The following is a 126,409-nucleotide window of genomic DNA, read 5'->3' as shown; positions in this document are numbered from 1 at the left end:
GGAGGACCATCGCCTTCCCAAGATCGTGTTCTATGACGGGCTCTCCACTGGCCACCGTGACAAAGGTGCACCAAAGAAGAGGTACAAGGACTGCCTAAAGAAATCTCTTGGTGCCTGCCCCATTGACCACCGCCAATGGGCTGATATCGCCTCCAACCGTGCATCTTGGCGCCTCACAGTTCGGCGGGCAGCAACCTCCTTTGAAGAAGACCGCAGAGCCCACCTCACTGACAAAAGACAAAGGAGGAAACACCCAACCCCAACCCACCAATTTTCCCCTGCAACCGTGTCTGCCTGTCCCGCATCGGACTTGTCAGCCATAAACAAGCCTGCAGCTGACGTGGACATTTACCCCCTCCATAAATCTTCGTCTGCGAAGCCAAGCCAAAGAAAGAAAGTATTAGAAAAGTTTGGCTTTGGGTTGACATTTACAAATTGGCCTTATATAAAAATCCTTGTGCAAGAGTGATAACTAATGCACAATTTTCTACTTCTTTTCTACTAACTAGATCAAGTCATCAAGGTTGTCCTTTATCACCAGCCTTGTTTATTAGTGGAGCTTGTAAGACAAGATTCTAAGATTAAACCTATAAAGGTTAATCAAGAGGAATATAAAATTAATTTATTTGCTGATGATGTTTTGGTTTATTTGACTGATCCTTATTCATTCTTTGTCTCAATTACATGTAAGATTGGAAGAATATGGGGAAATTTATGGATATAATATTAATTGGGAGAAAAGGGAAATAATACCTTTAGTTAGGGGTGATTATACTAATTGTAGAATAGTTACTAAATTTAGGTGACCAAATGGTGGTATTCAATATTTAGGTATCTGGGTTGATAATGACTTAAAAAAATTAAATTATTTACCTTAATAAAATTGTTGAAGATTTGAACAAGTGGATTACCCTACCAATTACTCAAGGAGGTAGGGTAAATTGTGTTAAGATGAATATTTTTCCAAGAGTTCAAAATCTTTTTCAGTCGATCCCTATCTTAAAAATTTTTTATGGATTTAAATGGAAGTGTTAGGAAGTGTTTACGAAAAGGAAAAATGGCAAGTGTTTATTTGGAAAAATTGAATTTGAAGTTTGAACTGGGGAGCTTATAACTTCCCCATTTTATGAATTATTATCAAGCTGCTCAATTGAGATTTATTAGTGTACTGTTTAGATAAAATTCCTGCTTGAGTTAAAATTAGTAAACTAAGAAAAATAAACTTACAAGATTTTATCTATAAATGGAACTCTTGTTGGCCAGGGCCTTTCCCAAAAACCCACAGGGTGGAAGGCATTGACAGGCCTCTGCGTCCCATCGCTGGTGGTAGTAGCGTAGCAGTCCTGAGGTATTCACTTGCCTCTCTGCTGGCTTGGGGTTGTTCGTGGGGCTTGCTGATGTGTTCTATGACGGCACTTGTGTCCTTCTTTGACCTCCAGAGCATGTCCGCCCGGACAGCGACCATCTGAGCGTCACTGAAGTCCTCATCTGTGAGCAAGAGCCATATATCCTCGGGAAGCTGCTACAGAAAAAGTGCTTCTTGTTTGAGGCCCTGTTCCTTTTCAAGGTGCCAGTCCACGTGGCCACCGCCATCTCCAACATGGACTTTGCCGAACCTCAGCAATCCAGCCACATCACGGCAATCGCAGCGACAAAACAGCAGGGAACTGCTACTACCACCATTGGTGGGGCCGCAATACCGGGTAGTGCATACCGCCCTGACCCTTTTCTGGCAACAAACCCAGTCTGATGCAAGGAAACGAGCAAGCTGGCCACCATTAGTGGCCTCGGTGGTTGGCACCAGAAAAGGCCTGCTTTACCTTTGTGACTGGAAAGCCTAGAGGGAATTCCTGACAGACACTGGCTTAGAAATCAGCCTAGTTCTGCCCACATTCTTTGAGTGGAAGAACAATGCCAGAGGCCTACCCCTACAGGCTGCCAACGGTTCAACCATCCCCACCTATGGGACACATTGTGTGACCATTTAAACTGGGAATGCCATTTCAGGTGGGACTGTCCTATCACCTCAGTAGTCCAGGCTCTCCGAGGAGTGGATTTCCTCCAGGCAAATGAACTCCTAGTTGAACTCAACCAATGCCGGCTGGTTAATGCCACCACCTTCCAGGTTTTCCCCTGCTCACACTGTGCCAACGCACTTTCCGTCCTTTGGAAGTCCATGCTCTCGAACAAAGTGAGTACACTGCACTGCTCGCCGACTTCCCTGCTCAACTGGCCCCCAACTTCCATGATGTGGAATCAGCGCATAGTGTGCAACACCACATTGAGACCACCGGACCACCCATGTACACGTGGGTACGGCGACTGCCCCAAGATGAGCTCCTTCAAACCAAGGCTGAGTTTGCCACAATGAAGGAATTGGGGATTGTCTTCCATTCCAACAGACTGTGGGCTTCACCACTGCTCATGGTACCAAAGAACTCTGGTTCTTCAGAGGCTGTAGAGACTACCGCATGCTCAATTATGCAACGGTACCGGACAGACACCCTATCCCGCACCTACGGGATTTTGGCGGTTGACTCCAAGGCGCCCAGATTTTTTCCAAAGTCTATCTGGTGAAGGGCTACCACCAGATCCCAGTGCATCAGGATGATGTCCAGAAGACGGCCATAATCACCCCGTTTGGCCTGATAATATTCCTGAGAATGCCATTTGGGCTGAAAAACGCGGCCCAAACATTCCAGCACTTCATGGACATAGTGGCAAGAGACCTGGAGGAGATTTCTGTGTATCTGGATGACATCCTCATTGCCAGCCCAGCCACCAGGACCCATAAAGAACATTTAAAATGCCTGTTTGTCCAGCTGCAGACTTTCAGGCTAACCATTAAACCGTCGAAGTACCAATTTGGTTTGTCCACCATCAACTTCCTTGGGCACCGCATCTCTAGCGAAGGAGCAACACCTTTGCCTTACAAGGTCGAGGCCATTCGGAACTTTCCCAGGCTCAAAAGCCTGAAGGAATTCCTTGGGATGTTGAATTTCTCTCATCGCTTCCTCCCAGGAGCAGCAGCCACCGTGCAGCCTCTCTTCGACCTCGTTAAGGCAGGTAACAAGGAGCCCAGCTGGTCTGTGGATTCACTCCAGGCATTCGAAGGAAACCAAAACAGCATTTTCCAAAGCCACGTTCCTGGCACACCTGGATCCAGACTTACCCCTGTCATTAATGACAGATGCCTCAGACCAGACAGTGGCCGCAGTGCTGCAACAGTGGGTGGATCACCAGTGGTGGCCACTCACTTTCTTCAGCAAACTCCTCCGACCATCTGAGCTGATGTACAATGTTTTTGATTGCGAACTGCTGCCAATGTACTTGGCGAAATGCCATTTCTGGTACATCCTCGAAGGCCGAGTGTTCACGGACCACAAGCCACTATTCCCTGAGACCTCTGACTATCAAGTACGTTGCTATTGTCTTCCTCAGAGAAGACTGATGGCAAAATACTCATTTAGTTCCTCGCTTTCTCTTTGTTACCCATTATCATTTCTCCAGTATCATTTTCAATCAGTCCTAGATCTACCTATTTACTCTTCATATATTTGTAAAAACTCTTTGCATCCTTTCGTATATTATTTGCCAACTTCCTTTCATAATTCATCTTTTCTTTTCTAATGACTTTCTTTGTCTCTTTCTGTAAGTTTTTAAGTTTCCCAGTCCTGTTTTCCCACTAATTTTTACTTCCTTGTCTGTCCTCCCTTTTGGTTTTATTTTAGCCAGAACTTCTCTTGTTGGCCACATTTGTGCCATTTTTCTCTTCATAATTTCCATTTTTCTTGGAATATATCTATCCTGCACTTTCTTTATTTCTTGTAGAAATATCATTCATCTCTGCTCTGCCATCCCTCCATCTCACTGACTTTTCCAGTCAACTTGGGCCAGATCTTCTCTCGTCCCACTGTAATTTCCTTTGTTCCACTGAAATATTGACACACCTGATATCGGCTTTTCCTTTTCAAATTTGAACTGAACTCTATCATGTTATGATCACTACTCCCCAAGGGTTCCATCAACTTTAATTCCATAATTACCTCAGGTTCATTACACATCACCCAATCCAAAACTGCCAATCCCCTGGTGGGCTTATCGACAAGCTGTTCCAAAAAGCCATCCTGTAGGCATTCTACGAACTCTCTCTCCTGAGATCCAGAACCTTCCTGTCTTTCTCAATCCCCTTTCATGTTAAAATCCCCCAGAATTATTTTGACATTTTCCTTCCAACATGCTTTATCTATTTCCAGCTGTAACTCGTAGTCCACTTCCCAGTTGCTGTTTGGAGACCTGCCAATAGAGTCCTTTTACCCTTGGCATTTCTTAACTCAACCCACAAGGATTCTATCCCTTCTGACCCTATGTTAATTCTTTCTAGTGATTTAATATCATTGCTTCCCATCAGGGCCATGTCACCCATTCTACCCACCTGCCTATCTCTTGTTGGCCACATTTGTGCCATTTTTCTCTTCATAATTTCCATTTTTGGAAAGGTACACTGTGTACCTTTGGGCATTCAGCTCCAAATCACATCTATTATTAAGCCATGTCTCGGTGATTCCCACAATGTCGTATCTTTTAATCTGTGGCTGTACAACAAAATCATATTCTTTATTCCTAATGCTCCGTGCATTTAAAGACAAGATCCTTAGATCAGTATCTGTTACCGATTTTTGCTGCGTTATTCCCGTCTTTTCACCTGCCTGTTCTTTGTACTGCTTATTATTTTTGACCTTTTTCTAATTTCCTCTTTCTCAACCCTAACACCCTGGATCCCTTCCCCCTGCCAACTTAGTTTAAACCATCCCCCTTCCCAACCCCAATAGCTATATTAAACATCTGCGCCAGGATACTGGAACGCTTGGAGTTCAGGTGTATCCATCCTTTTTGTATAGGTCATATCTCCCCCAAAATAGATCCCAACGATCCAAGAATTTGAAACCCTGTCCCCATGCATTCATCTGCTTTATTCTGCTGTTCTTGCTTCATTGACACGTGGCACAGACAGCAATCCTGAGATCACCACCCTGCAATTTTCTTCCAAGCATCTTGTAATCTTCCTTCGGGACCTCCTCTTCTTCTGTCAATGGTACCAACATGTACCAAGACTTCTGGTTGCTCGCCCTCTCCCCTCAGAATACTCTGCACCCAATCTGAGACATCCTGCACCCGTGACTCAACTATTTTACAATAATATTTATATACATATACACTGTGCACATGTATCTTTTGTCTGTATGTGTGCTTGCAATGTGTTGCACCCAGGACCGGAGAGCCCTGGTTCTTCAGGTTGTATTTGTACAATCGGATTCTCAATGAACTTGAACATCCTGTTGATTTATGGAGAGACAGAGACAACAGAAAGAGCAGCTGGAGGAATTCAGCAGGCCAACCATGAGTTGAAATGGTCAGTCAACGTTTTGGGTCAGTGTGGTGCTACACCACTAGACGACTGCAGGTGGCAACCTGTGTACCTGCAGGAAGAGCACGAGAGGACAAGGCAACACCTGGCCGGCTGTCAATCAGCCGACCTGAATGGACCAAGCCCCACCTGGTCGGCTGCCAATCATCCACTGGGATATAAGTCACATCCAGCCCCTCGAGGTCAGTCACATGGAGCCAGCACAGCTAACCACAGCTCACTGCAGCAGGGACTTTAAGTGGATAAAGCCTATTGATCAGTCTTTAAGTTTTGTGTCTGCTTTCTGTATGAGAGCACACCACAGTCTGAAAGGATCCTATTGATCGGTTTGTAGTTGGAACAACAAATATTGATTGAGAACAAATACTCCTGTCCTGACTCCACCTTTATTGGGGTGTTATTTGGCTCAGTAAAATAGACAGTTTCCCCACTCAACCACCAATGTTTAGTGAAATCAATATAAACGACGTGCTCCTGTGACGTCATGCAAGTGAGGCCCTCCACTCTATTAGTTAGCTCTAACTTGACCTTTGCGAACCTCTACTAGCACATTTCCAGTCTGTTCACATTTGGTCAAATTTGGCTTTCACTCTGGACATGTCATTGTGACACCTGGAGTTTAATCAGTGAAGCCTGTGACCATCTAACCCAAGCTATTCAAAGGCATACGGAATCTGACTTCAAAATCGCTCCAAAGTAGATCAAGCGAGTTTGTTTATTTGTTACAAAATACCGAGTGCAGCAAGAAGCAGGCTGACAGGTTATCTCCAATATACAAGTGTAAAGCAACTTTTCACATAACAGGTTAATGGCCATTTACTTTGACATGCACCAAAATTCTTGCTGCAGCTGAACAGGAAATTTGTAAGAGAGCAGCTGTAATGGTACATATTAAAAAAAGAGAGTAGAAAAGATGGGTTGACCATGATGCAAGGAAACAATTAGCGGTGTTGCATATTCTTGTGGTGTTGGAGCAGTCTGTGATCAGTGTGGTAAGTTTCGAGAGCCTGACTGGTAGAGGAAGGAAACCAGCTTTGGTGGCTCCCCATGTGACTGGCTCAGGAGGGGCCGGCTCAGGTCTACATTTGGGTCGGCTGATTGACAGCCAGCCAGCCAGGGGGAGTCAGCCCTTTAGGTGGTCTTCCTGCAGGTACAGAGATTGCCCCCTGCAGTCGTATCACCACAATCCATCACACAATATGGGATTCCAATGAAAAGGAAGGCTAATTAGCATCAAGCTAGGGCAGTCTCAGAGCATTGTTATAGGGTTAATTCAGGAGCCTAATGGCTACAGGGAAGACATTTTCTTTAAGCCTGTTTGCACATTTTCGAGCCTCCTTGCCAACAGGAGGGGGGGTGGTGATTGTATCTGGGTTTTTAAAAAATGGTCGGCTGCCTTTCCCAGGCAGCGGGAGATGTGGATGGGAGTGTGGAAGGGAGGGAGGTTTGTGTGATGCTCTGAGCTGCTCGTCCTTCTGATCTTGAGCAGAGCAGCTCCTGCCCTGCGCTGTGATGTACCTGCACGCCTGCTCTCACTGGTGCCCCTGTGGAGGTTGTGGAGGGACCGGGGTGGGGGAACTGCCAAACTTCCTGAGGCTTCTGAGAAAGTAGAGGTTTTGGTGCCGCCTTGACCGTCATGTCATGCTTGTCCCGGGTCAGGTCGATGGAGATATTAAGACCTAGAATCTATCTCCTCTTTCGAGTTCAGTGTCATTAATGCGGACAGGGTGTAGACTCTGCCCCCTTTCCTGCAATCGATGATCAAACAATGTCACATGGTAGCTGATCTAACTGTCATATAATAGCTTACGGAACAGCAAGTCACATTGTGGTCAACATGAGGGCCCTCACTTTCATCTTGATTGTTTCCGTAGCAGGTGAGTTAAACCTTTGCCTTTTTGGAAAAGAGATTTTTGAATGTTTCTGCAGATTATACTTCATCTGTTTAATTTTCCATTCCAGGGAGCCAAAAGCTGAAATATGGTGAGTGACTCTTTTCTGAGCAGGTCAGAAATTTTCAAGCTGATCATTATGTTTTGGATCAGGGGTCTAACAGTGATCTTGTCTTGCCCGTAGAACCCAATTTCAGAGAGGGTCTGACACACGTTTACAAGTATGAAGGTGTCATTCTAACTGGACTTCCACAAAGTGGTCTGAGCCGAGCTGGTGTGAAAATCAACTGTGGACTGTCTATTGTTCCTGAGGGACATGCCAGCTACTTGCTAAAGGTACTGAAGGACATGCTGGGCTTCTTTATCTTTGGAATGGAGGAAACCGAGGGCTGGTGTTCAAAATTATGAATTGTTTATGATCCTGTAGCAAATGGTGAAAACTCTGTGTTGTGTGCTCTCTGGGTAATTAACTCATACTTAACTAGTGGAGTACATTAAGGAGTCAGAGTGTACTGATACGATGATCTAAATACATGGTGACAAGTTACAATGAGCATGCGGGGCGTGGTTTTATGGTGTGACGGAGTGCGGAGATGGTTTTATGGTGTAACAGGGTGCGGTGCGTGGTGTTACGGCGTGACGGTGTGGGGTGCGGTGTTACGGCGTGCGGTGTTACAGCGTGGCGGGGCGCAGTTTTACAGCATGATGGTGCGTGGCACAGTGTTATGGCGTGACAGGGTGCAGGGTGCGGTGTTATGGCGTGGATGATCTAAATACATGGTGACAAGTTACTATAAGAGTGTGGGGTGGGGTGTCACAGTGGGACACAGAGTGGGGGGGGGGGGGCGGGGTGTCACAGTGAGTCCCAGAGTCGGGGGTGGGTGTCACAGTGAGTCACAGGGTGCAGGGTGTGATATCACAGAGTGCAGGTTGTGATTTTGGAGGAACAGTGGAGGAAAAGTACAGTCAGACAGTCTAGGGTCATCATCTTTTACCAATGGCATGTCCATTTAAGGAATCTGCCACGCTCTGTCTGAGGGGGTGGTGAAGGCAAAGGTTCTCATAATATTTGAGAAGAGCACTTCAGATATAAAAGATTCTGGATGAAGTACTGGAAAAGTGTTATCATGGTTGGCTGTTTGTACACGGACAGATTGAAACAGAGGGTCTGTTTCATGTTGCTTGACGGTAAGTTTCTAAAAGTCAGAATCTGTCCACAACTACTCTGCATGGACAACATCAACAGATAGAACTGGTGATATATTCGTATCCAAGAACAGCAAAGGACTGATGTAGTTAACCAGAAGATATAGGAGCAGAGGTAGGCCATTCACCCCATTGAATCTGAAGAGCTGACCCATTTTCCCACTCTCCTGCCCTCTCCCCATAATCTTTGATCCTCTGACTATTGTGAAACCTGTTAAATATTCCCAAAAACCTGGCCTCCACAGCCACCCATGGTAGTGAATTCCAGAGGTTCATCTCCCTCTGACTGAAGAAATTCCTCTGCATCTCTGTTTTAACTGGTCCCTTCAATACTAAAGTTGTGCTCTCTTGTCCTAGACTCTCCGACCATCACATCACAGTATAGGGCTGCTGGCCATCGATGTTGTGCCGATCTATGCATTCCTACCCCCAAATCCCCTTCCTATCCTGTAGCCCTCTATTTTTCTTTCATCCACTGTCTGTCTCTTATGTCCCAGCATCCACCACCATTCCTGGTGAGGCATTCTAGGACCCCACAACTCTCTGTTTAAAAAAAAATCATCCCTGATGTCTCCCCTAAATTTCCCTCCCTTCACTTTGTACACACGTCCTCTGGTGTTTGCTGATCCTGCCCTGGAAAAAAAAGATACTGGCTGCCCACCCTATTTATGCCTCTCTTAATCTTGTGGACTTCTTATATAAAGCCTCCACTCATCCTTATATGCTCCAAAGAGGAAAGTCGAAGCTCTGCTAACCTTGCCTCCTAAGACTTATTTCCCAATCCAGGCAATATCCTGGTAAATTTCCTCTGCACCCTCTCCACAGCTTCCACATCCTTCCTGTAATGAGGTGACCAGAAATGAACACAATACTCTAAGTGTGGTCCCACCAGTGATTTGTAAAGTTGCAACATGACCTCTCTACTCCTGAACTCAATCCCCCAATTAATGAAACCTAGTATCCCATAGACCTTCTTAACTATCCTATCAACCTGTGTGGTGACCTTGAGGGATGTATGGATTTGGACCCCAAGGTCCCTCTGTTCATCCACACTCTTAAGTAACCGAACATTAACAGCCTTCTGGTTTGTCCTTCCACAATGCATCACCTCACACTTATCTGGATTGAACTCCATCTGTTAATTTTCTGCCCAACTCTGCATCCTGTCTATATCCTCTTGTAATCTATGACAACCAGAATTTCTCCAACCTTCATATAATTTCCATGGGAAACAACTTTGCCACATCTATTCTGTCCAGGCCTTTCAAGATTTGAAATACTTGTATGAGGTCCCCATTAGAAATAATATTTTGGAGACACAATAACTAGCTTAGCTGGAGGATTGCCCAATAATTCCACTGGCAAACAGACTGGCGACCTGGGTTCTAAGCAATGCAGGGATGTTTGCCTAAGTCCAACGGATTGCACAAATATCTCCACTAAAGCACACTGTCTGCTCTTGGGAGCTTTCTGTATACAAATGGACTCCTGTGTTGACTACATTACTGTACTTGAAACGTCTCTCATTGGCTGTAACCCGGTTGGATACGGTAAGGTTGTGAAAGGTACTTGATTTGCTGTTACAGGCCCAGAGGACCCTAAAACCCAGCAACAATAGAAATTCGCCATGGCAAATGGTTAATTGAACAAAAGTTGCTTTTAATTTTCTTTAAACATGAAAACAGAATCAGACTTTAACTTATCTCTATTGACTTACTTAACCTAACTTAGCCCCTTTCTAATTCTAAGTGCATGTGTATGTAATGTGTGTGTAAGTTCAGAAAAGTTCTTTGATCCACAGTCTAATCTCACTTCTCACTCCTCCAAGTTCACTGGTATCAGGCAATTCTTACACTGGGCACAGAATTTAACATTTATGAAGTTCACCAAACTTTGGTGCTTGAAAATTAAATAGGTACCGCTCAGGAAGGTTCTTGTCAGTTTTCAGAGAGAGATTTGTTGCTCGTTGGACACCCACAACTGATTCCTTCATTCAACCACTTCGGTGACTTGCAGAAGAAACCTGCCCCATCAGGTTTTTCCAGATGATATCCTCTTTCTTTCAGGTCCCCATAGAGTTCCTTTTTATTTCTCTTAGTTCAAGTGAAACATTATGCAGCCTGCCATCTCCTCTTGTATGGATCACAAGGGCTTTTACCAGGCTGATCTGAGAACTTGCAACCCATCTTCAAAATGGGGGTTTTCCACAAGCTTGCCAGCTTGTCATGTTCCAGTCCCAGCTGTTGAACTGTAGAAATGAATTCTCTCGCTCTCTCGCTCTCTCGCTCTCTCGCTCTCTCGCTCTCTCGCTCTCTCGCTCTCTCGCTCTCTCGCTCTCTCGCTCTCTCGCTCTCTCGCTCTCTCGCTCTCTCGCTCTCACAAGATCCTATTAGAACAGCCAACTGCATTCAGACTGCGGCACCAGACCCAATCTTCCGTTGCTTTCCAACACAATAATCCATTACTCCACAGCATGTCCAATTAATACCTACTTGTGACGTCCTTATAGGCACTCTTCAAAATTTTTGTAAAGGCACCTGGACTGTCTGGCTTGAGCAGAGCTCTGGGATTTTAAATGAGATTTGTTTTGAAGTGTTTGTATGTGACCGATACTTAAAAAAAACAAAACCTGCCACAATTTATCTCCCAAAAACATATCTATATACAATATAAAATATAACATATCACTCTGCTAAACCTTTCTTTGTGTGTGGCCCCTGCCCTTCCCGCTCACCCATGACTCAGTGCACTTTACTCTTTCAGCAAGTGAGCTGTTAGGGCAAAATCAAGGGTGGTTGGGTCTGTTTCTGAATTGCAGGCTCGGTAACACCAAGACTGAGTGATCCATGATTATATCCCATTACAGTTTGTGTTTCGGGTCAGAAGGAAATAGATGGTTACCATAGCTCCATATTCATTCCTTAAGAATGCAGGAGGAAACAAAAGCTCTGGAAGGTTGGCACCACCTTCACTATAATTGCGCTAGTGAACAGGACCATGGTTCGAATCTAGTGCTGTCTCTGAGGAGTTTGTACGTACTCCCTGTGTTTGAGTGGGGGCACCAATTTCCTCCCACCCTTCAAAACGTATTGGGGGTTGTAGGTCATTTGGGTGTAAATTGGGTGGTACGGACTCATGGGCCAGAAGGACCTGTTTCCGTCCTGTATGTATAAAACTTGAAAAGGCCACTCAGCCCTTCAAGCCTGCCCCACTATTCAATATGATCATGACTGATCTGTTCAGGGTTCACCTCCTCTTCAGTGCCACAGGTTTCAGCCTCCTTGATCTTTCAAAACCTCTTGTGGGATGCGACCACTCTGGAACCATTGCTTGAGAACTGGTGCATGCAATTGGTTAAACCTGAGACGACAAATGTTTTCATTGTTAACTCTCAATACAAGGCAATGGTCTGGATTATTGTCTATCCCATACAATTTCTGGTGGTGGAGGGGTAGCTGCTGTTCCTGAACCTGATGGGGCGAGTCTTGTGGCACCTACACCTCTTTCCTGATGGCAGCAGCGAGAACAGAGTGTGGGCTGTGTGGTGTGGATCCTCGATGATTGCTGCTGCTCTCCGACAGCAGTGTTCCCTGTGGATGTTCTCGATAGTGTTCATTGTACTGGTTACCATAACTTGATGTGGGTGGTAGTGTTAAATGGGTGGCACAGTGGGCATAGTGGTTAGTGCCATGCTGTTACAGCGCCAGCAATCCGGACCTGGCTTCGAATCCCGCGCTGTCTGTAAGCAGTTTGCACGTTCTCCCCTGTCTGCTTGGGTTTCCCCTGGGGGCTCTGGTTTCCTCCCACCATTTGTAACCTACCAGCATGTAGGTCAATTGGGTGTAATTGGATGGCACGGACTCATGGGCCGAAATGGCCTGTTACCGTGCTGTATGTGTACATTTAAAAACTTAAATATAGAATCACTTGGTGTATTTTGTTGAAGTTCAAGTTTACTGTCACTGATTGTACAAGTGCAACAGACGAAACAACGTTCTCCGGTCCTCAGGGCAAAACATGCAGACACACAGCCAGACGTAACACATGTACAGAAAATCAATACATTGGCAAAGTAATTGTCCACAAATATTAAAATAAATGTTATTTGTTACATAAATTATGGAGTCATGGAGGGTTTGTATGAGCAGTGGTTCAGCAGTCTTACTGAACTAGTTACTGTAACTCAGAGTGTATGGTCCTGCCTATTGTAACTTGGTGAGAGAGGTACTGATTATCATTATTCAGTATGTAGCTGCTCGTTATCAGTACTCTGATACATGACCCTGGTTATTGCATGATACTGGTCAGCATGACTCGATGAGGGTAGTGGAGGTTATCTTTACTCAACTCAGTATGTTGCATTTCCTGATTTCAAAATCTGTAAATGGAGATTCCAATTCCTGAATATCTTTCTCATTTAATATCGGTAACCTTAATTTAGATAAATAGGATCCATTAGCCATTAGAACCATTATCCTGCTTCCCCTCAGAAGTATATAAATTTTGATAGAATGAATAAAATCCCCAGGGGATGATGGATTTCCTGTGGAATTTTATAATTCTTTTTTAAATGACGATTTATCATTTGGAGATGTTTTAAAACAAGTTACTGAAGAACAGAAGCTGCCAGAATCTTGTTCAAGTGCTTTAATAACTTCTATTCCAAAAAAAGATAGAGATCCATTAAAAGTGTCTTCATATAGACCTATTTCTTTATTAAATGTGGATTATAAAATTATAGCCAAGGTATTAGCTAATAGACTTGCTACATACTTACCTAAGCTGATACATACTGATCAAACAGGTTTTATTAAGAATAGAAATGCATCAGATAATATTCTTCGATTAATTACTTTGGTCAATGCATACTGAAAGCAGCCTAACCATCCTATGGTGGTTACACTAGATGCAGAAAAGGCTTTTGATAGGGTTGAGTGGGATTTTTTTTATTTAAGGTGTTAGAAAAGTATAAATTCAGTCCTTTTTTATTGGTTGGGGTAAAACTTTATATACGAACCCGATTGCTAGGGTGGTGACAAATGGTCAGATTTCTTTACCATTTAGGTTGACTCGTTCAACTCGGCAGGGCTGGCCATTGTCATCAGCCTTATTTGTGTTGGCTATTGAACCATAAGCTCAGACTATTAGCCAAAATGATGAAATTAGAAGGATGAAGGCTATGAATGAAGAACATAAGATTAATTTATTTACAGATGATGTACTGATATATTTGACGGAACTGGAACAGTCGTTGAAGCAGTTACAAGAGTGTTTGTTGAAATTTGGAGAATTGTCAGAATATAAAGTTAATTGAGATAAAAGTGAAATTTTACCAGTTGGAATAGGAAATTATTCAGAATTTAAAATTATTACAAAATTAAGGTGGAGAAATAAAATTAAATATTTAGGTGTGTTTGTAGACATTAATTATCAGTCATTGTATTAGTTAAAGTATGTGCCTATATTAAAATGGATTAAAGCAGATTTGATTAAGTGGAAAAATCTTCCATTAACTTTGATTGGTAGGGTCAATTGTATTAAAATGAATATTTTCCCCAAAATTCAATATTTATTTCAGTCAATACCTTGTTTACTTTCAAAAGGTTTTTTTTCAGGATTTAAATAAGGTTGTGCGGGAGTTTTTATGGAAAGGTAAATTAGCTCGAGTGGCATTGTAAAAACTTGCGTGATAATATGCGTTAGGTGGACTTCAGTTGCCACATTTTCAAAATTATTATGAAGTGGCCCAGTTGAAGTTTATTAGCAGGTTGATGGATCGAGATCATCCTCTTAGCTGGGCTAAGGTGGAAATGGCGTGTATTTCTGAGGTTGAGGTACATGAATTTATATTTCGTTGGAACTTGAATTTGTTACAGGAATATAATATGCCAGTATTGAAATATTTGTTAAAGATCTGGATTTAAAAAAATAGAGTTTTGGGATCAAAAGATAAATTATCAATTTTAACTCCATTGTATAATAATCTTTTTCAATGTTTAATAATTATTTAAAGAGTTGGGATTTTAAGGGTATAAAGACAATACAGGATTGTTTTGAAGAGGCACGATTTATTTCTTTTAATCAATTGAGAGAGATTTGATATATCTGTAAATTCTTTGTTTGTGTATTACCAACTTAGAGCCTTGGTAAAGGATAATTATGGTAGAGAGATGAATTTACCTACTTTATCGAGATTTGAGTCTTTGATTTTTTCTGTACCAAAGAAGGGTTATATTTCAGTTATGTACAATTTGTTACAAGATAATATGGGTAAACTGGATTGGGAAAAATCTAAACTTAAATGAGAGAGTGATTTAGTGTTTATTTTTCCTGAAGATGATTGGGTGGATATGTATCAGGACAATGTAATCAAATTGACTAATGTAAGATATGGAATGGTTAATTATAATTTTTTACATCAATTATATTTGACTCCGGAGAAACTGAAAAAATATGGGTTTAGTAATTTGGATTCTTGTTTTAGATGTGGTTTTATGTACTGGAATTTTTTTACCTGCTGTTTGGTCTTGTGTTAAAGTTCGACCATTTTGGCAAGGAATTAAAGTAGTTTTGGAAAAACTGTATAACTTTACATTACTATTAGACCCATTGATTTTCTTGTTGGGTAATTTGAATTTGTTGAGGGGATTGGGTTTGGATAAAATTCAACTTGCTTTTGCTTGTTTGGTGTTATCAATAGCACATAAATGTGTTGTGAGTACTTGGAAAGACAGTACAGAGATTAATATACTACGATGGCAAAATGAATTAAAGCTTGTATTGTTATGGAAAAAATTACCTATAATTTACATGATAATTATTCCTTTTGTTAGCAAATGGTCTCTGTATTTGGAATATATGCATTTAGATATACTTTTAATTGTTCTTAACATTTATAACTTTTTTAATATATAATTTATATTTTTGGCTCCCCTTAAGGGAGCTGGCTGAAGGGGTGGGAGGGTGGGTTTGGGTTTTATCTTTGTAAAATCAATTTTTGATGATGATTGGACTGCATGTTATGTTTTTTCTATCTTTAAATAAAGTTTGAACAAAAACTTCAGTATGTTGCTACTGGTTACCGTAACTTGGGGTGCTTCCACTGCTTACCATAACTCCGTGTGCAAGGTACTGGTTATCATAACTCGTTGATTCTCAACCTTCCCTTCCCACTCACATCTCACCTTAACCAATCCCTCACTAATCACTGAGCACAGATGGCAGAAGGATTACTTAAGGTGGAATGTGAGTGGAAAGAAAAAGTTTGACAATAACTCTCATAACTCAATGTGGTGAGGGCAGTGGTCCTCAACCTTTCTCTTTCCTCTCACATGCCTCTGTAAATAATCCTTGTGCCATCGGTGCTCTGTGATGAGTAAGGGCCAATAATCATTTTTCTCAAGCAAAATATTTCAGTAACAATTGGCTCTAGAGCAGTGGTTCTCAACCTTCCCTTCCCACCCACATCCCACCTTAAACAACCCCTTACTCATCACAGAACACCGATGACCTAGGGAACGCTTAAAGTGGGATGTGAGTGGAAAGAACAAAGTTGAAAACCACTGGCGTTAGAGTGAAGCACAAAAGTCTGCAGATGCTGTGATTGTAGTAAAATAACACCGAAAATGCTGCCCCCACTTCTTCCCCTGTCACCTTCCCTCAGCTCAGTCTCTCTCCCTTTTCCCCCCTATCTCCTTTCACCCCTCCCCTTATCATATCCAACGAACACCTTCTGTGGGTCTGGATTCCTCCCCCAGCCGGCACCGTCTGAGATTTCCTGCTTCTGGCTTATTCCTTGAAGAAGGGCTCAGGCCCAAAATCTATCTCCTATGGACACTGCAAGACCAGCTGGGTTCCTCCAGCAGTTCAATGTGGTTGTCAGTGCTTGGTGAGGTGGTTAGTGGTTACCATTCCCAAGGCCAGCTTTATTTAATTGTGTGTCTCCATGATGGGATTTGAATTCACGTTATTAATGCATGCCTCTGGGTGTGATTTGGGGAAACTCAACCACCATTTTGCCTAGCCCCTGATGCGTACAGTTGTTCATTCATTCTCCCTCCAGATCACCGACTTTCAGATCCTGGAATACAATGGTGTCTGGCCCTCGCACCCCTTCATCTCGGCCCACAAGCTGACACAGAGACTGGCTCCACAAGTGACCCAGCCCGTGAAGTTCGAGTACAGCAATGGGCAGGTGGGAAGTATTTTTGCCCCAGCCGAACTTCCTGAGGACATTCTGAACATCCACCGAGGAATTCTCAACATCTTCCAGATCACCATCAAGAAATTGCAGAATTTCTATGAGCTGCAAGAGGTATTATCCCAATCTCGCCCCAAGTCCTGGCACTGCTACAAGGGGCTTGGGTTGACACAACAGAAAAAAATAAGAGCACAGGGAGACCATTCAGCCCATCAAGTCTGCTGCTCCATCACTGTTATGGCTGATCTAACCATGCACTCTGCCCCACTAAATTCTCCATTCCCCATAACCCTCAATTCCCCTGCTATTAAAAAATCTGCATCCTAAATGCAGATGTGATGGAGGGGAGGGGGATGGAGTCGATGGAGGGGAGGGGGGAGGGGTGGGTGATGGAGTCGACGGAGTCGAGGGAGGGGCGACGGAGTCGAGGGAGGGGCGACGGAGTCGAGGGAGGGGCGACGGGGTCGAGGGAGGGGCCACGGGGTCGAGGGAGGGGCCACGGGGTCGAGGGAGGGGCCACGGGGTCGAGGGAGGGGCCACGGGGTCGAGGGGCCACGGGGTCGAGGGAGGGGCCACGGGGTCGAGGGAGGGGCCACGGGGTCGAGGGGGGGCCACGGGGTCGAGGGAGGGGCCACGGGGTCGAGGGAGGGGCCACGGGGTCGAGGGAGGGGCCACGGGGTCGAGGGAGGGGCCACGGGGTCGAGGGAGGGGCCACGGGGTCGAGAGAGGGGCCACGGGGTCGAGGGAGGGGCCACGGGGTCGAGGGAGGGGCCACGGGGTCGAGGGAGGGGCCACGGGGTCGAGGGAGGGGCCACGGGGTCGAGGGAGGGGCCACGGGGTCGAGGGAGGGGCCACGGGGTCGAGGGAGGGGCCACGGGGTCGAGGGAGGGGCCACGGGGTCGAGGGAGGGGCCACGGGGTCGAGGGAGGGGCCACGGGGTCGAGGGAGGGGCCACGGGGTCGAGGGAGGGGCCACGGGGTCGAGGGAGGGGCGGATTGTGTGTGATGGCCTGAACCATGTTCACAATCTTCTCCAGTTTCTCCGTCCCACTCAGCGATGCATCCCGACAGGATGATATCAGCGGGTCCTCTGCAGTTGTTCAGGGATGCAGATGATGTGTGGGAATTTCCCCCAACTATCTGAAAGCACGCCCAAAATCAGAACCCACGATACTCAACCCCTATTACCCCCTACATCAAGAACTCTGTTTAATTTCTGCAGGCTGGAATTGAAGGCATTTGTCTGACCAGTTACATCATTCAGCAAAGCAAGAAAGCCAACCGAATTACCGTCACCAAATCAAAAGACCTGAACAACTGTCAGGAGAAGGTTATGTTGTTTACTGGTGCTGCCTACGCAAGTCGCTGCCCTGCCTTCGAAAAGGTGATCCTTATCAGAACCACATACATTGTCCTGAACGTGTGTCACAGAATTTAGTTGTTTTTGTATCCACCAACATCATGCATTAAAGGTGCAAAAATACAAGATCACAAGAAAATGGAACAGAGTCAGGTCATTTGGCCTCTCGAGTCTGCTCTGTGACTAATTAGATCCCCTGATCCCCTGACTAATTAGATCCCCCGACTAATTAGATCCCCTGATCCCCTGATCCCCCGACTAATTAGATCCCCTGATCCCCCGACTAATTAGATCCCCTGATCCCCCGACTAATTAGATCCCCTGATCCCCCGACTAATTAGATCCCCTGATCCCCCGACTAATTAGATCCCCTGATCCCCCGACTAATTAGATCCCCTGATCCCCCGACTAATTAGATCCCCTGATCCCCCGACTAATTAGATCCCCTGATCCCCCGACTAATTAGATCCCCTGATCCCCCGACTAATTAGATCCCCTGATCCCCCGACTAATTAGATCCCCTGATCCCCCGACTAATTAGATCCCCTGATCCCCCGACTAATTAGATCCCCTGATCCCCCGACTAATTAGATCCCCTGATCCCCGACTAATTAGATCCCCTGATCCCCCGACTAATTAGATCCCCTGATCCCCCGACTAATTAGATCCCCTGATCCCCCGACTAATTAGATCCCCTGATCCCCCGACTAATTAGATCCCCTGATCCCCCGACTAATTAGATCCCCTGATCCCCCGACTAATTAGATCCCTATCGATTTCCCCTTTAAACTCCCCCAATGACCCGGCCTCCACAGCTGGATGTGGCAACAAATTCCACAAATCAATGACCCTCTGACTAAAGAAATTTCTCCTCATCTCTGTTGCAAATTGGTACTTTTTAATTCGAAGACCGTGCCATCTTGTCCTGGAATCACCCAACAGGGGAAACATTTTATTTATATCCACTCTGTCCAGTCCATTCATTGTTCAAAATGTTTCTATGAGATCCCCTCTCATTCTTCTATATTCTAATGAATAGAGTCAAAGAGCCGCTAAGCATTTCTCATTCTTAGAATCATTCTGGTAAACTCCTCTGTACCCTCTCCAACCTCGCTACATCTTTTCTAAGATATGGGGCCCAAAACTGCACACAGATACTCCAAATGAGGTCTCATCAGTGCCCCATAGGGTCTCACCAACACCTCTTTATTCCTATACACAATCCCCTTTGAAACGAATGCCAACATAGCATTCGCCTTCTTTACCGCCGATCCAACCTGGCCATCAACTTCCAGGTTATCCTGTATGAAGACGCCCTGCAATCCCTCTGAGGTTTGAATTTTCTCCCCATCTAAATAATAGTCCAACCATTTATTTCCTCAACCAAAATGCATAACCGTACAATTCTCAACATTATATCTCATCTGCCATTTCTTCGCCCGTTCTCCTAAGCTGTCCAAGTCTCACTGCAAGCTTTCGATTTCTTCTACACTTTGTACTCTACCGCCTATCTTCGTGTCATCTGCAAACTTTGCCATGAAACCATTTAATCCACAATCTAATCCAATTACAGTTCCATAAATACAAGATATTAAAATAAATAATTAGTGCCAGAAATGAAAAAAGTGAGACAGTGCCCGTGGTTCATTTTCCGTTCAGAAATCTGGGTGGTGGAGGGGGAAGAAGCTGTTTTCCAACTTTCAATTTATTATGATATAATAAAGACGCTGCACAGAATTTGCTTTCATCTGCTGTAAGGCAGACAGATTCACATTCAGCAGAAATTGCCTGAAGTGCCTCTTAGCTAGAGAAAGAAACAAAAGAGAGCCCCCACCCCCCCACCCCCAGAGTCAGTGAGTGCCTGTGGATATGCCTCCAGTGCTTCCGGAGTCCAGGCCAGCCCATCAGTAGCCTGAGCTTTGAGTGTATCTTCATGCTCCTGTATGTTTTCCCAATGGAAGCAGAGTGAAGAGGGCATGGCCTGGGTGGTGGTGGGGTCCTTGAGGATAGAGGCTGCTTTCTTGAGACGCCACCTCTTGTAGATGTTGTCGATGGAGTGGAGTCTGGTGCCTGTGATGGCGCTGGCTGAGTTCACAACTCTCTGCAGCCTTTTCTTGTCCTCTGCACCAGACAGTGGTATGAAGAGTCAATGCTCTCCATGGTACACCTGTAGAAGTTTGCAAGTCTTTGGTGACGTACCGAATTTTAAAACTCCACGAAGTATAGTCGCTGGCAAGCCTTCTTCATGATTGCATCAAGTTGATGACCCCAGGATAGATCTTCAGAGATGCTGACACCCTGGAATTTGAAGTGTTTACCCTCTCCACTGCTGACCCCTCGATGAGGACCAGTCCATGTTTGTCTGGTTTCCCCTGCCTGAGTCAACAATCGGTTCCTTAGTTTTGCTAACATTGAGGGCGAGGTTGTTGTGACACCACCCAATCAGCTGATCTGCCGTCCCTCCTGTACATTTACTCATTTCCGTCTGTGGCAAATTTGTAGATGGTGTCTGAATTGTGCCTGGCCACACATCGAAAGGAGATTCTTCCATCTTTTCATAATCCCAAACGCTATCTCCAAAGCAAGTACGAGATTTCATTTTGGCCCAGTCCTGAATTTGACTCAAAGTTCACTTGCAGTTTCCTCAGTTCATACCTTGCTAAAATTATGTTTTTGTTTTCAAAGATGTGAAATCCCAAATATAAACCTGGCAGCAGGTGAAATGTTTAAAATTTCGGCACAGCACAGTAGCTGACCTTCCAGCCCACCAGCCCTTGCAGCCTAAATACCCCAATTAATCTACAACCCTGTATGCTTTTGGAAGGTGGGAGGAAACTGGAGCCCCCGAGGAAAACCCACACAGACACGGGGAGAATGTACAAACTCCTCACAGACAGTGCCAAATTTGAACCCCAGTCACTGGCGCTGTAACAGCGTTGTGCTGACGGCTACACTAAATGTTAGTGCAATTGAATACCAAGGGTCGTTGATCAGACTGTGCTTGCCTTTCGATAGCCTTGTTACTCAGTGGAACCAATTAATATATTCTGGTGCATTTCCCCAATGAGAACACATCTCTGGGTTAGGCTGGGCTTGTTGGAGACCTGCCCTCGTGGCCTGGTCCTGCCAGGGGACATGCATGGAATGGTAACAATGATGCTCTTTTTCCACCTGCAGACGGGCAGGAACATCCGCGCCTCTTCCACCTTCACCCATGTCCTGAAGCCGACTATCTCTGGAGCGATCCTTCAGGAAGCGAGAGTCCGCGAGGTGCATCAGTTCACACCTTTCCACGAACTGGACGGGTCCGCTGTAATTGAGGCAGAGTAAGGATTGGTTCTGAGTTCAATATTGTCCGCAATAATAGAGGTCACACTGCAACTCCACAAATCTCGGGTGAGACTGCACTTTGTGTTCAGTTCTGGTCCCCTCATTACAGGAAGGACGTGGAAGCTGTGGAGAAGGTGCAGAGGAGATTTACCAGGATGTTGCCTGGATTGGAAAACAAGTCTTAGGAGGCAAGGTTAGCAGAGCTGGGACTTTTCACTTTGGAACGTAGAAGGATGAGAGGGGACTTGATGGAGGTCTACAAGATTCTGAGAGGCATAGATAAGGTGGACGGCCAGCACTTGTTTCCCAGGACAGGAATAGCAATCACCAGGGAACTTCTGTACAAAGTGAAGGGAGACGGGGGGAGACTCTTGGAAAAGCTGCCAAATGTTAGCCCTTGCATTCCAGGAAATATCCTAGTAAATCTCCTCTGCACCCTCTCCAACAACATCACATCCTTTCTAAGATAGGGGACCCAAAACTGCACACAGTTCTCCAAATGAGGTCTCACCAGTGCCCCATCGAAACTCATCAACACCTCTTTACTCTTATACATGATTCCTCTTGAAATGAAGCCAACATAGCATTAGCTTTCCTCACCACCAATCCCACCTGGTCATTAACTTTTAACTTGCACGAGGACACCCAGGTTCTTTTGCACCTCCGAGGTCTGAATTTTCACCCCATCCAAATAGTATTCTGCCTGTTTATTTCCACTGCCAAAACATACAACTGTACATTTCTCTATGTTAAATCTCATCTGCTATATTTTTGCCCAGTCTCCCAATCTGTCTGTATCCTTCTGCAACTTTACGGTTTCTACTGCACTTCCTACTCCGCCACCTATCTTGGTGTCATCCGCAAATTTGGCCACAAAACCATTTATACCACAATCCAAATCATTAATATAAATTGTAAACATCAGCGACCTCAATACCGACCCCTGTGGATCACCACTAGTTACCGACAGCCATCCAGATCTGGTAAATAACCTGGTACACCTCTCAGCGTTAGCCTCCTCCTCTAGGGAACACTGTAAACATTAGCCCCGATGGCGTGGCCGAAACACGAGATGAATGGCGCTCCAACAGGAAGAAATTGGTTTTGTCATTTTGATTGCTGTTCGCCCTGCAACCGTTCAGTTTAAATTTCTCCTGCTGCTCCGTGGTCTAAAGCTTAACCTGTGAACCATTTAACTTGCAGACAAAACCTCGTGTTGGTCGCTGTCAAAGCTGCTGTCATCAGCTTGCCACAAGTTCAGTTCGTAAAGCACGGGACATTGAAGTACCGCTACAGTCAGGGGGTTCTGCCAAAACCTGTACAGTTAACCCATCCACAAAATGTCAAAAAAGCGGTAAATATTAGCGTTTTATTTCCTCTGGTGCAACAATAGAGGACATACTGTACCAGGGCTGGAGGTTAATTGGGTTATTTGGCCTGCACAGGCCAGAAGGGTCTGTTACCGTGCTGAACGTCTGGTCACAAAAGTAAGAAAACAAATAGAGGAACAGAGTAGAAAATGTCAGGGGAGCAAGAATACTCAAGTCCCACTTTGAGACTAGTCACTCATCACGTTAAGGTTCCTTAAATTGTCAACATCATTTGCCTACCGCAAGGCTGACAAGGAATTAACATTAGTGTTGCCCGGCGCCCCTTACAATCAGAGAAACAGAAGCAAATGAGAGTTCCTACAGAGTCACCGAGTGTCCGTGGATTCATCTCCCGCAGCCTCTGCAGCCGCACAGACTCCTGTTCGATCCATTGGCGACCCGAGTTCCAGATCCAAACTGCCTTCAGCGCCCGAGGCCCCTACGGGAGCCTTTCTTGCCCTCAGCACCCAATTCCTGGTTCCCACGAGCCAGTCTCCAGCACTTTGGGACCATTTATTACAATTCTATAAGTGGAAAAGGTTGACACTGGTCCTCGAGTTCGAATCCTAAATTAGGGCAAGGCAACTTTCAATATGAGAGCAATATCATCTCTAATGCAGAGGTTAATGAGTAAGACCACAACTGCCCAATGGGAGGAGTTTAATCAAGCAAGTCCAGGATGAACATGATACCACAAAATGGAAGAGCAGAAGTAGGCCATTTGGCCCATTGAGTCTGCCCCTGCCATTCCATCATGAGCTAATCATTCTCCCACCCAGCCCCACTCCCCAGCCGTCTCCCCATAACCTTTGATACCCTGACTATTCAGATACCTGTCGATCTCTGCCTTAAATACACCCAATGACCTGGCCTCCGCAGCCGACCGTGGTAGCAAATTCCAGAGGTTCGCCTCTCACTGGCTAAAGAAATTCTTCCGTATCTCTGTTTTAAATGGGCGCCCTTCAATCCTGAAGTTGTGCCCACTTGTCCTAGACTCCCCAACCACAGGAAACAACATTGTCACATCCACTCTGTCCAGGCCTTTTAACGTTCAAAATGATGTGCTTTCTTCACGATAACATTAGTGTGTTAGTAGTCATTCTGAACTCCAAGGCGTACAGACCCGAAGACATCAAACGTTCCTCAGATGCTAATTCCTTCATTCCAGGAATCATCCTTGTGATTCTTCTCTGAACCCTCTCCAACGTCAGCTCATCCTTTCTTAAATGAGGAACCCAAAACTGTACCCCATTCTCCAATTGAGGCCTCACATCCCTGCTCATGTATCCTGTCCCTTGAGATATGATGGATTTCCACGTTCCCAGTGGGGGAAAGGGCGGCAACAGCAAGGTGAGGAAACCCTAGTTAATGAGAGATATAGAGGCACAAATCAGAAAGGAAAAGGAGGCAGAGATCAGATCCAGGCAGGCAGGGTCGAGGGAATGCCTGGAGGGGTGTAAGGAATACAGGAGCAGCGAAGAGGGAAATCAGCAAATGCTAGGATAACTTGTTAGAAAAATTCGTTGAGATGGTTCGCGTAGAGAAGGATTTGAATAAAGGTTGTCTTCTACATGAGGGATATGTACTAAATGGGAAAGACGGAGGGGTGACACAGTTAGCGTTAAGCTGTTACACTGCCAGCAAATGGGTTTGAATTTGGCCCCGTCTGTAAGGAATTGGTTTGTTCTCCCTGATTCTGCTTGTGTTTTCCCTGGGGGGGGGGGGGCTCCGGTTTCCTCCCACCGGTCGAAGTGTACTGGGGATTGTGAGTTAATTGGGTGGCATGGGCTCGTGAGCCAGAAGGGCCTGTTACCATAATATATCTCTAAATTTAAAAAAATAGAATTTTAATTGGCAGAAATGCTAGGTTAGGGGAGATAGGATGAATGGCCTGTTTTGTGTCATTGAATGTAATGTCATTCCATAGATTCTGGAAACCCTGACGAACCTGGAAATCCATCACACGGAGAGTGTCCATTCCGACACCCCAGCCAAGTTCCTGCAGCTCGTTCACCTCCTTCGCTCTGCCTCGACACAGACTGTTTCTGACGTGTGGGAGAAGAACCATAGCAGCCAGTTCCGGTAATCAACTCACTGTCACGGTGCTCCTCCTCCCCTCCCCTTTCCTCTTCCCCTCGTTCCCCCGCCTCCCCCCGTTCCACCAACATCTTTCAATTGTTGTTGAGGGGAACTGGAACTGTGGGAGATGTTTAGTGTGCCAGGCAGTGAAGGTGGAGACTGGAACTGTGGGAGATGTTCAGTGTGCCAGGCAGTGAAGATGGAGAGAGGAGGACCAGATCTCACTTCACAGTGTAACCAGATTGGGGGGACATAACATTGGGAAAATGGGTTCATACTGTTACGTTTCCAGCTGTACAGGAGGAATATAATGTGTGGGTGAGACATAACAGGTGTATGACACAAACAGCCCCCACCCTTTACCCACGCGCACCTTACAGCTTGTCCTCCACGACTGCCTGTGGATCACAATCTGGAGTGGAGCTCGGGGACAGTCTCAAGGGGAAAAAAAGATAGAGTCAAGATTCTTTTTGCAGCGCTACTGATCAACCACATTAGACTGAGAGTCGCGATCAATAGGCTTTAATCACCATAAGACATCAGCACATGTCGCTGGCCCGGTTCCAAGGCAGGTCCTGAGGGAGGGTTTTGGGTGCAACAGCCTTTATGGGGATTCTGAGGGGAGGAGGGACAGGTACTGGGGTGGGCCAGTCCACACAGTACATTCATACAGGCAGTGCTGACAGCTATGCAGTGGTTCCACCCTTCTTTTGAAACAGAGTTTGGTGGGGTGAAGTGGATCAATGTCCATTACAGGTTCAGCCTGTCTGTTGGTCTCATCTGTCATTGTGACCATTGTGGCTCAGCTGCTGGCTCCTGGGTGGTGTTTGTTTGACAGGTTGGGTCTCCGGTGGCTGAGGGGGGTTAATAGGACTGTGGGGTTGGGGCGGGTTGCCAAGTGCAATTAGTGGGGCCGGGTGGGCTGTTACGCTATAGGTAAAGGGGTGCTGATTGGTTGGTCGAGGGGTCCCCTGCGTGGTCCAGGACCTGGATGGAATCTGTGTCCTGCCGCCCATCCTGGTACTCCACGTCAGTGTACTGGGGGTTTGTGTGGAGGGGGTGGACCTTGTTAACCAGAGGGCTAGTCTTGTGGTTCCTGGTATCCCACCAGAGCACGACTGGTCCAGGGGTTGTCAGCCAGGACTTAGTGTGGTTCCCAACGCTGACTTCCTGGGGAAGGAAAAGAGCTTTTCATGTAGTGTCGCATTAGTAGCAGTACAGAGGAAGGTCCTGGTAGCATGGAGCACCTCAGGGAGGAGCTTTTGCCACTGGGAGATGGGCAGGCCTTTCGACCTGAGGAGGTTTGCTTTCCAGATGGTGGCATTCTCCCTTTCTACCTGGCCATTCCCTTGGGGTTCTAGCCCATGGTCCTGCTCGTGGCCATGCCCTTGACCAGCAGGTACTGGCACAGTTCCTCGCCCATAAGTGAGGATTCCCGGTCATTATTGGATATAGCAGGGGTATCCGAACAGAGTGAATATGCTGTGCAGTGACTTTATGACTGTGGCCGTGGTCACGTCTGGGCAGGGGATGGCAAAGGGGAAGCAGGAGTATTCATTGATAATATTGAGAAAGTACACGTTCCTGTTGGTGGAGGGGACAGGGCCCTTGAAGTCCATACACATGTTCGAAAGGACAGCTGGCTTTAATCAGGTGGGTTTTCTCCAGCGGGTAGGACTGGGGTTTACATTCAGCATAGACTGGGCAGTCTGGGTCAGCTCCCTGCTATCCTCAACCGAGTATGGGGGGTTGCGAGCTCTAATGAAGTGGTAGAGCCTGGTGACCCTGGGGTGGCAGAGGCTGCTGTGGAGTGCTTGGAGGTGGTCTAACTGCACATTGGCACATATCCCCTGGGATAGGGCATCTGGAGGCTCATTGAGCTTTCTGGGCTGGTACAAGATCTCGTAGTTGTAGGAGGACAGTTCAATTCTCCATCTCAGGATCTTGTAATTCTTAATTTTTCCCTGCTGTTTGTTATTGAACATACAGGTGACTGCATATTGGTCAGTCATCAGGGTGAAAGGTTTGCCGGCCAGGTAGTCACTCCACTGGTGTACAGCTTCCACTATGGCCTGGGCCTCCTTTTCGATGGCTGAGTGCCAGAGTTCGGGGCCCTGGAGGGTTTGGGAGAAAAAATGCCATGGGCTTGCCCACCTGGTTGAGTGTGGCAGCCAGGGCAAAGTCAGACACATCACTCTCCACCTGGAAAGGGATGGATTCATCCACAGCGTACATCGCTGCCTGGGCTTCCGCTGACAGGGGAAAGGTGGTTGTTTTCACCAGGGGGTGGGCTTTGTCCACATAATTCAGGTCCCACTGGGCGTAATACGAAAAGAGCCTCAAGCACCTTTTCAGGGTCTTGAGGGTATGGGGCAATGGGAGTTCCAACATGGGGTGTGTGCAGTCAGGGTCGGGCCCAATGATGCCATTCTCCTTCATGCAACTCAAGATGGCAGCCTTGAAGTGATGAACCCGCACTTCTTCTGGTTGTACGTGAGGTTGAGTCCTTTGGTCATCTGGAGAAATATTTGTAGATTAACGTCATGTCCCTGCTGATCATGGCCGCAGACGGTCACGTTGTCCAGATAGGAGGAACGAGGCCTTTAGTCCATAGTCATACACGATCTGGTCCATCTCCTACTGGAAGACGGAGACCCCATTGGTAACCCCGAAGGGGACCCGGAGGAAGTGGAAGAAGCGGCCGCCTACCTCGAAGACAGTGTAGGGGCTGTCCTCTGGGCAGATTGGGAGTTGGTGGTAGGTCGACGTGAGATCGATGGTTGAGAAGACTCGGTACTGGGCGATCTCATTCACCATGTCGGCGATGAGGGGAATGGGGTTGGCGTCCAGTAGGGTAAATTGGTTTATGTTGTGACTGTAGTCTATGACTATGCGCCGTTTCTCCCTGCTCTTAACCACTACCACTTGTGCCCTCCAGGGGCTGGTGCCGGATTCTATGATCCCTTCTGCTTTAATGAAGGCTCTGTCCCTGGGGCTGTATCGCCTGCTCTTGGTGGTGACAGGCTTGCAGGGGTGAAGTTCTCGAATAGGGGCAGCAGTGGGACCCAAAAGGTGAACAGGCCACAGGTCGTGCTCGAGGGGAGGATGGGTGGTTTAAAGATTGATAGTTGTGGATTCTGTGGGTGGTTGGGCTGCACTGGAAGTCCAATCCCAGTATGACTGGTGTGTCGAGCTGTGGCATGATAGGGAGCTTAAAGTTCTTTTACTCCATGCCCCACAGTCAATGTCACAGTGCACGCTGTGGATCTCGGCCGAGTTGGATTTGGAATCCAGGGTGACTTTAAACTTCGCTGGAGTTACCATGAGGGAGTAGCGCTGTACTGTGCCCAGGTGAACGAAGCTCTCTGTGCTCCCGATATCAAATAGGCAATACATGATTTGACCGTTTTCCTCGATATCCATGATGTGGGCTGTCGTGGTCCAGGGTTATTGAGGCCAACGTCTGGTCGCTGACTGATTCACTGCTGTAGTACTGATTCAGGGGTGCCCCCCAAGATGGCTGCCCCTAAGCTGTGCACACAGTGCTGCTCCTCGGCACTGGAAGTGGTGCCTTCCCCATGGCCCGCTGAGCCGTTCCCCACAACAGGAAGTGTTGCCGGAAGTAACACGGCCCTGGATGACGGTAGTCACTGGCCACAGCCAGTGCAGCTGCAGGAGAGTTGGGACCCAAGTACCTTCCTGTAGTTTTCCTTCTTCCCGCAGGTGGAACATGTGGCATTTTGGGCCTGGCAACTTTTACTGGGATATTTCGCGTTGCTATAGAAGTAGCTCTTTGGATTCTTGAATGCAGCAGTGGTGACCTGGGACCCCACATCCCAATCCTAAGATGGCGGTGCCCGTGCTCCTCACTTGGTGGCTGTGTTTCCAGCTGAGAAGACCGCCACACTCAGCTGCACTGTCTTGAGCGATTTAGGCAGGTCCATGACTTCCTGCAGGTTTTGATCGTCCTTTTCCAAGAGTCTCTGTTTGATGTGATCAGACTTGAATCCAGCCTCACCTGCATCACATATCAGTTCTTCCAAGTGGATGGCAACAGAGACCTCTCTGCAGCTGCAGGCTCGCCCCAGCTCTCACAGAACCCGCACATATTCATCCACCGACTCACCAGGCACTTGTCTACGACAGCCCAGAAGATACCTGGCATGGTGAAGTTTATTGGAGTCCAACATTTTGCTCCATTGCGGCCGGGTAAATCGTGCAGTCCCTGATCATCTGAAGAACACAGTGGCCGACCTGAGCGAAGAGAAGATCTCATTTATCTTCCTTATTCTGCACGTTGTGTCTCATGAAGGCTTTGAGGCAGTGCCGCCATTGATCAAATTTAACGGAAGCCTCCAGACCTTTACCCGCCCGTGTTGCCTTGTCCATGGCCTGAAAATTATGGTCATTAAATTGTTGGACTATCGATCAACCACACTAGGCAGAGAATCGTGATCAATAGGCTTTAATCTCCATAAAACATCAGCATGTCTCACATGTTGCTGGCCCAGTTCCAAGGCAGGGGTTTGGGCATGGGGATTCTGCGGGGAGGAAGGACAGGTACTGGGGTGGGCCAGTCCACACCGTACATTCATCCAGACAGTGCTGACAGCTCTACTTTTATTGTCCCGTAATAAAACAGAAAATGTTATACAAAATTTCCTTCATTAAGGCAAAGATTCACCATCAGCAGAAATTGTCTGGTGCCCCTTACAATCAGAGAAAGAAAAGCAAAAGAGAGTCCCTGAGACTCTGTAGCTTTGCCTCCAGTGCTCCCGCAGCCTCCACAGTCACACAGAGTCCAGTCCAAACCATTGGCAAACCGAGCTCCAGATGCACACTTCCGACACAACCCTCTCGGTTCCAATGCCTGCTACTCATGGGTTGGGTTTTTATCCTGCAGCTGGTCTGGGGGCCAGACCAGGTAGACCCACGTGAACTGAAGTGGGGAGGGGGGAACCAATTGGGAGGGTCTGACCTTGATTGACATGGGGAAATGACTTTCAAGCTGTCTCCTGCATAGCTGGTCCAATGATCCTCCAGTGTTTGATCTGAACAGCTTCCTGTCCAACCTGTTAAATATCCTCTGGGTTAGAACATAGAACATCAAAGCAGAGTACGGGCCCTTCAGCCCTCGATGTTGTGCCGACTCGTATATACCTACCAAAAAAAACTTAAACCCTCCCTACCCCATAACCCTCTATTTTTCTTCCATCCATATGCCTGAGTCTTTTAAATGCCCCCAATGTTCCAGCCTCTACCACCACCCCTGGCAAGGCATTCCAGGCCCCCACAAGTTACCCTTGACATCTCCCCTAAACTTCCCTCCCTTCAGTTGGTGTTTGCTGATCCTGACCTGGGAAACCGGTGGGTGGCTGTCCACCCTATCTATGCCTCTCATAATCCTGTAGACCTCTATCAAGGCTCTTCTCATCCTTCTATGCTTCAAAGAGAAAAGCCCCAGTTCTGCTAACCTTACCTCATAAGACTTGTTTCACAATTCAGGAAAATCCTGATAAATCTTCTCTGCACCCTCTCCATAGCATTCACATCCTTCCTGTAATGAGGTGACCAGAACTGAACACAATGCCCTGAGTGTGGTCTCACCAGAGATTTGTAGAGTTGCAACATGATCTCTCTACTCCTGAACTCAATCCCCCTATTAATGAATTCCAGCATCCATAGACCTTCTTAACTATCCTATCAAGCCTGTGGCGACCTTGAGGGATGTATGGATTTGGACCCCAAGGTCCCTCTGTTATTCCATGTGTTACATGTGTTATCATTGCACTGACAATATCCACACCAGCAGTGCGAGTATAAGACAGCTTTAATAAACTAATATGTACACTAAGGTCTTGTCTCTGTGCAAGACCAACCTGGAAGGCTAGACTGTAGCTCTGGACTGCTTTATAGACAAAGTCACCAGGATGACCCCTGGTGACCTAGTGGAGTAATTACATATCACCTCAATCAGGTTTACCCTCTGGCAGCAAATGAGGGCAAGGTCAGAATGTAGTAATGGTTGGATTAAGGCTGATTTTTATAATTATTGGTAACCCTGCTCCCACCTGATTCCACTGTTTCCAACTCTTTGCCTGGCCCTGTACTTTCTCCCCTCCCTCCCTACCTCTCAAACCTTTCACCTCCAGACCCCTCCACCTTAATATGCATAATATTAACTCCTTCCCTCTAGTCCTGATAAAGACTTCTGACCCGAATCTTTGACTGACTACTGAATGCAGTCCGACCTGCTGAGTACCTCCATCAATTCTTCATTGAAGCCATTCGACAAGGTCCCCCATGAGAGATTCATTCAGAAAGTCATAAGGCATGGGATCAGTGGAATCTTGGTTGAGTCGATTTATATTTTTAAAAAAATTGGCTTGCTGTAGAAAGCAGAGAGTAGTAGTGGAAAGAAAGGATTCTGCCTGGAGGTCGGTGACTAGTGGAGGGATCTGTTCTGGGACCCCCCACTCTTTGTGATTTTTATAAATTACCTGGATGAAGAGGCGGAAGGATGGGTCAGTAGGTTTGCAGATAATGTGAAGGTTGGAGGAGTTGCGGGTGGAGCTGAAGGTTGCCATAAGTTACAAGAGGATATGGACAGGATGCATAGAAACATAGAAGATAGGAGCAGGAGTAGGTCATTCGACCCTTCGAGCCTGCTCCGCCATTCAACGAGATCATGGCTGATCTTAAAGTTCAGTACCCCGTCCCCACCTTCTCTCCGTAACCTTTAATACCCTTATACTGAAGAAATAGATCTAATTCCCTCTTAAGTAGATTTAATGAACCTGCCTCTACTGCCCTCTGTGGCAATGAATTCCACAGATTCACCACCCTCTGGGCAAAGAAATTCCTCCTCATCTCGGTCCTAAATGGTTTGCCTATTATCCTCGAACCATGGCCCCGGGTTCTGGACTCCCCCACCATTGAAAACATCCCATCTGCATCCATTCTGTCCAGTCCTGCCAGAATTTTATATGTCTCTATGAGATCCCCTCTCAATCGTCTAAACTCCAGCGAGTACAATCCCAATTTGCGCAATCTTTCCTCCTAAGTCATTCCTGCCATTCCAGGTCTCAGCCTGGTGAATCGCCTCTGCACTCCCTCCATTGCAAGAACATCCTTCCTTAGATAAGGTGACCAAAACTGCACACATACTCCAGGTGGGGTCTCACCAAGGCCCTGTACAGCTGCAGTAAGGTATCCTTGTTCCTGTACTCAAACCCTCTTGATATGAAGGCCAACATACCATTTGCCTTTTTAACCGCCTGCTCTACCTGCATGCTCGCCTTCAGAGACTGGTGTACAAGTACTCCTGGGTCTCTCTGCACTTCCCCATCTCTTAATCTAATGCCATTCAAATAGTAATCTGCCCTCCGGTTTGTATTACCAATGTTTGTATTACATTGTAGTGCATTTGCCATGTATCTGCCCAGTCCCTCAATTGATCTAAATCACACTGGAGCTTCCTGACCTCCTCTTCCGTGCACACAACCCCTCCTAGCTTAGTGTCATCTGCAAATTTGGAGATATTACATCCAATCCCCTCATCCAGATCATTAATGTAAATTGTGAACAGCTGGGGTCCCAGTACAGATCCCTGTGGCACCCCACTGGTCACCGCCTGCCACTCAGAAAACGAGCCATTTATCCCAACTCTCTCTCTTCTACCTGCCAGACAGTTCTCAATCCACATCAATACTTTGCTCCCAATCCCATGAGCCTTGATTTTGGAAGCCAGTGGTTTATGCGGGACCTTACCGAAGGCCTTTTGGAAGTCCAGGTACACCACATCCACTGGCTCTCCCCCATCTATTTTATCTGTCACCATCTCAAAGAATTCCAATAGATTTGTCAAGCACGATTTACCTTTTGTAAATCTATGTTGACTTCGTCCGATCCCTTCTCTGCTAGTCATATGCTCCGCTATTACATCCTTAATAATGGATTCCATCATTTTGCCCACTACTGATGTAAGGCTCACCAGCCTATAATTCCCCGCTTTTTCTCTACCCCCCTTTTTAAATAGTTGGGTAACATTAGCTACCCTCCAATCCATGGGTACTGATCCTGAGTCTATCGAGTTCTGGAAAATAATTCTTAAAGCATCTGCTATCTGAATGTCCACTTCCTTGAGTACCCTAGGATGTAGATTATCAGGCCCTTGGGATTTATTTGCCTTCAATCCCATCAATTTCCCCAAGACCATGTCCTCAGAGATACTGATTTCTTTTAGTTCCTCCCTTGCATTAGTCTCTATGTTTCCCAACATCCTTGGGAGGTTATTTGTATCGTCTCTTGTAAAAACAGAACTAAAGTAAAAATTTAATTGGTCTGCCATTTCCTTATTCCCCATTATATATTCCCCTGATTCCGACTGCAAAGGACCTACTCTGGATTTCACCAATCTTTTCCTCTTGACATATTTATAAAAGCTTTTGCAGTCGGTTTTTATATTTGCCGCAAGCTTACTTTCGTAATTTATTTTTGCTCTCTTGATTAATCCCTTTGTCCTTCTTTGATGCATCTTGAACTGCTCCCAGTCTTCGGTTGTGGTAATTTTTTTGGCCAATTGATATGCTCTCTCTTTGGACCTAATGCTGTCTCTAATTTCCCTTGTTATCCACGGTTGAGTCACCTTTTTTGGTTTATTTTTATTCCAAACTGGTATAAACGATTTTTGCAATTTCTCCATTAGATCTGTGAATGTTTTCCATGCAGAGTTGGGCAGAAAAGCAGCAGATGGAGTGTAATCTCGATAAGTGTGAGGTGATGCATTTTGGAACGTCAAACCAGAAGGCTGAGTACGGGGTTAATGGTCGGCTACTTAAGAGTGTGGATGAACAGAGGGTCCGTGGGATCCAAATCCCTCAAGGTCACCGCACAGGTTGATAGGATAGTTAAATCCCTCCAAATCCCTCAAGGTCACCGCACAGGTTGATAGGATAGTTAACAAGGCCTATGGGATGTTGGGCTTCATTAATAGGGGGATTGAGTTCAGGAGTAGAGAGGTCGTGTTGCAACTTTACAAATCTCTGGTAATGAAACATTTAAGGCATTATGTTCAATTCTGGTCACCTCATTATAAGAAGGATGTGGAAGCTGTGGAGAGGGTGCAGTGGAGATTTATTAGGATGTTGCCTGTATTGGAAAATAAGTCTTATGAGGCAAGGTTGGCAGAGCTGGGACTTTTCTCTTTGGAGTGTAGAAGGATGAGAGGAGACTTGACAGAGTCTACAAGATTCTGAGAGGCATAGATAGGGTGGACTGCCAGCTCCTGTTTCCCAGGGGAGGATCAGCAAACACCAGGGGACATGTGTACAAAGTGAAGGGAGGGAAGTTTGGAGGAGACATCAGGGTTAAGTTTTTTTTATTACACAGGTTGTTGCAGGAGATGGTGGTGGAGGCTGGAACATTAGGGACCTCTAAGAGATTCTCAGACAGGAGAATGGAAGGAAAATAGAGGGTTACAGAGTAGGGATGGTTTAGTACTTATTTAAAGGACTATATGGGTTGGCACAACATCAAGGGCTTAAGGGCCTGTACTGTGCTGTTGTGTTCTATGTTCATAGCTCCCCGTACTTTCCAGTGCACATCCCATCAACCCTGCTCCCCTCCCGTGTGTTCAAGTGCTTCCAGGCCCATTGTGAATGAATTCTCACTTTGTTTGAAATATCAGACGCTGGATGCTGTTTGCACTTCCCGCTGCTGGGACGGTTGACGCCCTACGTTTTATCAAAGCCAAGATCCAGCGGTATCAGGTCACAAAGCACGAAGCAGCCCAGATTTTAGTCCTTGCTCTGCATCAAGTTACAGCCAATCTTGACGCCCTCTCCTTAGTCAGGGTGAGTTTGAATTTCTTTAAGAACCTGAGGTGCGAAGGTAGAGCTGGAAGTACAACAGGTAGAGCCACTGCCTCATCTCTTCTGAGACCGGGGTTCAATCCTGACCCCTGTATGAAATTTTCATGTTCTCCCTGCTTCCCTCAGGGTGCTCCGGTTTCCTCCCACATCCCTACAACGTGGGCCAGTGGGCTAATCTTCAATTTCCCCCAGCGTGTGGATGAGGGATAGAATTTGGGGACTCGTGCAAGAACATGTGGGCAGCAAGGCTAATGCAACCGTTAGCCTGACACTATTACAGTGCCCTGTGACCGAGGTACGAATCCGGCGCTGTCTCTCAGGAGTTTGTACGTTCTCCGAGTCTGCGTAGGTTTCCTTTGGGTGCTCCGGTTTCCTCCCATGCTTCAAAATGGACTAGGAGGTTGTACATTAATTGGGTGTAATTGGGTAGCACGGCCTCGCAGGCTGGAAGGGCCTGTTACTGTGCTCTATGCCTAAATTAAAAATTTAATAAGAAACTGGACTATCTAACCCATCAAGCTTGCTCCGCCATTCACCAAGGTCACGGCTGATTTGGCCATGCTTTCCACGTACCTGTTCCCCATGACCCTTAATTCCCTGACAATGCAAAAATCTATCCAACTCTTGTTATGGGGAGAACATTTAATGAGGTAGCTTCCTCGGGCAGAGAATTCCACAGATTCCCGACTCTCTGGGAGAAGCAGTTCCTTCTCGTCTCTGTCCTAAATCTGCTCCCCCAAATCTTGAAGCTCTGTCCCCTGGTCTTGCCGCATTTGATGCTGCAACGCCACTGATTCATCACAGCTTACAAACTAACGAAGAACGTATTCCCTCGTTTCTTTCAGTGCACCATGATGTCGACTTTCTTTATTCTTCACTAGACACATTCTTCACTACCCCAAACACCACCAGGCCAAACCCTTCTGACTTTCTCATCAGCTCACTGTCAGATGGGTGGTCTTGACACTCTCCTCCTGCTATTACCCCCATGCGTTACATCGGTTACATCGTCAGCGGTGAGCAGCACCGCTCCCCGCGTACGTAAGTATGAGACCGCAACAATGGGAACGTGTGGAGAGTTAGAAGTTTGGATTAGTGTCAATGAGTGGTTGATGGCCAATGGGCAGAAGGCCCTGTTTCTCAGAAATATCTCACTGTGTGAGCCCTGCCTGTCATGGTGACACCCCCCACACCCCGTTAATGCATTGTAATCAGTTAACTGCTACTCTTGCAATGGAACATGTGTCCACCCAGGAATTGGCAGGACACAAATAGTGGGGGCTTCCAGAGAGCAGCCATGTGGCGGATGGTGCCTATCCAGCACATGGGATGAGGCGACAAGGACGGGTGAAAGTTTGGCTCCTCTGCCATTTAGTGCTAGCCATGAGCTGGACTCCCAGCACCAGGGATCCTGGGTTCTATCCCACCCTCCGGTGCTGTCCCTGTGGAGTTTGCACATTCTCCCTCTGACGATGCGAGTTTCCCCTGGGTGCCACAGTGGAACCAGATTTCAAACCACAGCCCAGTGTGCAGTCACATTTACACTGGAGAGTTCACTGAGCTCGAGGGCTGCATAGAGATGGGCCCTTCAGAGTTTGTGTTGGCAATTGACCACACATTTTGCACTCATCCCATTTTAATTCTCCCCGCAACAACTACCCCCAGATTCTCACCCTCACCCACACACTGGGGACAATTAACTCATCGACCTGCATGTCCTTGGGTAGTAGGTCTCGATCTTTTTTTCTCTGACTAACATAACTCCTGAAGTAATCCCTTGCAAACCACAGAGCACCAGTGCCATAGGTTACTTAAGAGGCAGCAGGGTTGGCATAGCTGTTAGCACAATGCTGTTACAGCACCAGCGATTGGCACCGGGGTTTGAATCCTGTGCTGTCTGTAAAAAGTTGGTACGTTCTCCCCGTATCTGTGGGTTTTCCCCAGGGGCTCCAGTTTCCTCTCACCATTTGAAACGTACCGGGGGTTGTTGGTCAATTGGGTGTAATTGAACGCCACGGGCTTGTGGGCCAAAAGGGCCTGTTTCCATGCTGTAAAATAACATTTAAAAATTTTTAATTTTAAAAAAGTTTAAATTTAGACCTACAGCATGGTAACAGGCCCTTTCAGCCCACAAGCCCGTGCCTCCCAATTACATCCCCTGGCACATTTGGAGGGTGCGAAGAAACCAGAGTCCCCGAGGAAAACCCACGCAGACATGGGGAGAACGTACAAACCTCTTACAGACAGCGCCAGATTCAAACCTGGGACGCTGGTGCTGTAACAGCATTGCGCTAAACGCTACGCCAACCGTGCCACCCCGTATATTTAAATTTAAAATTGAACCACTGTCGTAGGGAGATGGGAGGAAACCACAGCACATGCAGGGAGATCATCGCAGTCACAGGGAGAACTTGCAAACTCCACACAGTCAGCGCAGGTGGGCAGGATCGAACCCGGCCAGGTCCCTAGACCTGAGAGTCTAGCTGACGCCCAGTACTAAATGGCAGAGGGGCCAAACTTCCTTGTGACTTGCAACCTCAACTCATGTGCAGAATTGGTTGTGGTAGTCACATGCTGCACTCTGGATCCCCACCAATCGCTCTGTCCTGCCGGTTCCCCGGGTGGACGTATGTGCCAAATGTTGGGATGGAACCCAGGGCTCTGGAACCTCCAGGCAGTGGAACTACCCGCTGTACTGCCTCGTACATCCAAATTTCCGTATAGAAAACAAATTAGTCGATAGAACAGATACCGCAGATCCGAGTACATGGAACACAATTTTTGGAACAGCACTGGAAGAAGGTAACATGTGCACAAGACCTTCCTGACAGTTTGAATACTCCAAGAAAGTTTGCCCAAGGGGATAAGCAATGAAGTCAACAAGAACTCATCCAGTTTGGAGCTGGTTTTTAAAAAGAAGAGGCAGAACATTTACAAATGAGGGGAAATGAAAGAAACCAAAGGAAAATTCAGGTCAGGTAGCATCTGAGGAGAGAGAAGCAGTTGGTTGGTTAACTGGCAGCTGAAGATTGTCTCTACAAGAGTAGAATCTGGGTTGAAAGAAGTAAATGGGTTTGTGTAAAAGATGGAGGAAAACGAGGAGTGTTCCAATGCTGAGGAGATAGAGCAGTAGACCGAGGAACTCAACAGGTCAGGTGGCATCCACAGAAAGCAATGGGCCGCTGACATTTAAGGCCTGAGCTCTTCAGGGACTCTAAAAATCAGGCAGACAGTTGCTGGGGAAGGGGGGAGGAGCATAGGTTTCTGGGTGAAGGCAGGTGGAAGCTGGGAGATGATGGGGCTAAGAAAGCTCCACGACAATAGGAGAAGGGAAGGGGTGGGGAGCTGCGGGTGATGGGCAGAGAGATGGGAGAATGCGAGGGGGGAGAATGGGGAGAGGAGGGTTACTTGAGGTCAGTATTGATGTGGTTAGGTTGGAGATTGCCGAGTGGAAGGACTACCTGTTTAAGTGGAGATGTAACTGCTGACCAGGTTTGCTTCGGTTACAGGAACTCCTGGGCATGGTTCAAGTGCAGCAATCTTCGATCCTTCGTCCGCTCGTTTTCCTGGGCTATGGTTCCATGGTTTACCGGTACTGTGCAGAGCGCCTAACGTGTCCCGACAAAATACTTGCGGTGAGTTGATCTCACTTCTTCTCCCACTTCCCCCCACCCACTCCCCTTCACTGCCACTACCTCCAGTCCCCTCTTGCCGTGATTTCTTTGACTCTTCTTCCAGCTGCTCCACGGTTTCCTCGCGACCTCTGCCACTCGGGGCAACGAGGAAGACCTAGTCCTTGCCTTGAAGGCGATTGGAAATGCGGGGCAGCCCGCCAGCATCAAGCACCTGGTGAAATTCTTGCCCAGCTCCAGATCCCTGACTGCCAAGGTCCCACAAAAAATCCAGGTCGATGTCATCATGGCTTTTCGCAACATCTTGAAAAAAGACCCAGCAAAGGTAAAAGATTCGGTCTTAGTAAATTCCAACATTTCAGATTTATTGTCCGAGTCCGTACATGACACCACATTCACCCCTGAGATTCTTTTCCTGGGGGTGAGGCAGAATGACCAGTTATTGGTAGAGCAAAAAAATCCGTACACAACATACACATGTAAACTACTAAAGAGATGTAAATACAGAGAGGGGATAAAACAATGACATACACAAGGAAGAGTCCTTAAATGAGTCCCTGATTGAGGAGTCTGATGGTGGAGGGGAAGCAGCTGTTCCTGAACCTGGTGGGGCGAGTTTTGTGACCGCTTCCCTGATGGCAGGAGCGAGAACAGAGCATGTGCTGAGTGGGTGTGGATCCTTGATGATTGTTGCTGTTCTCTGACGGCAGTGTACCCTGTAGATAGTGAGGAGCATTTTGCCTATGATCTCCTAGGCGGAGTCCAATACCTTTTGCAGGGCTTTACAGGGGTATTGGTGTCCCCATTTCAGACCACGAAGTAACCGGTCAGTGCACTTTCCACCACACCTCTTTAGAAATTTTCCAGGGTTTCTGATGTCATATCAAACCTTCATAAACTCCTGAGGAAGTCGAGGCAATGACGTGCTTTCTTCATGACGCTGTTGGTGTGTTGGGTCCAGGAAAGATCCTCTGAGATAGTGATTCCCAAGAACCTAAATGTGCTCACCCTCTCCACCTCTGATCCCCTAATGATCACTGAATCGTAAACCTCCGGCTTTCCCTTCCTGAAGTCAACAATCAGCTCCTTAGTTTTGGTGACATTGAGTGCGAGGTTGTTGTTGGTGCATCATTCAGCCAAGTTTTCAATCTCTATCCTAAATGTTGACTCATCCCCTTCCTTTATACAACCCACTACCGTGGTATAGTTGGCAAATTTGTAGATGGTGTCATTGTCGTACCGAGCTACTCAGATGAAGGTGTGAAGTGAGTTGAGCAGGGGCCTAAGTACACATCTGATTAGAGATGGAGTGGAGTAATCTTTTTGTCATTCAGCTTCAACGGAGATAAAACGATGCTAAAGGTAAGAGATTGGAAGGATTTTGAAGAAAAATTGGAGAGTGGTGAGTACCTGGAATGCACACTGCCAGAGAGGGTCGGGGGTGGGGGGGGGGAAGCAGTGTCACTAAGTATGAAGTATCTTGACTAAAGACAGATTTGGATAATGGGCAAAGAAGTGGTAGATGAAATACAATGATGGAAAATCTCCGGTTGTGCATTTTGGTTGAAGGAATAAATGAGCCGGCTATTATTTGGATGGGGAGAAAATTCAAAATTTGGAGGTGCAAAGGGACTTGTAGTCCTCGTGCAGGGAACCCTAAAGGTTAACGTCCAGGTTGAGTTGGTGGTGAAGAAGGCAAAGGCAATGTTGACATCCTATCCAGGAGTACGGGGAACAGTTTTAGCCTCCTTATTCAAGAAAGGATGTGCTGGCATTGGAGAGGGTTCAGAGAAGATTCACGTGAATGATTCCTGGAATTAAGTGATTATTTTATGAGGAACATTTGCCGGTTCTTGGACTGGACGAATGTTTGACGGCTCTTGGACTGGTTCAGAAGAATGAGGGGGGACCTCAATGAAGCCTTTCAAATGTTGAAAGGCCTGGACAGAGTAGACGTGGCAAAGTTGTTTCCCATGTAGGGAAGTCGAGGTCAAGAGGGCGCAACAAGATTGAAGGGCATCCATTTAAAACAGAGATGCAGAGCAATCTCTTAGAGAGTGGTGAACCTCTGGAACTTGCGACCATGGGTGGCTGTGGTGTATTTAAGGTAGAAATTTGATAGGTATCTGAATAGTCTGGGTATCCAGGGTTGTGGGGAGAAGGCAGGAGAGTGGAGCCTGGTGGGAGAATGAATGGCGGTGCAGATTCGATGGGCAAAATGGCTGACTTCTGCTCCTATATCTTGTGGTCTAACATTTGAAGTACCTAGGGATAGAACGCAATGGGACATGTGCTTGAAGGTGGGATTAAGATGGATTTGTGCCAATTGGTAGGCATGGATGTGGTGGGCAGAGTGGCCTGCATCCATGTTGCATGGCTCTCTCTGGTGCCATTTCTTTCCTTCCGAGTTTTGAGGCGCTGGATCGTCGTGTTACCACTCTGCGCGTGGGGTATCGTGCAGAATTCTGGTTACCCAGCTGACAGAAGGATGTTGTTATGGGAGAAGGGATGCAGAAATGGTTCATGAGAACATTGTCAGGACCGGAGGGCCTGAGTTATAGGCAGTGGCTGGATAGGCTGGTGCTTATTTCCCTGGAGAGGAAGAGATGGAGTTATAGAGAGTTACAAAATTATGAGAGTCATTGATAAGGTGAATAGTCACAGTCTTTCTACCCTCGTTTCGGAGAGTCTAAAAGTGGAAGGCATAGATTTAAGATTAGAGGAGAAACTTCTTGACTAAATGCTCCGCGATGAGATAGCTGGATATTGCTGGGAGCTCAGAAGTGAGCATCACTTGATCTTGCTCTGCCACCGTTGTCTGGTGAGATATTTCAAGCAAACCCAGAAATGGTTCTCATCACTCTTGGCTCACGATGACTTCAAAGGGCCATTGTTCTCAACTTGGGGGAACTCGTATGAAGGATCAGTTCTGTGATCCACTGCAGGAAAAGCCATTGGTCCTTTCTCCAGGTACGTTATCAAGTATGAGCAGTTTGCTTCCCATTAACTTTTGGCACAGCGCCAGCAACCCGGGTTCAAGCCCGATGCTGTCTGTGAGGAGTTCTCCCGGGCTCTGGGTGCTCCAGTTTCGTCCCACCCTCTGGCAACTTGTGGGGTTAGTTGGTTGATTGGGCAGCACAGGTGCACGGACCAGAGGGGCCTGTTACTGTGCTATAATCAAAACTTAAAAGCTAAATTTGAAAGATTTAGAAGGGACCTGTTTCTCCGCACAGAGGGTGCTGGGTATATGGAACGAGCTGCCAGAGAAAGTGTCCCAAGCAGTAGACAAGCATGAGGGACTGTAAATGCTGGATGGCTGGAGGAGCACAAAGTGCTGGAAGGAACTCAACAGGTCAGGCAACATCCGTGGAAAGCAATGGGCAGTGTAGACAGCTGCTGCCATCGGCTGCTCTGCTCCTGGTGCAATCGCATTGCAGCTGCTGACCTCACAACAGCACGCCGCACATGCGCGATCTCCATGAGGGCACATCAGTTGAATCAAGAACTCGCTGGGAGCAGATGCCAAGCTGTGGGCTCTCTCTCTCTCTCTCTCTCTCTCTCTCTCTCTCTCTCTCTCTCTCTCTCTCTCTCTCATCCGACCCTGTTTATCTTGTTGTTTGGTTGAGTTCAGTAAGTCTTTCATTTGGTTCATCTCACCCACCAACTCGACTCACTATTAAACACACAGTAACGACAAGCAGTTTTGCCATAACCCTTCACCATGAACAGCAAGAAGGGTGGGTCGGGGGAGGAATAAAGTTGACAGGTGAACACAGGTGGGAGGGGGAAATAAAAGTAAGAAGGTAGGTTGGTGATAGGAGGAAGATCCAGAGGGATGAGAAAGATCTATCGTATACCCTCGAGTGATCGTTGATGCTCTGTAATAGTCGCCCCCTTCTTTCTTGGCCCCCAAATTGGGTGTTTTTGCGTGACCGGTGTACAAGTCGACCACCTAGTTTTGACCCTGTCCGCCCAGCCATCTGCAGATCCTCACCCTGGCCGCCAGCCCATCTGAGCTCCTGTCTGGGGATCCTCACTTCAGCTGGCCGCCCATCTGAACTCGCGATGCCCGGCTGCCTGGACATACTAACTCCTGACGCCCCGCCCACGGACTTACCAACTGGTCCCAGCCATCCGAGCTCCCAGTGCCTGAATGATGCAGCTACTGCACGAATTCAAAAGTTTGACCCGTGCAAAGTTGATTCCCCCGCCCTATTATGGTCGAAAAAGTGGTCCAAACATTTTGACGAACACAGGATTATATAGTGATTGCACCTGCTAGAAGGATGATATTTAATGGACTGAAGGGAAGGGGTGGGGGGAGCAAGGGAAAAGAATGTTGGGTAATGGGCAAGTAGAGAGGGCAGGGGGAGGGAAAGGAGGAGGAGGGATAGGCTCAGAGAGATCAGGGAAAGCAAGGGGGTGGGAATAAGTAAAACTGGGTGGTGGAAGGGGGGGGGGGAAAGAGTTACCACTGAATGGAAATCGATGGCCATGAAGAACAGTGCCTTGTATTCTACCAAAGTTGGAAATTGCAGTGACAGTGGAGTTGAGGCGAGGATCTTACAGCAGTCTATGGGCCGAAAGGCCTCTCCTGCTTCACTCTGCGCCTCGCCCATTCACCTGCTCTGTGATTGGTCTTTCTCTCTTTGACTCATTATGTTCCGACTCTCCAGAGGTGATAAAATAGTGAATGGCGTAGGTAAGTTCAGTCTGTTTCCCCAGGGTAGGGGAGCCTCAAACTAGAAAGCAGACATTTAAGATGCGAGGGGAAAGAGTTAGGAGACCCCTGAAAGGCACCTTCTTCACATGGAGGGTGGTGGTGTATACAATGAGCTGCCAGAGGAAGTGGTACAGGCGGAGACAACGTTCAAATGCACAGACAGGAAAGGTTGAAAGAGATATGGCCAGATGCAGGCAAATTGGATGAGCACAGTTAGTCAGCATGGATAAGATGGGCTGAATGCCCAGTTCTATGCAGTACTCCAAAACTCTATGTATTCCAAACATTAAAATTCTTCAGTCTCATTTTAAGAATGTGACAAATGATAATGAACCTGTACAGCAAGTCATTATATATACTGTTCTGTTTCCTGAGAACTTGTCCATAAGAACCATGAGCGGCACAGTTGGCATAGCAGTTTGCGCAATGCTGTTACGGCGCTAGCAATTAGGACTGGGGTTTGAATCCCATGCTGTCTGTAAGGAGTTTGTACATCCTCCCTGTGTTTTCCCCAGGGGGTCCAGTTTCCAGTGGGTAGCACGGGCTCGTGAGCTGAAAGGACCTGTTACCGTGCTCTATGTCTAAATTTTAAAAAGATTCTGAGAGGCATAAATAGAGGGACAGCTAGCGCCTTTTTCCCAGACACCAGAGGACATGTGTACAAACTGAAGGGAGGGGAATTTAGGGGGTGACATGAGGGGTAAGTTTTTTTTTACCCAGAGAATTGTGGATCCCTGGAATTCCTTGCCGGGGATGTTGGTGGAGGCTGGAACATTGGGGCATTTAAGAGACTCTGGATGGAAGAAAAATAGAGGGGGTAGGGAGGGTTTCATATATTTTTTGAGGAATATATGGGTTGACACAGCTTCGAGGGCTGAAGGGCGTTTTCTGTTTTTCAGTTTTATTACTGAGTTCCATCCGCTTCAGCTTTCTGACAATTGTTTTGTTTGAGTGTCCACAGAATTGACCAAGCTTCATATTGGTTTCATTAGGGAAGAAGTGCCTTCCTAATGAGCAGTATGGCTATTCCCAGCTAGAATGGGTCCACAGACCTTGGAGCAGAAATAAGCCATCGAGTCTACCCTCCAATTGATCCATTTCCCCACTCAGCCCCAGTGACCGGCCTTCTCCCCATAACCTTTGATGCCCTGGCTAATCTAGAGCTGGCCAATCTCTGCCTTAAATATACCCAATGACCCGGCCTCCACAACAAATTCCACAGATTCACTGCCCTCTGGCTGAAGAAATTCCTCCACATCTCTGTTCTAAGCAAACTCCCTTCAATCCTGAATTTGTGCCCTCTTGTCCTGGACCAGTGTTTCTCAACTTTTTTTCTTTCCACTCACATCCCACTTTAAGTAATCCCTTTGCCATCAGTGTTCTGTGATTAGTGAGGGATTGCTTAAGGTGGGATGTGGGTGGAAAGAAAAAGTTTGAAAAACACTGTTTTAATCGTCCCTCATTGACTCGTTATGTGCACGGTTTCAGAACTCCAAAGGAAATGGGCTAATGACCATTTTTCTCAAGCCAAATATTTCAGTGACAATTGGGTCTAGAGCAGTGATTCTCAACCTTCCCTTCCCACCCACATCCCACCTTGAGCAATCCCTTACTAATCAAAGAGCACCGATGGCACAAGGATTACTTAAAGTGGGATGTGAATGGAAAGAAAAAGGTTGAGAACCTCTGTCCTAGACTCTCCCTCCCTGACCATGCCTTTCAACATTCACCTCTAAATTTCCTAAATTCCAACAAGTTCAGGCCAAGAGCTGTCAAACGCTCCTCATATGATAACCCTTACATTCCCAGAATCATCCTTGTGAACCTCCTCTGAACTCTCTCCAACGTCTGCACATTCTTTCTTAAACGAGGAGCCCAAAACTGCTCACAATTACTCCATGAGGTCTCCCCAGTGTCTTAAAGTCTCAACATCACATCCCTGCTCTTGTATCCTTGTTGGGCCCTATCAGTTGTCCCAGTGGTTACAATGACAAAGACTGAGGGAAACGATAGGTTCTATTGTACAGAAGAATGGCCTGGATCCAAACTAGGGAAGGGAGAGGTGGCCCAACCTTTATGACTTGGGTCCCAGGGGAGGAGTTGTCAGGGGGTGGGCCAGCCCAAGCCAATTAGCATACACAATCCATACCATTATATTCACCCACTCTTTTTCAACAGAACCACCCCCCCCCCTCACGTTTACATGAGAAGGGAGAGAGAAGGAAGAGGAAAAAAAGAGATTTTTTTTGTTATAGCCGCACTGGCAACTTCCTTCTTCTGCAGGAATGCCTGAGCGCAGGTGTGTCTGAGCTCTGCTGTTTGGTAGGGAACAGTCTGGGTCAGGCTGATGCTTGAGGGCTCCCAGGAGGAAGGGGGATTTGATGCCTCCCGGAGGACTGACTCCTGGAGAGGGGAACCGGGTGACTCGGCCTCCAGTATTGCGCTCCTGTGTGGGGTGGTCTGCTCCATGGGATGGCTTGTGGCAGGCAGGGCGGTTTCGGAATCCCTAGTTCTTGCCAGGTCTCGGATAGGCACAGTGTCCTCGTGGCCATCGTGGTACCTCACAAACACGTATTGAGGGTTGGCGTGTATGAGTTGTACCGCTTCCACCAGTGGATCCGTCTTGTAGCCCCTCAAGTGTCTCCATAGCAGGACCGGCCCTGGGGTTGCCAACCAAGGAGGAATGGAGGTACCATTCACCGATCTCCTTGGGAAAGCAAAGAAACATTCATGTGGGGTGGTGTTAGTTGCAGTGCACAGGAGCGATCAAATGGTGTGGAGTGCATCGGGCAAAACATCCTGCCAGTGGGACACTGGCATGTTTTTGGACATAAGGGCCAGGAGCACCGCTTTCCAGATGGTGGCGTTCTCCCTTTCCACCTGGCCGTTACCCCTGGGGTTATAGCTGATGGTCCTGCTGGGGGCTATGCCTCTGACCAAGAAGTACTGACGCAGTTCCTCACTCATGAACGAGGTCCCCCAATCGCTGTGGATGTACTTGGGGTACCCGAACAGGGTGAAGATACTACGCCTCACCTTGATAACCATCACCGAGGTCATAGCCGGACAGGGAATAGCAAAGGGTAACCTGGAGAATTCATCCACCACCTGGAGAATTTATCCACCATCGTCAGGAAGTAGGCATTCCTATTTGTAGAGGGTAGGGAGCCCTTGAAATTGACAATGAACCGTTCAAAAGGGGGTGTGGCCTTGATGAGATGCACCTTTTCGGGCCGGTAGAACTGCGGCTTACATTCAGCGTAGATCTGACAGCGACTGGTCATGGACCGGACAATCTCAGCGGAGTACGGAAGGTTCCGAGTCTTGAAGAAGTGGTATAACCTTGTGACTCCAGGGTGACACAGACTGTCGTGGAGGGTCTGAAGACGGTCAAGATGCATGCTGGTGCACGTCCCCCAGCATAGGGAGTCTGGGGGATCATTGAGTTTACCTGGTCGGTACAAGATGTCGTAATTATAGATGGAGAGCTCGATCCTCCACCTAAGAATCTTGTCATTTTTGATTTTACCCCGCTGTTTAGTGTTAAACATGAAGGTCACGGCCCTCTGGTCTCAGCAATTAAAACGTTTACCGGCCAGGTAATGATGCCAATGGCGCACCGCATCAACGATCGCTTGGGTTTCCTTCTCGTCCGAGGAGTGACGTACCTCAGGACCATGCAGGGTGCAGCAGATAAAAGCTACTGGCCTGCCTGCCTGGTTATGAGTGGCGGTCAGTGCGAAATCGATGGGATCGCTCTCCATCTGGAAAGGGATGGACTCGTCCACGGCATGCATCGTGGCCTTTGCGATGTCTCCTCGGATCTGGTAGAATGCTGCTTGGACTTCCACCGATAACGGGAAAGCTGTGGACTTAATTAGGGGGTGGGCTTTATCAGCGTAATTGGGCACCCATTGTGCATTATAGGAAAACATTTTCAGTGACTTTAAGGTGTTTGGGACAGGGAGCTCCATAAGGGGTCACGTGCGGTCGGAGACCAGGGCAATGACATCATGTGCCATGACGCATCCGAAAAGGGCCAGTCTGTGTTGAACACACACTTGTCCTTATTGTACGTCAAGTTGAGAGTCTTGGCCGTACGTACGAACTTTGAGAGGTTTGCGTCGTGGTCCCATTGATCGTGGCCGCAGATGGTGACATTGTCAAGATATGAGAATGTCGCGTTCAGCTTGTGCTCCTCCACCATCTGATTCTTGACACTCGGAAAAGCAGAGATACCGTTAGTAACCCCAAAAGGCACCCATAGGAAGTGAAAAAGTTTGCCATCGGCCTCAAAACCCATGTAGAGTCAGTCGCTCGGGCGAATGGGGAGTTGATGATAAGCTGACTTGAGGTCAGTGGTCGAGAAGACTCTGTATCGTGCGACCTAATTGACCAAGTCGGCTATCTGGGGTAGGGGTTACGCATCCAACTGGGTGAAGCGGTTGATGGTTTGGCTATAGTCCATCACCATCCGGGGCTTGCCTGCCCCTCTGACCACGAGGACCTGTGCCCTCCGGGGGCTGGAGCTAGGGGCGATGATCTCCTTCGCCAAGAGTTGTTGAACCTTGGACTGGATGAACGCCATATCCTTAGTACTGTAACACCTGCTCTTGGTGGCAATCGGTTTACAGTCTGGGGTGAGGTTCACAAATAGTGACGGAGGGGCCACCTGCAGGATGGTGCCGGAGGCTGGATGCTTGATTGGTGGGGGGTGGGGGGGTGGGTCCGTGAGCTGAGGGTTCTAAATGGTGAGTGGAGGTTGGGGCACCCTGAATGCCATCGTCTCACCCCTGAACTGACTTTGGAAGTCAAGACCCAGGAGGGTCGGTGTATAGAGCTGGGGCATGGCCAACAACAAGAAATCATTATAGCACCCCAACCCCTCCACCCCCGCCACTGTCAGAGACGCCACACAGTACCCCCGGATACAAATTTGCTGGTTTTTCGTAGCCATCAACCTGGACATCGGCCAGATGGGTATCGAGAGTCTACGGGCCACCTCAGGGTGGATAAAACTTTTGGTACTGCCACTGTCGAAGGGGCAGTTCAGTTTGTGCCCATCCACCTCGATCTGCATCATGGAGTTCGTGATCGGGTGAGGGCTGGCTTGGCCCAAGGTGATAGATGCCAGGATAGATGTATCGTCTTTGTCATCGGTGGGGAGGCCCGATGCTCAAGATGGCAGCCTCCATGTTGACCACGCTGCCAGTGGAAGGTGGAAGTGACGTTGTCGGGGGCGGAAGTGATGTTGCTGGTGAGGGTTGCCACCGCACAGAGGATGGCGGCGGGGGCGGGTAAAATAGCGCTTGCCTTGCTGAAAAAAGGGGTTGGCACAGGAAGCTCCTCGACCATACACGCTGCGCTGCTCTGACATGGGGCTCTGGACCTGCAAACATATTGGTAGTGGCCCTTTTTCCCGCAGCTCGAGCAGGTAGCTCCTTTCACAGCGCTGAGACGTTGTGGATGTCTTGCCTTCCCACAGAAGTTCCACCTTGATGATCCTGGTGCTACTGCAGCCACAGTCTGGTCAGCCATCCCGGATGCTGACTCTCAGGATAGCGGCCCTCGTGCTCACGATCGACTCCGCGTGGCGCTGGGCCAATTCTAAGGTCCTGGCCAGTTGGATCACCCGTTTCAGTGGGTGTTGATCCTCCTCGAGAAGACGTTGTCGGATATAGTCCGACCTAAATCCCAACGTGCAAGCGTTCCGGACCAGGTTTTCCACGCGCTGGGCTGCGACCGTGAGGCTCCCCAAACATTCTTTTCCCAGTGTGATCAGGGCTTGGACGAACCCTTCTACTGACTCACCAGGCTGCTGCTTTCTAGACGCCAGGAGGTAACGGGAGTAGACCTTGTTGATCTTGGGCTTGTATAGCGTCCATAGCTCAGCCATCGCCTCTGTGTAGGTCTCGCAGCTTCTGATGGCCTGGAAAGCTCTCTGGCCGACACTTGCCTGTAGGACTTTCAGGCTCTTCTCATCTGAATCGAACACTCCAGCAGCAGCCTCCAGGAAGTTGTTGAAGCAATTGATCCACTGCTTGAAGAGTTCAGATGTACCCGGGACTTGGGGATCCACCTCTAGCCGATTGGGACGCAGCAACTTCTCCATTACCAGAGACGTTAACATTTCTGTACAATAAATTGTTGGTCACTACCATTTGCCCCAATAATCAAATGGGCAAAGACTGAGGGGAACGATAGGCTTTATTGTACAGCAGACTTGAGCTGGCCTGGATCCAAACTAGGGAAGTGCAGGGAAGGGAGAGGTGACCCGACCTTTATGGCCTGGGTCCCAGGGGAGGAGTCCGGGTAAGAGTGTCATCAGGGGGTGGGCCATCCCGAGCTAATTAGCATGTACAATCCATACTATTACAATTCCATTCCTCTTGAAGTGAACGCCAACATCGCATTTGCCTTCTTCACCACCGACGCAGCCTACAAGTTTACCTTCAGGCCGTCGTGCATGTGGGCAACGCATCTGGGGATTTTTAATTTTCTCCCATTTAGAACATATTCCACCTGTTTATTTTTTTTCAACCAAAGTATGTGACTGGACACTTTCTGACATTGTATTTCATTTGTCACTTTGCTGCCCATTCTCCTACTCTGTCTAAGTCCTTCTATAGCCTTACCCATTTCCTCAACACCACCTGCTCCCACCTTTGTATAATCTGTGAACTTGTTCTCAAAGACATTCATTCCATCATCTAAATCACTGATATACAATATAAAAAGAAGTGGTCCTAACAAGGAGCTCTGTGGAAAATGCACTGTTTCTTTCTGTTGACTCAGGTGCAGGCCATTACACTGCAGATATTCATGAACAAACAGAACCATGTTGAATTGAGAACGTCTGCCTGTGCAGTTTATCTCTGCTCTAAGCCCCCTCTGAACGCCTTGTTAGTCCTGGCCAATTCTTTGCTGACAGAGACCAGTTTGCAGGTGGCAAGCTTCGCCTACTCCCAGTTCCGATCGCTGGCAAGAAGTTCCCTCCCATCTCTTAAACCCCTGTGAGTATAAAGGATTTCAAGGTGTTTGCAAATCATCCTCAGGTTTTTGGTTCTAATGTAACAACTCTTCCATTTTAATAGGGCTGCTGTCTGCAAGATCGCCTTAAAATACTTGGGGGCCAGATTTGAGCATCTGGGTTTCCGATTCAGTCAAGTATTACATCCTGACGTGTTCAGCTGTAAGTGTATGCTTCATGTTTATTCATTTTCAGTGGTAAATGACAAAATTCTATAGACACTGTGGTTGAAGTACAACCACAAAATGCTGGAGAAGCTCAGAAGGTCAAACGGTGTCCTTGATGTAGCAGAGGCAGAGAGACAGAACCAACATTTCGTCAAGGCATGAGAGAATGTTGGCAAGCTCCCGGACAAAAAGATAAGAGGGATGAAGGGGGGTTGGCAGGGCAGGAGATGATAGGTGGAGAAAGGAGGGAGGGGGACAGCAGCAGTGAAGGGGAGGGGGATAGCTGGGTGGGTGGAGGAACTGGAAAGACAGGAAAAGGGGAGGGGGAAGAAAAGGCCAGCAGGTTTAAGTGGAAGGCAGTAAAGTCAATATTCATGTCATCTGACTGGAGGGGGCCCAGATGGAAAATAAGATGATGTTCCTCCAATCTGTGGGTGGTCAGGGCAGGACAGTACACAAGGCCATGTGAGCACAGGAATGTGACTCAGAATTGAAGCAGTTGGCCACTGGGAGGTCTCACTGGTTGTGAACAGAGCGGACACCAACGACATAACCCTCCCCACTGTCGAGATCATCTACAGGGAACGCTGCTGTCGGAGAGCAGCAGCGATCGTCAAGGATCCACACGCTCTTTTCTCACTGCTGGGGCATCTGGAAAGAGGCATTGGTGCCGCAGGACTCGCACCACTAGGTTCAGGAACACCATCAGACTCCTCAACAACTCAATCAAGGACTCTTACTTTGCATTTTACTGTTTCTCCCCCCCCCCCCTCCATTTTGCATTGCACCGTCAATTTGATTACATTTTGTTTACATTGTGTGCATTATTTGTTTGCACTACCAGTTAGTGGTAATTCTGCCTGGCCCACAGGAAAAGGAATCTCAGGGTTGTATGTGATATCGTGTATGTACTCTGACAAGAAATCTGAATTTGAAAAACACGATAGAAGCCAATTCCCAACCAGTGAAACTTATGCCGGACCATTGCACCCAATGAACCTGCCAACCTTGTATGTTTTGGGAGGGTGGGATGAACCTGGAGGAAACCCACGCAGTCCATGGCAAGAGTGCACAATCCCCTTGCAGATGGCGCTGGATTCGAACCCAGGTCGCTGGTACTGTAATATCGCTGTTCTACATTAACTGTGCTGCACTGACCTAGAGGGGATCTTGCTCATCTGTACCTGAACCTCTTGTCCTTGGTGGCAGAGGTCACAGGTTTCACAGAACACAGAATAGTTCAGCATAGGAATCTATTAATCACAGAGCATGGAGATATAGGGGTCCAAGTTTATATCTCCCTGAAAGTGGCTCTGCACGTCGATAGGTGCTAAAGGGAATCGAGTATAAAAGTAAGGAGGTCATGTTGTAGTGATTTAAAAAAAAAAAACCCATTAGGCTTCACTTGGAATACTGTGTGCAATTAATAGTTTGAGTTGTGGCTCACCTGCCCTTTCAACGGAAGGAGATACAACACTTGTCCATTCACCTCTGCCATTCCTATCATCCAAGGTTCTAAACCATCTTTGCAGGTGAACAAAACTCACTTGCATTTTGTACATTTGGTGTTTCCAATTCATCTTTCTCTGGCTTGGATACAGATTGGAAGATTGCTCTCCGGAATAAAGATTCAGTCTGCATGAGTGCCCCTGGGCTTCCTGTTACCTGCCAGTTGTCAATCCCAGAGCCATTCTGACCTGTTTGCCAACAATCTCCTCCATTGCCCAACATAAAGTGGAGCAACGTTGCAAAGAATGAACTGATAGGAAACCTCAGCAGGTCAGATAGCATCTATCGGTAGATGGGGACAGATAATGTTTTGGGGTCTGGACCCATTATTGAGACTAGAGGGGGAAGGGGAGGTATCAACTGTACCAAGGGGTGTAGGAAGCTGGGGAGGTGATAGCCCACTGGACGGAGGTGAGAGAGAGAGACAGAGAGCACTGGGAGTGGGGAAGTTAGAGACTAAAGTAAGAATGAGAATAGGTAAAGAAGAAATGGAAACTATGGAATTGGCTACACCTGGGGCTTCCCTACGATCAGAGAAAACAATTTTCAGGCCATTGGGATTAATGGTGTGCAGGAAGAATATAATTTGTTTGTTCATCAAATGTACTCACCCTGGTGATGGAGGAGTTCGAGGAGAGACATATCTGTGTGGGATTGATGAGGCGAATGGAAAGGTTGCCCATCATAGACCTATAGGTTCTCCTCATTTGTCTGGGCAGTTTTAAACCTTTTGGAATGAGCATCAAAGGGGATGATTCTTGGGATCCTGGGATTACAGGGGTAAACTGTGGACAAAAGCTGCAAGGAAATTGCAGAGAATGGAAATTGCAGAGAAACCCCAGTTTCCTGTGAGGGACAGGAAACTGGGGTTCAGAGGAATATAGAACACTACAGCACAGTACAGGCCCTTCAGCCCACAATGTTGTGCCAATCTATATAACATAACATATATAACATAACAATTACAGCACGGAAACAGGCCATTAGGCCCTTCTAGTCCGCACCAAACCAAACACCCCTTTCTAGTCCCACCTCCCTGCACAATGCCCATAACCCTCCATCTTCTTCTCATCCATATACCTGTCCAACCTTTTCTTAAATAATACAATTGACTCCGCCGCCACTATTTCTCCCGGAAGATCATTCCACACGGCTACCACTCTCTGAGTAAAGAAGTTCCCCCTCATGTTACCTCTAAACCTCTGCCCCTTAATTTTAACTCATGTCCTCTTGTTTTAATCTTTCCTCCTCTTAACGGAAATAGTCTATCCACATCCATTCTGTCTATCCCTTTCATAATCTTAAATACTTCTATCAAATCCCCTCTCAACCTTCTACGCTCCAAAGAATAAAGATCTAATCTGTCCAATCTCTCCCTATACTCTAGATGCTTAAACCCAGGTAACATTCTGGTAAACCTTCTCTGCACTCTCTCCACTCTGTTTATATCCTTCCTATAATTAGGCGACCAGAACTGCACACAGAACTCCAAATGAGGCCGCACCAACGTCTTATACAATCTCAACATCACCTCCCAACTCCTATATTCCATGCAATGATTGATAAAGGCCAGCATACTAAAAGCCTTCTTCACCACCCTATTCACGTGAGTTTCTACCTTCAGGGAACGATGTACCGTCACTCCTAAATCTTTCTGCTCTTCTGTATTCCTCAATGCTCTCCCATTTACCACGTATGTCCTATTCTGATTCTTCTTACCAAAATGAAGCACCTCACACTTATCAGCATTAAATTCCATCTGCCATTTTTCAGCCCACTTTTCTAAGCAGCCCAAATCCCTCTGCAATCCTTGAAAACCTTCTTCATTATCCACTATTCCACCTATCTTAGTATCGTCTGCATATTTACTAATCCAATTCACCACCCCATCATCTAGATCATTAATGTATATAACGAACAACAATGGGCCCAATACAGATCCTTGAGGCACACCACTGGTCACCGGCCTCCAACCTGACAGACAATTATCCACTACCACTCTCTGGCCTCTCCCTTTCAGCCAATGTTCAATCCATTTGACTAACTTAAAATTTATACCTAAAGACTGCACCTTCCTAACTAACCTTCCATATCGAAGGCCTTACTGAAGTCCATATAGACAACATCCACTGCGCTACCCTCATCCACATTCCTAGTCACCTCTTCAAAAAATTCAATCAGATTGGTCAAACATGACCTTCCTCCCACAAATCCATGTTGAGTGCTCCTGATCAGACCCTGTCTATCCAGATGTTTATAAGTACTATCTTTAAGAATTTTCTCCATTAATTTACCTACCACAGACGTCAAACTTACAGGCCGATAGTTGCCAGGCTTCCTCCTTGAACCCTTTTTAAATAACGGAACCACATGCGCAATGCACCAATCCTCCGGCACTATCCCCATGTCTAATGACATTTGGAAAATTACCGCCAGAGCCTCTGCTATTTCCTCCTTCACTTCTCTCAATGTCCTGGGGAAGATCCCATCTGGTCCCGGAGACTTATCCACCTTTATATTCTTCAAAAGCCTTAAAACTACACCTTTTGTAATCTCTATATTCCCCATATTTACCCAATTTGCTTTTTTTTATCTCACATCTCCCAATATCCTTCTCCTTAGTGAATACCGAAGAAAAGAAACTGTTCAATATCTCCCCCATTTCTCTAGGCTCCACACACAGTTTTCCGCTCTGATTTTCTAAGGGACCAATTTTGTCTCTAGCTTTCCTCTTACCATTAACATATTTGTAGAACTCTTTTGGATTAGTTTTCACTCTGCTTGCCATAGTTTTCTCGTACCTTCTTTAGCTTTCCTAATTCCTCTCTTAAGATTCCTCTTACATTCAATGTATCTTTCAAACATCTCCTTAACTCCATGCTTCTTATATCTAATGTACGCCTCCCTTTTTCTTCGAACCAAGTTTCCAATATTCCTTGAAAACCACAGCTCTCTCAAACCTTTTGCCCCTCCTTTTAACCTAACAGGAACATAAAGCTTTTGCAATCTCAAAATCTGATCTTTAAAAGACTTCCATCTCTACTACATCCTGCCCATAAAACAAATTGTCCCAATGCACACCCTGCAAGTCCTTTCGCATCTCCTCAAATCTAGCTTTTCCCCAATCAAAAACCTCAATCCTTGGCCCTGATTTCTCTCTTTCCATAATGACATTGAAGCTGATGGCATTATGATCACTGGACCCGAAGTGCTCGCCAACACTAACCTCCGTTACTTGACCCATCCCATTTGCCAACAGTAGTTCTAACACTGCTCCTTCTCTGGTCGGCACCTCTACATATTGTTGTAAAAAACTATCTTGCACACATTTCACAAACTCTAACCCATCCAGTCCTTTCACAGAATGTGTTTCCCAATCTATATGTGGAAAATTTAAATCTCCCATAATTACAACCCTGTGCTTATCACAAATATCTACTATCTCCCTACAGATTTGTTCCTCTAGGTTTCGGTCCCCTCCGGGTGGTCTATAATACACCCCTACAAGTGTAACCTCTCCTTTCCTACTCCTCAGTTCCACCCAAATAGCCTCCATGGATGTGCCCTCTAATCTATCCTTCCTTGGCACCCAAAATTCTCTCTACTTCGTAACCCTCTATTTTTCTTCCATCCATGTGTCTGTCTAAGAGTCTCTTAAATGCCCCTAATGTTCCAGCCTCCACCACCATCCCTAGCAAGGCATTCCAGGCACCCACTCCTCTGTGTATAAAAAAAATGTCCTCTGGTGTTTGCTATTCCCGCCCTGAGAAAAAGGAAGTGGGCCAATCAGTTTAAGAGGATTTTTGAGGGGAAATAATTGGTAGGAAAAATGGAGGGAGAAGAACTGAGGGGATTGCTCCACAAGATCACAGCCAGACACAGTGGGTGAAATTATCTCCTTTGTAGTCATTATTCAATTAAGTTATTTCATAGAGTTTTGTTTCAATTCCTTGGAGTCCATGTATTGGAGACCCTCAACTGAAGGCAGCACATCAAGGCAAACGTGAAGAAGGCACGTCAAGACTTCCTAAGGAACCGGAGGAAGAGGGATTAATACATTAGGTATTGATAGCAGGGAATGGATGAAGTGTTTGAGGGATATAAAGAGTGCAAAAAAAATTTAAGAAAGAAATTAGAAAGGCTAAAAAGAGATTTGAGGCTGCTTTGGCAGGCAAGGTAAAAATAAATCCAAAGTGTTTCTACAGGTACATTAAAAGTAAAAGAATAGTGAGGGATAAAATTAGGCTCCTTGAGGATCTGAAGCGTTGGCTCTGTGAGGAGTCCGAGAGATGGGGGAAATTTTAAATGATTTTTTTTTTCAGTGTTCATGAAGGAAAGGAAGATTGACCCAGATTAAGTGTGGAAAACCAGTAGTGAAGTCATGGAAAATATAAAGATTAATGAGGAGGTAGAACTGACTATTGTAAAGAGAATCAACGTGGATAAATTTTTGGAGAAGGGAAGGCATTGGATGTTGTCTATATGGACTTTAGTAAGCCCTTTGACGAGGCTCCGCATAAGAGGTTAGTTAGGAAGCTTCAAGCATTAATGATGAAGTAGTGAAATGGATTCAACAATGGTTGGATGGGATATGCCAGAGAGTATTGGTGGAAAATTGTTTGTCAAATTGGAGGCCAGTTACGAGTGGAGTGTCTCAGTGATTGGTACTGGGTCCATTGTTGTTTGTCATATATATTAATGATCTGGATGATAGGGTGTTAAATTGGATTAGAAAATATGCAGATGATACGAAGATTGGTGGGGGGTGTGGATGGTGAGGAAGGTTTTTAAAGCTTGCAGTGAGGTATAGGACAGTTAGGAAAGTGGGCAGAAAGATGGCAGATGGAGTTTAATACTGATAATTGAGAGGCGTTACATTTTGGTCGGACTGATCAGCAAGGGTCAGACTCGTTAAATGGTAGACAATCGAGGAGTGCAGTGGAACAAAGGGATTTAGGAGTTCTGGTACATAATTTGCTGAAAGTGGAGTCACGTGTAGATAGGGTGGTGAAGAAAGCGTATTGTATGTTGGCCTTCATAAATCAGAGTATTGAATGCAGGAGTTGGGATGGCATGTTGAAGTTGTATAAGGCATTGGTGAGGCCAAATTTGCAATATTGGGTGCAGTTTTGGCCACTGAATTATAGGAAGGATATAAACAGAATAGGAGATTTACAAGAATATTGGTTGCCTGGGTTTCGTGGTTTGATTTACAGTGAAAGGTTAAACTTTATTCCCTGGAGCATAGAAGATTGAAGGGTGATTTGATAGTGGTCTTTAAAATTATAAGGGGGACAGATAGAGTCAATGTGGACAAGCTTTTTCCATTGAGAGTGGGGGAGATTCAAACAAGAAGACATTGATTGAGATTGAAGGGAGAAAAGTTTAGGGAAAACGTGAGGGGGAGTTTCTTCACTCAGAGGGTGGTGGGAGCTTCCCTTTTGGTTGAGCTTCTGGCCAAAGTGGTAGATGCAGGTTCGATTTTAATCTTTAAGGAAAAGTTGGATAAGTCTATGGACAAGAAAGGTATGGAAGTTTATGGGCTGGGTGCAGGCCAATGGGACTAGGTGGTGAAGGTGTTTGGCATGGACTAGAAGGGCTGAATTGGCCTGTTTACATTGCTGTAATTGTTACATGGTCCAATACTCAAACTTCTACAGGTGCACTGTGGAAAGTGTATGGGCTGGTTGCACCGTGGTCTGCTTTGGAAACACGAGTATCTAGCAGCTCAGAAAGGCTGCAGGAAGTGGTAAGTATAGCCATGTCTATCACAGGCTCTGATCTCCCCTCCATTGCCTCAAGAAGGCAGCCAACATCAAAAAAGGCCCCCATTGCCCTGATCACAACCTCTTCTCCCTGCTTCCTACAGGCAGAAGGTACGGAAGCCTGAAGTCCAAAACTTCTATGTTCCAGAACAGTTTCTTTCCAACAGCTGTCAGACTTTTGAACCTATGCTATCCGAATGATAAAATCCCCCAGGACCAGATTCAGGTTTATTATCAGTGTAATACATGGCATCACATACAATCCTGAGATTCCTTTTCTTATGGGCCAGGCAGAATTTCTTCTCCTCGGTAACTGTAAACTGTAGTCAAGAAAAAATAATACATGTATAGTACAAAAAAGAAACTGTAAACAAACTGCAAATACAGAAAAAAGAAATATTCAGTGACAAAAAATGTGCAAATTAAGAATCTAATTCAGTGTTTTTCTTGCACTAATTGGAACTTTGAATATTTATGAATCTGTCCCTTTATATTTATTACAGGCAGCAGGGTTAGTGCAGTGATTAGTGCAACACTGTTACGGTGCCAAGATTTTGGGTCCGAATCCAGTGCTGTCTATTAGGAGTTCATACGTTCTCCCCGTGTCTGCGTGGGTTTTCCCCAGGGGCTCTTGTTTCCTCCATGTAATAGATGACTCTCTCCTTTTTTTGGACCTGGTCGCCCGCCCATGGAACTCCCGACACCCTGACCGCCCACCCATCCGATGCCCCAATTGCCTATCCATCCGAGCTCCCAATGCCCCAGCCACCTGGCCATCCAAGCTCCTGATGCCCCAAGCACAGACTCACCACCTGGTTCTGGCCATCCGAGCTCCCAATGCCTTGAACGATGAAGGTAATTAACGGCGGTCAAAAATATGACCCATGTAATAGTTGACACCCCCCACCCCTCGAAAAATTGATTGGGTATATAAAGTAGCTCCCTGAAAGTGGCAACAGTGGTAGACAGTTGCCTTCATCAGTCAGTACAGGAGCACGACGTTGTGTTAAAATTGTACAGGGCATTTGTGAGACCACACTTGAAATATTGTGAGCAGTCGCTCAGCTATAGGTCAATTGGAAAAGCTGTGGAGAATGTTACCGGGGGAGGGGTTGGTGTTGCGCTGGTTATAAGGAGTAGCTGGATGGACTTTGAGTGTGGGAGGCTGACAGATGACCTTGCAGAGGTTTACAAAACCATGAGGTGTGTGGATAAAGCCAATAGTCATAGCTTCTTTCTAAGAGTAGAGGAGACGGAGATTGGATGTCACAGATTTGAGGGAAAGATTTACAAGAGGGACACCTTCACACAGAGTGTATAGGGAATGAGCTGCCAGAGGAAATGGTAGAGGTAGGGTCAGGTTCGATGTTTGAAGGACATAAATAGGAAAGGTTTATGGAGAAAACACATATTGGATGAGCTTGATTGGCATTGACAGTCAAGTCAAGTTTATTGTTACCTCATTGTACAAGTACAGCCCAATGAAACCATGTTTTCCGGTCCTCAGTGCAAAACGTGCAGACACACAACCAGACATAGCTCACAGACAGACAAACAATACACCTACAGGACAAGTATTTTAACAGTACAAATAAATAAATCAATATTGTTTTGTGAATATGAGAGTCTCAGTGTGAGCAGTTCCTTTGGTCATTCTCCATTCTCACAGCTCGTGGGAAGAACCTGTTCCTCAGCCTGGTGGTGCTGGCTCTGATCCTCCTGTATCTCTTCCCCGACGGGAGCATCTGAAAGATGCTGTATGCAAGGGTGGAAGGGGTCCTAAATAATTTTGCTTGCCCTCTTCAGATGACAACGCTGGCAGATCACTTCAATAGTGGGCTGAAGGGCCTGGTTTTCTATTATAAGGTGTTACAACACTCCACCCTGTTGTCCGGGCAATGGCAGCCTCTCGGTAATGCCTCAGCACTGTTGGTTGATTGGCTCTCCTTCTCTGTGATGCAGATAAACTGATGGCAGGAGCAGCTGCTAAAGTGATCGTGTTGCATGATGCGGGAATGGTTATTCCATCGGTTACCGCTGCCAAGTTCTCAGGTTACATGATGGGCGGCTTTGGAGACCTTCTCGAGGTAACGTTTCTTCTGCTGGAGAAGTTCTGCGCAGTGTGGAGCCCGGCTTTGTCTTGTGTCTGGGTTGATGAAGAACATGACAAACATCAGTAGAAGCCCAAGCTCTTTGAAATAAATCACAGAAGTCTGCAGACACTATGGTTGAAGTGAAAACACAAGGCTGGAGAAACTCAGCAGGTCAAACAGTGTCCTTTATATAGCAAAGATAAAGGAACATAACCAATGTTTCGGGCTTGAGCCCTTCAGCAATGTTATGATTAGGTCTGAGATGAGTGGGTGCCACAGTTGGCATAGCGGTTAGTGTAAACTCCTTACAGACAGCGCCAGCGATTGGGTCTGGGGTTCCAGTCCCATGCTGTCTGTAAGGAGTTTGTATGTTCTCCCTGTATCTGTGTGGGTTTTCCCCGGGGGGGCTCCAGTTTTCTCTCACTCTTCAAAAAAAGTCCTGGGGGTCAGGTTGTTTGGGCATAATTGGGCTGCACAGACTCATGGGCCGAGATGGCCTGTTTACCGTACGTCTAAATTTTTTTAAAAATTAAGTTTGCCTTCCTTTGTTGGCTTTTAATTTAGATGCCTACCTGCTTTTTACTCGTACCTTGAAAGAAAGGTGGCACGGTTAGTGTAGCGGTTAGCACAATGCTGTTACAGTGCCAGCGATCAGGACAAGGGTTGGAATCCCGCGCTGTCTGTCAAGAATTTGTACGTTCTCCCCATGTCTGCATGAGTTTCCCCGGGGGCTCTGGTTTCCTCCCACTTGATGAAATGTACCGGGGGTGTAGGTTCATTGGGTGGCATGGGCTTGTGGGCTGAAAGGGTCTGTTACTGTGCTGTATGTCTTTATTAAAAAAAATTTTCCCTCAGAGAGTTACAAGTATATGGAACTCCCTGCTCTTCATTAGATGCACTCCAAAAGGAGTTGGATGTGGCCCTTACGGCTAAGGGGGTTGAGAAAGAGCAGGAATACTGATATTTCATGATCGGCCTCGATCCTTTTGAATGGTGGGGTAGGCTCGAGGGACTGAATGCTCCCATTTTCTGTGATCCTACTCTCCCCTGGCCAGTGGATGTGACTTCCCTGCTTTTACCTTGTCTATTAATTGAATGTTTCTATCAGATACCCCCCCCCCTCACCCTCACCCCCGTCCTTCCATACTCAAATAAGTATACTCACTTGTCCATCAAGTTAGCCCCTCATCCCTGGAATCCACCTGGTGAATCTTCTCCGCACCACCTCCAAAGCCAGTCCATCCAAGTGAGAGCAGAACTGCATGCAGTGCTCCAGGTTCAGCCTCACCCAGAAGAATCAGAATTTATTGTCATGAACGTGTCACAAAAATCATTGATTTGCGGCAACGTCACAGGAGCGAATATTGCTATAAATTACATTTTAAAAAAAAAATAAATCCATGCAAAGGAACTGCCCTGTTTAGATGCAGCAGAATCTCCCTGCTCATAACACAGTTCCTCTCAAATTCATATCCTTGGATTGGTGGAGATTCCACCACCCAATTAGTCTCTACTTTAACTTGAATCTCCTCAGCTCCCTGATTGATCTGGAATACCAAATGCTTACAACCTTCTGTATTAAAAAAAACAGTCCTGAAAGAATTCGTCTTTTTTTAATTCCAGGTCGGTTTACGTATGGAAGGTCTCCAGGAAGCAGTAACGAAAAGTTGGAAGAAGGCTGGGCGGATTCTGGATATGAAGCAAATGCAGCGCATTTTAAGCAAGGTAAGACTGAGTCATCGTGCTACCAATTTTAGGGAGGGTGAAACGTTTACAAGATGTGTCAACATTTAGAGGAAATGGAAAAAGGAAGAGGACATTTAGTCTCTGATGCAATGCACAGATGTGCTGGGGAAATTCAGCAGGTCACACATCATCCAATGGAAGTAAAGGGTAACAAATGTTTCAGGCCTGGGCCCTGTGATGGATTATGTTATATTTTATATTGTATATAGATATGTTTTAAAGGAGATAAATTGTGGGTTTTTTAAATGTAGGTCACAAGCAAACACAAACACTTCACAACACAGATCTCATTTAAAATGCCAGAGTTCTCCTCAAGCCAGATAGTCCGTGCTCCCAGTGCCTTTGTAAAGTTAATGGAAATTGCTTTGCTGAAGCACTTCACAAGTAGGTGTTAATTGAACATGCTGTGGAGTAATGGATTATTGTTTTGGAAAGCAACAGATGAACGGAATCGGAAGATTGGGTCCGGCGCCACAGTCTGTCTGAAAGCAGTTGGCTGTTTTAAGAAGGTCATGTGGTTTTGGAAGCAGAGAAAGAGAGGGGAGACCAAACGGGCTTTCTCTAAGAAAAAGAGAGAGAGAACTGGTTTCTGCAGTATGACATGCTGACAACTTGTTTGAAACCCTATTTTGAAGACGGGTTGTGAGTGCTTAGTTCAGCCTGTTCAAAGCCCTTGTGGTCCATACAAGAGGAGAGCACTGGCTGTCTAATGTTTCACTTGAAATAAGGGATACAAAAAGGAACTCTGTGGTGACCTGTTATCATCTGGAAAACCCTGATGGGGCACATTTCTTCAGCAACACACTGACGTGGCTGATCAGAAGGAATCAGTTGTAGGTGTCCAACGTGGAACAAATCTCTCTCTGAAAACCAACAAGAACCTTCCCGAGCGGTAACCATTTACCTTTCAAGCACCAAGACCTGGTGAACTTTTTAAATATTATATTCTGTGCACAGTCTAAGAATTGCCTGCAACCAGTGAACTTGGAGGAATGAGAAGTGAGATTGAACTGTGAACCAAAGAACTTGTCTGAACTTACACACACATTACATACACGTGCACTTCGAATTAGAAGGGGGTTAAGTTAGGATAAGTTAATAGTAATAAGTTAGAGTTTGTTTTTATGTTTAAAGAACATTAAAAGTAACTTTTATTTAAGTAACCATTTTTCTTGGTGAATTTCTATTGCTGCTGGGATTTGGGGTCCTCTGGGCCCATCATAACCCCTTGGAGACTGATGAAGGGCTTATGTCTGTAACATTGGTTAGACCAGCCATTGGGGCAGTACGGATTAGTGTAGTGGTTAGCGCCAATGCTACTACAATGCCAGCGAAGCAGGTTGGAATCCGGCGCTGTCGAAGGAGTTTGTATGTTCTCCTTGTGTCTGCGAGGGTTTACTCTGGGTGCTCTGGTATCCTCTCACCTTTCAATAATGTGTGCAGCTAGTAGGTTAATTGGTGTATGGAGGTGGGGGGTGTGGGGCATAGACATCAGCCAAAAGGGCCTGTTTACATTTTTAAGATTTTATTTACAGTACGGTAGAATCTGATTCCATCCATTAACCCCGTGCTGCTCAAATGCACTCAAATTAATCTCCAACCCCCCGGTATGTTACGAACGGTGGGAGGAAATCAGAACACCTGGAGTTTGTACATTCTCCCATGCAGACACGGGGAGAACGTACAGACAGTGCCGGGTTCGAACCCTAGTCACTGGCGCTGTAACAGCATTGTGCTGACCGTGCGGCCCCACTATTACAATACCTAAACTTAAAAAGAAATTTGAAACGAAGTGGGATGTGAAACTGTGCAGTGTGTCTTGGAGCTGGAAGTGGGGATGGGACTTGGTCGTGATATGTTCTCTACATATTTTTTACAAATTTTCGAATACACATTTTAATACATAAATACATACATTTTCCGACAGTTTCCTGACTTAAAATCTGTGCCGGAGAAAATGCCACTTGCGTCGGCATACCTGAAGCTGTTTAATCAAGAGATCGCCTTTGTCGACATCAGGAGGGATTCCATACACAAGGCCCTCCAAGTAAGGCAGAGATCTGGCAGGAACTAACGCCACTGTCCGACCTCGGCTCACGAATAAACTGCTTTGCTTTCTTTCCCCAGATGCTCAATGGAGTGGACGACAGACAGGGCACGCTGAGGAAGATTATTCACCAGCTCAGAGAGCCGGTTGAATTGCGCCCCGCTGCTGCGTTCATGGCGCTGGAGCTGCGTCGCTCTGTCCCAACGTGCATGGGTCTGTCCACAGAACTCTCCCTGGTCTCAGCCTCTGTGGCAAAAGCCTCCCTTCATGGTAAGTCTCTTTCAAAGTAGTTTCCCTTGCCATAAATTGCTCCTGAGTGGTCTGGCACTGGTAGAGCTCTGGGGTATGGAAATGGGCACTTTGGCCCATCTTATTCCTGTTGACCAAGCTATTCCTGTTTACCAGCATTCAGCCTTTATCCCTCTATCCTCTGTGGTTGAAGTGAAAACACAACGCTGGAGAAACTCGGACGATGCGGAATCTATACGGGTAGAACTGAGGAATAGCAAGGGGCGGAAAACGTTAGTGGGGGTGGTATATAGGCCTCCAAATAGTAGTGTAGAGGTGAGGGAAGGCCTAAAAAGAGAAATTAGAGAAGCGTGCAATAAGGGAACAGCCGTCATCATGGGAGACTTGAATTTACATATAGATTGGACTAGTCAAATTGGTAAAAATACTGAGGAGGAGGAATTCCTTGAATGTTTACGGGACAGTTATCTAGAACAATATGTCGAGGAACCAACTCGGGAGCAGGCCATTTTAGATTGGGTATTATGCAATGATAAGGGGCTAATCAACAATCTTGTTGTACGAGGCCCTTTGGGTAGGAGTGATCACAATATGATCGAATTCTCACTCGACATAGAGAGTGATGAAATTAAAACTGAGACTAAGGTCCTGAATTTAAATAAAGGGAATTATGATGGTATGAGACGGGAGTTGAGTAAGATTGATTTGGTGGTTTATGGGGGAGTTGACTGTGGATAGACAATGGAAAGCATTCACAGATCTAATGGAGAAATTGCAAAAATCATTTATACCGGTTTGGCATAAAAATAAACCAAAAAAGGTGACTCAACCATGGATAACAAGGGAAATTAGAGACAGTATTAGGTCCAAAGAGAGAGCATATCAACTGGCCAAAAAAAGTATCACAACCGAAGACTGGGAGCAGTTCAAGATGCACCAAAGGAGGACAAAGGGATTAATCAAGAGAGCAAAAAGAAATCACGAAAGTAAGCTTGCGGCAAATATAAAAACCGACTGCAAAAGCTTTTATAAATATGTCAAGAGGAAAAGATTGTTGAAATCCAGAGTAGGTCCTTTGCAGTCAGAATCAGGGGAATATATAATGAGGAATAAGGAAATGGCAGACCAATTAAATTCTTACTTTAGTTCTGTTTTTACAAGACAGGATACAAATAACCTCCCAAGGATGTTGGGAAACATAGAGACTAATGCAAGGGAGGAACTGAAAGAAATCAGTATCTCTAAGGACATGGTCTTGGGGAAATTGATGGGATTGAAGGCTGATAAATCCCAAGGGCCTGATAATCTACATCCTAGGGTACTTAAGGAAGTGGCCATTCAGATAGCAGATGCTTTAAGAATTATTTTCCAGAACTCGATAGACTCAGGATCAGTACCCATGGATTGGAGGGTAGCTAATGTTACCCCACTATTTAAAAAGGGGGGTAGAGAAAAAGCGGGGAATTATAGGCCGGTGAGCCTTACATCAGTAGTGGGAAAAATGATGGAATCCATTATTAAGGATGTAATAGCAGAGCATATGACTAGCAGAGAAGGGATCGGACGGAGTCAACATGGATTTACAAAAGGTAAATCGTGCTTGACAAATCTATTGGAATTCTTTGAGATGGTGAAAGGTAAAATAGATGGGGGAGAGCCAGTGGATGTGGTGTACCTGGACTTCCAAAAGGCCTTCGATAAGGTCCCGCATAAACGACTGGCTTCCAAAATCAAGGCTCATGGGATTGGGGGAAAAGTATTGATGTGGATTGAGAACTGGCTGGCAGGGAGAAGACAGAGAGTTGGGATAAATGGCTCATTTTCTGAGTGGCAGGCGGTGACCAGTGGGGTGCCACAGGGATCTGTACTGGGTCCCCAGTTGTTCACAATTTACATTAATGATCTGGATGAGGGGATTGGATGTAATATCTCCAAATTTGCAGATGACACTAAGCTAGGAGGGGTTGTGTGCACGGAAGAGGTGGTCAGGAAGCTCCAGTGTGATTTGGATCAATTGAGGGACTGGGCAGATCCATGGCAAATGCACTACAATGTGGGTAAATGTGAGGTTATCCACTTTGGTAATACAAACCGGAGGGCAGATTACTATTTGAATGGCAATAGATTAAGAGATGGGGAAGTGTATGGAGACCCAGGAGTACTTGTACACCAGTCTCTGAAGGTGAGCATGCAGGTATAGCAGGTGGTTAAAAAGGCAAATGGTATGTTGGCCTTCATATCAAGAGGGTTTGAGTATAGGAACAAGGATACCTTACTGCAGCTGTACAGGGCCTTGGTGAGACCCCACCTGGAGTGTTGTGTGCAATTTTGGTCACCTTATCTAAGGAAGGATGTTCTTGCAATGGAGGGAGTGCAGAGGCGATTCACCAGGCTGAGACCTGGAATGGCAGGAATGACTTAGGAGGAAAGATTGCGCAAATTGGGATTGTACTCGCTGGAGTTTAGAAGATTGAGAGGGGATTAGAGACCTATGAAATTCTGGCAGGACTGGACAGAATGGATGCAGATGGGATGTTTCCAAGGATGGGAAAATCCAGAACCCGTGGCCATGGTTTGAGGATAATAGGCAAACCATTTAGGACCGAGATGAGGAGGAATTTCTTGACCCAGAGGGTGGTGAATCTGTGGAATTCATTGCCACAGAGGGCAGTGGAGGCAGGTTCATTAAATATATTTAAGCGGGAATTAGATTTATTTCTTCAGTATAAGGGTATTAAAGGTTATGGAGAGAAGGCGGGGACGGGGTACTGAACTTTAAGATCAGCCATGATCTCGTTGAATGGCGGAGCAGGCTCGACGGGTCGAATGACCTACTCCTGCTCCTAACTTCTATGTTTCTATGTTAAACTAGCAGGTCAAACAGTGTCCTTTATAGAGCAAAGATAAAGACACATAACTGGAGTTATTTACATTTAAATTTTAAAACATTTTAAATTAAACATTTAAAAAAATTTAAATTTAACTGACATTTTGGGCTTGAGGCCTTCATCAACGTTCAATATGCAATGTACTTCTATCCATCTCCCTGGCAGTACAATGGCAGTACATTCTGAGCTAAGTCTCTGACCTGAATTGTTAATTCTACTTAGACATAGAGCACGGTAACAGGCCGTTTTGGCCCACAATTCATGCTGCCCAATTTACACCCCTTTAACCTACACCCCCAGTATGTTTTTGAAGGGTGGGAAGAAGCTAGAGCCCCCGGGGAAAACCCATGCAGCAGACACGGGGAGAACATACAAACTCCTAACAGGAAGTGTGGGAATCACTCAGCAAGTCAGACAGCATCTGTGGAACAAAAAAACAGAACGAATTGTTTCAGGTCTGGCAAACTCTGAGCGCTGAACTCCATCACCTGCTGCGATCTCAAACCTTCTTTGATATCATTCCCTGCAAAGTTTTTCAAAAGGTGCAAGCCAAAAAAAGATTCAGAATTGGGTTATTTTCATGAAGGGGTCACAAAATTCATTGTTTTGCAACAGCACTGTAAGGCAAACATTTATATAAACCATCTTACAACAAATAAATAAAAACAGTGCATGAAAAGTCAAAGTGAAATGGTGCCTTTGGTTCATTGATTATTCAGGAATCTGATGGCATCGGGGAAGAGGCTGTCCTTGTGCTCATCTTTAGGCTCCTGTACCTTTCCCCCGATGGTAGCAGAGTCTGGAAAAACAACCACCTGAAGAAACACACAAAGATCAGCGTGTACAGAGCCGTTGTCATACCCACATTCCTGTTCGGCTCTGAATCATGGGTCCTCTACCGGCATCACCTATGGCTCCTAGAACACTTCCATCAGCGCTGTCTCCGTCCCATCCTCAACATTCATTGGAATGACTTCATCCCTAACATCGAAGTACTCGAGCTGGCAGAATCCTTAAGCATCGAATCCACGATGCTGAATACCCAACTGCGCTGGGTGGGTCATGTCTCCAGAGTGGAGGACCATCGCCTTCCCAAGATCGTGTTCTATGGCGAGCTCTCCACTGGCCACCGAGACAGAGGTGCACCAAAGAAGAGGTACAAGGACTGCTTAAAGAAATCTCTTGGTGCCTGCCACATTGACCACCACCAATGGGCTGATAGCGCCTCCAACCGTGCATCATGGCGCCTCACAGTTCGGCGGGCAGCAAGCTCCTTTGAAGAAGCCCACCTCACTGACAAAAGACAAAGGAGGAAAAACCCAACACCTAACCCCAACCCACCAATTTTCCCTTGCAACCGCTGCAACCGTGCCTGCCTGTCCCGCATCGGACTTGTCAGTCACCAACGAGCCTGCAGCAGACGTGGACATTACCCCTCCATAAATCTTCGCCTGTGACGCCAAGCCTAAGAAGAAAGCAGAGTGAAGTGGGCACGGCCTAGCTGGTGACTAAAGGCTGCTTTCTTAAGACACTGCCTCATGTAGACGTCCTCAATGGAGTGAAGTCACAAGGATTACCTTCTAGAAGTTGATAAAATCACCAAAGATTTAGATAATATGAGTGGCCGCTGTGTTATGAGCCCAAAGGACCCCAAAACCCAGCAGCAATAGACATTCACCAAGACCAGTGGTTTTTAAAACTATAGTTATTTTTAATCAACTTCAAATGTGAAAATAAAATCAGACTTTATACCTATACTTAATTATACTCTATAACTAACCCAAATTAACCCCTTTCTAATTCTAAGCACTCGTTTATGCAATGTGTGTGTAAATTTAAGAAAAGTTCTTTGGTTCACAGTTAATCTCCTTCTTCCAAGTTCACTGGTTGTAGGCAATTCTTATACAGTGCACAGAATTTGTATAAAGTTCACCAGGCTTTGGGGCTCAAAAGGTCAATGTTTACTGCTCAGGAAGGTTCTTGTAGGGCTCACAGAGAGAGATTTGTTGTTCCAGGATTTCCACAGCTGAGTCACCTCAATTTCTCGCTGATGAAACTTGCCCCATCGGGTTTTTCCAGATGGTAACCTCCTTCTTTCAGGCTACCACAGAGTTCCTTTCTGTTCCACATTTCAAGAGAAGCATCAGACCGATTGCACTTCCAGCCATCCGCCTCTCTGGAGCTTTCTTCAGTTTCAACCAGCTTCCTGGCTTGCACTGTTCAGCTCTGATAGAGCTTATTGAACTTGTCTCCTCTTTCTCTTTCTCTCTCTCTCTCTCCAACTGCCAATTGCCAGAAAGCCTTGTGATTCTCTCACTTGCAAAAACCCCCACCTTCTTCAGCAAACAGGAGTTATCCTTCTTGGTCAAGCTGTTGACTTAGGTAAAGAAAACCCAGGAGTGACCCTTCTGTGAGCACTTTGCAGAACGGTTGGAAGCCTTGTAGTTATCCAACTATCCAGCCTGTCTCCAATTCCAAACAATGGTCTATTCATTTCATGACATCATTTCAATTAGCACCTACCTGTGAAATGTGCATCACATTCTCCATAGATCCTGCAATGCTACTGAATATTTTTTATTCAGTCTTTCAAATAAGATCTGTTTTAAAATGTATGTATGTATGTGACCTACTTCAATTTTACCAAATTCCTCCCAATATTTATCCATTACTGCTGTCATTCTGGGGAGCCTAAAACCAGAGGGTATAGTTGTAAAGTGAGAGGGAAAGATTTAAAAAGCGACTGTAGGATAACATTTTCCACACAGAGGGTGTTGGGTGTAAGGAACAAGTTGCCAATGGAGGTGGGAACATTTAATGACAGCGCTGTTGTGGTGTGGACCAGGGAGAGTGGAGACGCAGCGCTGCTCTGAAGGGTTCAACTGCCTGGTCCTAATGCCGGCATCTCTGTACAGGTTTTAAACAGTCTGTTAAATGAGCCGATGGTATTTTATTGAAATTCTTCATCCATGAGGTATGTGCGCAAGATGGTGGCGCCTGGTGAGGGGGAGCAGTGGACCATTGCAGGGCACCAGAAACAGGGAGGACACCCCCACACCTCCCCACCCCATGGAGAAGCAGAGGAGATGACCTGATGGGATGGTGACCATGGCAGTGTACCAGTGTGACTCTCACAAGCTGCGGGCAACATGGATCTGGGGGGGGGGACCGCACAGGTTGCTGGAGACTGGTTCATGGGAACTTGGTATTGGAGCCAGGACTTGAGAGGATGCTGAGGGCAAGGAGGGCTCCAGGGCCTCAGGTGCTGATCTGGATCTCACGTTGATGATGAACGCAGAGGCTGCGGGAGTGCTGGAGGAAAATCCACTGACATTCAGTGATTCTGAAGGGAATCTCTTTTCTCTCATATTGTAGCCGACATTAATGGTGATGCTTCATCTGCCTTACGGCTGGCAGAAGTCAATTTCATGTAATATTACATCTTCTGTACTATTACATGACAATAAAGGAGTGTTTCTTTTTAAACTAATTTTATTAATATTTATAATTAATACAATTAAACAAAGTACAATATAATAAAAATGAAAGGAAAAGACATTTCCAAATATGAAAACAATTCAAAAATCCAGAGCATGTTGGTCATATGATATCAAAGCAGAACATCAAAAAAAACTCACCCACTGGAAAAAAAAAGAAAAGATGAAATTATCAAATTCTTTTCTAGAAAGTTACAAAATTTCTTTTTATAATTAAAAAGTCTACAATTCTCTTTCCTTCTCTTCTCCTTCGATCAAAATTTTATTGATGTTTACATTATTCACAGTTAAACAAAACAGTTATTATCAAAATCAAAAGGAAGGGAAGGAAAGAAAATCCCAAGCCAAAAAAAACCTTATAACTTGAAACCCCGACCACTGTGCAAGGTTAAAAGAAAAGATAAGTGGGAATCAGGTGACACCAGCCTGGAACCAGAGCATCTAAACACCCGAATTCTTTAGGTTTTGGTCACCATCCATAAATGGGCCCCACGTATTTTGGAAGTTAATATTTGACTCTTTAATAGCATATCTAATTTTTTCCAGACTTCGATAAGGCATGATGTCAATGAGCCATTGTGTGTGTGTAGGTGGAGTATTGTCTTTCCATGTAATCAGAATTGCACGTCTGGCTAACAATGAAGTAAAAGGCCAAATTTGGCTTTGAGTTGGAGTCAGTAAAATATCATCTTCTTGAAATGATCTGAATAGGGTAGTTAAAGGGAAAGGTTCTAATTTGACCTTGACAATCACCGATAATGTTTAAAAGACATCTTTCCAAAAGTTGTCTAGACTAGAGCAGATCCAGAACATGCGAACCAAAGAAGCATCACCAATTTTATATTTGTCACATTGAGGATTATTCCTGAATAAAAACGAGACAATTTAACTTTAGACACGTGTGCTCTCGCGACCAATTTAAATTGCAGCAAACAGTGTTGCGCACAAAAGGAAATTGTATGAATCCGATTACAAATAGAAGCTCAAACCTCATCTGAAAATGATGAATTCAAATCCGTTCTTGATCTTGAGGCTATTCTAAAGTGCAGCAAAGTCCAAAAAAAAAAGAATCTTGAATTACAAAATTTAAAAGATATTTACACAAGTAGATGGATAGGAAAGTGGTAAAGGGATATGGGCCAAATGCAGGCACTTGTCCAGCCCCGTGAGTTGGCCTGTTTCCGTGCGGTACAATGCTAAGACAAGGGTGTTCTGGAGATGCACGCTGTTTCGATAAGCGAAGCGGGTAATCACAGCAGCAGGTGAAGGAGCTATTGAGACTGACACTGCTCACTTTGTCTTAAACAGTCGAAGCCAACTTCTCAGCTTCCACCTCTACCTTCTCTCAGCTGCTCGGTGCCAACATTGTGCTGAAGACTCAGATCAACCCGAGGTATTATATTCAAATATTTCTGTAAAGAAGCTGGGCTTCTAAAGAACAGTCTGAATTATCATTCATGTTTAAGGTGTGAACGGCTCAGTAACTGCCCAAGTCACCTGAGGCTAACCGAATGCCTCTCTGCTTTATCTCCTCAGCCTGGCTGTATACAACAAAGCCTCAATGGGAATAAGCGCGCCCTTCATCCAGTCTGGCCTTGAACTCACAGCAAAGGTGCACTCTTCTCTGCCCGTGGATGTGCTGATGAAGCTAAATGTAAAGGAAGGCAGTCTCCAAATTCACAGTGTTCCAGTGCAGCAGGAGAATCCGATAATGACTCTGAAGTAATGAATACTTTCTTTCCTTTTCCTGCCTTAGGTTTTTCTTTTAGCGCAGTGTGGTAACAGGTCCTTCCAGCCCATGATTTTGCCCCACCCCAAGTACACCCCTGTGACCAATTAACCTACTAGCCTGTACGTCCCACAGACAGACATAGGTGAGGATAGTATCTTGGTGGGAATGTGGGGAGTGTACAATGGGATCAGTGTGATTTTTTTTTTTAATTTAAAATTTAACCATACAATACGGCCACAGGTCCTTTTTGGCCCACAAGTCTGTGCCGCCCAAATCCACCAATTGACCCACACCCCCGGTACGTATCGAATGGTGGGAGGAAACCAGATCCCCTGGGGAAAACCCATGCAGATGTAGGGAGAATGTGCAAACTCCTTATAGACAGCACTGGATTGGAACCCGGTCAGTGTAATAGTGAGTTTATTGTCATACGCACAAGTACACCAAAATTCTTACTTGTTAAGTCACATGCAAGATACTCCCACAACAATAGCATTAATTAAATTATCACAATGTATAAAGTACCGGCTTTATATTTTATATAAAGTATAGGTTGGAAAAGAACAGGCCTGTGAGCTGGGCAATGTGGAGATTAAGGAAGAGAAAGTGTTGGATCTTTAAAAATAGCAAGATTTGATAAGTCCCCAGGGCTGGACATGATATACCCCAGACTGCTGTGGGAAGGGAGAGAAGAGATAGCCAGGGCAGTAGCTATGATCTTTGAATTCTCTTTGGCCGCAGGGGAGGTGCCGGAGGATTGGAGAATGGCAAATGGAAAGGGAGTAGACAGTCCGTCCAGGGTGAGCTAGAGGACATAGCCTCAAAGTGAAAGGAGTTTGTACGTTTCCCTTCCTTTTTGTTGGCTGCATTTAATCAATTAACTTACAGTCGTCTTTCACCTGCACCGTTTAAAGGGATCCTCACTCTGGCACGAACTCCCGAAGTTGGGAAAGAAAGAAGGAAGAGGGTGGGTAAGAAAAACCTAGGGAGTGAAGGGTATGGGCAGAGTGGCAGAGGACAAGGCAGCATGACCAGATGTGGGGAAGTGTCTGGAAAGGCAGGGGAAGCAGGTTCAACAAGAATGGAAAGGAAATTGGGAACATTCATAAAGATAGTGAAGGTTCAAGATTCCTTTTATTGTCACGTACACTATATACTTCAACCTAAGTCTGCCGTAAGGCAGGCAAAGAGTTTCCATTAGTGTCGCCTGGCGCCCCTTACAGTACGAGAGAATGAGAAGCAAAATAGAGTCTCTGAGTGTCCGTGAATTCACCTCCTGTGGCCTCTGCAGCTGCGCAGACCCCTCTTCAATCCGTCAGCCACCTGAGCTCCATATCCAAACCTCCTATACGATCAGGAAGCCTTCAGTGCCCATGGCCTTTTAAGAACCCTTCTTGCCCTCAGCGCCCTCTCAGTTCCGGTATCAGATATCTGGTTCCCATGAGCCAGTCTCCAGCAGCAGCACCCTGTGAGAGTCCTTCGACCGCAAGTCACCAAGCACCCTTAGCCCATGTGGGTTATGCAGCCACAGAGCCCCTCACTGGTCTGCTGCCATAGTCAACGTCACTGTAGGGTGGTCTCCTGGGCTTCTCCTTCTAATCGGGGGGGTGGGGGGGGGGGGTTGTTCTCCCTTTCTCTGGTGCCCTGCACCAATCCACTGCTCCCTGGAGTCTGCAACCCTTCGTGGTACGCCATCCAGCACAGGCTCCATTTAACGGGCCATTTGAAGCCTGTACACAGGCAGAACTATCAGTTCCAGGCAGCAGGATCCTGCAGAGTAGCACTACATCTCAGCTCACAGCTCTCCCAGGTCCAAAGCAGCGTTAGCGCTGCAGTTAGATCAGCTCAGCCTTCTGAGTCCATGCTGACCATCAACCTCTTATTCTAAGTGATGACACTTTACGATAATGCACATACATATAATGTTCTATGCAGCTGAAGGTTTGCTGGCTGCAGTGAAGCAGGTTTGTAAGATGTACCAGCTGCAATCATGAACATTGAATTATCATAATCAGCCTTAGCAGAGCATGATAAATGTAACAGGACAGATAAATATTGCTCATTCTCATCAAAACCCTCCCCATGTTCTACACTTCAATCACACATTGGGGCCAATTAACCGATAGATACACACGTCTTTGGGATATGGGTGGGGAGGGAACCCACGCGGTTCCAAAGAGAGCATGCAAACTCCACACAGACAGCGCAGAGGGTCTGGATTCGTGGGGCTACACGTCTCCTAGTTGGCTGATAGGGAAAAGAAACTAAAGCCAGTACAAGGTAGGGAGGCATATCCTTCTGTAGGAGTGGACCTGTGTTTGAGTGGGACATGAGGTTTTGGCCCAGAATGAGGTGTGGGTGGTGATAACACCCCAGGAGGAGAAAGGACTTCTGTTAGGCTGGCAGTGAGGTAGTTACCTTAGACTTTCTGTAGATGCTGCCTGACCCACTGAGTTTCTTCACCACATTTTACATTTGGACATGTAGCACGGTAACAGGACCTTCCGTCCCACAACCCCATGCTGTCCAATTACACCCAATCAACCTACAACTCACCGTATGTTTAGGAAGGTGGGAGGAAACCGGAGCCCTGGGGAAAACCCTCGCAGACACGGGGAGAACATACAAACTTCTTCCAGGCAGAGCTGGATTCAAACCCATGTTGGTGGCGCTGTAACAGTGTTGCGCCAACTGCTGTGCCATTGTGTATCGCAGCTCCTTCAAACATGTGTGGAGAATAGAGTGTCTCCTGTGCAATGTTACTGCCTTATAAAGCATTTTTAACTCACAGATCTCAAGTGTTTGCTGTCTCACGAAGCCATGAGAATTTGGTCACGGAAAAGGTGACGCCCTTCTTGCCTGAGATTAAAGAAGCAAACATCATGAAGCAAAAATTCAAGACCTCGCAGGAGACCCAGAGTGATGTAAGTGTGATTGACATTAAATAGCATACCTTGGGGCTTCACCTGTTGAGGCCTTTAGCTACTGTACATAGTCACCAAGGTCAGAGACATCAAGATGCGAGAGGAGAGTTGTTCTCCTGGATTGGGAAATAAGTCTAATGAGGCAAGGTTGGCAGAGCTGGGACTTTTCACTTTGGAGCGTAGAAGGATGAGAGGAGACTTGACAGAGTCTACAAGATTCTGAGAGGCATAGATAGGGTGGGTGGCCAGCGCCTGTTTCCCACGGCAGGATCAGCAAACACCAGAGGACATGTGTACAAAGTGAAGGGAGGGAGGTTTAGGGGAGATTACAGGGTAAGTTCTTTTTTACTCAGAGTTGTGGGGGCTTGGAATGCCTTGCCAGGGATGGCAGTGGAGGCTGGAACATTAGAGGCATTTAAGACTCTTTGGCACATGGATGGAAGAAAAATGGAAGGTCACGGGGTAGGGAAGGTTTAGTACTTTTTTAAAGGAAAATATGGGTTGGCACAACATGGAGGGCCGAAGGGCCTGTACTGTAGAGTTCTATGCTCTAAAACGGAAGTAATTGAAAGGTGGAGTTACAAACCTGGAAGAGTTTGAGCTGGAGGAGCTCAGCTGGCTTGTAGCGTCCAGAGGAGGTATAGAAATATTACCGACGTTTCAGGCCTGAGCCTTTCCTCAAGGTGAAGAAGGGCTCAGACTTGAAACGTCGGTGATATATCTTTACCTCCTATGGACTCTGTGAGACCAGCTGAGCTCCTCCAACATTTCTGTAAGTGGGAAGGGAAGGTTGAGAATCACTGCTCTAGACCCAATTGTTACTAAAATATTTTGCTAGAGAAAAATTGTCATTGGCCCATTTCCTTTGGAGTTATGAAACCATGCACATAACGAGTCAATGAGGGACGATTAAAACAGTGGTTTACAAACATTTTCTTTCCACTCACATCCCACCTTAACCAATCGCTTACTAATCAAAGAGCATCTCTGCCAGAGGGATTACTTTAAGTGGGATGTGAATGGAAAGAAAAAGATTGAGAAACTCTGCCCTACTATGTACAAAGCAATATTTATTTAGTTATAGATAGTTTCTCTTGATCTGAATTGTTTGTCTGTATGTGAGTTATGTCTGGTTGTGTGTTTGCATAATTTAGGACCAGAGAACGCTGTTTCATCGGGTCGTAATTGTACAATCCGATGACAATAAACTTGACGTGATAAAGGGAGATGTACAGAGCAAAAATTTACATTGAACATGACAGCATACCACAGGCCCTTTGGCCCACAATGTTGTGCTAACCTATATACAACTACTCATCAAATTAAACCTTCCTTACCTTACACCCGTAACTCTCTTGCATCCCTGTATCTAAGATTCCCTATTATTCTAGCCTCCACCACCATCCCAGGCAAGGCATTCCAGGCACCCATATAACCATGTAACCATATAACTACTTACAGCACAGAACAGGCCAGTTCGGCCCTACTAGTCCATGCCATAACAAATCCCCACCCTCCTAGTCCCACTGACCAGCACCCGGTCCATACCCCTCTAGTCCTCTCCTATCCATGTAACGATCCAGTCTTTCCTTAAACGTAACCAATGATCCCGCCTCGACCACGTCTGCAGGAAGCTCATTCCACATCCCCACCACCCTCTGCGTAAAGAAATTTCCCCTCATGTTCCCCTTATAATTTTACCCCTTCAATCTTAAACCATGTCCTCTAGCTTGAATCTCCCCCACTCTTAATTGAAAAAGCCTATCCACGTTTACTCTGTCTATCCCTTTTAAAATCTTAAACACCTCTATCAAGTCCCCCCTCAATCTTCTACGCTCCAGAGAAAAAAGCCCCAGTCTGCACAACCTTTCCCTGTAACTCAAACCTTGAAATCCTGTCAACATTCTAGTGAACCTTCTCTGCACTCTCTCTATTTTGTTTATATCTTTCCTATAATTTGGTGACCAAAACTGTACACAGTACTCCAAATTTGGCCTCACCAATGCCTTGTACAATTTCATCATAACCTCCCTACTCTTGAATTCAATACTCCGATTTATGAAGGCCAACATTCCAAATGCCTTCTTCACCACACCATCTACCTGAGTATCAGCCTTGAGGGTACTATTTACCATCACTCCTAAATCCCTTTGTTGCTCTGCACATCTCAACAGGCTATCATTTAATGTATATTACCTATTTAGATTTGCCTTTCCAAAATGTAACACTATCTGTATTAAATTCCATCAGCCATTACTCAGCCCACACCTCCAGCCTTCCTAAATCACCTTTTAATCTACGGTAATCTTCCTCACTGTCCACAACACCACCAATCTTTGTATCATCCGCAAACTTGCTTATCCAATTCTCCACCCCTACTTCCAGATCCTTAATATATATAACAAACAATAGTGGACCCAGGACCGAACCCTGAGGAACTCCACTAGTCACCGGCCCTCCAATTGGACAAACAATTTTCTACCACGACTCTCTGACACCTCCCATCCAACCATTGCTGAATCCATTTCACTACCACCTTATTTATAACTAATGCCTCTACCTTTTTTCCTAACCTCCTGTGGGGAACTTTGTCAAAAGCTTTACTAAAGTCCAAATAGACAACATCCACAGCTTTCCCTTCATCAACCTTTTCTGTAACCCCCTCAAAGAACTCAAAATGTTTTGTCAAGCATGATCTACCCCTGAAAAAACCATGCTGATTACTCCCTAGCAATCCCTGTACCTCCAAATATTTGTAAATACCATCCCTCAAAACACTTTCCATCAACTTGCCCACCACAGACGTCAAACTCACGGGCCTATAATTCCCAGGTTTACATTTGGAACCACATGCGCCACCCTCCAATCCTTTGGCACTACCCCTGTGGCCAGTGACATCCTAAATATCTCTGTTAATGGCCCCACTAACCGTCCACTAGCCTCCCTGAGTGTCCTTGGGAATATTTTGTCCGGTCCTGGAGATTTATCCACCTTTATCTTTTTCAACACAGACATCACTTCCTCCTCAGTTATCCTTATATGCTTCATCATCTCCCCACTATTTTTTTATTACCTCAACTGGTTGAATATTTTTTTTCCTGAGTGAATACCGAAGCAAACAAATCATTCAAAATTTCCCCCATTTCCTCTGACTTCTCACTCAGCCTACCCTCGCTACCTACAAGGGGACCAATTTTATCCCTCATTAATCATTTACTTTTATTGTACTTCTTGAAACCCTTTTGATTTTTACCCACAATTCTCTGGGTAAAAAAATACTTACCCCAGATGTTTCACCTGAATTTTCCTCCCCTCACCTTGTCCAGATGTTTTCTGGTGTTTGCTACTCTTACCTCTGAGAACCAGGTGCTAGCTGTCTACCTTATCTATGCTTCTTCTAATCTTGTAGACCTCCATTAAGTTGTCTCTCGTCCTTCACTCCAAAGAGAAAATTCTAGGTCTCTTAATCTTGCTTTTTACGCAGGTACTGATGGAAGCAGATACAATAGCAGAGGATCCGGTGATCGAGGTGGGAATGGGGACCCCGGTTAATGAAGAATTGGGACCTTGGTGAAAAGGGTCCCAAGGGGAATTGGTGCCTCAGTGAATGGGGTCCTGGTGAACAAGGGTGGGAATTGGGGTCCTGGTGAATGAGTGTGGGAACTGGGGTCCCGTGAACAAGGGTAGGGACTGGGACTCAGTGAATGAGGGTGGGAGTAGATGTCCTGGTTAAAGGTGGAGAGAGCAGAGGCCTGGTGAGGTGATAGAACGCAAACTGATGATCTGGATTCTGAACTGTCAGTCTGATCATGAACGGTGGGAATTCTGCTGAGAAACTGAGTGAAATCCAAGCCTGAGCTCACTGTTCATCCCTTACTGTCACCGATCTACAGACTGATATTTATTCCAAAATTGGATTGGATGGAGAGGAGTTTTCAGACAGAACCCAGTGGCTGGCACCACAGCCTTGGATATATAAATCCTGCTCGAGCTTGTCTAACTTCGCCTTTGAGGTGTGCCTGGATGCCAAAGTTGCAAATGTCCTTTACGTACGACATAGTCCGCTCTACAGGCTACTGGGAACGCATGTGGCCAGGGTGCTGATCAGACCAGGTAATTCTTCAGCAAATCGCCTTGCACCTCCATGTTGCAAGACCATCCCTGACCTACACCAGAAGGAGTTGGCCTTCAATCGTTGACAAGGAACCCCCCCCAATTCCAATAGTGGAGCGCTAGGATTCATACGAATTAGGCCATCCAGCCCATCAGATCTTTCCCTGTCTGATTTACTATCCTTTTCAATCCCATTCTCCTGCATTCTACTCATAACCCTTGATTCCATTCCTAATCAAGGATCTATCGACCTCCATTTTAAATATCCCTAATGATTTGGCCTCCACAGCCATCATGGCAATGATTTTGACAGATTCTCCTTCCCGCCCCCCCCCGGGGTAATAGAAAGCCAATTGATGTCTGTAAGGGAAATGAGAGTTGAAGGGATGGGTAGGAAAGTGGACAAAAAATGTTGGATCACGCTTTAGAAATTTTAAATGTGGACATACAGCATGGTAACGGGTCCTTTCAGTCCACGAGTCTGTGCCAATTAACTTACACCCCCAGTACATTTCGAACAGTAGAAGGAAACTGGAGCACCTAGGGGAAACCCACCAGGCATGGGGAGAAAGTACAAATTCCTAAAGGACAGAGCAGAATTCAAACCCCCGTCCCGATCGCTGGCGCTGTAACGGAATTGTGCTAACCGCTACACTAAACAATGCACTCTGATCGCAACCTCCCCCAGCACCTCCCTTCCATGTCCATTCTATCCAGGCTTTTCAGTATTCCAGAGGTTTCAATGTGATTCCTCCTCATTGTTCTAAACACCAGTGAGTACAGTCCCAGATGATTCAATCCCTCCTCATCTCTGCAATCAACCTGGTGAACCTCCTCTGCACTGCCTCCAAAGCCAGTACGTCCTTCCTCAAGTAAGGAGACCAGAACCCCATGCAGTACTCCAGATGTGGCCTCACCAGGGCCTTGTTCAGTTTCAGTAGAACCTCCCTGCTCCTAAATTCAATCCCTCTAGTGATGAAGGCCTTCTTGATAGTCTGCTACACCTGCATACCAACCTTTTGTGATTCATGCACATGAATTCCCAAGTCCTCCTGCACGACAGCACGCTGTAATCACTTGCTATTTAAATAATAATCTGATCTTCCATTTTTTTCCTTCAAAAGTGGGTAACCTCACATTTACCAACATGGTACTCCATCTACCAGGCCATTGCCCACTCACTTAACCTATCTTGACCCTGTGACAGATTATGTTATATTTTATATTGCATATAGATATGTTTTTGGGAGATAAATTGTGGCAGGTTTTTTTTAGTGTAGGTCACAAACAAACACTTCACAACACAGATCTCATTTAAAATGCCAGAGCTCTTCGCAAGCCAGACAGTCCAGGCTTCCAATGTCTTTGTAAAGACAATGGAAACTGCTTTGCTGAAGGACTTCACAGGTAGGTGTTAATTGGACGTGCTGTGGAGTAATGGATTATTGTTTTGGAAAGCAACAGATGAAGGGACTCAGAAGATTGGTCCAGTGCCACAGTCTGAGTGCAGTTTGCTGTTCTAAGAGGGTCATGTGGTTTTCTTAGAGAGAGAATTCAGTTCTACTGTTCAGCAGCTGGGACTGGAACATGATAAGCTGGCAAGCTTGGGGAAAAACCCCATTTTGAAGATGGGTTGTGAGTTCTTAGTTCAGCCTGTTCAAAGCCTTTGTGGTCCATACAAGAAAAGGGAAACAGAAAAGGAACTCTGCGGTGACCTGAAAGAAAGAGGTTATCGTCTGGAAAACCCTGATTGGGGCAAGTTTCTTCAGCAAGACATTGAAGTGGCTGATTGGAATGAATCAGTTTGTGTTCAACGAGCACAAATCTCTCTCTGAAAACTGACAAGAACCTTCCTGAGCAGTAACCATATACCTTTTGAGTAACAAAGCCTGGTGAAATTCATAAATGTCAAATTCTGTACACAATATAAGAATTGCCTGATACAAGTGAACTTGGAGGAATGAGAAGTGAGATTGGACTGTGAACCAAAGAACTTTTCTGAACTTACACTCACATTACATACATGTGCACTAAGAATTAGAAGGGGGTTAAGTTAATAGTAATAAAGTTTGATCCTGTTTTTATGTTTAAAGATAATTAAAAGCAACTTTTGTTTAAGTAACTATTTGTCTTGCTGAATGTCTATTGCTGCTGGGTTTTGGAATTCTCTGGGGCTGTAACCTTTTTGGGGGCTCATCCTTTGGATTGAAAATTTGTGATTTATTAGTTAATTGGTTTTTCCAAGCTAATTTAAAGCTTGTGTGTCTGTAAAACAGCAGCAATGGATGCTGGTACATTTTTGTCACAACCATCTCCTGCAGAGCTGAAGAAGAACTAATGGTCATTGATAAGGGATTAAAACTGACTGGAGTCCTCCACAGAGGACATAGGTGAGGGAAAATTTGTTGAGAAAGACTTAAAATTTTTTCCAGAGGATAAGATCTGTTGAATTGCAATTGAAATTGCAGTAATTGAGGGTGGAAGAAGAAAAAGAGAAATGGAGGGTGTTGAAGGAAAGAGAGAAACAGAACTTTGAATTGCAGAGACAACAATACGAGGAGAGTAAGCAGAAAAGCAAAGAGAGGAGCAAGAAAAAGATGAAAGACAAAGAAAATATGACTTGGAAAAAATTGAAAAGGACAGACGGTTTCAATTAGAGAAGTTTAAAAATGAAGATGGAGGGAAGTAAGATAATTGAGGCTGTTACTCTTGGGGAGGGGTTTTTGGCTAGTAGATAGGTAAATCTAGTGCCTCCTTTTGATGAGGGAGATTTAGATACCTATTTTCAACTTTTTGAAAGGGTTGCTGAGATCTCAAGATGGCCAAAAGGAAAATGACCTCTTATGCTCCAAGTTAAGTTAACAGTAATAAGTTGAAGTTTGATCCTGTTTTCATGTTTAAAGAAAGTTAAAAACAATTTTTGTTAAAGTAACTGTTTATCTTGGTGAATTTCTATTGCTGCTGGGTTTTGGGGTCCTCTGGGCCTGTAACAACCCCCCCCCCCCACTGTAGTTACCAGCTGGTGTCCACCTCGAATTGTTTATCTGAAGACGGGTGTTTACAGTTCTGAACTTTGCACAACTACCCCCACCCCCACCCCACCACCTGCCCCTATGTCTCCTTTCCTCTAGCCCTGTCTCTCTTTCCTTTTCCTTCTGTCTCCTTTTCCCAGCTCTGCATTCACAGAGCCACCCTCTTCCCCCCACCCCCCACCCAATCAATTCTCACCTCTCCTGTCCATGTCCGATTATCATCTTTTGTCTGTTGGTCTGTGCTCCTGACCAGCCTTTTCTTTCTCCCCCAGCCTTTTAATTCCTGCTTCTTGCTTGTACCACGATGAAGGGCTCAGGCCCGAAACGTCAGTTATGCATCTTTACGAGCTACAGGTGCTGCGAGTCCTGCTGAGTTCCTCCACCATTTCTGTGTTTCTACTACTTTCTCTGATCTACTTTCCTCCTATTGTGGTACAAACAACAATGTACAACATGACTGCAGCTGTATGCCACCACCTACTCCGTGATTTGCCATGTTTAGCTATTCTGCAGTAAGCTGACTGTGATATGTGTTCTGGAGGTGTGTCCTGTCCCATTTCTCTGCCTTCCGCTGGTGTGTCCTGTCCCATTTCTCTGCCTTCCGCTGGTGTGTCCTATCCCATTTCTCTGCCTTCCGCTGGTGTGTCCTGTCCCATTTCTCTGCCTTCTGCTGGTGTATCCTGTCCAGTTTCTCTGCCTTCCGCTGGTGCATCCTGTCACATTTCTCTGCCTTCTGGTGGTGCGTCCTGTCACATTTCTTTGCCTTCCGCTGGTGCATCCTGTCCCATTTCTCTGCCTTCCGCTGGTGCGTCCTGTCCCATTTCTCTGCCTTCCGCTGGTGCATCCTATCCCGTTTCTCTGCCTTCTGGTGGTGCGTCCTGTCACATTTCTTTGCCTTCCGCTGGTGCATCCTGTCCCATTTCTCTGCCTTCCGCTGGTGCGTCCTGTCCCATTTCTCTGCCTTCCGCTGGTGCGTCCTGTCCCGTTTCTCTGCCTTCTGGTGGTGCGTCCTGTTCCGTTGCTCTGCCTTCCGCTGGTGCGTACTGTGGATGCTCCTTTTTCAAAGAGGATCCTGCTGGTGTTCCCTTTGCTCTCTGCCTGAGTCCTTGGAGGTAAAGATGGTGGGTTTGGGAGGTACTGCCAGCGTGACGTAGTTGAGGAAGTGTGGTCAGGCTGCAGCACGATGGGCCAGTGGTGGAGGCGATGAAAGCTTCAGGTGGTTGGTCGGTCTGTTCCCTCTATATCTTTCACTTTCTGGAGGAATTCTTGAGCAGCGTTCACAATGATAAGGCCCTGGTGAGGCTTCACATGGAGGATTGTGGGCAGTTTTGGGCTCTTCATTTAAGAAAGGATGTGCTGATGTTGTAGAGAGTTCTGAGGAGGTTCTCAAGGATGATTCCGGGAATGAAAGTGTTATCATGTGAGGAATGTTTGACAGCTCCTGGCCTGGACTCGTTAGAATTTAGGAGAATGGGGGGGTGGGGGGGATCTCATTGAAACATTGTGAATGTTGAAAGGTGTGGACAGAGTAGATGTAGAAAGGTTGTTTCCCACGGTGGGAGAGTCCAGGACAAGAGGGCACAACTCAGGATTGAAGGGCGTTCACTTGGAACAGTGATGCGGAAGAATTTCTCCAGCCAGTGGGTGGTGAATCTGTGGAATTTGTTGCCACAGGCGGTTGTGGAGGCCAGGTCATTTATCAGAGATTGATAGATTTTTGTAATGCCAGGGCATTAAAGGTTATGGGGAGAAGGCCGAGCAGTGGGGCTGAGTGGGAAAATGGATCAATGGGGCAGACTCAATGGGCTGAATGGCCTATTGCTGCTCCTATATCTTATGGTCTTGATGCAGGGAAAGATGGGTGACAGAGCATGGGATTAGTTTAAACCGGTGTCTCAGTCACCACAGGCCCTGTTCCTGTTGGCCTGTTTGAAGTTTGACATTCACCTCAGCAGGAGGAGAGTTCTCCACTCATTGTACATGCATTACAACGAACGGCATTTCCCTTTGTCAGTCCCCTCAGAATCGGACATCCAAAGTCTGATCCTGGAAGTACAAGTGGGGCCCAAGGCCAGCTCAAAGATGGTTCGACTTCTGGAGAAAGAGGAGCTTCCGCTGAAACAGACTTATGGACGCACTGTGTTACTGAAAGAATCCCACGCTCAGGTATGCACTGTCCTTTGCATAATTAACAATGTCATTGATTTACCTCAGTCAAAGGGAAGGTTGCTTTTCTTGAGTTTCGGGCTTGAGCCCTTCATCATGACTAGACTGGACTTAGCTCGACTCTGTCTGCACTCTCTGTATCCCGTCTGGGCTCAGGATTCAGGGTTTGGGGGCTTGAGACTCTGGGCTCTGTGACTCTGACGTGGAATGGAGTGGTCTTCTACTGATCTGTGGACTTTGCTGGGCCAGTTAACTTCTGGGTCCATGCTGATTAGCTCCTCGTGGATATCAAGGAGGCAGTTAGGTATCACAGCTCCTAAACCGAGAGGTCCGAGCTGGCATGGCCTGCTGGAGGAACATAGCAGCATCAGCGGGAGAGAGAGAGAGAGTGGTCAATGTTTCAAATGATGAAGGGCTCTGGCCTGAAATGTTAACTAATTATTTTCTCCCACTAATGCTACTTAACCCGTGTTAGCCGCTATCACAGCATCAGTGACCTGGGTTCAAATCCAGCGCTGTCTGTGTCTATGTAGTTTTTTCCTGGGACTCCGGTTTCTTCCCATCCTCCAAGACTTGCAGAGGTTGCAGGTTAATTTGGGTGCAATTGGGCAGTACAGTTTAAATGGCCGGAATCTGCTTCTACCGTGCTGTAAATTAAAAAAAAATGAATGCATCATGGGGGAAGAAGTAGGCCTTTTGGCCCATCAAGTCTGGACCACCATTCCATCATGAGATGATCCATTCTCCCATTCAGCCCCCCTCCCCATAACCTTTCATACCCTAACTATTCAGATACCCTATCATCTCTGCCTCAATGTGTTTGGCCCATATCCCTCTTAACCTTGCCTCTCTTAATGTCTCAATGATCCTTGCTGCTATCACCACCTCTGGCAGCTCTTACCACCCTCTGAGTGAGAACGTTGGCCCTCAGAGAGCAGGGTTCCTTGAGTGAATGTCCACTGAGCTTCTGCTGACAACTTCCCGACTGTGGAACATTTCTTGTAACCTCGTCTTGCTTACAGTCCAGGTTGAATAAACAAACTGGGATCGAAAAACCTTCGTCCCATGGCCATTCCTCGCAAGGCAGTTCCTCCTCTTGGACATATTCCCTTGATCGGCCACACGGCACTTCTCTGGAGAACAGCAAGGAGGCTTGGAGATCAGGGAACAGCACGGAGCACAATCCCTCATTGAAAAGCAGGAGCGTCAGTGTGCTTAGCCGCCTGACACAGGTATGGGCTCCTTCCCACACCACTCAGCAGGGAGATACTTCCAATTGGAATGAGGGTTCATAGTCTCTGCATTCGAGCAATAGACTTAAATCAAGGTTAAAGAGAGTTGTGAATCTTGTGAATTCTCTGCCGAAGGAATTATTAGAGACTGCCCCATTAAATTTATTGAACCCGCATATAGATGTTTGCGTGGTAGTGAAATTAAGGGTTCTGTAGAGCAGACAGGTGAGTGGAGCTGAGTCCACCATCAGATCAGCCTTGATCTTATTGAATGGCGGAGCAGGACGGACAGGCAACTCCTGCTCCTGTTTCTTCCATTCTTGTGCCTTATTTTAAAGAGCAATGCATCTGTTCGCAGTTTTCCCAGGCATCTCACAAGCAGTGAACTCGTAAGAACTAGGAGTAATTGGGCCATTCCAACCTGTCTCACAATTAAACCTGTCTCACAATTCTTCAAGAGTAACGTATCTCAGCACCACTTTCCTATGAGTTCTCTGTTGGTATCAGTTCCCTGTGCTGTTATTGTCAGATCTTCCATCCCTCTCCATGGTCTAGAAACTCCTGAGGATGAAGATGATTCCTTTTGTATCAGTCCTGGACAATCTACCCTTGTTTTGGAATGGGGACACCATGTCCGAGACTCCTTCGCCAACAGAAGCATCATGCCTAACCTGTCAAACTCACAAAGGGGTTTTGTGTTCCATTCAGACCTCATCTTGCTAAAACTCTGGCCTCCTTGAACACTTAGGTGACTGGCCAGGGTCCAATTTGAACTGAGGAGTACAGTCCAAGAGCTGATAAATGTTTCTCATATGCTATTCCAGGAATAATTCTTCTGAATCTTCCCTTTATCCCCTCAGGATAAAGGCACAGCCTTTCTTAAATAAGGAGCCTGGACTGTACCCCATACTCCAAGGGAGGCCTCACCAGTTCCTTATAAAGCCAATAAGCTCCTTGTACACTCAAAGCTGAAATGCTGGCGCAGTAAAGAGTTATGTGGACCTCATGCATCCATTTGCTTTGTAAGGAGACAAGATACACACACACAATTCACCAAGAGTAATTGCATCAAAGGTGCGTATAATTGTATAGCAAGCCCTCTTACAATAAATGCCACCATACCACTTAACTCTTTACTATAGAGATCCTGCTCCAGCTGTACAGGGCCTTGGTGAGACCACACCTGGAGTACTGCCTGCAGTTTTGGTCCCCTTATCTGAGGAAGGACATCCTCGCCATGGAGGGGGTGCAGGGACGGTTCACTCGACTGATACCAGGGATGGAAGGACTTGCATATGAAGAAAGGTTGGTTAGACTAGGCTTGTATTCTCTGGAATTTAGAAGATTGAGGGGGGATCTTATAGAAACATATAAAATTCTTAAGGGATTAGACAGACTAGATGCAGGAAGGTTGTTTCCAATGCTGGGAAAAACCAGAACTGGGGACATAGTTTAAGGATAAGGGGGAAGTATTTTAGGACTGAGATGAGGAAAAATTTCTTCTCTCAGAGGGTGGTGGATCTGGGGAATTCTTTGCCACAGGAAGTAGTTGAGGATGGTTCCTTGTCAATATTTAAGAGTAGGTTCGATTTGGCCCTTGTGGCTAAGGGGATCAGGGGGTCTGGGGAGAAGGCAGAAACCGGGTACTGATCAGTCATGATCATATTGAATGGCGGTGTAGGCTTGAAGGGCCAAATGGCCTCCTCCTGCACCTACTTTTCTATGTTTCTATGTTTATGGTGCCAGCATTTCAGCTTTGAGTGTACAAGGAGCTAAATTGGCTTTATAAGGCTCTGGTGAGCCCTCCCTTGGAGTATGGGGTACAGACCTGGTCTCCTTATTTAAGAAAGGCTGTGCTGGCATTGGAAGGGATAAAGGGAAGATTCAGAAGAATTATTCCTGGGATAGCATATGAGAAATATTTGACAGCTCTTGGACTATACTCCTCAGTTCAGAAGAATGAAGGGGGAACCTCTTAGAAACATTTTGAATGTTAAAAGGCCTGGACAGAGTAGATGTGGCAAAGTTTTTTCCCATGGTCGGGGTGCCTAGGGCACAACTTCAAGATTGAAAACAGGGACACAGAAGAATTTCTTCAGCCCGAGAGTTTGTTACTCATTCTGCTTATTCCTTGAAGAAGGGCCCAGGCTCGAAGCATCGGTCACATATCTTTGCTTTTTATGGGTGCTGAAAAGACTGGCTGAGTTTTGCCAACATTTTGGTGTGTTTTTATTTGAAAAAAAAATCACCAGACTGGTCCCTGGTACGGCAGATCAGTCACCTAAGTGATTGGAAAGGTAGAGTTTTAGCAAGATGAGATCTTCTTTTTTTCTTTGGCTTGGCTTCGCGGACGAAGATTTATGGAGGGGGTAAAAAGTCCACGTCAGCTGCAGGCTCGTTTGTGGCTGACAAGTCCGATGCGGGACAGGCAGACACGATTGCAGCGGTTGCAAGGGAAAATTGGTTGGTTGGGGTTGGGTGTTGGGTTTTTCCTCCTTTGCCTTTTGTTCGTGAGGTGGGCTCTGCGGTCTTCTTCAAAGGAGGTTGCTGCCCGCCAAACTGTGAGGCGCCAAGATGCACGGTTTGAGGCGTTATCAGCCCACTGGCGGTGGTCAATGTGGCAGGCACCAAGAGATTTCTTTAGGCAGTCCTTGTACCTTTTCTTTGGTGCACCTCTGTCACGGTGGCCAGTGGAGAGCTCGCCATATAACAGGATCTTGGGAAGGCGATGGTCCTCCATTCTGGAGATGTGACCCATCCAGCGCAGCTGGATCTTCAGCAGCGTGGACTCGATGCTGTCGACCTCTGCCATCTCGAGTACTTCGACGTTAGGGGTGTAAGCGCTCCAATGGATGTTGAGGATGGAGCGGAGACAACGCTGGTGGAAGCGTTCTAGGAGCCGTAGGTGGTGCCGGTAGATGACCCATGATTCGGAGCCGAACAGGAGTGTGGGTATGACAACGGCTCTGTATACGCTAATCTTTGTGAGGTTTTTCAGTTGGTTGTTTTTCCAGACTCTTTTGTGTAGTCTTCCAAAGGCGCTATTTGCCTTGGCGAGTCTGTTGTCTATCTCATTGTCGTGAACTACTCTTTGCAGATGATGCCGCTTTAGTTGCCCATTCAGAGCCAGCTCTTCAGCGCTTGACGTCCTGCTTTGCGGAAACTGCCAAAATGTTTGGCCTGGAAGTCAGCCTGAAGAAAACTGAGGTCCTCCATCAGCCAGCTCCCCACCATGACTACCAGCCCCCCCACATCTCCATCGGGCACACAAAACTCAAAACGGTCAACCAGTTTACCTATCTCGGCTGCACCATTTCATCAGATGCAAGGATCGACAATGAGATGAGATCTTAGTGGAACACAAAATCCCTTGTGAGCTCGACAGGTTAGACATGAGGCTTCTCTTGGCCAAAAAGTCTCGGACAACGTGTTCCCGTTTCAAAACAAGGATGGATTATCAAGGCCTGAGACAAAAGGAAGCGCCTTGACCATGGAGAGGAATAGAAATTCTGCGATTAATGGCACAGGGAACTGATACCGACAGAGAACTCAACTAATAGAGGATAATGATGTTGAGATACACATTCCTGGTGAGGAATTGTGGGACAGGATTGAGTGGTTGAATGGCCAACTACTCCTTGTTCTTATGAGTTCATTGCCTGTGAAGTGCTTGGGAACACTGCAGACAGACACACTGCTGTTTAATATATAATTACAGCACAGAAACGTGCCAGTTTGGCCCTTCTAGTCCATGCCAAACACCTTCTCCCACTTAGTCCCATTGATTTGCACCTGGTCCATAATCCTCCACACCTCGCTCTTCCATATACCTATCCAACTTTTCCTTAAATATTAAAATCGAACCCACATCTACCACTTCGACCGAAGATAAGTCCACACTCCCACCCCACTCTGAGTGAAGAAATTACCCCTTGTGTTTCCCCTAAACTTTTTCCCCTTCAATCTCAATCGATGTCCTGTTATTTGAATCTCCCCCATTCTCAATGGAAAAAACCTGTCCACATTGACTCCATCTGTCCCCCTCATAATTTTAAATACCTCTATCAAATCACCCCTCAACCTTCTACACTCCAGGGAATGAAGTCCCAGTCTGCTCCACCTTTCCCTGTAACTCAAACCCTGAAACCGCAGCAACAGTCCCATAAACCTCCTCTGCCCTCTCTCTATTCTGTTGATCTCCTTCCTATGATTTGGCATCCAGAACTGCACACAATATTCCAAATTTGGCCTCACCAATGTCTTATACAGCTTCAACATAATGTTCCAATTTATGTACTCAATATTCTGATTTGTGAAGACCAATATGCAAGATTTCTTCACCACCCTGTCTACAAGTGACTCCACTTTCAGGGAATTATGAACCAGAATTTCTAAATCCCTTTGTTTGACTACACTCCTCAATTGTCTACCTTTTAACGTGTTACACACAAGAATGTAAGTAATCTGAGAAGGAGTTGGCCATCCGAGCCTGTGGACTCAGTGGGCACGGGCCCATTTTCATGCTGTATAACTCTAGATGTTCTTTGGTAGGCAAAATATTTTGGGGGAAAAAAACTGTCTGCTATCAGATTAAGGTAGCTGTCAAAAATGTGATGAACCTTTTTTTTGTTTTGATGCATTGGGATCAGTTGTTCTCTTTTGCCACCAATTTGTCTTGTTGCCATCGGGGATCAGCAGCGATCAGCGAGGATCCACGCCATCCAGCACATGCTCTGTTCTCGCTGCTACCATCAGGAAAGAGGTGTCGGTGCCTCAAGACTCACACCACCAGGTTCAGGAACAGCTGCTCCCCCTCCATCATCAGACCCCTCAATAACAAACTCAATATGGGACTCATTTATTGATTGTTTTCTCTGCTCTTTATTGCATAATCAGTGAGAGCCATAGAAAGCACTGAAAAACAGGCCATTCGACCCTTCTGGTCTGTGCCGACGAATAAAACTAGCTCGTCGCACTGACCTCTCGTTCCATAACCCTCCAGACCTATCTATGTATTGATCCAATTTATTTTTAAAACTCGAGATTGAATCTGCATTCACTACATCAGATGGCACCTCAATCCACATTCCTACCACCCTCTGAGTGAAAACTTTCCCCTAATGTTCCCCTTGTACCACTCCCCTTTCAACCTAAACCATATTCACATCCCCCAATCTAAGTGGAACATCCTATTCACATCTACTCTGTCTATACCCCTCATAATCTTATAAACCTCTATCAAGCCTCATTCCAAGGAATATAGACCTAACTTGTTTAATCTTTCCTGGTAACTCATCTGATGACCCGACAACTTCTTAGTAAATCTTCTCTGCACTCTTTCAATCTTATTGATATCTTTCCTGCTGCTGGGTGACCAGAACTGCACACAATATTCTATCTGTGGCCTCACCAATGACTTGAATAACTTCAACATAACATTCCAACTTCGATTCTTAATGCTTTGATTTATAAAGGATAAGATGCCAAAAGCTTTCTTTACAACCCTGTCCACATGCGCCACTACCTCCAGATCCCTTTGCTCCTCCACACTCCTTAATGGTCCACCATTTACTGTGTATGTCCTTCCCTGATTTGCTCTTCCAAAGTACAACACCTCACACTTGTCTGCATTAAATTCCATCAGCCATTTACTGGCCCAATTTCCCAGCTGATCCAGATCCCTCTGCAAGCTTTGAAAATCTTCCTCACAGTCCACACTGCCTCTGAACTTTTGTGCCATCAGCAAACTTGCTGATCCAATTCACCATGTTATCATTTAGGTCATTTATATCGATAACAAATAATAATGGTCCCAAAACAGATCCCTGAGGCACATCACTCGACATAGACCTCCAGTCTGAGAAGCCACCATCCACCACCGCTCTCTGTTTTCTTCCACCAAGCCAATTTCGAATCCAGTTTGCAACCTTTCTATGTAGACCTAGTGTCCTAACCATCTGAACCAACCTCTCATGTGGAACCTTGTCTAAGGCCTTACTAAAGTCCATATAAACAACATCCACGGCCTTCCCCTCATCAATCTTGTCGGTAACTTCCTCAAAAAAATTCAACAAGATTTGTTAAACACGACCTACCACACAGACATCCATGCCGACTGTCCTTAATGTGCTGGTGACAGTCCAAATAACTGTATGTCCTATCTCCAGAAATCCTTCAAATAATTTACATACTACTGACATCAGGATCACTGGCCGATAATTGCCTTGGAGCCCTTCTTTAACATTGGGACATGAGCCACCCTCCAATTCTCCGGCACCTCCCCCATAACTAAGGACATTTTGAATATATCTCCCAGGAACCCTACAATTTCAGCACTTGTCTCCCTCAAGGTGGGGGAGGGGGGGGGAATTTGACTACCTTTATCCACTGTAAGGCAGCAACAACCTCTTTCTCCTTAAACTCCATGTGTTCCTTCCATCCTTATTCACTATTGTCAGTTTCCTGTGTAAATACCGATGCAAAAAAAATTGTTCAAGATCTCCCCCATTTCCCGAGGCTCCACACATGGTTGACCACTCTGATTTTCTAGGGATCCAATTTTGTCCCTTACTAACTTTTAATATATTTGTAGAAACCCTTTGGATTTTTCTTCATATTATCTGCCAAAGCACCTTCATGTCTTCTTTTTGCTTTCCTAATTTCCATCTTAAGTATACTCTTAAATTTTCTATACTCTGTAAGTAGCTCATTTCCTCCTTGTTCTCTATGCCACATATATAGTCCCCTCCTTTTCCTAACCAGCTCTCCAATATCTCTTGAAAACCAAAGTTCCCTACGTCTATTAACTTTCTCCGTATTCCTGGTGGGAACATGCAATCTCTGCACTCTCAAAATGTTGTCCTTGAAGGCCTTCCACCTGCTGGGTGCATCCTTGCCAGAAAATAACATTCCAATGGTCTCTTCTGCGATCCTTCCTCATTTCTTCAAAATTTAGAACCTCAACTCAAGGACCAGACCTATCCTTCTCCATAATTAACTTGAAACTAATGACATTATGGTCATTGGACCCAAATTGCTCTCCAATACATACTTCTGCCACCTGATCTGCCTGGTTCCCTAAAAGATCAGATATTGCATCTTCTCTTGTTGGTCCCTCTACATATTGATGTAGAAAGCTTTCCTGTACACATTTGACAAACTCCAACCCATCCAGTCCTTTTCCCATATGAGAGCCCCAGTCTATGTGCGGAAGGTTAAAATCTCCATCGTAACTTTCTGTTTCTTACACTGGTCTGCTATCTCCCATCAGATTTGCTGCTCCAATTCTCTCGGATTATTGTCTGTAATACAGCCCTATTAGCACACTCATGCCCTTCCTGTTCCTTGGCTCCACCCATAAGGCCTTTGTAGATGAGTCTTCAGTGCTGTCCTGTCTATCCACAGCTGTGATATTTTCCCTGACTAGCAGTGCCACACCTTCTCCTTTTCTCCCTTGCCCTCTATCCTGTCTGAATCAATAGCAATAATGTCATAACCCCAAGTGACAATCCTCAATTTAAGCTCATCCATTTTCCCGACAATAGTCCTTGCATTGAAGTCGATGTGAGACCATTTCTTTCCTGCAGTCAGCTCATGACTCTCATTGTCCTCCACCTTACTATCTGCTCTCACACTCTGGTTCCCCTCCCCCTGCAAGTCTAGTTTAAACCCCCCGAAACAGCACGAGCAAAACTACACACAAGTATGTTTGTCCCCTTCAGTTCAGGTGCATTTGTTTCTTTGTTTATATGTGGATGTTGTGTACAGTTTTTTTTGCACTATCAATAAGTGACAATTCTGCCGTGCTCTCAGGGTTGGATGAGATGTCGTGTATAAACTCTGACAATAGATCTGAAATCTAACTTTGTGGATTCAGGATGCAAGCAGTGAGCAATCATCTGGGACTGGACCAGGCCCAATGTCCAGGCAGCAAAGCAGTAGTAGCAGTCAATCTTTCGAAGAGGTTTGTTTCACCGGTTCAAGATTTTTTATCGCGATACTTTTTTTTGTCATGTGATAAAAGAGAACATGAACTTGTCTTCTACCTGCTGTCGCCTGGTGCCCCTTATAGTACGAGAGAAAGAGAAGCAAAAGAGCCCCTTCAGAGAAACCCCGAGTATCTGTGGATTCACCTCCTGTAGCCTTGGCAACCGCACAGACTCCAGATCTAAAACAGGATCAGGAAGCCTTCAGCACCCGAGGCCCTTCGGGAGCCCTTCTTGCCCTCAGCGCTCTCTCGAATCCGGGATCCGATACTTGGTTCCCATGAGCTCGTCTCCAGCAGCCCACGTGGGTCCCTCAGCCACAGTGCACCTCGCTGGTCTGGTCTGGTGTGGGTCCCTCAGCCACAGAGCACCTCGCTGGTCTGCAACCATGTTAACTGTCTGTAGGGTTGTCCCCTAGGCTCCTCATTTTCAATGGGGCGGGGGGAGGGGGTGGGTGATTTCTCAGTTTCTGGAACCCTGCGCCGGTCCGCTGTTCCCGCAGGGTCTGCAGCCCCTCGAGCCGCTGCCAGCACAGACCCTGCGGTTGCAAGATTTTAAATAAAAACACTTTTGGCTTCTTTAACATGTTGTTTAAAGCCTGGAAGGGGCCTTCACTATTACCAATGGTGGTAAGACCCTGCGGATCAGTGCTGTGTCTCTGCTCCCTGGCATGTCCAGGTCCACACCAGCACCAGAGCTGCCGTTAAGCTGCTCTACACTGGATCAACATGAATAGAACAAAACTTACTGTGAGAGGAAGAGGCATCCACTGTCTCAAAATGGATGACTTCCAGTAAATTTTCAAGGGAAATGGAGAGTTGTTTTTTTTTTTTTTTAACCCATCATGCACTGTGGCTGTGAAACTGCTCTCTCCCTGGAAAGGAGACCAGTGAACTTGGAAGCAGAATTAGGCCGTTCAACTACTTTCAACCTACCCAATGACTTGTCTTCCTCAGCTGTTGGTGGCAACGAGTTCCACAGATTCACCCCTCTGGCTGGAGAAACCTCCTCATCTCTGTTCTAAAGGGACATCCTTCTACAGAGGTTGTGCCCTCTGGTCCAAGACTCTCCTACCATTGGAAACATCTTCTCCACGTTCACTTTATCAAGCTCTTTCAATATTCAGTAGGTTGCGATGGAGACAGTCCAGAGGAGGCTCCCTAGGTTGATCCCAGAGATGAGGGGGTTGGCCTACGAGGAGAGACTGAATCACCTGGGATTATACTCATTCAAATTCCGAAGAATGAGAGGAGATCTTATAGAAACCTTGTAAGATGGTGAAAGGGACAGATAAGACAGAGGCAGGAAAACTGTTTTCACTGGTGTTGTTCGGGTTCGTGTGGGTCCCACAGGTTAAGAACAAGACAGAGGTGGAGGGTACAAAACAAACTTTTATTTCAGGAAAAAAAAGGAAGCAGTGGAGTTGGTTTATCAAGATGACCTTTAAACACACACACACAGTATGCAGGGGCAAAAATATACACCTTGTGGCAATGAGGGATAACCGACAAAACTAGCAGTTACAGTAACAGACACATTCAACGCACACGCTCTAGGCGATCGTAGGTGCCCCCACCCCTTGGTCACTACAGGCACAGCTCTTGCTACTTAGCCTCGGGACTCACCCCAACTCAGTATGAAAGGTGATACTCACGATCCACAAGGAGTCCAAAGAGGCAGAACAAAGGAGCACATGAACCTTTAATAGTTCTGGGGGCAAAGCTGGGGGGACCAATCATACGGCCAGTATGGGCCCCATTGGTGGCTGTGTTCAATGGCTCAAGGCCAAGTGCAGGGGCTCAGCAGGGGTGAACTGAGGTGATTCACCTGGGCCAATCGTGAGGGTCACCTTGATGGCTTGGGGTGAGTTTCTGTCCTTGATTGGCAGGTAGTATGTCCTCCGAATAGAAGCACAGCTGGGCCACCCAGTGGTGAATGCTGCCTCTCCATTACAACTGGAAGTTGAGACTAGAACTTGGGGACACAGCCTCAAGGTTCACGATGGAGATGAGGAAAAACTATTTTTCCCAGAGAGTCATGAATCCGTGGAATCTCTGCCCAGGGAAGAAGTTGAGGTGATTTCATTAAACATATTTAAGGTTCAGTTAGATAGGTTTTTACATAAAAAAGGAATTAAGGGGAATGGGGAAAAGGCAGGTGGGTGGAGTGAGTTAATGATCAGATCAGCCATGATCTTATTGAATGGCAGAGCAAGCTTGACGGGCCGAATGGCGAACTCCTGCTTCTATTTCTTATGTTCTTATGAGATCACTCCTCATTCTTCCGAACTCCAGCTAGTACAGGCCCAGGGTCGTCAACACTCCTCTCACCCCCAAGATCCTTCTCATAAACCTCCTCTGGACCCTCTCCAACACTACCACATCCTTTCTTAGATATGGGGCCTAAAACTGCTTACAAAACTCCCAAATATTTGTAGGGCATGGTTGGTGTAGCGGCTATTGCAACACTGTTACAGGTTTGAATGTCCATAAGGAGTTTATGCATTCTCACTATGTCTGCATCGGTTTTCTCTGGGCACTCTGGTTTCCTCCCACCATTCAAAACGTACTGGGGGTTGTAGGTTAATTGGGCGGCACTGTCTATTGGTGGTCATGCTGCCTTGCCCGCAGGAAAAAGAATCTCAGGGTTGTATATGTTGTCAGGTGTGTACTCTGACAATAAATCTGAAATTTTTTATGTTCTTAGTAAAAACACACTGCTGAAGATACTCAGCAGGTCAAGCAGTATACTTTGTATAGCAAAGATAAAGATACACAACCAACATTTCGGGCTTGAGCCTTTCATCAAGGTAGGCAGGTGCCCAAACAAAATGGTGGCTGGGGGTGAGGGGCAGGAGTGCAGACAGATCCACAGACAGAACAGGTGGAGAAGGGAGGGAGGTCAAACCAGCAAACAAGAGGAGGGGGGATGGCTCTGTGAATGGAGAGGGAAGGAGCTGGAGGGCTGGAGGAAAGGAGACGGAGGGAGTGGGAAGAGAGGGAGAACGGGGTGGGCCACCAGAAACTGGAGAAGTTGAAATTCACTCCTGATTTTCCACCTGGGCCCTCTCCATCCGGGTGGCATTAACACTAGTCTCTGCTAACCTACCCTCTGTCCACCCTCCCTTCCCTTTCACAGCCCCTCCAGCCATTTTGTTCCGACAGTTTGCTCATACCTTGAACAAGGTCTGAGCCCGAAATGTGGTTCTGTATCTTTAAAGGACAGCGTGTGACTGGCTGAGTTTCTCCAGCCTTGTGTTTTTACTTCAACGGCGGTGTCTGCGAACTTTCGTGATTCACTCCTTTCTGATGTTCTTCTGTTCCTTTGCGACTCCAGCTGGATTTGTTGGGGGCATTGAGTTCGCCATTGCTCACCGTCATTGCCAAGGCCACGAGGTCAGATGGGAATCTGCAGGGTTATCAGCTCACCGGCTCGATGGACAGCGCAAGGGGCAGGCCAACAGTACAACTACGCATGGTGGAGTTGGCGGATGACAGCCGATGGAAACTCTGTGTGGATGCCAGCAGTCCCACGGCACACAGAGCAATGGTAATGATAGCCATGAATACATCTTGTTACATAAAATCGTGAAAGGAATAGATAAGGTGTAGATAGTAAAACATACGTCTCGCAACGTTCATCGGTGGTAAAGATAAATTACTGACATTTCGGGCCTGAGCCCTTCTCAGATAAAGAAACTGGGAGGTTGTTTCCATTGGCGTGTGAGACTATGCCTAGGGGACAGCCTTAAACTTTGAGGAGAACATTGAAGGCAGAGATAATGAATTCATTCTCCCAGAGCACAGTGAATCTGTGGGATTCCATAGAACATTACCTCACAGAACCAGGCCCCTTCGGCCCTTCTAGTCTGTGCTGAGCTATTTATTTTTGCTTAGTCCCACTGACCTGCACCCATAGCCCTCCATACTCCTCCCATCCATGTACCAGTCCAAATTCTACTTAAATGTTAAAATTGAGCCCGCATTCACCACCTCAGCTGGCAGCTCGTTCCACATGAGCTCTCTGTGTGAAGAAGTTCTCCCTAAATTTTTCACCTTTCACCCTTAACTATGTCCTCTCATTTGTATCTCACCCACCCTCAATGGAAAGAGCCAACCTACATTTACTCTGTCTGTCCCCCTCATAATTTGAAATACATCGATCAAATCTCCCCTCATTCTTCTACACTTCAGGGAATAAAGTCCTAACCTGTTTAACCTTTCCCTGTAACTCAGTTCCTGAAGTCTGGGCAACATCCGAGTAAATCATCTCTGCATTCTTTATATCTTATTATTCCACACCCAAGGAAGCTGGAGAACCAGAGATATCACTACAGCATAGAAACAGGCCCTTCTAGTTTCTGCCAAATATTGTCCCACTGACCTGCACCCAGACCATATCCCTCCATGCCCTCCTTGTCCAGGTACCTGTTTTAAGACACATATTGATGTATTTTTGAAGAACAGGGGAACTATGGGTTATGGGGAGGCGGGGGTGGAGCCGAGTCCATGAACGTTGAACGGCAAAGGAGGTTTGGCAGGTGTGATGATACAACCACCAGCTGACTGCAGGGGGCGACCTTTGTACCTGCAGGAAGACCACTGGGGAGGCTGACTCCACCTGGCCGGCTGGAACTAGACCTCGAGCCGGCCCCTCCCTGGGCCAGTCACGTGAGACTGAAACTGGTGTACAAGACTTTCAGTGGATTAAAACCTGTGGTACAGTCTTCTGTGTTTTGTGTCTGCTTGTTGCACCACAGTGGGCCGGATGGCCGACCCCTGGTCCTGTTTCCCATGCTCTTATTTGATGTTCAAAGTGGTAGTGATGGATGAAGTGATAAGAACACACAAAGTAATCAGCACAGATTTGGAGAGGAGTCGTTTCTTGGGGAAGCTCAAGCTTTGAAAATGATCTACAACAAAGATTTAATGCCATTATAATGCTGGAGGCTTGTCAGGTCAGGCGGATGAATGGATGGGAGAGGTGTGGAGGGCTATGGACTGTGTGCAGATCAGTGGGACGAGGCCAAAAAAGTGGTTAATCACAGACTAGAAGGGCTGAAGGGCCCTGCTTCGATGCTGTAATGTTGTTTGGCTCTATGAATAAAACCTGACTGGGATGTGGGCACCATGACGGAAACTTGGTTAAGACAGGGGCGGGACTGGCAGCTCAACGCTCCAGGCTCCAGGTGCGGGTAAAAGAGGAGGGGGTGTTGTGAGTCAAGATTTCAGCACGGTACACAACTAGGTTCCATGTGGTGGACTGCTCTGGAGAGTGAGATCACAAGGGATTCAGGGTGAGACAGCAGATGGATAGAAGATTGGAAGAAAGCAGATGTTGATGAAGGTGTTGTTTTTCAGAATGGTGACCTGTGACCAGTGTTGTGCCACAGGGCTCGGTGCTGGACCCATTGCTGTTTGCCATCCACATCAGTGATTTAGATAAAAATGTACATTATGTGATGGCAAGCTTGTGGATGATACTAAAATGACTGGTATTGTAGAGAGTGAAAACAGTTGTCAAAGACGACAGGTGGGCAGAGCAATGGTTGATGGAATTTGATACAGAGAAATGCGAGGTGATGCATATTCGGAGGTCTAACATGGGTAGGACCTACACAGTGAATGGGAGGAATCTGGGGAGCGTTGGACAGCAGGGGGGGAAATCTTGAAAGTGGTGTCACAGGCAGACAGGGTGGTCAAAAAGGCTTTTGGCACATTGTCCTTTGTCAGTCAGAGAAATGAGTACAGAGGTTGCAGCTGTATAAGCCATTGGTGAAGCCCCATTTGGAGGATCGTGGTCGGTATTGGTCACCGTGCTATAGGAAAGATGGAGAGGGGGCAGAGAAGGTTTACGAGGATGTTGCCAGAACTTGGGGGCCTGAGCTGTGGGGAGAAATGGAGCCGGCTTGGGTTTTATTCCCTGGAGCGCAGGAGGATGAGGGGTGATCTCTCAGAGGTGGACAACATCACAAGAGGAACAGATTGGGTGAAGGCAGGGAGTCTTTTTCCCAGACTCGGGAATAGGTAACCAGAGGTCACAGGTTTATGGAGGTGGTTGGGAAATTCAACAGAAACCAGAGGGGTAACTGCTCTACACAGAGGGTGGTGGGTGTAAGGAACAGGCTGTAGGAGGAGGGGGTTGAAGCAGGTACTATTACAATGAGGCAGGTGCTATTACAATGAGGCAGGTGACTTGGGTCAGATTGGTTTCGAAACTGTGTGAGATGATTCGGATCATTTTGGGGGGGGGGGGGGGGCAAGGGCTCGTGGGCCAGAAGGACCTGTTATTGTGCTCTACGTCTAAATTTAAATATGTTAAATTTTGGAAATATCCCTTCCAGCAAGTTCATCAGCAAAACCTTTTAAAAGTTGATTACCAGTTTCTCCTTCAACTGACTGCAGCCTAACAAGAGGATCTTTGTCCAAAGAAGAATGAAGAAGGCTCGCCAGGGGCTATACTTTGCGAGGAGTTTGAGGAGATTCGGGACGTCACCGAAGACTGTCGAAAACTTCTACAGGTGTACCGTTGAGAGCATTCTGGCTGGTTGCATCACCACCTGGTATGGAGGTGCCAACTCTCAGGACAAGAATAAACTCCAGAGGGTTGTTAACTCGGCCTGTGACATCTCAGGCACCAGACCTCACTCCATCGAGGACATCTACATGAGGCGGTGTCTTTTTAAAAAAAACAGCCTCTATCCTCAAGGACCCCACCACCCAGGCCATGCCCTATTCACTCTGCTGCCATCGGGGAAAAGGTACAGGAGACTGAGGACGAGCACTCAGCGGCCCAAGGACGGCTTCTTCCCCTCTGCCCTCAGATTCCTGAATGATCAATGAACCACAGGCACTGCCTCACTTTGACTTTTTGTGCACTATTTATTTATTTATTGTTGTAAGATGGTTTATATAAATGTTTGCCCTGTGACGCTGCCACAAAACAACAAATTTCATGACTTGTTTTATGACAATAAATTCTGTTTCTAATTCTGATTCTGAGCTTGCTTTGTCTCGTCAGATGTAACATTGGCAGGTTCATGGTAGAAATGATCATTTTTAAAAACATCTTCCAGGTGATCTACAGATGGGGTGTAAACTGCCAGAGGTATCGGATGTCCTACCAGGCATCATTGGGATATCTTGGAAACCATCCAGCATTGAAACTTCAGACGAAGTGGGCCTCGATCCCACAGGAGCTCATAACTGGTGGAAAAATGTAAGATTGCTTTTTACAATGATTCAATCTGCTGTTCCTTCACCCACAATGCTAAAACAAGGTTTTGTTTTCCCCAGGATTGGGTCAGCACTTGCCTACCTGCTGGGATTTTCCAATAGCTTTCGAGGCAACCCTCCTCATCAGATTACACAGCTGATTGTCCTTACCTCGCCACGGACGGTTGACACCATCGTGAAGCTCCCCAGGGTACTGTTCCTCTCCCTCTGTTCTCTGTGTCAGAAACTGGAGGGGTCCTGACAGAAGTTTGTATAATCCTGAGTTGGTGTGGGAGAGAATCAGACTCCTATCCCCAGGGCGAAATTTGCACACAAGGCGAGGGGCACTTACAGTGAGGGGTAGAAAGTTTAACAGATATGCACAGTACAATTACACCGAGAGTGGTGGGTACCTGGAATCAGCTGTTAAATGTAGTGATCTTAATTTAATTTTTAAAAATAATTTAGACCTACAGCACGGTAACAGGCCCTTCCAGCTCATGAACCCGTGCCACCCAATTAACCTACAATCCCTGGTACGTTTTGAATGGTGGGAGGAAACCGGAGCCCCAGGAGGAAACCCACACAGACACGGGGTGTCTTGTAGGTTAATTTTTAATGATGGTGAAGGCTAAAATATTAGGGGCATTTAGGAGACTCTTAGACACATGGATAGAAGAAAAATGGAGGGTTACGGGGTAGGGAGGGTTTAATACTTTTTTTAAGGAATATAGAGGTCAGCACAGCATCAAGGGCTGAAAGGCCTGCACTGCACTGTCCATGTCTTTTCAATAGTTGGGACTAACCTTGCCTCATATGACTTATTTTCCAATCCATGCAACTTTCTGGCAAATCTCCTCTGCCCCCTCTCCACAGCTTCCACATCCTTCCTAAAATGAGGTGACTAGAACTGAACACAATCCTCCAAGTGTGGTCTCACCAGAGATTTGTAGCATTGCAACATGACCTCTGTTTACTGACACCTCCTGGCTGCAAGAGGGGTAGATATGGCGGTATTTGTCAGGTGTGTCCAAGAGGGATTCCTGCCTCATCCTGGGTGATGTTTCTGTTACAGGTCACCATCTATTATCGAGGCTTCGAGCTGCCTTTACCTGTGAATATCCCTGTGGTAATGCCAAGAGTGAGAGGACGGCAGCTGGGGAGCGTCGTTCATCTTCCACACTTTCTTCTCACAATGAATCAAAGTAAAAATAACTTCTCTCCGTCCCTTTCGATTTGCGGTTGCCTGTTTTAAGTGGGGAAAGCAGCTCCGTGTCCCTCGGAAAACCAGTCACTGGAGGCAATCAGCGGGTCGAGCAGAACATTCACCGTTTCCGGCCTGAACCCTTCTCCAAGTGTCGGTGAAACCTGAATGGTCTCCAACTAGGCAGCACCAATTCCATCCTCCAATTACTCCGGTATCTGTATTCCCACCCCCCAGACTCAACCTCCCCATCTTCATCCTCCTGTTTCCTATGCTCTCCCTCCCTCTCCCTCCCTCTCCCTCCCTCTCCCTCCCTCTCCCTCCCTCTCCCTCCCTCTCCCTCCCTCTCCCTCCCTCTCCCTCCCTCTCCCTCCCTCTCCCTCCCTCTCCCTCCCCCTCCCCACTTTTCCCAATCTCCTTTCACAGAGCCAAAATTAATTCTCACCTTTCCCCTTATTATATCCAATTGACACCTTTTGTTTATTGGTCTGGTCTCCATTCTTTCCCCTGCCTTGAATTCACACACTTATTTTTTTTCTTGCACCTTGAAGAAGGGCTCAGGCCCGAAACGTTGGTAATATATCTTTACCTCCTATGGACGCTGTGAGACCGGCTGAGTTCCTCCAGTATTTACTGTGTTTTGTCTACAACAGTTGTTCTCAACCTTTTCCTTTCCACTCACATACCACTCTAAATAATCCCTTTACCATCAGTGCTCTGTGATTAGTAAGGGATTGCTTAAGGTGGGATGTGGGTGGGAAGAAAAAGGTTGACAACCACTGTTTTAATCGTCCCTCATTGACTCGTTATGTGCAGGGTTTCAGAACTTCAAAGGAAATGGGCCAATGACCATTTTTCTCAAGCAAAATATTTCAGTAACAATTGGGTCTAGAGCAGTGGTTCTCAACCTTCCCTTTCCACTCAGACTGTGTTAGGTATATGGAGCTGCAGCTCATCTGAGGAGTTCATAGACAGGGAGTCAGTCAGACTGAAGCTGCAGGGGCAGGTAGCTGGGAAAGGCAAGCAGGCAGGTAGTGCCCCACTGCTGCCATTCCCCTCAATGAGTAGACCCCTATGCACATTGTTGGAGGGGGTTGACCTATCAGGGACTCTGGCACTGAGCCAGGCCGTCTGATTCTGCGGGAAGGAGGCAGAAAAGGAGAGCAGTAGTGATAGGGAATTCAATGGTTATGGGGCACACAGAAGATTCTAAGGACAAGAAAGAGAAACCTGGGTGGTTTGTTTGCTCCCAAGTGCCAGGGTTAAAGAAGTCTCAGATCAGGTCCATGGCATCCTGTAAAGGGAAGGTAAGCAGCCAGAAGTCATGGTACATATTGGTACCAAAGACATTGGTAGAAAAAAGGATAAAGTCCTGGAGAGAGAATACAGGGAACTGGGTAGGAGGCTGAAAGTCAGAACCACAAGGGGTGCAATCTCAGGATTGCTGCCTGTGCCCTGCACCACTGAGGGTAAGAATAGGATGGTACAGGAGGCAAATGTGTGGCTGCAGGGGGCAGGGGTTTCTGAATCATTGGGCTAAGGGTAAGTTTTTTTTTACACAGAGAGTTGTTGAGGCCTGGAACACCTTGCTAGGCTGAAACATTAGGGGTATTTAAGAGACTCTGAGACAGACAGATGGATGGAAAAAAATAGAGGTTTACGGGGTAGGGAGGGGTTAGTATAATTTTTTTAAGGAATATATGGGCCAGCACAACATCAAGCGCCGAAGGTCCTGTAGTGTTTGATGTTCTAGGGTAAATAGGATGTGTACAGTACAGGGAGGCTACATCTGAACTGGAGAGAGACCAGTATCCTGGTGGAGCGATTTGATAGACCAGTCAGGCAGGGCAATAGGAACCAGAATGAGAGGGTATGGTGGAACAGTCATGCAATGTGTAGTGAGGAAGGACAGGCAGAGGAGACACCGTACTTGTTGTCAGGTGGAAGGCTTCAATGTAAGGAGTATTAGGAATGAAAGAGATGAACTTAGGGCATGGATCAGTACATGGAATTATGATATTGTGGCCGTTACAGAGGCTTGGCTGATGCAAGGACAGTATTGGGTGATGTTTTAAATGGGGGGGGGGGGTAAAAGGAAGGGGAGTAGCATAATGAATCAGGGACAGTATCACGGCTATAGACAGGGAGGAGGTTGCAGAGGGAGGGTCCACTGAGTCGGTGTGGGTGGAAGTTAGAAAGAGGAAGGGAGCTTTCATTGTGCTGGGACTAGTCTATAGGTCCCCAAATAGCCTTTGGGACAATGAGGAGCAGATCACCAGGCAGATTTTGGAATGGTTCAAGAAATACAAGGTTGTAATTATGGATGATTACAACTTCCCTAATATTGACTGGCACCTCCTGATTGCAAGAGAGATGGAAGGGACAGAATTTGCCAGGTGTGTCCAAGAAGGATTCCTGACACAGTGTGTGGACCAGCTGACGAGAGGAGAGGCCACAGTGGATCTGGTTCTGGGGAATGAACCCGGTTAGGGGGGTGGACCTCAACTCCCCGAGCTTTAGCACAGCAACGGACAAGGCTAGGAGTAAGCAAAATGGTCAAATGTTTAATTGGGGAGGGGCTAATTACGATGGGATGAGGCAGGAACTGGGGAGGGTAAATTGGACACCGAGGTTCTCGGGGGGGGGGGAAAACACAGAAGTAATGTGAAGGAAGTTTCGATGTCACTTGTGTGGGGATCTGGATAATTTGTCCCAAAAGACAGGGAAAAGGGAACTGCAATTGACAAAAGAGGTGAGAGAACTAGTTCATTTTCGACATACTGCACAGTAACAGGCCATATCACCCCATGAGTCTGTGCCGTCCAATTTACACCCCATTAACCCTGGTACGTTTTGAATGGTGGAATGTGTTACAGAGTCCAGAGGACCCCAAAAACCAGTAGCAATAGATGTACATCACAACACAGGGTTATTTAAACAAAAGTAGTTTTTAATTATAATTGAACAAGGAAACAGAATTCAACTTTAACTTATTACTTAATCTACTTACTTAACCTACCTAACCCACTTATTCCCCCCTCTAATACTAAGCACAGGTGTGCATAATGTTGATTTAAGATTAGAAAAGTTCTTTGGATCACAGTCCTATCTCACTGGTTGCAGGCAATTCTTGTACTGTGCACAGAAGTTAGCATTAACCAAGTTTACCAGTCTTTGGTGCTTAACAGGCAAATGGTAACCACTCAGGAAGGTTCTTGCTTGTTTTCAGAGAGATCCCTTTTCCAGGACATCTGCAACTGATTCCTTCTCAATCAGGCTTGCTGACGAAACTTTCCCTCTTCAGGGTTCTCCAGATGATCCTCTTTCTTTCAGGTCACCAATCTTCTCCTTTAACCAGGCAGCCTTCCAAAGTTTGTCAGCTTGTCCCTCTGGAACTGATTTCTGTGTCTCTTCTCTCTGTTTCACACCCTCCCTCTCTGAGAGAAAAACTGTTCTGTGTCTGCCTGGAAAAATCACATGCTCTCCCAGGCAAGCTGTATGCTGCAACTTTGATGCTCTCTTTGCAAAAAGCACTCTGCAAAAGTCCTGCAAAAATTCTGTGTTTTAAAATGTATTTGTGTGCAAGCTACTCTAGCAATTCTTCCCAAACCACCTTTAAATACTCTGTCAAAGATGAATGAAGCAAACAGAAGGTTTAGGAAGAAAAGGGACAGGAAGGGCTTATGAGAATTATATGTTCGCCAGGAAGTAACTTAAGAAAGGACTTTGGAGAACTAGAAGGAGCAAGAGGAGGCCTTGGTAAGTGGGTTCAAAAAAACCCAAGGCGTTCTATGCATACGTGTAGAACAGAAGGATGATGAGAATGAAGGTGGGGCCACTAAAGGATAAAGGAGGCCACATGTGCCTGGAGGAGGTTACGGAGGTTATTTCTTCAGTATTCACCAGAGAAAAGGACCTTGGTCAAGGTGAAGTCAGAATACACAATGCTTATTAAATTTAAAATTTAAATTTAGGACATACAGCACGATAATAGGCCATTTCGGCCCACAAGTCCGTGCTGCCCAATTGCACCCAATTAACCTACAACCCCCCCCGTACGTTTTGAACGGTGGGAGGAAACTGGAGCCCCCAGGGAAAACCCACGCAGACACGGGGAGAAGGTACAAACTCCTTAGAGTGCAGGATTTGAATCCTGATCACTGGTACTGTAAAGGCGTTGCGCTAAGCGCTACACTAACCGTGCTGCCCTTCTGTGCTAGACCATGTTGAGATTTAGAAGTAGTGTTGGATCTTCTTAAACACATTTGGATTGTAGGTCCCTGGGCCAGACGCGGTATAGCCCAGGTTGCTGTGGGAAGTGAGGCAAGAGAGAGCTGGGGCAGTAGCTATGAAATTTGCATCCTCCCTGTCCCTGGGGAGATGCCGGAGGATTGGAGAACGACAAATGTAGTCCCCTTGTTTAAAAAAGTTAACAGGGAGAATCCTGGGAATTATAGACCAGTGAGTCTTGCGTCAGGGGTGTGTAAACTAATGGGAGGATTCTTGAGGATAGGATCCATGAGCATTTGGAGAAGTCCAGTTTACTCAGGGATGGTCAGCAGGGCTTTGTGAAGGGAAGGTCATGCCTCACGAGTCTAATTACATTTTTTGAGGAGGTGACAAAAGAAATTGATGTAGTGTGTATGGATTTTAGTAAGGCATTTGACAAGGACCCTCATGCTAGACTCATTCAGAAAGTCATGGGGCGTGGGATCCTTGGAAACCTGTCTGCATGAATTCAGAATTGGTAAAACATCAAATCTTCCAAAATGCACCGTTTAGCAAACTCTTAATTTTGCTTTCTGTTCTTTTGCAGAGGAGTGTGTTGCAAAACGTGACCGAGTTGTTACCTTTGACGGTAGCGAGCTGAATTATCGAATACCCAACAACTGTTTCTATGTTCTGACCAAAGACTGCTCGTCTGCTCCGACATTTATTTTACTAATGAGACGTATCACTAGTCAGCAGGCAAAAAAGAGAATCAAGCTTCTGATCTCAGCTCCCAACACGTAAGTCAGTCGTCAACTTTAAAGTTTGGAGTCAAAGCATTTAATGAGTTGTTGATTTAAAGGTCAAGGGGAGGGCAGCATCATGAGGGAAAGGAACGTTCAGCAATCCCACATGCGGTTGTTGGACTGTTCCCCATCCCCTATTTCCCCATTTTATTCCATACCCTTTGCTGCTCATCAACCTTAGAAGAAAGAAAAGGAGGCCACTCAGTCCTTCCTGCAATTCATTGTGAACACGGTGGACCTCCCCCAGGCCTCATCGCCTAGATTAGCTAAACATGACCTTCTGGAGGAGAGGATTCCAGGTCTTGTGAGGAACTGCACCTGACATTCTCAGGCTAGACTTTCACCATATGTAGATATGAAGGAGGGCAATCCCAGCCCTAACTTTTCACCATTTGGAGGTTTGGAAGAAGACCGAGCTTTGCCTACCCTTCATCTTTGGGTAGCCTCATTGGTCTCGTGCCTGATGCCCTGTTCCTGAAGCAATGCAAATGGTGGCAGAGTGGTATGTGTGGCTCAGGTTCAAAAAGGAGGTGGCCAAGATGGTGAGGAACTGCACCAGGTGCCAGGCCTCCAAGGTCCACCGACATATGTAGGCCCCAATCCAACCATTCGACCCGGCGGTGCGGAGATTTCAGCACATCCACGATGCCAGAGAGGCGTACTACCTTCTCACAATAGTTGACCGAACCATGAGATGGCCGGAGGCCATTCCCATCAAAGAGGCTTCCGCAGAGACATGTGCCAGGAACTTAGTCAGCCATTGGATCACCAGGTTCGGGGTTCCGACGCACATCACCAGTGACAGAAGGCGCCTAGTTCACATCCGCGCTCAGCTGGCGAAACTCCTAAACTCCTCCACACCACCCACAGGCAAATGGTTTGGTAGAGATTTTATCGTTATCTGAAATCTGCCCTCATGGCTTGCCTCATCATCCCAGGCTGGGCAGACGAACTGCCCTGGGTCCACCTTGGCATCAGAACAGCACCCAAGGAGGACCTATAGGCGTCTTCTGTGGAACTGGTATACGGTGCACCGCTCTTGTTGCCCAGTGAGTTCTTTGCCTGGAGCCCAACACCACGTTCGAGCACATAAACCTGTTGATGGATCTCCATAAGAAGCTGTCCTCTCTCTAGCACCCCCCCCCCCCCCCCCACCTCCCTCGCATCACGGCGCCCGGCCGACACATCATCCCAAAGAGCTGGACTCGGCGGAATTCGTGTTTGTTTGGCACGGCCCACATATAGAACCTTTGCAAGGCCCGTCTGTACAAGGTCCTCCAGCGGTCCGGCAGGACTTTCGCTTTGGACATAGGGGGATAAAAATGAACTTTTCACTGTGGACCGTTTAAAGGCGGTACGTTTGGGCCTATCACGGCCAGTGCAAATGGCCATGCCCAAATGCCAGACCGCCCACCCAAGTGGCGGGACGCGTAGCTGGTTGTGGGGGGGGGGGTGGGGGGGGAGTTGTGTGGTGGCGCACTCTTTCATGGCGAAGCGGTCCCATGTGTAACGCCACATGGTGGGGCAGCCATGGGAAGATGGCGCCATCAGGGTTTCTCCCTGCCTCAAGTCTCCTGCCCAGCGCACGCCTGGGGCAGCGATTATGACGTCACCATGCACGCAGTGACTGAGCTCACGCTGCCCTTAAAGGGGTGCGCACTGAATTTGAATAAAGCAATCGTTAATGACATTCAACGCGGTGGCTGTGCCTTTCTTGGCTGTGGCCAGCTCCATAAGAGCTTGATTATTTGAAGCACAGGACGATGAAGGGTGATTCTGAGAAGAATAGATCAGGTGAACACAGAATCTTGACCAGAGTGAGGGGAGAGATATTTAACAGGAACCTGAAGGGTAATGTTTTTACACGGAGGGTTATGGGTGTGTGGAATGGGATCTAGGAATATAGGCACTCTTTGAAAGTGGCACCACAGATAGTTAGGGTGGTCAAAAAGACATTTAGCACATTGATCTTTAGTGAGTGCAGAAGTTGGGAGGTCACGTTGCAGGTGAATGAGATGTTGCTGAGGCCCTATTTGGAGGATCATGGTCAGTTTTGGTCACCGCACTGCAGGAAAGATGTTGTCGAGCTAGAGAGGGGGCAGAGAAGATTTACGAGGATGTTGCCAGGACTCGGGGGCCTGAGCTACAGAAAGAGACAACAGATCGGGTGAACACAGGGAGTCTTTTGCCCAGAGTAGGGGAATCAGTAACCAGAAGACAAAGGTTGAAGTTGGATGAGGGGTGGCGGGTGAGGGAGATTTAACAGGAACCAGAGGGATGTCTTGTTTTACACAGAGGGTGGTGGGTGTATGGAACGGGCTGCTGGAGTAGGTGGTTGAGCCAGGTACTATTGCAAAGTTTAGGTTTAAAAAAAAGGACACATGCATGGATAGGATGGGTTTGGCGGGATATGGGCCAAATGCAGGCAGGTGGGACGAGGGTGTGTGGGATATTTTGGTCGGCGCGGGCAGGTTGGGCTGAGGGGCCTGTGTCCACGCCGGGAGACTCTGAATCTAAAAGACAAGATGATGTTTCAGGCCCTGGGTCCTTGGCTGTGAGGCCTGAAACGCCACCTGCTTCTTGCTTTCCATGGATGCCGCATGACCGGCCATGTTTCTCCAGCACTTTGTGTGTTGGAGCAGCTGGAACTGCTGTTCCTCTACATCCCCTGTAAAGTGGGGCACAGATTGTTATTGCAGCATCTTCATTTCCCCCCCCCCCCCATTTAAAAAATCACTAACAGAACAGGCCAATCAAATTCATTCACTATGGCTTGTGTTGAGATGTTAAGAGTTTATTGTCATACATGTAAGTACCCTGTGCAGGTCTCTTCTTTGCTGTAGCCACAGCTACACAAGATGCATTATCTACAATAGTGAAAATTTAATTTCTGCAATACTCCAAAGCAGAAAAAGAGAGAATGAATCTAAAAGGCACGGTTGGCGGACCGGTTAGCGCCACACTGTTACAGCGCTAGTGATTAGGACCGGGGTTCGAATCCCACGCTGTCTGTGGGGAGTTTGTATATTCTCCCCATGTCTGCGTGGGTTTTCCTGGGGGGTCCGGTTTCCTCCAACCCTTCAAAACATACCGGTTGTAGGTTAATTGGGCAGCACGGACTTTGGGGCTGAAATGGCCTGTTACCGTGCTGTATGTCTACATATTTTAAAAAAAATAAAAGTATGATAAATATTGTCAGTCAGAATTTAGAAAATGTGATGTTTCAATATTGTAGACAGATCTTTAGGTTTCTCTGGGGTAGTTCTTGTTGTATTTAAGATAGAATACGGAGGTTCAAGAGTCTGATGGCTGTTGGAAAGTAACTATTCTTCTATCTGGAGGTGCTGGTCTTCAGACTTCTGCCCGAAGACAGCAGTGGGAAGAGGTTGGGACCAGGGTGGTGGAGGTGGGGTGGGGGGGGGGGGGAATCCTTTATGATGTCGGCAGCCTTCTTGAGGCAGCGCCTCATATAGATGTCTGCCATGGATAGGAGGAGGTCAGAGCCTGTGATGGATCTGACCAGGTTTACAATTGCTGCAAGCCAGTCAGTATACTCTCCACAGGGCGCATCCCGTCTCTCTCTCGGGGCCACTTGGCGCTCGGTGGCTGGAATGTGAAGCCGCGAAATACTCAGCAGGTCTGGCAGTATCTATGGGGAGAGAAGTCGGATTAACCTTGCAAATTGATAACTCTTCATCAGACCTGGATCTTTAATTCTGGCTTATTAAACACCAGCTGCGATGCCCGGCACAGGGACAGCTGTCTTTTCCTATCCGCTGTGCACGCATCCCTCATCATCCTGTGCTAACTTAACAGAATCTCCATCTTACTTTTGGCAGTGTGATTGAAGCATATCCCATGCAGGACAGGATAAAACTCCTGATGGACTCTGTCGAAGCTACTGTGAGTGAACAGCAAACAGTGTTGAAAGGTGAGCCAATATTTCCCAGATGTGGGGTGGAGTTCCAGAAAATGTCAGGAATAAATTTGTAGATTATAGGCGAGGTGGTGGTGGTGGAGGTGGAGGTGGGTGGTGGGGGGGTGGCATTTAGCCCTTTGAGACTGGACCACCATTCATTATGATCATGGTTGATTGTGTGACCTCAGTCCCTGTTCCTGGTTTCTCTCCACACTCTAAGAGCCAGAATACACTTATACACAGGGTACATAATACACAAAATTTGTTGATGTTTACTAGTCTGGAGCCTCCACCAATAAGAAAAAAAGAAGCAAAAAGACTCCCTTCAGAGGCACCGAGAGTCCGTGAATTCACCTCCTGTGCTTCTGCAGCGACATGACCTCCTGCCCGTACCAGCGGTGACCCCGCGCTCCCAGTTCCGAACGGATGAGGAACCCGTGAAGAGCTGAAGCCTTGCGGCAGTACTTCTTCCCAGGCAGCGCTGGGGCTCGGGATCGGAGCCAGGTCTCTGAAACTGTGAGGCTGCAGCTCAATCTGCCTTGAGCCGTCTGACAGACCTTGCTCGGTGATCCATGAGATGGTGTCAGGTGACTGCCCAGGGACCTTTCTGTATGCCACGGGGCAGCTCAACATCAAGCAATCAACATCAAGCAATCAACATCAAGCAATCTTGTGCGAACATTAATCAGGCCAAGGCTGATATAAAATGTTGCATTTTAGGTGTGCTTCTGGTCACCCCATTAGGGGAAGGGTGTAGAGGCTTCGGAGAGGGGTCTGATGAAATCCACCAGGGTGTTGCCTGGATTAGAGGGGGATGAGCTGTGGGAAGAAGTTGGATGAACTTGGGTTGTTTTCTCTGGAGCGTTGGAGGCTTATGCATTTGTGAGAGGCGTTGATAGAGAGAGCTGTTAAGTGGACCTAAGGTGGCTTGAAAACAAACACAAATACAGCTGCAAACACATTTTTTAATCACTTTGCAAAGTGTGAGAACTCCATTACAGCAGGAAGCACTGCCACACACAGCTCATCTCAACCTAAGAGAGCCAGTCAGCCTCGTAGCTTATGTCAGGTATTTATACAGTCAGAACTTCAGGTTTTCCAGAGGATTCGAAAAGATGCCTCCATATAAGTACATATTTTTTAGAATTCTCTTGGGATTCGCTGTCCTTTACCCAAAGGTTAATAGTCTTTTACTGCTCTGCCAAATATGGAGTTCTTTATCAGCTCTTGCCATGTTGAATTGAAAACAAAATAATGGAATGCAGTTGGTATCTCTCTTTCTCAGTCAACGTTTTAAGACCGGACAGTCAGAATCTTTTCCATAGGGTTAAAGCGTCACACACTAGAAGATGTGTTTAAGATGACGGGGAAGAAGTTTAAGGGAGATGTGTGGAACAAATATTTTACACATCGAATGCTGGGTGCCTGGGGAAGGAGATGTGGCAGTGATGTTTGAGAGGCTTCTCATCGACACTTGAATATGAAGGGGGTGGAGGAGGAATATCTGCCAGATGAAAGCACCAGAGTTTTAGTTTGAGTTGGGCATTGTGTTCGGCACAGATACATGAGCCAAAGGGTCTGTTCCTGTGCTGTACTGTTCTGTGAAAGCAGCCTCTATCCTCAAGGAACCCCCCCAACCACCCAGGTCGTGCCCTCTTCACTCCTGCTACCATCGGGGAAAATGTACAGGAACCTGAAGACAAGCCCTCAGTGGCACAAGAATAGTTTCTTCCCCTCCGCCATCAAATTCCTGAATGATCAATGAACGATAGGCACTGCCTCACTTTGACTTTTTCTTGGGCTATTTTTATTTATTTTGTCATGTGATTTATATAAATGTTTGCCCTGTGATGCTGCCTCCACGAACCTTGTGAGAAGTTTATGACAATAAATTCTGATTCTTCTAGTAAAATCAGTACTGTCTTTGAAAAATAGTGGGGGGAGAGTGCCAGATTTCCATGTCCATTATGTGTGAGGGAATTCTCACCATCACCCCCGAGCAGTTCAGTTTCACTGTTGGTTTTCTTGTTTCTGCTCTCTCCAATTGGGGAATCAGGAATGTCTGCAGACACTGTGACTGTTGTAAAAACACGCAGAAATGCTGGAGGAACTTGGCCGGTCTCACAGCGTCCACAGGAGACAAAGATATGTTACCGACTGAGCCCTCCTTCAAGGAATAAGCAGGATGATCCAGTCCACCCTAGGGTGGCACAGTGCTCCCATGTTTGACCTTGACCTCCAATCCTGTCTGCGCAGGTTTAGGAACATAGGAAGTAGGAACCGGAGTAGGCCAAAAATGGCCCATCGAGCCTGCTCCACCATTCAATCCGATCATGGCTGATTTAATTTAATTGCATGTTCTCCCTGTGACCTCCTGCTTCTCTGGTTTTCTCCCTCATCCCAAAGATGTGCCAGTGGGGTTTATTAGTCACTAAGATAAGGGGAAAACAGATTACAGTTGACAGGCACGTGAGAGAGAAGTTTCAGGGTTGCAGGTGCAGATAAGCTGAGCAGGAACTGGAACTGGTGGGATTGTCTTGGATTTGAAAGGCTGAATGCACACGTGGTGCACAAACTCAAAAGTTTGTACAACAGGTTTTATTCCAGTAAAAGTTTGACCAGTTCGAGCCTCGCTGGCTCCCCGTGTGTCTGGCTCCGGAGGGGCCGGCTCAGATCTATATTCAGGTCGGCTGATTAACAGCCAGCCAGGGGGAGTCAGCCCCTTGGGGGGGTGGGGGGGGGTCGTCCTGCAGGTACAGAGATTGCCCCGCCCCCCAAAAGTAGACTGGTGGTTGTATCACCACAGTACACGAAGCCCTTGGAATCTGTAAAAGTTACAGAACCCAATCCTTCGGATTCCAACCAAAGGCACACATTTTTGAACTTCTTTCAACTGGACGGACAATTACAGACCACATGAAGAGATGAGTAAAAACCCGGAAATGCTGGAGGAGCTTGGCAGGTCTCACTGTCCATAGGAGATCCATGTCAAATCGAGGTTTTGGGTCTGAGCTCTTCCCTGTGATTTTACAATTGACAGCACGGGAGGCAAATCCACAGATCTTCTGTGTCTCAGAAGGGATTCTCTTCTTTTTCTCTCTTACTGTAAGAGGCTAATGGCAACACTTTGTCTGCTTCACCACAGGCCGAAAAGTACATTTCATGTAATATTACAATTTCTGTATTATTACATGACAATAAAGGAATCTTGAAACATTGATTACAAGCAGGTGCTCCCCAACTTACGATGATCCGACTTGAAGTTACGATGGCTTGAATCCATACTTTTGATTTTGGATTCTGATCGGTCCCTGCGCTTGCGATATACAGTATGCAAATTCCCTCCAGCAATTAATTTTCGTTCAATGCTTCAAACTTCTTTCACGTCCAGTCTGCTTTCACCAGTATATGCTAATGGTTTTTCTTAAAGTGTGGAATAAAGGTATTCGAAATGTAATGATCAAAAATGGTAGGTGCGGTTTTCTTTTTTGACTTAGGATTTTTTTTGACTCGCGAAGGGTTTGCTGGAACGTAACCCATAGGTTGAGGAGCCCCTGGATGTCTTTACCTCCTATGGACACTGTGTGACCTACTGAATTCCTCCAGCATTTTAATGATTTTACTACAATCACAGCACCTGCGGACTTCTGTGTTTCAATCCCGAGAAGGGTGCAATTAATGAGAGGCTTCATCCCTTTCTCTCCTGCCTCACCCTCCCTGTCTGTGAGCTGGACGTGGTTCTTCCAGTTTTACCAAAGATCTGTTAGCCAGCTGTTTCTCTTTTAGATATCATAACCATTCAAAGAAATGGAACGGGGATTACCCTGCAAATCCCATCGATCAATATTGAGAAGCTGTACTTCGATGGAGATCAAGTCAAGGTACTTATGAACTAATTAAAATTTCCAATCAATGCGAAATGGGAGTTTATTCTCATATACAGAAGTCCAACGTACACATGAGCTGACATTCTTGATGCAGCCGCACAAGAATGTGAGATATATGTTGCATAAATAAAATTACCATGATGCTCCATGAGATAAAATAAGGTAATAAATAAAGGACAGATGCATATTTAATATTTTGGGTAGCGGAAAATAAAAGTGAAGTTTCAGTAGAGCAGAGAGATCTTGTGCTGGTCCTGGAGTAGTTTATGGATCGGGTAGTACGGGAGGTTCAAGAGCTTGAAACTATTGGAAAGAAACTGTTATTGGACCTAAAGGGGCTGTCTTCAGATTTCTGTACCTGTTGCCCAAAGGTTCAAGTTCCTTTTATTGTCATGTAAAAACATATTAAAAATGTAACACGCAGGCACTTTAACTCTTCTCTGCCATAAGGCAAAGAGTCACCATGAGGATTGCCTGGTGCCCCTAACAATAGGAGAAAGAGAAGCAAATGAGGATCCCTTTAGAGACACGGAGTGTCCGTGGATTCCCCTCCCACAGCCGCACAGACTCCTGTTCAGTCTATCGGCCATCCCAAGCTGCAGATCCAAACCTCCGACACGATCAGGAAGCCTTTCTTGCTCTCAACTCCCTCTCGAATCCTGGTTCTGCTACCTGGTTGCCATGAGCCAGTCTCCAGCAGCCCGTAGAGCCTGTGTGGGTCAATTGACTGCATCACCAAAAGCTTGTGTGGGTCCTTCAGCCAAGGAGCCCCTCGCTGGACCGCTGCCATGATAAGAGAGAGGAGATTGTGACCTTTATGATGCTGGCTGCCTTCTTGAGGCAGCATCTTGTCTAGATGTCTGCAACAGATGGATAATTGATCTGCTGTTCAACTGTTCTAACATCTCTGCCCTGGTGTAAAGATTACCCTTGACCATATGATGGGGAAGACGTGCGGAATTTGCGGCCTTAATAACGGGGAGCAGAAGTTGATCATGCCCAATCAGGAGGAAGCCAAAGACCAAGAGCATCTTTACGAGTCGTGGTTGTGCTCAGGAACATCCTGCAAGGACGGTAAGAGAGCCCGGCTCGTTTCAATTCTCCCAGCGCACAACTGTTTCAATACTCTGTCCGCGGATCTCCCAGTGCCCACCCATTTCAATTCCCCATCCTGGATCTCCCAGTGGCCACCCGTTTCAATTCCCCATCCTGGATCTCCCAGTGGCCACCCATTTCAATTCCCCATCCGTGGATCTCCCAGTGGCCACCCATTTCAATTCCCCATCCGTGGATCTCCCAGTGCCTACCCATTTCAATTCCCCATCCGTGGATCTCCCAGTGGCCATCTGTTTCAATACCCCATCCTGGATCTCCCAGTGCCCACACATTTCAATTCCCCATCCCTGGATCACCCAGTGCCCACCCATTTCAATACCCATCCGCGGATCTCCCAGTGGCCACCCATTTCAATTCCCCATCCGTGGATCTCCCAGTGGCCACCTGTTTCAATACCCTATCCTGGATCTCCCAGTGGCCACCCATTTCAATTCCCCATCCGTGGATCTCCCAGTGCCTACCCATTTCAATTCCCCATCCGTGGATCTCCCAGTGGCCACCTGTTTCAATACCCCATCCTGGATCTCCCAGTGCCCACACATTTCAATTCCCCATCCCTGGATCACCCAGTGCCCACCCATTTCAATACCCATCCGCGGATCTCCCAGTGCCCACCCGTTTCAATACCCCATCCTGGATCTCCCAGTGCCAACCCATTTCAATACCCCATCCTGGATCTCCCAGTGCCCACCCATTTCAATTCCCCATCCGTGGATCTCCCAGTGGCCACCTGTTTCAATACCCTATCCTGGATCTCCCAGTGGCCACCCATTTCAATTCCCCATCTGTGGATCTCCCAGTGCCTACCCATTTCAATTCCCCATCCGTGGATCTCCAAGTGGCCACCTGTTTCAATACCCCATCCTGGATCTCCCAGTGCCCATACATTTCAATTCCCCATCCTGGATCTCCCAGTGCCCACCCATTTCAATACCCATCTGCGGATCTCCCAGTGCCCACACGTTTCAATTCCCCATCCGCGGATCTCCCAATGCCCACCTATTTCGATACCCCATCCATGGATCTCCAACTGCCCACCCATTTCAATTCCCCATCCCATTCCCTTGCTAACATGTCTGTCTATGAACTCATGCTCTGCCAGACTGAGACCACCTGCAAAGTGGAGGAACAACACCTCATCTTTCATCTGGGCTCCCTCTAACTAGATGGTATTAATATTGACTTCTCTGGTTTCCATTAAATCCCCCCTATCCCATTCTTCATTCCCCTGTTGCCTCTCCCCTCTCCCTCACTTCCCCTTTCTCTCCCTCTATGCCCTTTCACAGAGCCAAAATCAATTGAGATAGACAGAGACCATCCAAAAATTGAAGGAACAACAACTCTTCTTTTGTCTGGGCCCCTCCATTGGCATTAACATCGACTTCTCTGGTTTCCGTGAAGAATTCCCTACTCACATCCCCCCTCCAAATCTTCAACCTCTGTCATCTTTCCTCCAGCAATCTCTCTCTCGCTTGCTCTCTCCTTTTCCTTCTCTCTCCTTTCACTGAGCCAAAAGAATTCTCACCTTTTCTCTTATCATGTCCAATGAACTCTGTTGGTCTCGACTCCTTCCCCTGCCATCCATTAATTCAGGTGCCTGCCTACTTCTTGCTCACACCTTGAAGAAGGCCTCAGGCCCGAAACATCAGCTCTATATCATTACCTCCTCTGGACGCTGCGAGACCGGCTGAGTTCCTGCAGACTTTTGTGTTCTACTCTGGCTCATTGTCAGTCAGGTCGATAGAAACAGCGGACGACCTGTATTATTCCTGCTGCAATAAGCCTCCCCGTCTGTTAAATTTCAGATTGCAGAGTGAGAAAAGAATTTGTGGAGCTGGGTCAGGTGGTCGAGTTTGATGGGGAGGAATCCAGATGCTATTCTGTTGAACCAGTACAGCGGTGTTTGGCGCAATGTACCCCCTTGGAAACCCGCTCTCGATCTGTCAACTTCCACTGTGTACCGTCCAGTAAGTTTGCACAACTGATGGGTCCGCAAGAGAGGCAGCACCGTAACCATAACCAGCGATGCGGGTTTGAATCTGTTACTGTCTGTCAGGAGTTTGTACATTCTCCCCGTGGCTTCATGGGTTTCCTCCGGGTGTTCCAGTTTCCTCCCACCCTTCAAGGTTTGCAGGTTAATTGGATGTAATTGGGCAGCACGAGTTTGTGGTCTAAAAGGGTCTGTTACTGTGCTGTATGTCCATGTCTAAATTAGAATTTATGTGGGAATTCAAGAGAACATTCAAACTCCGTGCAGATAGCACCAGAGATCAGAAATGAAGCTGGGTCGCTGGAGGTGAAAGGTAGCAGTACCACCTGCTGCCCCAAGTCGAGTGTTTTATGATGTGATGTGCTCTTGCTTCGATCACAATTGCAGCACAGTGAGGGAGGTAATGTACATTAAAAGGAAGGCTGAAGCTAAATTAAGATTGGTTATTCCAGTGGTTCTCGACCTGTTTTTCTCCCACTCACACACGACGTGGTCGGCAGAGCGGTTAGCGCAATGCCTGTGATCAGGACCGGGGTTCAAATCCCGCACTGTCTGTAAGGAGTTTGTACGTTCTCCCCGTGTCTGCGTGGGTTGTCCCCGGGAGCCCCATTGTCCTCTTACCGTTTGAAACGTATTGGGAGTGTAGGTTAATGGGGTGTAATTGGGCTGCATGGACTCGGCTGAAATGGCCTGTTACCGTGCTGTATGTTTAAATTAAAAAAAAATTCTCACTAGGCACAGAGCACCAATGGCAGAGGTAACTCTGTGGTCAGTCAGGGATTACTTAAGGTGGTAGGGTAATGGAAAGAAAAAGGTGAGAACTACTGGGTTATTTGAAAGTCATCAAAAGGTACACAAGTTTGTTTGTATATTGCAGTTCAGTATTACACCATAATCCTCTATCAAATTTGATTTTATCCATTTGATAATTACAGAATCACAGAACATTACAGCACAGAAACAGGCCACTTTGGCTCTTCTAGTCTATGTCAAGCCATTTTGTTTATTTGTTGCTTCGTCCCACTGACCTGCACCCAGTCCATATCCCTCCATACTCTCCCATATATGTATCTGTCCAAATTCCTCTTAAATGTTAAAATGGAACCCGCATTCACCACCTCATCTGGCAGCTCGTTCCACACCCCCACCACTCTCTGTGTGAAGAAATTCCCCCTAAACTTCTCCCCTTTCACCTTTAACCCACGTCCTTTGGTTTGTATCTCACCTACCCTCAGTGGAAAAAGCCAATCTACATTTATTCTGTCTATCCCCTTGTAATTTTGTATAGTTCCATCAAATCTCCCCTCATTCTTCTATGCTCCAGGGAATAAAGTCCTAACCTGTTTAACCTTTCCCTGTAACTCAGGTCCTGAAGTCCAGACAACATCCTAGTAAATCTTATTGATATCTTTCCCGTAGTTCAGTGACCACACTCCCTCACGCGTAGCCCCGCACTGCCACATTACCACACGTGTAGTGAAGGGTGGGGCAGGATTGAGAGGTAGAATGGCCTCTTGCTCCAACTTGTGTTCTGTAACTCAAACTGGCATTAATCTATTGACAGATCGCACCGTGAATATATTTTCCGCAGCCAGATTCCGTTGGAAGGCCACACACATCAGTCATCCTATGGATTCCCACACAGACTGTTCCTGTGAGTGCATCAAAGCATGAAGACACCTTGTCCATCTGGGGTGTGGGAACGTTCCACCCCATTTCCGCTGCTGAACCTTTCTTGCCTGAGAATGCCAAGCACTCACACTTTGAACTGCAGGCATGATCTGCAACAAGAAATATGTAATTTATTCCACAATCTTAAAAAATCTGAATAAAACACTTATTTCTCGGCATGTGCAAGCAACATGTATGCCTTAGATTATTTCACTTACTGTAATCATTCGCTAATTCATCAATGACCTTCCTTCAATCACAAGGTCAGTTCTGGCCGCCTCATTGCAGGAAGGATGTGGAAACTTTAGAAAGGGTGCAGAAAAGATTTACCTGGATTGCAGAACATTATTTTATGAAACAAAAACACAATGCAGGAGAAACTCAGCTAGTCACACAGTGGACTTTATAGAGCAAAGGTAAAGATACATAACCGACGTCTTGGACTTGAACCCTTCATCAAGGTGTGAGCAAAATGTGGGCAGGCACCCGAACTTATGAAGCAAGCTTTATGAAGCTTGGACGTTTCTCTATGGAGAAACTTAATAGAGGGCTACAAGTTTATGAGAGGCATAGATAAGGTGGGCAGCTGGGGTGAGAGTAGCAAATAGCAACAGATGTCTGCTCAATGTGAGGGGTAGGAAGTTTAGGGGAGCATCAGAGGTAAGTTTTATTTTTTCCACCGAATAGTGGGACCCTGGAATGGATTGCCAGGGATGGAGGTGGAGCCTGGTGCAATATGGAGATTTAAAAGTCTTTGTCAGACACGTGGATGCAAGAAAAATAGAGGGCTATGGGTATTAGGCCGGGAAGGTTGAGATCACTGGTTCTCAACCTTTTCTCCTCCACTCACATACCACCCTTAAGTAATCCCTTACTAATTTCAGATGTCATCCAAAGCTATGGGACAGGGGTGGGCAAAGAAAACTCACATCCCACTTTAAGTAATCCCTATGCCATCGGTGCTCTGTGATTAGTAAGGGATTACTTAAGGAGGTATGTGGGTTGGAAAAATAATGGTTGAGAACCACTGGTTCAAATGGTTGAGAAGGTTTATATGGGGTTACAATAACTATGTGCACTGAAGGGTTTCCACCGTGCTGTCATATTCCCTGTTCAAGGTCAGGGAAAGGGAAAGACCAGAAGAGATGGGAACAGAATTAAGCCATTCATCTCATTGAGTCTGTTCTGCCGTTTGAAACGTGGCTGATGTATTCTTCCTTTCAACCCCACTCCTGTAACCGCTGACATCCTCGCTAATCAATAACCCATTGACCTCCACTTTAACTCTGCTCAATGACTTGGCCTCCACTGCTCTCTGTGCCGAAGAATTCCACAGATTCATCCCCTTCTGGCTGAAGAAATTTTTCCTCATCTCTGCTCTAAAGGGAAGTGATTTTATACTGAGGCTGTTCCCTCTGGTCCGTGGCTCCCACCACTGGAAACTGCCTCTCCATGCCAACTCAGTCGAACGTTTTCAATATTCAGTAGGTTTCAATGAGATCCACCCTCATCCTTCTAAACTGCAGCGAGTACAGGCCCAGAGCGACCAACGTTCCTCATACGCTAACCCTTTCATCCCTGGGATCATTCTCGTAAACCTCCTCTGGACCCTTTCCAACCCAGCCCATTCTTCTTTTGACATAGGGCCCAAAACTGCTCACAATGGTCCCAATGCGGTCTGACCAACCCCTTGTAAATCCTCAGCACTACATCCTTGCTTTTATATTCTAATTGTCACAAAATGAACACAAACATTGCATTTACCTTCCTAACTACTGGCTCAACCTGCAAATGAACCTTCATGAGGTCTCCCAAGTCCCTTTGGGCCTCCACTTTCTGAACTCTCTCCTCATTTAGAAAACAGTCTACAGCCATACGTCGACTTACGACTGATCGAGTAACTTCCAATTGGAGATACAACCGAGGTCACCATAAAGTCTTAATAAAAAATAAAAAGTTTATCCCGGGACCAACGTTGGCAGGTGTTAGTGGACGTTAAGTCACAGATCAAACATTCGAAATGTGGGCTCAAAAGCAAAAACAAACTGATTGGACTGCCAGATGTATAATGGTTCATGGTATACACCTAACCTCTAGTACAATATATGCATGTAATTGGCATCTATAATATATGTATGTGTACTTGTGTATGTACAATATAAAGGTTGAGAACCACATACATACTTACCTATATCATGGTATCTAATGTTGAACAGTATATTTCACCTTATAATGATCGACTTATGCCCAAAGCGATTTCCGTCCCCACTTCCAGAACGTAACCCGGATGTAAGTCGACGCACAGCTGTACTTTTTTATTCCTTCTACAAGAGCGCATGACCACACACTTCCTGATGCTGTATTCCATCGCCACTTCTCTGCCCCAAGCCCCTCTGAAAACTCTCTGCTTCCTCAACACTACCCGCCCCTCCACCTATCTTCGTCTCATCCGCAAACTTGGCCGCAAAGCCATCAATTTCATCATCTTACATTTGCATACAACGTGAAAAGTAGCGGAGCCAACACTGACTCCTGTGGAACACCACCAGTCTCCGGCAGCCAGCCAGAAAGGACCCTCTTCATTCCTGCACTTTGCCTTCTGCCAGTCAGCCAACCTTCTATTCTTGTTCGCACCGTTCCTGTAATACCACGGCATCCGATCTTATTTAACAGCCTCGTCTGTTGCACCATGCCAAAGGCCTTCTGAAAATCCAAGTAAACAGCACCTACTGACTCCGTTGTCTGCCCTGCTCGTTATTTCCTCAAAGAACCACCAGATCTGTCAGGCATGATCCCCCTGATGTAGTCTATACATTTCCAAAATAGTCATTAATACTTTCAATTAATTCTGTCTAGTAAAGTTAAATTATGACTTAATATTTTTAATTAAAAAGCTCCTAAATTGGGAATTCATAAATCAAGATTAAAGTGGGAATCTGATTTGAATATTAAAATAGATGAAAATCATTTGAAAGTAGCATGTAAACAAAGTACAATTAAAATTATTACTGGTATTGCACTGTTATTGATACATGACTGATGTTTTGGGCTTGAGCCCTTCATCAAGGTCTGGTGAAATGTCGGCAGGCATCTGAACAAAAGAGGAGGGCGGAGGTAATAGGTGGAGAAAAAAGAATCTCAGGGTGGTATGTGACGTCATGTATGTTTTCTGCCAATAAATCTGAACTTTGAACCTTGCAGAGGGCACCAGTGACGAGCCAGAAATGCGAGAGAGACAGGTGGCAGAAGCGAGTGTGGTCACCAACATGGAGGAGAACTGCAGGTGGAGAGAGGGCAGAGCAGCAAGCAGGGGGAGGATGGGTGGCTAGTCGAATCGAGAGGGAAGGGGTAGAGCGCTGAAGGAAATAAAATGGGGGGGCAGGGAAGGGAGGAGAAAAGGAGAGCAGGTAGCAGAAACCAGAGAAGTCTGGGCCTTCTCCAGCTGAATGGCATTAACGTGGACTTCTCTGGCTTCTGCTAATCTACTCACCCTTTCCTTCCCCCTACTTTCCCTCAGTTCTCCACCATTCACAGAGCCAACCCCCTCCCCCTGTTCGCTGCTGTGCCCTCCCTCCCTCACTTCTCCACCTATCACCTCCTGCCTGTGGGACCGTGCCCTTCTCCCCCCCCCCCACCATTTTGTTTGGATGCCTGCCGACGTTTTTCCAGTCCTTGATGAAGGGCTTCAGCCCGAAACATTGGTTCTGTCCCTTTATCTTTGCTCTATAAAGGACACTGTTTGACCTGCTGAGTTTCACCAGTATTTTATGTTTTTACTGCATTTTCCTGCCTTTTGCCTCGCTCCCTTCCAAAAGAGTGGAGTGACATTTGCAATTTTCCAGTCCTCTGGAAACATTCCCGACACTAGTGTAAGGTAAAACATCATGAGATGGGAATGTGTAGGGAGTTACCCTGTACAGGGCAGTAACAAGAAGGGGAGGTGTCCTTGTACTCCTGTTAGGTAAAACATCATGAGATGGGAATGTACAGGGCTGTAACAAGATGTGAATGCATCCTTGTACTTACAAGATAAGAGAGACATTGATGGATTGAGAGGCAGGAAGCTAGCAGGGAAAGGATAGCAACAGTTTTAGTCATTGGACAAGTAATGATATGATGATGTTCTAAGCACATATCCAAGGGTATAAAAAATCACCATTTTGCTGATAACGGCAGAATGCATTCTCCAACTAACATGTTTAGTCGCAAGTGTTACAATCCGGTAATAAAGAACAAAGAACCCTGATTTCGACTCAGCCTGGTGTTTGTCTCACTCATTCATGAACAAAGCAGACCTAACACTAGTGATCCTCGAAGAATCACCAATATGCCCACAATCTCTTCAGCCACCTCTTGCGGAACCCTGGGGTGTAGCCCGCCTAATTCAGGTGACCTGTCCACCTTCGATTCCCAAGACCTTTCTCTTCCGTGTTGGTGGCCACAGCCCTGCCTCCCTCACATTGCTGACTCGTCACTGGTGTCATCCGCAAGGTTTGAAGTTATTGGCTGAGTACGTACACGGCGTCACACACATCCCTGAGGAACAGGAAGAATTTTTAATGATCAGTAACTGTAAACTATACTCAAGAAGAAAGAAATTAAACAAACTCACCGTGAAAATAAAGAAAATATATATTCAGTGGTAAATAATGAGCGAAGGAAGAGTCTCTGAATGAATTGAGTGAAACAGAAGTCTGCAGTGATTGTTACAAACACACAGAAATGCCGGAAAAAGAACTTCGACGGGGCAGCACGGTTGATATAGTTAACGTGACACCATTACAGTGCCAGCTATCAGGACAGGGTTCAAATCCTACTCTGTCCGTAAGGAATTTTTGAGTTCTCCCCGTGACTGCATGGGTTTTCCCTGGGGGCTCCAGTTTCCTCCTGTGGTGATATGTAATTCCACCAGTAGGTCACCAGGGGGCATCCCGGTGACCTTGTCTATAAAGCAGTCCAGAGCGACAGTCTAGCCTTCCAGGTTGGTCTTGCACAGAGACAAGACCTTAGTGTCCATATTAGTTTATTCAAGCTGTCTTATACTCGCACTGCTGTTGTGGATATTGTCAGTGCACCTCCCACCTTTTGGAATGTACTGGGAGTGTAGGTTAATGGGGTGTAAATGGGGCGGCACGGACTCGTGGGCTGAAATAGCCTGTTACCGTGCTGTAGGTCTAAATTAAATTCAGCTGGCCCCGCAGCATCCATCTGAGGTAAAGATATATTACAGTCATAGGAGTAAAGTGATTAGAGCAGGGGGCTAAGATCACAACCCTGTGGTGTTCCGATACAGATGGAGATTGTGGAGAAGTTCTTGCCAATCTTCACTGATTGTGGCCTGGACGTGAGGAAATCCAGGCTCCAGCTACACAGTGGGGTGTTGACTCCCAGATCTTGGAGTTTGCTGCTCAGTTTTTGAGCGCTTTATGGTGTTTAAAAGCTGTAAAGTGCAATCTGATATCTGCCTGGTGTCACACATGCAAATCTTCCTCCTGATGGAAGGAGGTGGGGGGTGGGAGTGAAGAGAGTGTGGCCAGGGTGGAATGAGTCTTTTAATAAGTTGGCTGCTTATCCAAGGCAGCAGGAGATATAGGAAATTAGACAGTCGATGGAGAGGATGAGGTGTGTGTGTGTGTGATGGAATCAATGGGGAAGGGGGAGGGGTGGTGAGCCAAAAGAGATGGGGGAGATCTTAATTTTTTTTCCCATCAGTATTCACTCAGAAAATGGGTACAGAGTCTTGGGAAGTAAGGAAAACAGGCAGTGAGGTCAGGGAACCTGTACAGATTAAAGAGGAGGAAGTGCTTGCTGTCTTAAAGCAAATCATGGTGGATAAATCCCCAGTGCACTACAAGATATTCCTGCAGACCTTGAAATTGCAGGGGCTCTGGCAGAAAAATTTAAAATGTCCTTTGCCATGGGTGAGGTGCCAAAGGATTGGAGGGAGGCTCGTGTTGTTTAAAAAAAGCTCCAACAATAACCCTGGAAATTATAGGTGGGTGATCCTGACGTCAGTGGTGGATAAATTATTGGAACGTTTTCTAAGAGATTGGATATACAATTATTTGGATAGCCTTGGACTGGTTAGAGACAGACAACGTGGCTTTGTACACGTTTAACCAATCTTACAGAGTTTTTCAAGGAGGCCTGTGACTCGTGGTGCCTCAGGGATCAGTCCTGGGACCATTGTTATTTGTCATCTGTATCAATGATCTGGATGATAATGTGGTAAATCGGATCAGCAAGTTTGTAGATGACACTAAGATCTGACGATGAAGATGTTTGAGTGGGGGAAAGATAGATTTGATGAAATGAGAAGGGATTTGCAGGGAATGGTTTGGGCTGATTTGTTTTATGGGAAGGAGGTGGAGCAGAATTGGAGGTCTTTTAAAGGGGAGATTTTGAGGGTGCAGAATCTTTATGCTCCTGTTAGGATAAAAGGCTGGGCCAAAAGTTCGAGAGAGCCCTAGTTTTCAAGGGAGATTAGGAAGTTGGTTCGAGATGAAAGGGAGGCCAACATTAAATACAGGAAGCAAGGGATGGACGAGATGATTGTAAGATACAGAGATTGTAGAAAGAAATTAGGAAAGTGAAAAGAAGGTACGAGGTGGCTATAGTGAACAGGGTGAAAGTAAATCCGAAGGGTTTTTACAAATATGTGAATAGCAAAAGGAGAGTGAAGGATAGAATTGGTCCACTAGAGAATCAGATCAGACAAATGTATGCAGAGCCAAATGAGATGGGGAAGATATTGAATGAATTCTTCTCGCTGGTATTCACTGAGGGAAAAGGATGTGGAATCTTGTAGGATAAGTGAGGCAAAAGGGGTAATTATGGAAAATATAGGGATTAGGAAAGGGGGTGTTGGAACTTTTGAGGCATATAAAGGTGGATAAGTCTCTGGGACCCAATGGGATTTTCCACCAGGACCTTGAGGGAAGTCAGGGAGGAAATAGAGGAGGCTCTCACAGTGATTTTTCAAAAGTCAAATGTGCAAATGTGGTTCCTCTGTTTAAAAAGGTCTCCAGATGTAGGCCCAGCAATTATCGGCCAGTAAGTTTGACGTTGATGGTGGGTAAACTAATGGAAAGTATTCTTAGAGATAATATGTACAAGTATCTAGAGGG

At 46.4% G+C, this 126,409-nt stretch overlaps 1 protein-coding gene across 3 annotated transcripts; it reads left to right on the top strand.

The window, feature by feature from the left end:
- The first annotated feature begins 7,218 nt into the window (after positions 1 to 7,218).
- LOC138764069 (vitellogenin-like) lies at positions 7,219 to 119,468 on the top strand. 3 transcript variants are annotated; one of them, XM_069939379.1, is made up of 34 exons: positions 7,219 to 7,305; positions 7,391 to 7,411; positions 7,505 to 7,656; positions 16,589 to 16,840; positions 17,948 to 18,109; positions 21,263 to 21,411; positions 22,619 to 22,769; positions 24,713 to 24,867; positions 34,553 to 34,718; positions 38,246 to 38,371; positions 38,475 to 38,693; positions 49,887 to 50,104; positions 50,186 to 50,283; positions 59,525 to 59,649; positions 61,279 to 61,380; positions 63,329 to 63,448; positions 63,529 to 63,718; positions 71,391 to 71,475; positions 71,619 to 71,804; positions 74,606 to 74,738; positions 78,632 to 78,851; positions 83,898 to 84,049; positions 85,072 to 85,281; positions 93,158 to 93,244; positions 96,603 to 96,815; positions 100,342 to 100,484; positions 100,562 to 100,691; positions 101,556 to 101,685; positions 106,501 to 106,693; positions 110,539 to 110,630; positions 114,405 to 114,499; positions 115,429 to 115,579; positions 117,427 to 117,588; positions 119,176 to 119,468. In XM_069939379.1, exons 1-34 carry the CDS (start codon positions 7,266 to 7,268, stop codon positions 119,283 to 119,285), a joined length of 4,938 nt encoding a protein of 1,645 aa, XP_069795480.1. In that variant the 5' UTR covers positions 7,219 to 7,265; the 3' UTR covers positions 119,286 to 119,468. The 3 variants fall into 3 exon arrangements, with proteins under 3 accessions (XP_069795480.1, XP_069795481.1, XP_069795482.1); XM_069939380.1 differs by lacking the exon at positions 93,158 to 93,244; XM_069939381.1 differs by lacking the exons at positions 7,219 to 7,305; positions 7,391 to 7,411; positions 7,505 to 7,656; ... (2 more) ...; positions 21,263 to 21,411; positions 22,619 to 22,769 and adding an exon at positions 24,034 to 24,135.
- The last annotated feature ends 6,941 nt before the right edge of the window (positions 119,469 to 126,409 follow it).

This window comes from Narcine bancroftii, chromosome 5, assembly GCF_036971445.1.
Source record: "Narcine bancroftii isolate sNarBan1 chromosome 5, sNarBan1.hap1, whole genome shotgun sequence".
NCBI lineage: Eukaryota > Metazoa > Chordata > Chondrichthyes > Torpediniformes > Narcinidae > Narcine > Narcine bancroftii.
Note: the sequence above shows the minus strand (reverse complement) of the source record. Positions and strands in the feature narration are given on the sequence as shown.

What these genes read in the sequence shown, in the direction of transcription:
- LOC138764069 (XM_069939379.1), top strand. Translation starts at nt 7,266, where the DNA reads ATGAGGGCCCTCACTTTCATCTTGATTGTTTCCGTAGCAG. An exon ending in ATTTCTATGAGCTGCAAGAG is followed by an intron (nt 16,841 to 17,947) that starts GTATTATCCCAA and finishes TAATTTCTGCAG; the next exon opens with GCTGGAATTGAAGGCATTTG. An exon ending in GTCCCGACAAAATACTTGCG is followed by an intron (nt 38,372 to 38,474) that starts GTGAGTTGATCT and finishes CTCTTCTTCCAG; the next exon opens with CTGCTCCACGGTTTCCTCGC.